Source organism: Diprion similis, chromosome 6, assembly GCF_021155765.1.
Source record: "Diprion similis isolate iyDipSimi1 chromosome 6, iyDipSimi1.1, whole genome shotgun sequence".
Taxonomy (NCBI): domain Eukaryota; kingdom Metazoa; phylum Arthropoda; class Insecta; order Hymenoptera; family Diprionidae; genus Diprion; species Diprion similis.
Genome location: NC_060110.1, coordinates 3,433,813 through 3,550,460, shown reverse-complemented (window position 1 = coordinate 3,550,460; position 116,648 = coordinate 3,433,813). Strand labels below are relative to the sequence as shown.

Below are 116,648 nucleotides of genomic sequence, written 5' to 3'. Positions count from 1 at the left end.
CTTTGCAGGCGTTGTCCGCAGCGTATTGGGCCTGCGCTGAATCGAATTCTCTCGCAAAATTACGTCGGAATAGTGCCTTACAGAATTAATTGCAGCACTTTTCAAAGTCGTCGAAATTATCGCAGAAAATCCAAAGGGGTTACCCTTACTTTTTTAGTGGATTTCTAAGCCGAAAATTTGTCGTCTTGGAATCTTTTCGTATGACCCTTCCTAGACTAATTCGACCCCCAGGAACTCAAATAAGACATGGAAAATAGCGTAGGAGCAACAGCAGAGGAATGACGACGAAAATCTTCAGTTTTTTGGCTGTAACTTTGCAGACGTTGCTCGCAGCGTATTGGGCCTGCGCTTAATCGATTTCTCTCGCAAAATTACGTCGGGATAGTGCCTTACAGAATTAATTGCGGCACCTTTCAAAGTCGTCGAAATTTTCGCAAAAAATCCGAAGGGGTTAGCCTTACTTTTTTGGTGAATTTCTGAGCCGAAAATTTCGAGTCTTGAAATCTTTTCGTATGACCCTTTCTAGACTAATTCGACCCCCAGGAACTCAAATAAGACATGGAAGATAGCGTAGGACCAACAGCAGAGGAATGACGACGAAAATCTTCAGTTTTTTGACTGTAACTTTGCAGGCGTTGCTCGCAGCGTATTGGGCCTGCGCTTAATCGATTTCTCGCGCGAAATTACGTCGGAATAGTGCCTCACAGAATCAATTGCAGCACTTTTCAAAGTCGTCGAAATTTTCGCAAAAAAACCAAAGGGGTTAGCCTAACTTTTTTGGTGAATTTCCGAGCCGAAAATTTCTCGTCCTGGAATCTTTTCGTATGACCGTTTCTAGACTAATTCGACCCCCAGGAACTCAAATAAGACATGGAAAATAGCGTGCGACCAACAGCAGAGGAATGACGACGAAAATCTTCAGTTTTTTGGCTGTAACTTTGCAGGTGTTGCTCGCAGCGTATTGGGCCTGCGCTTAATCGATTTCTCTCGCAAAATTACGTCGGAATAGTGCCCTACAGAATTAATTGCAGCACTTTTCAAAGTAGTCGAAATTTTTGCCAAAAATCCAAAGGGGTTAGCCTCACGTTTTTCGCGATTGTTTAGGCCGAAAATTTCTGGTCTCCGAATTGATTTGTATGACCGTTCCTTGGCTAATTGGAACCCCAGGAACTCAGAAAACACAGTGAAAAAAGCGTAGGACGGACAGCAGAGAAATGACGATAAAAATCTGCAGTTTTTTGGCTGTAACTTTTGATCCGTTACTCGCAGTGTATTGGGACTGCGCTCAATCGATTTCTCTCGCAAAATTACGTCGGAATAGTGCCCTGAAGAATTAATTGCAGCACTTTTCAAAGTCATCGAAATTTTCGACAAAAATCCAAAGGGGGTAACCTTACTTTTTTTGCGATTTTTGAAGCCGAAAATTTCTAGTCTCCGTTTTGATTTGTCTGACCGTTTTTTGGCTAATTGGAACCTCAGGAACTCAAAAAAGACATTAAAAAGAGCGTAGGACCAACAGCAAAGAAATGACGATGAAAATCTGCAGTTTTTTGGCTGTAACTTTTGATCCGTTACTCGCAGCGTATTGGGACTGCGCTCAATCCATTTCTCTTGCAAAAATACGTCGGAATAGTGCCCTAAAGAATTAATTGCAGCACTTTTCAAAGTCGTCGAAATTTTCGACAAAAATCCAAAGGGGTTAACCTTACTTTTTTTGCGATTTTTGGAGCCGAAAATTTCTGGTCTCCGAATTGATTTGTATGACCGTTTTTCGGCTAATTGGAACCTCAGGAACTCAAAAAAGACATTAAAAAGAGCGTAGGACCAACAGCAGAGAAATGACGATGAAAATCTGCAGTTTTTTGGATGTAACTTTTGATCCGTTGCTCGCAGCGAATTGGGACTGCGCTCAATCGATTTCTTTTGCAAAATTACGTCGGAATAGTGCCCTAAAGAATTATTCGCAGCACTTTTCAAAGTCATCGAAATTTTCGACAAAAATCCAAAGGGGTTAACCTTACTTTTTTTGCGATTTTTGGAGCCGAAAATTTCTTGTCTCCGAATTGATTGGTATGACCGTTTTTCGGCTAATTGGAACGTCAGGAACTCAAAAAAGACATAAAAAAGAGCGTAGGACCAACAGCAGAGAAATGACGATGAAAATCTGCAGTTTTCTCGCTGTAACTTTCAATCCGTTGCTCGCAGCGTATTGGGACTGCGCTCAATCGATTTCTCTCGCAAAATTACGTCGGAATAGTGCCCTAAAGAATTAATTGCAGCACTTTTCAAAGTCGTAGAAATTTTCGACAAAAATCCAAAGGGGTTAACCTTACTTTTTTTGCGATTTTTGGAGCCGAAAATTTCTGGTCTCCGAATTGATTTGTATGACCGTTTTTTGGCTAATTGGAACCTCAGGAACTCAAAAAAGACATGGAAAATAGCGTGCGACCAACAGCAGAGGAATGACGACGAAAATCTTCAGTTTTTTGGCTGTAACTTTGCAGGTGTTGCTCGCAGCGTATTGGGCCTGCGCTTAATCGATTTCTCTCGCAAAATTACGTCGGAATAGTGCCCTAAAGAATTAATTGCAGCACTTTTCAAAGTCGTAGAAATTTTCGACAAAAATCCAAAGGGGTTAACCTTACTTTTTTTGCGATTTTTGGAGCCGAAAATTTCTGGTCTCCGAATTGATTTGTATGACCGTTTTTTGGCTAATTGGAACCTCAGGAACTCAAAAAAGACATTAAAAAGAGCGTAGGACCAACAGCAAAGAAATGACGATGAAAATCTGCAGTTTTTTGGCTGTAACTTTTGATCCGTTACTCGCAGCGAATTGGGACTGCGCTCAATCGATTTCTCTCGCAAAAATACGTCGGAATAGTGCCCTAAAGAATTAACTGCAGCACTTTTCAAAGTCGTCGAAATTTTCGCCAAAAATCCAAAGGGGTTAACCTTCCTTTTTTTGCGATTTTTGGAGCCAAAAATTTCTGGTCTCCGAATTGATTTGTATGACCGTTTTTCGGCTAATTGGAACCTCAGGAACTCAAAAAAGACATTAAAAAGAGCGTAGGACCAACAGCAGAGAAATGACGATGAAAATCTGCAGTTTTTTGGCTGTAACTTTTGATCCTTTACTCGCAGCGTATTGGGACTGCGCTCAATCGATTTCTCTCGCAAAAATACGTCGGAATAGTGCCCTAAAGAATTAATTGCAGCACTTTTCAAAGTCGTCGAAATTCTCGCCAAAAATCCAAAGGGGTTAACCTTACTTTTTTTGCGATTTTTGGAGCCGAAAATTTCTGGTCTCCGAATTGATTTGTATGACCGTTTTTCGGCTAATTGGAACCTCAGGAACTCAAAAAAGACATTAAAAAGAGCGTAGGACCAACAGCAAAGAAATGACGATGAAAATCTGCAGTTTTTTGGCTGTAACTTTTGATCCGTTACTCGCAGCGTATTGGGACTGCGCTCAATCGATTTCTCTCGCAAAAATACGTCGGAATAGTGCCCTAAAGAATTAATTGCAGCACTTTTCAAAGTCGTCGAAATTTTCGCCAAAAATCCAAAGGGGTTAACCTTACTTTTTTTGCGATTTTTGGAGCCGAAAATTTCTGGTCTCCGAATTGATTTGTATGACCGTTTTTCGGCTAATTGGAACCTCAGGAACTCAAAAAAGACATTAAAAAGAGCGTAGGACCAACAGCAAAGAAATGACGATAAAAATCTGCAGTTTTTTGGCTGTAACTTTTGATCCGTTACTCGCAGCGTATTGGGACTGCGCTCAATCGATTTCTCTCGCAAAAATACGTCGGAATAGTGCCCTAAAGAATTAATTGCAGCACTTTTCAAAGTCGTCGAAATTTTCGCCAAAAATCCAAAGGGGTTAACCTTACTTTTTTTGCGATTTTTGGAGCCGAAAATTTCTGGTCTCCGAATTGATTTGTATGACTGTTTTTCGGCTAATTGGAACCTCAGGAACTCAGAAAAGACATTAAAAAGAGCGTAGGACCAACAGCAGAGGAATGACGATGAAAATCTGCAGTTTTTTGGCTGTACCTTTTGATCCGTTGCTCGCAGCGTATTGGGACTGCGCTCAATCGATTTCTCTCGCAAAATTACGTCGGAATAGTGCCCTAAAGAATTAATTGCAGCACTTTTCAAAGTCGTCGAAATTTTCGACAAAAATCCAAAGGGGTTAACCTTACTTTTTTTGCGATTTTTGGAGCTGAAAATTTCTGGTCTCCGAATTGATTTGTATGACCGTTTTTTGGCTAATTGGAACCTCAGGAACTCAAAAAAGACATTAAAAAGAGCGTAGGACCAACAGCAAAGAAATGACGATGAAAATCTGCAGTTTTTTGGCTGTAACTTTTGATCCGTTACTCGCAGCGTATTGGGACTGCGCTCAATCGATTTCTCTCGCAAAAATACGTCGGAATAGTGCCCTAAAGAATTAACTGCAGCAATTTTCAAAGTCGTCGAAATTTTCGCCAAAAATCCAAAGGGGTTAACCTTACTTTTTTTGCGATTTTTGGAGCCAAAAATTTCTGGTCTCCGAATTGATTTGTATAACCGTTTTTCGGCTAATTGAAACCTCAGGAACTCAAAAAAGACATTAAAAAGAGCGTAGGACCAACAGCAGAGAAATGACGATGAAAATCTGCAGTTTTTTGGCTGTAACTTTTGATCCGTTGCTCGCAGCGAATTGGGACTGCGCTCAATCGATTTCTCTCGCAAAATTACGTCGGAATAGTGCCCTAAAGAATTATTTGCAGCACTTTTCAAAGTCGTCGAAATTTTCGACAAAAATCCAAAGGGGTTAACCTTACTTTCTTTGCGATTTTTGAAGCCGAAAATTTCTTGTCTCCGAATTGATTGGTATGACCGTTTTTCGGCTAATTGGAACGTTAGGAACTCAAAAAAGACATAAAAAAGAGCGTAGGACCAACAGCAGAGAAATGACAATGAAAATCTGCCGTTTTCTCGCTGTAACTTTCGATCCGTTGCTCGCAGCGTATTGGGACTGCGCTCAATCGATTTCTCTCGCAAAATTACGTCGGAATAGTGCCCTAAAGAATTAATTGCAGCACTTTTCAAAGTCGTAGAAATTTTCGACAAAAATCCAAAGGGGTTAACCTTACTTTTTTTGCGATGTTTGGAGCCGAAAATTTCTGGTCTCCGAATTGATTTGTATGACCGTTTTTTGGCTAATAGGAACCTCAGGAACTCAAAAAAGACATTAAAAAGAGCGTAGGACCAACAGCAAAGAAATGACGATGAAAATCTGCAGTTTTTTGGCTGTAACTTTTGATCCGTTACTCGCAGCGTATTGGGACTGCGCTCAATCGATTTCTCTCGCAAAAATACGTCGGAATAGTGCCCTAAAGAATTAACTGCAGCAATTTTCAAAGTCGTCGAAATTTTCGCCAAAAATCCAAAGGGGTTAACCTTACTTTTTTTGCGATTTTTGGAGCCAAAAATTTCTGGTCTCCGAATTGATTTGTATAACCGTTTTTCGGCTAATTGAAACCTCAGGAACTCAAAAAAGACATTAAAAAGAGCGTAGGACCAACAGCAGAGAAATGACGATGAAAATCTGCAGTTTTTTGGCTGTAACTTTTGATCCGTTACTCGCAGCGTATTGGGACTGCGCTCAATCGATTTCTCTTGCGAAAATACGTCGGAATAGTGCCCTAAAGAATTAATTGCAGCACTTTTCAAAGTCGTCGAAATTTTCGACAAAAATCCAAAGGGGTTAACCTTACTTTTTTTGCGATTTTTGGAGCCGAAAATTTCTGGTCTCCGAATTGATTTGTATGACCGTTTTTCGGCTAATTGGAACCTCAGGAACTCAAAAAAGACATTAAAAAGAGCGTAGGACCAACAGCAAAGAAATGACGATAAAAATCTGCAGTTTTTTGGCTGTAACTTTTGATCCGTTACTCGCAGCGTATTGGGACTGCGCTCAATCGATTTCTCTCGCAAAAATACGTCGGAATAGTGCCCTAAAGAATTAATTGCAGCACTTTTCAAAGTCGTCGAAATTTTCGCCAAAAATCCAAAGGGGTTAACCTTACTTTTTTTGCGATTTTTGGAGCCGAAAATTTCTGGTCTCCGAATTGATTTGTATGACTGTTTTTCGGCTAATTGGAACCTCAGGAACTCAGAAAAGACATTAAAAAGAGCGTAGGACCAACAGCAGAGGAATGACGATGAAAATCTGCAGTTTTTTGGCTGTACCTTTTGATCCGTTGCTCGCAGCGTATTGGGACTGCGCTCAATCGATTTCTCTCGCAAAATTACGTCGGAATAGTGCCCTAAAGAATTAATTGCAGCACTTTTCAAAGTCGTCGAAATTTTCGACAAAAATCCAAAGGGGTTAACCTTACTTTTTTTGCGATTTTTGGAGCTGAAAATTTCTGGTCTCCGAATTGATTTGTATGACCGTTTTTTGGCTAATTGGAACCTCAGGAACTCAAAAAAGACATTAAAAAGAGCGTAGGACCAACAGCAAAGAAATGACGATGAAAATCTGCAGTTTTTTGGCTGTAACTTTTGATCCGTTACTCGCAGCGTATTGGGACTGCGCTCAATCGATTTCTCTCGCAAAAATACGTCGGAATAGTGCCCTAAAGAATTAACTGCAGCAATTTTCAAAGTCGTCGAAATTTTCGCCAAAAATCCAAAGGGGTTAACCTTACTTTTTTTGCGATTTTTGGAGCCAAAAATTTCTGGTCTCCGAATTGATTTGTATAACCGTTTTTCGGCTAATTGAAACCTCAGGAACTCAAAAAAGACATTAAAAAGAGCGTAGGACCAACAGCAGAGAAATGACGATGAAAATCTGCAGTTTTTTGGCTGTAACTTTTGATCCGTTGCTCGCAGCGAATTGGGACTGCGCTCAATCGATTTCTCTCGCAAAATTACGTCGGAATAGTGCCCTAAAGAATTATTTGCAGCACTTTTCAAAGTCGTCGAAATTTTCGACAAAAATCCAAAGGGGTTAACCTTACTTTCTTTGCGATTTTTGAAGCCGAAAATTTCTTGTCTCCGAATTGATTGGTATGACCGTTTTTCGGCTAATTGGAACGTTAGGAACTCAAAAAAGACATAAAAAAGAGCGTAGGACCAACAGCAGAGAAATGACAATGAAAATCTGCCGTTTTCTCGCTGTAACTTTCGATCCGTTGCTCGCAGCGTATTGGGACTGCGCTCAATCGATTTCTCTCGCAAAATTACGTCGGAATAGTGCCCTAAAGAATTAATTGCAGCACTTTTCAAAGTCGTAGAAATTTTCGACAAAAATCCAAAGGGGTTAACCTTACTTTTTTTGCGATGTTTGGAGCCGAAAATTTCTGGTCTCCGAATTGATTTGTATGACCGTTTTTTGGCTAATAGGAACCTCAGGAACTCAAAAAAGACATTAAAAAGAGCGTAGGACCAACAGCAAAGAAATGACGATGAAAATCTGCAGTTTTTTGGCTGTAACTTTTGATCCGTTACTCGCAGCGTATTGGGACTGCGCTCAATCGATTTCTCTCGCAAAAATACGTCGGAATAGTGCCCTAAAGAATTAACTGCAGCAATTTTCAAAGTCGTCGAAATTTTCGCCAAAAATCCAAAGGGGTTAACCTTACTTTTTTTGCGATTTTTGGAGCCAAAAATTTCTGGTCTCCGAATTGATTTGTATAACCGTTTTTCGGCTAATTGAAACCTCAGGAACTCAAAAAAGACATTAAAAAGAGCGTAGGACCAACAGCAGAGAAATGACGATGAAAATCTGCAGTTTTTTGGCTGTAACTTTTGATCCGTTACTCGCAGCGTATTGGGACTGCGCTCAATCGATTTCTCTTGCGAAAATACGTCGGAATAGTGCCCTAAAGAATTAATTGCAGCACTTTTCAAAGTCGTCGAAATTTTCGACAAAAATCCAAAGGGGTTAACCTTACTTTTCTTGCGATTTTTGGAGCCGAAAATTTCTGGTCTCCGAATTGATTTGTATGACTGTTTTTTGGCTAATTGGAACCTCAGGAACTCAGAAAAGACATTAAAAAGAGCGTAGGACCAACAGCAGAGGAATGACGATGAAAATCTGCAGTTTTTTGGCTGTACCTTTTGATCCGTTGCTCGCAGCGTATTGGGACTGCGCTCAATCGATTTCTCTCGCAAAATAACGTCGGAATAGTGCCCTAAAGAATTAATTGCAGCACTTTTCAAAGTCGTCGAAATTTTCGACAAAAATCCAAAGGGGTTAACCCTACTTTTTTTGCGATTTTTGGAGCCGAAAATTTCTGGTCTCCGAATTGATTAGTATGACCGTTTTTCGGCTAATTGGAACCTCAGGAACTCAAAAAAGACATTAAAAAGAGCGTAGGACCAACAGCAAAGAAATGACGATGTAAATCTGCAGTTTTTTGGCTGTAACTTTTGATCCGTTACTCGCAGCGTATTGGGACTGCGCTCAATCGATTTCTCTCGCAAAAATACGTCGGAATAGTGCCCTAAAGAATTAACTGCAGCACTTTTCAAAGTCGTCGAAATTTTCGCCAAAAATCCAAAGGGGTTAACCTTACTTTTTTTGCGATTTTTGGAGCCAAAAATTTCTGGTCTCCGAATTGATTTGTATAACCGTTTTTCGGCTAATTGAAACCTCAGGAACTCAAAAAAGACATTAAAAAGAGCGTAGGACCAACAGCAGAGAAATGACGATGAAAATCTGCAGTTTTTTGGCTGTAACTTTTGATCCGTTGCTCGCAGCGAATTGGGACTGCGCTCAATCGATTTCTCTCGCAAAATTACGTCGGAATAGTGCCCTAAAGAATTAATTGCAGCACTTTTCAAAGTCGTCGAAATTTTCGACAAAAATCCAAAGGGGTTAACCTTACTTTTTTGCGATTTTTGGAGCTGAAAATTTCTGGTCTCCGAATTGATTTGTATGACCGTTTTTTGGCTAATTGGAACCTCAGGAACTCAAAAAAGACATTAAAAAGAGCGTAGGACCAACAGCAAAGAAATGACGATGAAAATCTGCAGTTTTTTGGCTGTAACTTTTGATCCGTTACTCGCAGCGTATTGGGACTGCGCTCAATCGATTTCTCTCGCAAAAATACGTCGGAATAGTGCCCTAAAGAATTAACTGCAGCAATTTTCAAAGTCGTCGAAATTTTCGCCAAAAATCCAAAGGGGTTAACCTTACTTTTTTTGCGATTTTTGGAGCCAAAAATTTCTGGTCTCCGAATTGATTTGTATAACCGTTTTTCGGCTAATTGAAACCTCAGGAACTCAAAAAAGACATTAAAAAGAGCGTAGGACCAACAGCAGAGAAATGACGATGAAAATCTGCAGTTTTTTGGCTGTAACTTTTGATCCGTTACTCGCAGCGTATTGGGACTGCGCTCAATCGATTTCTCTTGCAAAAATACGTCGGAATAGTGCCCTAAAGAATTAATTGCAGCACTTTTCAAAGTCGTCGAAATTTTCGACAAAAATCCAAAGGGGTTAACCTTACTTTTTTTGCGATTTTTGGAGCCGAAAATTTCTGGTCTCCGAATTGATTTGTATGACTGTTTTTCGGCTAATTGGAACCTCAGGAACTCAGAAAAGACATTAAAAAGAGCGTAGGACCAACAGCAGAGAAATGACGATGAAAATCTGCAGTTTTTTGGATGTAACTTTTGATCCGTTGCTCGCAGCGAATTGGGACTGCGCTCAATCGATTTCTTTTGCAAAATTACGTCGGAATAGTGCCCTAAAGAATTATTCGCAGCACTTTTCAAAGTCATCGAAATTTTCGACAAAAATCCAAAGGGGTTAACCTTACTTTTTTTGCGATTTTTGGAGCCGAAAATTTCTTGTCTCCGAATTGATTGGTATGACCGTTTTTCGGCTAATTGGAACGTCAGGAACTCAAAAAAGACATAAAAAAGAGCGTAGGACCAACAGCAGAGAAATGACGATGAAAATCTGCAGTTTTCTCGCTGTAACTTTCAATCCGTTGCTCGCAGCGTATTGGGACTGCGCTCAATCGATTTCTCTCGCAAAATTACGTCGGAATAGTGCCCTAAAGAATTAATTGCAGCACTTTTCAAAGTCGTAGAAATTTTCGACAAAAATCCAAAGGGGTTAACCTTACTTTTTTTGCGATTTTTGGAGCCGAAAATTTCTGGTCTCCGAATTGATTTGTATGACCGTTTTTTGGCTAATTGGAACCTCAGGAACTCAAAAAAGACATGGAAAATAGCGTGCGACCAACAGCAGAGGAATGACGACGAAAATCTTCAGTTTTTTGGCTGTAACTTTGCAGGTGTTGCTCGCAGCGTATTGGGCCTGCGCTTAATCGATTTCTCTCGCAAAATTACGTCGGAATAGTGCCCTAAAGAATTAATTGCAGCACTTTTCAAAGTCGTAGAAATTTTCGACAAAAATCCAAAGGGGTTAACCTTACTTTTTTTGCGATTTTTGGAGCCGAAAATTTCTGGTCTCCGAATTGATTTGTATGACCGTTTTTTGGCTAATTGGAACCTCAGGAACTCAAAAAAGACATTAAAAAGAGCGTAGGACCAACAGCAAAGAAATGACGATGAAAATCTGCAGTTTTTTGGCTGTAACTTTTGATCCGTTACTCGCAGCGAATTGGGACTGCGCTCAATCGATTTCTCTCGCAAAAATACGTCGGAATAGTGCCCTAAAGAATTAACTGCAGCACTTTTCAAAGTCGTCGAAATTTTCGCCAAAAATCCAAAGGGGTTAACCTTCCTTTTTTTGCGATTTTTGGAGCCAAAAATTTCTGGTCTCCGAATTGATTTGTATGACCGTTTTTCGGCTAATTGGAACCTCAGGAACTCAAAAAAGACATTAAAAAGAGCGTAGGACCAACAGCAGAGAAATGACGATGAAAATCTGCAGTTTTTTGGCTGTAACTTTTGATCCTTTACTCGCAGCGTATTGGGACTGCGCTCAATCGATTTCTCTCGCAAAAATACGTCGGAATAGTGCCCTAAAGAATTAATTGCAGCACTTTTCAAAGTCGTCGAAATTCTCGCCAAAAATCCAAAGGGGTTAACCTTACTTTTTTTGCGATTTTTGGAGCCGAAAATTTCTGGTCTCCGAATTGATTTGTATGACCGTTTTTCGGCTAATTGGAACCTCAGAAACTCAAAAAAGACATTAAAAAGAGCGTAGGACCAACAGCAAAGAAATGACGATGAAAATCTGCAGTTTTTTGGCTGTAACTTTTGATCCGTTACTCGCAGCGTATTGGGACTGCGCTCAATCGATTTCTCTCGCAAAAATACGTCGGAATAGTGCCCTAAAGAATTAATTGCAGCACTTTTCAAAGTCGTCGAAATTTTCGCCAAAAATCCAAAGGGGTTAACCTTACTTTTTTTGCGATTTTTGGAGCCGAAAATTTCTGGTCTCCGAATTGATTTGTATGACCGTTTTTCGGCTAATTGGAACCTCAGGAACTCAAAAAAGACATTAAAAAGAGCGTAGGACCAACAGCAAAGAAATGACGATAAAAATCTGCAGTTTTTTGGCTGTAACTTTTGATCCGTTACTCGCAGCGTATTGGGACTGCGCTCAATCGATTTCTCTCGCAAAAATACGTCGGAATAGTGCCCTAAAGAATTAATTGCAGCACTTTTCAAAGTCGTCGAAATTTTCGCCAAAAATCCAAAGGGGTTAACCTTACTTTTTTTGCGATTTTTGGAGCCGAAAATTTCTGGTCTCCGAATTGATTTGTATGACTGTTTTTCGGCTAATTGGAACCTCAGGAACTCAGAAAAGACATTAAAAAGAGCGTAGGACCAACAGCAGAGGAATGACGATGAAAATCTGCAGTTTTTTGGCTGTACCTTTTGATCCGTTGCTCGCAGCGTATTGGGACTGCGCTCAATCGATTTCTCTCGCAAAATTACGTCGGAATAGTGCCCTAAAGAATTAATTGCAGCACTTTTCAAAGTCGTCGAAATTTTCGACAAAAATCCAAAGGGGTTAACCTTACTTTTTTTGCGATTTTTGGAGCTGAAAATTTCTGGTCTCCGAATTGATTTGTATGACCGTTTTTTGGCTAATTGGAACCTCAGGAACTCAAAAAAGACATTAAAAAGAGCGTAGGACCAACAGCAAAGAAATGACGATGAAAATCTGCAGTTTTTTGGCTGTAACTTTTGATCCGTTACTCGCAGCGTATTGGGACTGCGCTCAATCGATTTCTCTCGCAAAAATACGTCGGAATAGTGCCCTAAAGAATTAACTGCAGCAATTTTCAAAGTCGTCGAAATTTTCGCCAAAAATCCAAAGGGGTTAACCTTACTTTTTTTGCGATTTTTGGAGCCAAAAATTTCTGGTCTCCGAATTGATTTGTATAACCGTTTTTCGGCTAATTGAAACCTCAGGAACTCAAAAAAGACATTAAAAAGAGCGTAGGACCAACAGCAGAGAAATGACGATGAAAATCTGCAGTTTTTTGGCTGTAACTTTTGATCCGTTGCTCGCAGCGAATTGGGACTGCGCTCAATCGATTTCTCTCGCAAAATTACGTCGGAATAGTGCCCTAAAGAATTATTTGCAGCACTTTTCAAAGTCGTCGAAATTTTCGACAAAAATCCAAAGGGGTTAACCTTACTTTCTTTGCGATTTTTGAAGCCGAAAATTTCTTGTCTCCGAATTGATTGGTATGACCGTTTTTCGGCTAATTGGAACGTTAGGAACTCAAAAAAGACATAAAAAAGAGCGTAGGACCAACAGCAGAGAAATGACAATGAAAATCTGCCGTTTTCTCGCTGTAACTTTCGATCCGTTGCTCGCAGCGTATTGGGACTGCGCTCAATCGATTTCTCTCGCAAAATTACGTCGGAATAGTGCCCTAAAGAATTAATTGCAGCACTTTTCAAAGTCGTAGAAATTTTCGACAAAAATCCAAAGGGGTTAACCTTACTTTTTTTGCGATGTTTGGAGCCGAAAATTTCTGGTCTCCGAATTGATTTGTATGACCGTTTTTTGGCTAATAGGAACCTCAGGAACTCAAAAAAGACATTAAAAAGAGCGTAGGACCAACAGCAAAGAAATGACGATGAAAATCTGCAGTTTTTTGGCTGTAACTTTTGATCCGTTACTCGCAGCGTATTGGGACTGCGCTCAATCGATTTCTCTCGCAAAAATACGTCGGAATAGTGCCCTAAAGAATTAACTGCAGCAATTTTCAAAGTCGTCGAAATTTTCGCCAAAAATCCAAAGGGGTTAACCTTACTTTTTTTGCGATTTTTGGAGCCAAAAATTTCTGGTCTCCGAATTGATTTGTATAACCGTTTTTCGGCTAATTGAAACCTCAGGAACTCAAAAAAGACATTAAAAAGAGCGTAGGACCAACAGCAGAGAAATGACGATGAAAATCTGCAGTTTTTTGGCTGTAACTTTTGATCCGTTACTCGCAGCGTATTGGGACTGCGCTCAATCGATTTCTCTTGCGAAAATACGTCGGAATAGTGCCCTAAAGAATTAATTGCAGCACTTTTCAAAGTCGTCGAAATTTTCGACAAAAATCCAAAGGGGTTAACCTTACTTTTCTTGCGATTTTTGGAGCCGAAAATTTCTGGTCTCCGAATTGATTTGTATGACTGTTTTTTGGCTAATTGGAACCTCAGGAACTCAGAAAAGACATTAAAAAGAGCGTAGGACCAACAGCAGAGGAATGACGATGAAAATCTGCAGTTTTTTGGCTGTACCTTTTGATCCGTTGCTCGCAGCGTATTGGGACTGCGCTCAATCGATTTCTCTCGCAAAATAACGTCGGAATAGTGCCCTAAAGAATTAATTGCAGCACTTTTCAAAGTCGTCGAAATTTTCGACAAAAATCCAAAGGGGTTAACCCTACTTTTTTTGCGATTTTTGGAGCCGAAAATTTCTGGTCTCCGAATTGATTAGTATGACCGTTTTTCGGCTAATTGGAACCTCAGGAACTCAAAAAAGACATTAAAAAGAGCGTAGGACCAACAGCAAAGAAATGACGATGTAAATCTGCAGTTTTTTGGCTGTAACTTTTGATCCGTTACTCGCAGCGTATTGGGACTGCGCTCAATCGATTTCTCTCGCAAAAATACGTCGGAATAGTGCCCTAAAGAATTAACTGCAGCACTTTTCAAAGTCGTCGAAATTTTCGCCAAAAATCCAAAGGGGTTAACCTTACTTTTTTTGCGATTTTTGGAGCCAAAAATTTCTGGTCTCCGAATTGATTTGTATAACCGTTTTTCGGCTAATTGAAACCTCAGGAACTCAAAAAAGACATTAAAAAGAGCGTAGGACCAACAGCAGAGAAATGACGATGAAAATCTGCAGTTTTTTGGCTGTAACTTTTGATCCGTTGCTCGCAGCGAATTGGGACTGCGCTCAATCGATTTCTCTCGCAAAATTACGTCGGAATAGTGCCCTAAAGAATTAATTGCAGCACTTTTCAAAGTCGTCGAAATTTTCGACAAAAATCCAAAGGGGTTAACCTTACTTTTTTGCGATTTTTGGAGCTGAAAATTTCTGGTCTCCGAATTGATTTGTATGACCGTTTTTTGGCTAATTGGAACCTCAGGAACTCAAAAAAGACATTAAAAAGAGCGTAGGACCAACAGCAAAGAAATGACGATGAAAATCTGCAGTTTTTTGGCTGTAACTTTTGATCCGTTACTCGCAGCGTATTGGGACTGCGCTCAATCGATTTCTCTCGCAAAAATACGTCGGAATAGTGCCCTAAAGAATTAACTGCAGCAATTTTCAAAGTCGTCGAAATTTTCGCCAAAAATCCAAAGGGGTTAACCTTACTTTTTTTGCGATTTTTGGAGCCAAAAATTTCTGGTCTCCGAATTGATTTGTATAACCGTTTTTCGGCTAATTGAAACCTCAGGAACTCAAAAAAGACATTAAAAAGAGCGTAGGACCAACAGCAGAGAAATGACGATGAAAATCTGCAGTTTTTTGGCTGTAACTTTTGATCCGTTACTCGCAGCGTATTGGGACTGCGCTCAATCGATTTCTCTTGCAAAAATACGTCGGAATAGTGCCCTAAAGAATTAATTGCAGCACTTTTCAAAGTCGTCGAAATTTTCGACAAAAATCCAAAGGGGTTAACCTTACTTTTTTTGCGATTTTTGGAGCCGAAAATTTCTGGTCTCCGAATTGATTTGTATGACTGTTTTTCGGCTAATTGGAACCTCAGGAACTCAGAAAAGACATTAAAAAGAGCGTAGGACCAACAGCAGAGGAATGACGATGAAAATCTGCAGTTTTTTGGCTGTACCTTTTGATCCGTTGCTCGCAGCGTATTGGGACTGCGCTCAATCGATTTCTCTCGCAAAATAACGTCGGAATAGTGCCCTAAAGAATTAATTGCAGCACTTTTCAAAGTCGTCGAAATTTTCGACAAAAATCCAAAGGGGTTAACCTTACTTTTTTTGCGATTTTTGGAGCTGAAAATTTCTGGTCTCCGAATTGATTTGTATGACCGTTTTTTGGCTAATTGGAACCTCAGGAACTCAAAAAAGACATTAAAAAGAGCGTAGGACCAACAGCAAAGAAATGACGATGAAAATCTGCAGTTTTTTGGCTGTAACTTTTGATCCGTTACTCGCAGCGTATTGGGACTGCGCTCAATCGATTTCTCTCGCAAAAATACGTCGGAATAGTGCCCTAAAGAATTAACTGCAGCACTTTTCAAAGTCGTCGAAATTTTCGCCAAAAATCCAAAGGGGTTAACCTTACTTTTTTTGCGATTTTTGGAGCCAAAAATTTCTGGTCTCCGAATTGATTTGTATAACCGTTTTTCGGCTAATTGAAACCTCAGGAACTCAAAAAAGACATCAAAAAGAGCGTAGGACCAACAGCAGAGAAATGACGATGAAAATCTGCAGTTTTTTGGCTGTAACTTTTGATCCGTTGCTCGCAGCGAATTGGGACTGCGCTCAATCGATTTCTCTCGCAAAATTACGTTGGAATAGTGCCCTAAAGAATTATTTGCAGCACTTTTCAAAGTCGTCGAAATTTTCGCCAAAAATCCAAAGGGGTTAACCTTACTTTTTTTGCGATTTTTGGAGCCGAAAATTTCTGGTCTTCGAATTGATTAGTATGACCGTTTTTCGGCTAATTGGAACCTCAGGAACTCAAAAAAGACATTAAAAAGAGCGTAGGACCAACAGCAAAGAAATGACGATGTAAATCTGCAGTTTTTTGGCTGTAACTTTTGATCCGTTACTCGCAGCGTATTGGGACTGCGCTCAATCGATTTCTCTCGCAAAATTACGTCGGAATAGTGCCCTAAAGAATTAATTGCAGCACTTTTCAAAGTCGTCGAAATTTTCGACAAAAATCCAAAGGGGTTAACCTTACTTTTTTTGCGATTTTTGGAGCTGAAAATTTCTGGTCTCCGAATTGATTTGTATGACCGTTTTTTGGCTAATTGGAACCTCAGGAACTCAAAAAAGACATTAAAAAGAGCGTAGGACCAACAGCAAAGAAATGACGATGAAAATCTGCAGTTTTTTGGCTGTAACTTTTGATCCGTTACTCGCAGCGTATTGGGACTGCGCTCAATCGATTTCTCTCGCAAAAATACGTCGGAATAGTGCCCTAAAGAATTAACTGCAGCACTTTTCAAAGTCGTCGAAATTTTCGCCAAAAATCCAAAGGGGTTAACCTTACTTTTTTTGCGATTTTTGGAGCCAAAAATTTCTGGTCTCCGAATTGATTTGTATAACCGTTTTTCGGCTAATTGAAACCTCAGGAACTCAAAAAAGACATTAAAAAGAGCGTAGGACCAACAGCAGAGAAATGACGATGAAAATCTGCAGTTTTTTGGCTGTAACTTTTGATCCGTTGCTCGCAGCGAATTGGGACTGCGCTCAATCGATTTCTCTCGCAAAATTACGTTGGAATAGTGCCCTAAAGAATTATTTGCAGCACTTTTCAAAGTCGTCGAAATTTTCGCCAAAAATCCAAAGGGGTTAACCTTACTTTTTTTGCGATTTTTGGAGCCGAAAATTTCTGGTCTCCGAATTGATTAGTATGACCGTTTTTCGGCTAATTGGAACCTCAGGAACTCAAAAAAGACATTAAAAAGAGCGTAGGACCAACAGCAAAGAAATGACGATGTAAATCTGCAGTTTTTTGGCTGTAACTTTTGATCCGTTACTCGCAGCGTATTGGGACTGCGCTCAATCGATTTCTCTCGCAAAATTACGTCGGAATAGTGCCCTAAAGAATTAATTGCAGCACTTTTCAAAGTCGTCGAAATTTTCGACAAAAATCCAAAGGGGTTAACCTTACTTTTTTTGCGATTTTTGGAGCTGAAAATTTCTGGTCTCCGAATTGATTTGTATGACCGTTTTTTGGCTAATTGGAACCTCAGGAACTCAAAAAAGACATTAAAAAGAGCGTAGGACCAACAGCAAAGAAATGACGATGAAAATCTGCAGTTTTTTGGCGGTAACTTTTGATCCGTTACTCGCAGCGTATTGGGACTGCGCTCAATCGATTTCTCTCGCAAAAATACGTCGGAATAGTGCCCTAAAGAATTAACTGCAGCACTTTTCAAAGTCGTCGAAATTTTCGCCAAAAATCCAAAGGGGTTAACCTTACTTTTTTTGCGATTTTTGGAGCCAAAAATTTCTGGTCTCCGAATTGATTTGTATAACCGTTTTTCGGCTAATTGAAACCTCAGGAACTCAAAAAAGACATTAAAAAGAGCGTAGGACCAACAGCAGAGAAATTACGATGAAAATCTGCAGTTTTTTGGCTGTAACTTTTGATCCGTTGCTCGCAGCGTATTGGGACTGCGCTCAATTGATTTCTCTCGCAAAATTACGTCGGAATAGTGCCCTAAAGAATTAATTGCAGCACTTTCCGAAGTCGTCGAAATTTTCGCAAAAAATCCAAAGGGGTTAACCTTACTTTTTTTGCGATTTTTGGAGCCCAAAATTTCTGGTCTCCGAATTGATTTGTATGACCGTTCTTCGGCTAATTGGAACCTCAGGAACTCAAAAAAGACATTAAAAAGAGCGTAGGACCAACAGCAGAGAAATGACGATGAAAATCTGCAGTTTTTTGGCTGTAACTTTTGATCCGTTACTCGCAGCGTATTGGGACTGCGCTCAATCGATTTCTCTCGCAAAATTACGTCGGAATAGTGCCCTGAAGAATTAATTGCATCACTTTTCAAAGTCGTCGAAATTTTCGACAAAAATCCAAAGGGGTTAACCTTACTTTTTTTGCAATTTTTGGAGCCGAAAATTTCTGGACTTCGAATTGATTTGTATGACCGTTTTTCGGCTAATTGCAACCTCAGGAACTCAAAAAAGACATCAAAAAGAGCGTAGGACCAACAGCAGAGAAATGACGATGAAAATCTGCAGTTTTTTGGCCGTAACTTTTGATCCGTTGCTCGCAGCGTATGGGGACTGTGCTCCATCGATTTCTCTCGCAAAATTACGTCGGGATAGTGCCCTAAAGAATTAATTGCAGCACTTTTCAAAGTCGTTGAAATTTTCGACAAAAATCCAAAGGGGTTAACCTTACTTTTTTTGCGATTTTTGGAGCCGAAAATTTCTGGTCTCCGAATTGATTTGTATGACCGTTTTTCGGCTAATTGCAACCTCAGGAACTTAAATCAGACGTTAGAAAAAGCGTCGGACCAACAGCAGAGAAATGACGATAAAAATCTGCAGTTTTTTGGCTGTCACTTTGCAGGCGTTGTCCGCAGCGTATTGGGCCTGCGCTGAATCGAATTCTCTCGCAAAATTACGTCGGAATAGTGCCTCACAGAATTAATTGCAGCACTTTCCAAAGTCGTCGAAATTATCGCAGAAGATCCAAACGGGTTAGCCTTACTTTTTTAGTGGATATCTAAGCCGAAAATTTGTCGTCTTGGAATCTTTTCGTATGACCCATCCCAGACTAATTCGACCCCCAGGAACTCAAATAAGACATGGAAAATAGCGTAGGAGCAACAGCTGAGGAATGACGACGAAAATCTTCAGTTTTTTGGCTGTAACTTTGCAGACGTTGCTCGCAGCGTATTGGGCCTGCGCTTAATCGATTTCTCTCGCAAAATTACGTCGGAATAGTGCCTTGCAGAATTAATTGCAGCCCTTTTTAAAGTCGTCGAAATTTTCGGGAAAAATCCAAAGGGGTTAGCCTTACTCTTTTGGTGAATCTCTGAGCTGAAAATTTCTCGTCTTGGAATCTTTTCGTATGACCCTTTCTAGACTAATTTGACCCCCAGGTACTCAAATAAGACATGGAGAATAGCGTAGGACCAACAGCAGAGGAATGACGACGAAAATCTCCACTTTTTTGGCTGCAACTTTGCAGGCGAGTTCCGCAGCGTATTGGGCCTGCGCTTAATTGATTTCTCTCGCAAAATTACGTCGGAATAGTGCCTTACAGAATCAATTGCAGCACTTTTCAAAGTCGTCGAAATTTTCGGGAAAAATCCAAAGGGGTTAGCCTTACTTTTTCGTGAATTTCCGAGCTGAAACTTTCACGTTTTGGAATCTTTTCGTATGACCCTTTCTAGACTAATTCGACCCTTAGGAACTCAAATAAGACATGGAGAATAGCGTAGGACCAACAGCAGAGGAATGACGACGAAAATCTTCAGTTTTCTGGCTGTAATTTTGCAGGCGTTGCTCGCAGCGTATTGGGCCTGCGCTTATTCGATTTCTCTTGCAAAATTACGTCGGAATAGTCCCGGAAATATCTGATCGCAGCAATATTCAAAGTTGTTGAAATTTCCGCCAAAAATCCAAAGGGGTTAGCCTAACTTTTTTTGATTTTTGGACCCAAAAATTTTTCGCTGTGGAATCGATTTGATCGACCCTTTCTTGATCAATTAGACGCTCAGAAACTTACAAAACACAGCTCAAAAAGCGTCGGACCAACAGCAGAAAAATTGCAACGCAAAAACCACCAGCAAAAAAATGGAGAAAATGCGTCTTCTATTTTTCGGCTGTATCTTTCGACCTGTTGCCCGCAGCCTAATAATACTGCGCACATGCGATTTCTCCTGCAAAATTACGCCGGAATAGTGCATTCAAAAATAGTCTGCAGCATTTTCCCAAATCGTCAAAATCCTTATTCAAATAGCAAAGGGCTAGCCGTTTTTCTCTTGATTTTCAGACAATCGACACATTCTCTCTGAGAATCGCTTTCCATTTGTTTACTATATCAATCACCGGAATACACGAAAAATTTTTCGAAATAGTTAGACAGTCTGCTCAAACAGTACGATGAAAATGCAGCGTTTCTTTGCCGTGTGTGCGCCTACCTGCTGTTTGCTGTATGTTCAGACCATATGCCAACGTTTTACCTTCAAAAATTTTACTGATGCAGGGTTGCTAAACGTTACTCAAATCAGATCCAAATAATTTTCAAATCCGGAAAGCAGGCGCAAGTTTTTTCGCGTTACGTATCCGGCGGTCTTCTGAGGTTCGCATGGCTTTCAGACTTGTGGCATTATCCAATGAGTAAGGAAGAAGACGAAGATAGAACGGCAGGGGAGTAATTAGACGTGGTATGGTTTCTGTTTTCCTCTTCCTCCGTCGAGAACCGAGTGATTCCATACTTCCAATTTATTTCAGATATTTATCTAGTAATTACTTTTCAAGTTTGAATGTTAAATATAGCGCAATCAGATGTAGAGAGATCATTCGTATTGTATTCAGGGTGGTCCTCAAAAATGTCATGTTCGAATTCCGCCCATCCCACCTCCGAAGTCGGTTCAAAATAATTCAGATATAATTCTTCCATTTCTTAAGATTCTTACCTCAACCTCATCCCCTCTCTTCAACAGGATGGATTCCTCAATTCCAAATACATGTGTTTCCGATACATTCTTAGTATATATTTTATTGTGAGAGTAATAACCGCAAAAAAAAATCTGTCACTGCGAGGTTTCAGTGGGCATTAGTGCTTCTATCTGAGAAAAAATTCACACTATCATACCATGCAATCCCAACGAATTGCAAACCCTTGAAGTATGACTTCATTTTGTTCAGAGGAAGTGCATCCGTCTAGACTGCCTGGTATTACAATGTGAATTTTTTCTCAGATAGTCACATTAATGCCTAAAAAAAACTTTGCAGTCACAGATTTGTTTCAATATTACTACTCTCACAATAAAATATGTACGCCGCCTTTATTAAAACAGTGTACGGAATAAGTAAAGTTACATCATTGAATGAGTGCAGGTTTCGATGCTTCACAAAATCTACATCCAAGAGTGCTTACAAGCTCGCATCTTTGCCTCCGACCGAATTCGCAACACGGCACCATTCATTCAGAACCTACCATTAGATTCAGCATTGATATGGAATTGAAAAAAATCCGCTAGACTGGGGTTGGAAAAGTACAAATTATTCTACTTTGAAGGACGCTGTTCTGCAGAAACTCTCCTGAACAATTTCCTATAATTGTAAAAAGGACTGTAAAGTAGCTTGCAGCTGCGAAAAAGTGGACTACGCTGCTCGAAAGTTTGTGGAAGTTGTAGAGGCCAGTCCTGTACTAACATTGAAATCAAACAGGACACTCTAGACGTAGACGAAGAGTTCGACACGCAATTGGAGACACTTGCTACTCAACTAGACAACGAAGCTACAGATTCCAAAAAAAATGGAAGCCAAGGGTTAAGTTTCAATCATGCCTTTATTGTGAATCTTTTTTCATAAAGGATGAGAACACATTTTTAATACATTTGGCAAAAAGTTTTTGCACTAGAGGTGCTCTTTGGTGGGATTTGTATGTACAGATACTATTTGAATATATTAAGTAGTGTAAATACAAAAAAAAACACAATAAATTCTGATTTTTGAACAATAATAAAAAAAAATCTTCATATCTATATCATTAAAACCTTCATATCGATAACATAATATTTTATTTTATTTTCAAAGATAATTTTATTGTAGACCTATGTTATTGGTATTATGTGTTTTCTATTTTCTCGAGAAAAAATAATCTAACTGTTACGTTTTGCTGTAGATGTTGCATTTTTTCCACAATGAATGACACATTTATCCAGGTTTCGTTGAAGAAATGACACAATTATTTTAGATATTTAATCACTGTGTCCTCGTTGCTGGTGGAGAGTCAAACTATTTTCAAATCTTCTGTAGGTCTGAGGCTCATCAGTTGTGACTTTAATTAAATATCAGCTTATGTGCATGACATACAAGGTCACACGGTACTGTATATGCACAGAGTGCATTGTACCAAATTTTGCAAACATCGTACAGCGCATCAATATTTACTCACGTACTTACAATCGGTGGCTGAGTCATCCTACAGGAGATTCCGTAACACCGACAGGTAAGCCGCCGAACTTCTTATTACCTGTAAATATGTACATCCGTTTTGAAATATGCACGCTGATACGGCGTAAGCGTCGCGTCATCTAGACGCCAGAATCGGCTGGTTTGCTAGAGTCAATTTTCACGGACTGGATTTGATGGTTAATGAAAAATAGATTCGCGATGTAACGTAAAATTTATTGAAATTTAGAATAATTTACTTTTTCTGCACCGCAAACTATAGCAGTGAGACTTGTTTTGATTACAATAGTATTATATTAAAGCCTACCAAGGTATTGCAAATCTGTCGAAATGTCGGCTATGATTTGACAAATTAAAAGGTAGCAAAATGACGGTAGATGAAAAATTCAACTTAGAGGTGTCGGAAATTCGGCAGAACGCCGATTTTTAGCCTGAGATGTGCTGATGACTTTTAATAAGCTGAAAGACGCTGCTGTGCAAACCATATGTGAGCGAATGTCCTCAAAAATGTAAAAATCAAGACAACGATAAAGCAAAACTTTCGCTTGACTATTTCTTGATAACGATAAATCGATTTACAGCTGATTTGTATACCATTGACTATTAATTCACAACCTGGCAGATATCGGTGAATGTCTAATTGACTGACATTCAGTTAACTATTGACTCTCGAGATGAAAAAAGTTAAAAACCGAAAATTTAACACGTTTTTCCATAAAGCATATGCATATTTACAATTACAACCGTCGATGATTTTACCGTATTTACCGTATTTTGATTTTTGGTCCATTTATTTCACTCCGGGAAGGTTTTTTGAATTAACTCTAAAGTTGAGAAATGCATTTAATGTTACATGATTTATATAGAAATCATACCCAGGCGAAATGAGCTGTAATTCATTGAAACACAAGAACAAGATGGTTTTCAACACTAAAAATGATTAAACAATAATCTAGCTGGTGTAAAATCATTTAAAAAGATTGAACCCCCTTCGTTGAAATTCTTATACATATTCCAAATTTCGTCGACGTTGAAGAATTACATTTTCAAATCAAATCCGCCTTAATGAACTTTATGCGCTGTGAAGCTTCTTAGCCTCTGTTTTGTAATTTTTGTTGAAACATTTTTTGTTCAGACTATTAATCCTGGTATATCCTTAATTATACGGTAGTCGACAGAGCAATGGTGCAAGAGATGACTCAAAATAACGTTAATCGTACATGTACGTGATACGTCAACTCTTACGCCTGTTGTGTGGCGTTCAATATTGACTTAACATATTCTATATTTAATATTTATCCTATTCGTTTCGCAAGAATATTCTCCTTTGATATCTCGAGTTTAAGATCGCTTTATTCCTTGGCAAGATGGCGATTGCGGAAAAATACCCAGAAGAGTAAATTTCACTCTGTATAAAAATAATTCATGGAATAAGTTTACTGACATTTTTTTTTTCGTACAAAGTATTTGAGGTAAATAGACTCGACTTGTAAAATGAATGTCATGTTCTGCATGTAGGAAGTGAATAGTCTTGCAAGACGGTCAACAATTCAATGAATAAACGGTTTCTATTGAAACCCTGTTGACACTCGTCCTGACTTACGTTACCAGAACATCAAAATTTTTTTATTGTTTATTAAAAAAATAGCCTCTCTCTTTGCAACTATATTCGTAATATTTGCACGTAGATTTTGGAATCATGCATTTCTATCATTAAAACCAAATTAACTTGTTCACATAATTTCCTCAAGTTTATATCCCATGACGATGTAAGGGTTTTGACGAGAATCTAGATAATTTTGTACTAAAACTTGGATTCAATTTCGAGTTTTACGTAAAATGTTCGTGCTTTTGTCAGAAAGTGCACTCTGGTCGGCTTAGGGCCGAATAAATACGGTATAAATTTTTGATCCATATATTTCACTACAAGACGGATTTTGAGATTATATTTTGCAAATTATTCGATTATCCATCCATATGATATATTTATCGTTTCTAGCTGACCAGAACTTATTTCCCAACATCAAAAAGATTCGATTATAAATCATTTCGCGTTTTTAAAAAACCGATGTTCTACGAGAAAATGGGATGGATTGTTGTAAATACGCGTGTATTGGATACGTGAACCCGCACTCAAAACACCTGATTAGTTAACTGTAGTTTATGTCTTCTTATATGACACTTTAAAGATTTTACAGTCACTTTTGTTAAAATGTAATGAAAATCGGTTCGTAATCTCTTTATAATATACATATAATAGTACACAAACGTATGTATGAAATTGTGAAAAATTGTGATAGATCTTAGATACCTATAAGGTATACTCTTCCTTTTTCTCTGTACGTACATATACCTCACTTTGAACGCATCTTTATGGTGCCCAGGGTCAGGTTTTTGTCAAGTTTTTCAAGCATTATAGTTTTAAAGCCAAGTTATATAAATTTCGCAAAGATTTTCAGTGTTTCATAAAAAGTGAATCTATCAAATTGTGTTATTAAGATACGAAAGTTTGAAAAAATTTCCACATACGTCGGAAAATCTTGCCAAGGAAAAGACGTAGAACTTTCCAGCGGTGAGGTGGAGCGACTTTTGGGACTGGATGATGCATGTAACAAACATCATCGACTCTTTAGTTGTGAGGTTGTACCACCGGCAGTTGAAAAATGCATTCCGTAATTTAACGTTCTGAAAATGATAGTCAGGTTGAAAAATAACGTGGATTAATTTGAGAAATGACTTTGCAAATTTACTCAACCATATTGGAGAACAGCAAAAAGGCGATAAACGGAGTATGTCAATAATCATAGATAATGGTATCGTATGTTTGTGTCGACGATAAATCTTGGAGATTGTTTAATAATAGATTATTAGTGCACTGCGATTCTCGCAGTATTTTATGTACTCACGACTCACCTCGTTCGTGAGACAGTCGCCGATGTAACAATAAACGAAGAGTAATACGACCACCGAGAAGCCGTAAAGTGAAAAATTAAGTAAGTCCGTCTCTTGGCCTTCGGTTGTGTTCTGGAAAGAGGTCAACGTACAGTATCTATACCGGGGCTTAGAATTGTTTTTCTCTATCAGTCATACTGGTACAGGTATAACATTTTACTACTGCTATAATTAGCTCTTGACGTATAATTATTTATCGTTTCCTTGGTGTTGTGCAAATCGGAGATTGTGTTTTGTAATTTACATCGGGACTCAGGCTGTTGTGTATTACCGTTCATCATGGAGAGAAAATATGTAATTCTGCACGAAAATGAATAGAACCTGCGTAGCGAGCACTGATTATCACGGTATGGAATTATAATTTTTTTTCTTCAGTTCCTGTATTATTCTTTTGATTTCGGTCGTACATAGTACTTTAATCTACTTTAAGGGGTCTACCCGACTGTTTTTTCAAGAATTTTTTTAATAAGTTTTAACTGTAAATATTGATATGGCTTTGTTCGGCTTAATAAATACACTCTCGAATTACATACGAAAATTTTTTTTATTAATTTTAAACACTTTTTATACACGAAAATCGTACTTGAAAATCAGTCTGAAAAAAGGTAGGTCTGCGGTGTTGATGATTTCTTGGAGATGGCTAACCTGAAACCAAAAAATCGATTGGTTTCAGGTTCAGCATGTGGATGGTCTTGGAATGAATTAAAGGTTTTTTGAAATTTTGATTTTAACTGTGGTTTTTTTTTGCAAAAAGGGCAACCGAAAAAGCGGTTTTTTCAACTTTTTCAAAAAATAGCCGTCATTTTGTGGATTTTGCAAATATCAAGACTTGTATGATTCATTCCAACGGCATTAACATGCTGAATTTAAAATCGTTCGATTTTTTGGTTTCAAGTTAACCATCTCCGAGAAATCATCAACACCACAGACCAACCTTTTATTTTCTGAAATATCGTAGAGTAGAATCGGTTTAATCTCTTATATGATTAACGATTTTGAAACGATTTCGAACGAAGCATCGATATCTAAGGTTTTGTTTATAATTCAAGTATTCCATATTCTTATACTTTCAAAGAGATCTTCGTAGACTGCGAATATAATAATTCGGCAAATCCTCAACGTACAACTATCTCGTAATAAAATTAATGAAAAGTGTCGATTTTTGACCGAGAAATTTTCTTCAAAAAGAATCGAAAATTTTTAAATCAGTACCGTTTGTTCCTTTGTTCTTAATCGTGGATAGCCTATCAAGTGATATTGATGGTGAGAAAGTTGAGACATTTGAAATTTTTACCGCGAGTACGTTGTATCCAAGAAAGCAAATCAGAAAGGTGCCACCAAACAGTTGTCCTAGGAGAACGGTATTGAAAGCTTCTTCCAAGGACCTTGTCATCCTGTTGAAAAGTGATCAGTATAAAAAAATTCGCATCGTGTAATCAAGGCGAGTTTTCACCGTTTATTCAACTTCCACAGTAATTGATAATTTTATTATTGTAAGCATGATTGAGCAAGTCAAGTTTATATACCTACCTAATTAATTGAACGTGCTTCCTGACAAGAGCTCCTATATTTTCCTTACATCCTTGGGTATCGCAGTTCAAGTTTTCCACACGATTGGCAAGAACGGATAGTTCGCCACAAACATGGAGCGTCAAGGTTACCAACAAGCAATCGGACCCCGTGTAGCCACATGTTGCAATCAGGACTAATGGAGCTTGAAGAGCGTAGATCAGTGTGTAGACGGCTGCGTTCGAGATGTTGTAGAACAAATGAACGCGGTAAGGCAGGTTGAAAGCAATCGTGTCATTTTCTTGAACTTGAAAAGGAGACGTCGGAACTTTATTTAAAGCTTTGGGATCCATTGGAACCAAACTTGCGTAATTTACTCAGTTAGAGAAGAAATTTATTGCAGTAAAAATCTTTTTCTCAAATTCCTCCTTTTAATCGAAAGTGAAAGTGTGTTCAAAGCAATCAGCATTCAGTTTGATTTGATTAAATGATCAAATTTATTTGTGCATCTTTTTATCTGTTTGTGTTATTCTTGAAAAAATAATATAATAATAATATTCAAGTTATCGTGTGATTTGAATTTCGAAGAATAAATTTTCCCATTTTCTTACTTGACGTAAAGTGGACAAAGAGAGGCTTTGCAAAGTACACGACGGATGAGGAAAAGACAAGAGGTACGATAACGCGAATGAAGTTCTTTGCCATTGCGTTGTACCTGAGAAAAATCTGGATCTCTTCCTGATTTCTGTAATCTTGGACAGAAAAATTTTCTTCCATATTGTCGATGATTTTACACAGAAGTCTGTTATTCTTACGCGTCACGATTGCCTTAAGCAGGACTACCGTGAAGGGGATAATCTCTGTCATACTAACTACAACGGTTTCCAACTTTCGAATGTTATAATAGAGGTAAGTGTACTCGAGAGTAATGTGGATCAAGAGATAGCTTATGAAAAGCGAGAAGCGAAGGATTCTTGAATTCTTATCCGGCCAAGTACCCAGAATACCAAGTATTCGCTGATTCCAACTCATCAGGTCCACTGCTGAAGCAAGATTCAACTGCAATTGAGAGAAAACTTAGCTGTCAGACAAACTAAGCACAGCTGACACATTAGACTGTTTAAAATTAGAGGATTATGTATGGGGCATTCCACGTCAATTCGACTAGTGTTTGATCCTCACCTTTTTGGATTTGATCTGCGATTTTTTTCACTATTGTTTCAACTCTGAAAATCATTTCAGTTTTTTTTCAGATTTTTTCGATCCTCTCCTGCCCTCTGACGTCTCCAGAGCTCAGATCATGATATTTTGATAATGATTGCGTTATTCTTAAAGATTATGAAAAAAATTATATGAATTTTGTGACCAAAATCAGAAAGATTCCAACCAAAATTGAAATGGGTAGGCAAAACAGTCATATTTTCCCTGATACGGAAATTTGGTAATTTTTATTAAAATTCGAAATTGAAAAATCAAAATAACTAAAAAAAGATGCATTTGAAATTTTAATTTTTTTTTTTTTTCATTCCAATAAAAATTTACGGATTGTTGTTTTATTAGGAAAAATATATCAAACCCTTAATCTTAAAAAAAAAAAATCGAAATGACTGAAAAAAAATTTTAATTCTAGTTGACATATGTATTTATAATTTTGGTCACACAATTTACGTAATTTATTTAATAATTTAAAAAAATGTCGCAGTCATTGTCAAAGATCATCCTTTAAGGAGCTCTGGGGACGCTAAGGAGGGTAAGGAAAACTGTGAAAAAATCTTGGCACGCTTTCTAGATTTGAAACAACAATATAAAAAATCACGGACCAAATCCAAGAGGATCAAACCCTATTCGAATTGACATGGAATGCCCCGTATATACACTGTGTCTTTTTTTTGCCGAAACAGAGTCCAAACATTAGCTTTTGCCGCACAACAATCCTTCCGAAACTCTGCCCGAAACATAAGATAAAAGGTGTCTTTCAATTTCCATGTACAGTGCATTTTTTAAATCTAAAATGTTTCTCTATATTGAAAGCTTCCGCGGACGGTAATGATTTTGCAATTTCGACGCAAGAATTATTTGAGAATTAATTACTGTAAAATGAGCGTGAAAAATTCTTACGCTCATTGTAGCAGGAAGCGGAAGTTTTCCCGTCGAAAGATTGATGCGAACTGCGAAAATTTTCACCTCCCGTGCGAATAGCGGGTTTCTTTTGTTCTATCAATAATTGTATCGATTTTATTTTCAAATTGATAAACGTATCACGCATGCGCGTAAGACGTCTTGACCGTTTTACTTCTTGATTCTCAGTTACCGGATGTGCGACGTGCATTACTTATATAGATCACATCACTGCAATCTGGGGTGAAGCGTACAGCATAGAAAATGTTCGCTAAACGTATGCATTTTTATATGCATTATTGAATAGAACTCGAAAGCTTAAATTGACGTACGTGACATCATATACAAATAATTTATTGCCTTGGAAGAAACCTGCGAGAGGTATTCACGTTCCAGGAGTCCTGGAAATTGTGAATATCTGATACGTGTCGTGTACATTATAGTGCTGAATAAGGGGTCGAAGAAGCTTTATCTCTTGTATTTTGAAAATTGGATACATATTTTGAAAAAGTTGCAGGTAAAAATATAAAAATAATAAATACTGGAATCGTAGAGAAAAGATTGGATTGTAGGTGATAGATTAACTCTGTGAATCCAGTTTTCTCAATTTCTAGAGTAATTCTGTAATCTCAGTTTTTATTTAAATCACCATATCCTGTTTGTTCTTGATTTTACTTTTGTCGATAACTTTCAGCTAAATGCTCTCTTGGTTAAAGAGATGATTTTTTCGTGATCGAAGTGACGATCAATTCACTAGTTCCTTCTCAATATTGCATTTATCATCTAAAGTTTTTTATCGACAAAATTTTTCTTCAGAAAGGTTAATAATCAACAAACATTCAATCAAACAAAATTTCTCTGAAAAGATAAACAAGTTCTGTTCACAACGTACTCGTTTCTGTGAGGGGACAATGACTTTGCGAATGCGCATGCGCGTAGTGCAGAAAGCGCCAGTTTTAACTCCTAGGAGTTAAGCTTACCGACCAACAGAGTTCGATTGGATTGCGCATGCGCATTCGATTACTCAGCCTGTCAAGTTTCACCGTTTCTTCTCGGTATATTGAACAAAGGTTTGCAGGACCTGAATCATCTGTATTTTAGTATTTAAAAAATGTCTACATTTTCGAAAGACAGCTGCTCACTGTTTCTATGTTACCATTCATCGGTATATCCCTGAACTACAATAATTACAAGATATTAAAGGCATTACATCAGATGAGGGTCCTCAGCACTGACAGATATGCCATTGATGTTTTGATTATCTGCAAGAAAGAAAGATACAAGACAGAAATTAGTTCAATTAGTATAAAGTTTCGTATGGTAATAGATTATTATTCTATACCATAAGGCAGGTAAAGCCTTACTGAAAAAAATGATGTGACAAATCATAAAACATTTTTAAAAAATTCAGCGTGTAATTTATTACACGATTTATCTTATAAATTCGATAAAATATAAAAGAAACCACATAATATATGCCAAATCCACGATCTGAACTATATAATAATTGACTATATGATTTTTGATCTAGTATACCTGATAATTCGTGTTTTTGTCATTTATTATCTGAGTTGATATACACGTTATCGAATTTACAAAATGAATCGTGTAATAAATTACACGCTGAATTCTTGCAAAACATTTTATGATTTATCACATCGTCATTTGGTCTGTTTTTGAAAATTCAGACAGTATCTAAATAGCGAAAGTTATGGTGATATTTTATTTTAACCGTAAGTAAAAAGTAAACATATAAAAGCAACGAGTAAAATAATAACATTTTGTTGAAAAATGACCAAAACGAAGTGTTCGAAAAAATTCACTTTCCTTTTTTCTTTTGCGCAGTATTATTTGCTAACTCACTTCCATAAAGCTGGCGAAAGAGAACGTGTAGAGGTTCCCAGCTGTCATTACAAGTGGCTGCTGCGCTCTGGCCATGCATATTACCATCCATGTCGCATGCTTGGTTGACATTTCGTACCATCGACACTCGCTGAATGATTGATGTACTCTGTCACTCTGTAAGGGAATTTCTTGTCAAATGATATGTAACAAAAAATCACGGGCCTAGTAAATACATTTACAGGATAGAATTCAACCAAAGTTACTTTATTGAGGGTGAAGTTAATGATTGATTTAAAACGTGCATTTCTAGGAGTTTCCAGTTTATCCTTGAAAAACAAAATTACAGTTCAACAAAAAAATTCATGCGTATCTTGTGATGTGAACATGCATTTTATAGCATAAATGGGGTCATCCTCAATTTACAATTAAGTACAAAGTATGAGCGATTTAGCAGTTTGTCTGGAATTCACCCTATAAAAAACTTTTACATCGACCCACGTGATTGGGAATTATAAAAAAAAAACCTTTTAAAAAAAATTGGCAAGATATACTTTGTTAGTTCGACTTTATCCACCTGACCATGTTCGGTACTCTGAGCACTCAGTACTACGTATGTACATCGTTTAATATACTTGAAGTTTTCATCGGGTGAGTTTATTAACAGAGTTTCGAGGTAGCCAAGTTTCTTTAATTATTCAAATATTTATCATGGAATCCCGATATCAACGCCAAGATGAGTTTTTGATTAAAGTTGATCTATCGGAATTCCATGTGAATCTAGTTTCTGAATCAGGCACTTTGAAATAAAAAATTTGGTTAACAAACGTCACATAGCGCAAGACTTGATCTTTAAAAGTTACACTCGAAATTGAATTCTGAATGTTTAAAAGTTTCAAATTTTTCTAAAGCGATATTATCAAACTACTTTTCATGGACATTGAAGTTGTGAAAAGAAATCTGTGGACAGATTCCACGACGATAGTCAAAGGGGCTACGCGCTTTGAAATATCAACGATTGCACAAGTGATTTCCTGTTAATTTCCATTATTAGAAAATAGTGTTTCCGAAACGATTAAAGATGTTCGACGTATTGCTGATTTCCAAGTCATTTTCGGTATTAAATCGTTAGCTGTGAGCTCCTAGGGAAATTTTTTGACACTCTCGATTGGTATTGCGTCGGCTGCTCAATCAGGCGTTAACTATCGGCCAATAAAGTTCGAATTCGAATAAAGTCATTTGTTCCATTCATTAAACCTATCCCTAAACAATTTGAAATTAAGGATTGAAATATTTATTCAAAATGTAAAATTTGTAATCAAATTTTCAGTCAAAAAATTGTCAGAATAGAATTTTTTCAAATAATTAACTTAATTTATGAAAAATTAATTACATTTTTTAAATTGTCTTACAAAATAATAATGCTGAATTATATTAACATACCGTTGGTTTGAAAAATACACAGGATATTCTTTTTTATTTATTCCTTCACTTATTATAAATCCTATACTTATTTCTTCACTACTTTAGAAGTTGAGCATACATTTGAGACACTTTTATCAAATAATTTAGTCATCACAACTACTTCTGTATTTTGCTACTTCCCTTTGACATACTGCTCTTCATTTATAACGGCCAAGTTCAGATTGAACCCTTATTGGTTATCAGCACCCTCCCGGTGACTTATTGAACCACTATTTGCTGCTTTTTGGCGGATTCTTTTCCAGTTGAAAACCCACATGTGATACTTCTCTTTACTTCTACCCTCTATAAACGCGTGGCAAGAGAATCTCTTCCCATGGTTGCCATTTTTGTTTCAATTTCTGTATAGTATGTAAGTTTTATACCACCGTCTGACAACGCATTCGACATTTTTGTTCCTACGAAAAATTCCATATGCGAGTACCATCCTCTATCTACTGACCTTGACTCTCCAGACATGAATATTTAAGAACAAATGTATGGAGATACTTCGCGATGGAAAAAAGGTATTTATTTGAGTGAGCGAAGTCGAATTTTTTGAAAAAAAAATGAATTAACTATATCCACGATATTTCATTATTTATCTCGGATGAAATCAGATTATTTTGGATATTTTTCATACAGAATTTACGGTGAACATGTCTTGGGGTCACTTTGACCCCGGTATGCAATGTAAGGCTTAAGTAGTACACTCAGTGAGGGTAGTTTTCATAATCTGACGATACTTTTGAGGAATTCTTTACAAGTAATTTCACCTGTTAAAACAAAGATGTGGGTGTTTCTATTGAATATCTTTTAACAACTGCAGACCCATAACGATGGTCACTAACCCACCATCCCTCATACCACGCAAGCTAATCGCTTGTGGAGATAAACCAAAAAGGATATGGTGGGCTGAGTCGCAGTTATTATTTTTTTTTAATTCTATTCTTATCCTTATCATTATTATTCTTATCCTTATCCTCATCCCAATTACTTTTATGTAATTCAAGGACGGCCCCAATATGCATCACAATTACCTCTTGAATAAGACTCTCGCCAACGTAGCAGTTGATGAATACGAAGGACATCGTGCACAGTATGTACACCGTAAAACTGATAAAACTAGATGTTTGTCCTTCCGCAGCATTCTGCGTAAATTTTTGATTATTTCGTGTATTCATTTTTGGTGCAATAAACGATCTAAATGTCATAGTTTTTGCCGAACTGAAAATTCTCCCGAAATACGGGATTTTCATCTCAAGTCTGAGGGGTGCAACATTTCACCTGACTTTTTCACATTTCTAAAAAATTGTAAACAATCATTCACATTTCAATTTCTGCCTGGAATTCACATAATAATTTGATCTCACTTTTTGGTATTCAAATTGGCTTCACGATCTAATGTAAAAAGAAAAGTTATCATCATTTTTTACGATAATGTTAATATCTACAATATTTTATTCAGATTTAGATCGTACTCATAATTATTTTGGAAAAATCCGCAAAGAATCTGGAATCCGAATGTTTTTTTTTTAGATTTTATTTGAATGCGAAAAGGTTACATGCTGTCAGGCACCTTTTCGGTTTGAGTGAAAAATCCTGTACTTCGGGAAAATTTTTTGTACGTCACAAAGTAATGTTTAGACATCGTTCCGGCGAAAAAAGTGTGTATATATATATATCTATATATATATACGCATACACACATTGCCCTAATTTGGAACATTCTAAGGTACATGAATGTTACTACTGCTATTACCAATAAAACGTGGTAGGACACGAAACATATGTTAAGCATTCCTCCGATGAGTTGTGTCAATAAGAGAACGCTGCAGGCCTTCTTCAAAGTCATCGCCGTCCTGTATTCCGTAAGCGGTGAATATTCATACTTTAGTAATTTTGTTTGCTTTAATCTTTGAAAAATTTATTACAATGGAAACGTTATCTTCAGAAGAAAAAAACGTTTCGACCAGAAAACATATTTCATCAAGTACTAGTATGTGTATATAAAGGACATTCGACGTCAAACCAGCGGGTCATCGACCTCAGCCCCTAGGATTCTGATATCCAATATATTTATTGGTTTGCTTCGGTCAAAAATGATATCTCTAATTTTTTCAAATTTTTCCGCTATCTTGTAAAAGTGTGGCGACCCAAATTATCCTTGACATGAAAATGGAAATTTTTTAAATCGTTGAAACTTTTTAGCAAAAGCAGAGATTCGAAAACACATTTTTCATCACGATTTAAATGTCACGGGATGAAAGTGCTCAATAATTGTTTTTTTTTTCTTCTTATTTTCGAATAAGAAACTTATCTTTGAATTTATACTTAATGATGGTTCCTTTCAGTAAAAAATAGAATAAAAAGAAACTTTATCTAGGGATAATTACCGTTAGCTATGGGCTCCTAGGGACATTTTATGACAGTCGCGATTGGTATTGCTTCGGCCGCTCAATCAGACGGTAACTATCGACCAATAGAATTCGAACGACTTGGCGCACGCGCATAAGGTGCGCACTTCCCTAATGGACACACGGTATATAATCGTTTTCTAGCACGATCGAAGATAAATAGATCATACTATATGCGGGCTTTTGTTTTTGGAACGATGAACAGCCAAACTAATCGCGTTCAATATTTGTTGAGACAAACAACTTTTGAAACTTTCATTATTTGCGTTCTATACATTGTCATAGTTCTTGTCGACGTGATACGGTCGTACCTTTTTGCTTTTTTATCCATTCTACTAATTTGTTTTCAAATCCGTTGGCGTCTTCCATGTTCATTTTAGTCTGTCACTTACCATATCAGCCGAATGTGTCTCCTCACAAGTTCCTCTATTTCCTGATGACATACTTGACAGTTCGTACGAATGTTGTTGATGCGTTCCACCAAGCTTGACAAGTGGCCGCAGACATGAAGTATCAGGAATACTATCAGATATTCGGGACCGATCAGGCCCACAGACATGACAACGGTGAAGGGAAACTGAGCAGCATACGTCAATACGTATGAATGGATTTTTGACAGGTCGTAGAAAGTACGTGAGTAATACGGAAGATTCAACTCTGACGTTCCATTCCTATTCACTGCGTAATACCATTTATAGTTTATTGTCTCCGCTTTGAAACGAGTTGGATAATACAATGTAGGCGTACCGTGTGAATGTAAGAACTGCATGTGTTACTAGAAATTCAAGGAGGTTAATTGGTCAAAAATCGATCATGCAATAGATAATAGTTTAGGGTGTAGAAAGCAGATGTAGTTGAGAAAACTGACACAACGTTCACATCATTTGCAGTGTAATAAAATTGTTAGATGAACTATTCATCCATCAATAATTTATTGCACGCGCCCCACATTTTTCGTTTTCAATCTGTTGTACGTGGCTGAAAAAAATTGAACAATTTAGTCCATTTTAAAAACGTGAAAATTGAAAATTTTATTTTTATTCAAAAAATTATCTATCATTTATTTTGTCAGTGAGCATCACTGATCTGCCACAGTTATCTGTCGTTGACCGTCTTCATCTAACATCTTCCATTAGCTTCGGTCTCCGTCGGTGATCGTCGTATCGTCGTCATGTCAAAGTCACCTCATAGTCTTATAGTTTAAAAAAAACGATTGCAAAATTTCTACCGAACAAACAAACAAATGATATTGCATTGTCATCCAGTTCCGAGCTATGCTTAAAGGTTTAAGTCTATAACTCATCGGGAAGCTAGTTTTAAATCGATTGCAAAATTTGTACCGAACAGACAAACAAACAAACGAACAAACAGAGAGAAAAAAAGCGAGCTAATAAAAATGTGGTAAAAAGAAGAAAGTTTATTTCAGCGACTTTGTAGAGAATTACAATGTTCAAATTTCTGCAGTAACTTACACAGTAATTAACATCAAGAAAAACTGCGCCAGTTCCTCATTTTGCCGGAGAAGTAGTAAATCTAATAATTCAATAAATTTCCAACGTCATACGACTATTTCATGATAAAATTAGTAAAAAGTATCAATCCTTGATCAACTAACCTCCTTAAATTACGTAACTCTCGAATAACTTTATCACTTCGTTTCATTATTTTTGCACACATGGTACTTTTCCTGAATACGTTTTACTACCGATACATCCTTAAAAATGTGCAATAAGACGTAGTCCCAAGATGTCATTTTTTCTTTCCATAGATAGAATCTTCGCCAGTTGCATAATATAAGAAGTGTGACTTACTTGTGATTAGGATGTTAGTAATGGGTGCGAGATAGCAGATGGCAGCGGAGGAAATTTGCACTAACGCCATGAGCTGAATGATCATCCTAGCTTTATCATGGTATTTCGCGAGAATTCTTCTCTCCTTAGAACTTTGGTGATTTTCCTTCTGAAAGTTGTCCTGAACCGTGCAGATCACTTCTCTGAACTCCCGACTGTTTATACGGAGAAATGCCAGTTGGGACGTGGCCACCATGAATGCTATTGTCTCTGTGAGATTGGTCACGACGTGTTCAAGACTGCCGATAAAATGGAACAAGTCGGCGTATTCCGAACTTATGTGAACCACCATGCAGATCAGGCTGAAGACAAACCGCCTATCGTTGATATCAAGCGGCCAAAGGCCTACAATTGACAGTATGTTTTTCACCCAGCGTAGAAGTTGAACAGCTCGGACCGCTTCCGTCTAAATGAAGAAAGTATTTTCATTCAAGTTCTGCGCTTCGAGAATTTTTTCCATTTCGTGTTCGAGCAATGTGTTGACAGACTAGGATGGATCGTGTGGAGAGTATTTAACTGGATGCAAGCAATGCTGGACATAAAATGGTCCAAGCCTTCACCATCCGACGTGGCATATTTCGCACGTTGAAGAAACGGCCATTTTTTGAGTATTCTTATTAGATTGTACCAAAAAATTGAATTCTCGAATTCAAAGCTGTTCGTTTAAAATCGTACAGATAATTCATAATGAGAGCGATTCCAAGAGGTTTCATTGTAATCGGTTCATATGTATAGGGATCGTAGGACTCAAAAACGAGTGTTTTTTTTTTCAATGATTTATGTCATTTTCAGACATTAGAATTTATTTTTTTAATGTGAGACATTATTATTGCGAATTTCTCTTAAGATGTAGTAAAATAGAATCGTTCAAAACTGTTAAAGTGATGTGCATTTGGTATTATAATCGTTAGATGCAATTTCTAAAGGCTTAATTTCCATTTCTTCAAAAAAACGTTACGTTTTTTATTTTATAACATATTGAATGACAGCTTTAAATTGAAAAATATAATTTTTTAGCTTGTGATATTCGAATTTTATCGGATTAATTTCTATTACATTTGTTTCATTCGCCGTCAGTATTATCGGCGCGAATGACACTAAAGTTATTTTTAACGCTTTTTTCCCTTTTCCTAATCATTGACTCTCTTCTTGCGTCTAACAGATTTTGTGCCTCAAATATATTCATCAATTTCTTGTGTCTAATTGGGAGTTTTAAAAATGATCGACTTTCCTGTATTTTATTACCGTATCTGCAATCAATATTCTACCGAATGCAATATTCAGTTTCGTTTCGCTTTCAATGTTAAGTGTCATCTCAGCGGCGTTTCTTTTCGACTTGCCGATAAATTTTGAACTCCGACAATAATGATGGAATTAATCGATATTTATCCATGAATCTTTTTTGTAAGCCAAATCAACCGTTTGGAGGTTTCACTCATCACAAAGGATAGCCAAGCATTATTTGATGCAGGATCGAATTTTTCAGCCGATTATTATTTTTTTCTTCGAGATTATATGCATTTTATGCGAATTGCTTGTCTCGCCTTATGTTCCTTTTTTGATGTCGTCTCTTTTCTTTTACTTTTTATATTAACAACAGTGCCAAAAATGTGTTATTCACACATTGTATTCTTTTCAACTGAGCAAAACGATTTTATTTTCACTTTTTCGCAAAATACAAGTCAAGTCGAGTCTCGCTTTGTGTGGATCAAATTTTGATTCGTGCAATATATATGGCTTAATTCTATACTTCCAAGTGTCAAATGTTATTAAATGAGCATAAAACTCCAGAGCAATGTTAAGTTTACAAAATAAAGACAGCAAAGAAAAACGACAATGTTTTGTCTATACAATGATACATATTTATTTCTTTATGATATTGATTGATTGAGTTTTAAAAATACACATGAATACGAAACTTTACAAGTAGTATCGAGAAGTAAAAAATGCGTATGATTGTAAGAAAAAGTGATTGAAAAAAAAACGGAGATGTCACTATAAAACTTTCAAATAATTCTTCCCTTAAAATTAGAAGAGGAAACTGATAGAATCTCTTTCTTCCTAAGCACGATTTGAATTTTGAGAATCACACTTCAAGATCTTATGTTCTAAGTTTTCAAAGAAATGATAAATCTTTACCTGTGCCGGTGAGGTAACTTGATCCATTGTGCTCAGACCACGAGCAGCAATATACTGGAGAAATAAACGACTCCTACCTAAAGGTGCACATTTCCTGAGCTCTGATTGGCCGACACGAACCAATCGAGATAGCTTTTTCAAAATGAATGCACATAATATACATTCTTGTGATTTTCTGACCGCGTCTAAGGCTAATACCAGTATTCACAATTATTATGCCGACGACGTTTGCTATTTCCTCCGAGTCGTCGGAGGATATATTTAATTCACATACTTCCAGGAAAGCGAATAGCAATTTTGCAATTTTTTATGTTGATGTTTTAAGAGTTGAATAATCTTCACACTGCTGCACTTCTATTGTCAAGGAACGAAAAAATAAAAATTGAACAATCTACAAATATTAAAAAGTAGGCGCAAAGAATCGTTAGTAGCAGAAAATGGATCGTACACGTAACACGTGTCTCTAGACACTTATCCTGGAGACTTTTTTCAATTACTTCAAAAGTTCCGGCTTCTGAGCAAGGTAAAAAATTTGGAAATTTTTTTACAAACAACTGCTGAACTTTCTGGTGCCATAAATGAGATCACGCTTTTTTTTTATTCATACTTTTATCATTTTACTAATTTAAGATACGAGCCATGACGGTTGGATTTAAAGATTTCACCAAATTGGAGGATCTTCTGAGAACGTAGTATATCAACGTACCAATAAATGAAACTAAATTTAAAAAAAACGTGTACCAAGTTCAGTTCAAATGAAAATTAAAAAAGTTTCTGGGAAAAACTATGCAAATGCAAAATGCAGAAAATTAAATTACGATTACTCCAATTTTGCTGTTACAAATTTGAACTGATACCAGACTAGCAACCAGAATAGATAGCAGTTAGAATCTGATAACGTGACGGGGGTGCAAAATCAAATTAGAAGCTTCCCCATCACAAGTAACTTGAAATTTCAATGAAATCAATCACAAACTGAAATCATTTTCGTAATTATGAACTATAGTATTGTGTAACAAGGAGGCAAACTCGGTATTTTCGGGCCGAACGTAAAAATTGCAACGTGAGAAGTCGTAGGTGAGCACGCATTGCACGAAATTGAGGTTAGGATCGCGTGATGTCAGATTTGCACGTAAAAGCGCATGCGCGCAGTACAGAAAAGACCACTTTTAACTGTGAAACATGCTCATGTTATATAAAATCAATTAAAAATTACAAAAGTAACATTCAATTCCAACGAAATCAATGATCAATAAAAATTGTTATTTGTAGTTTATCGTGAATTGCCTAATTAAAATTTCTACGTTTGGATCTACGTGTAATTTGAAATTTGCAGTATATTTATCACAAATTAACCCAACACTGCGAGTCTGCATCGCGATACGATGAGTTCAGTCAACTATCATGGAATACACCGATTACTGTGGATTACGTATTTTTCCAATCATGCCTGATATTCTTTAGAAATCAATAATTCTGCAATGATTATAATGTAAAGCTTCATTCCTCTGACATTGTTTGTAGAGTTACTTTTAGTGCCGTTCATTCTAGTCTGTACCCAGCGCCATTGGAGTACCACGAAAGCATTTAGTAAGCTGACGTTTGAAACACTGAGCATACAATATGTGTAAAATTCTCAAGCTTTCTCAAGAGTTTTCAATTACGGCTTGAAATAGTATATTTTTTTCAATACTTGCTTCGAAAGTTCGATTTCGAAGGTCTGTAGAGCGTATGTAAAGTGCTCCACTTCAAAACGACGTTGGTGCATGCGCATAGCTGAATTACTCGATTACACATGCTGGGACTTTCTTTGACGCATGCGCACTTTCGAACACATAAATTTTACGCACTGGCAATGGCGTCCCCACTGCTTCTCAATTCAAACTTTCCTTCACAGGTGTTGGAAAACTAACGTCTGTCACACGTGTGGATAGGCACCTTGGCTCATGCTGTGTTCACACTAGTACCCGTGCAATTGCAGCACTTGCCTTTACAGTTCGCGCTGTAAACTTCACGCTCATTGGAAATTGGCCACTTTTCGCACTTGTAACGTAATATACTCACTATTGCTGGGAAAGCAGCAGACGTCAATGTCCGAGGGTGTGAAACTGTAAGAGAATCGGGTATTTTTGGATGTAACGGAAAATTGGTCAACTTTGCACGACTATTACTACGAGAGTAAAGGTCCTTTATTTCTAGAGAATTTTATCACCGTTAATTTTGTATTGAACAATTTTCACCCTATAACGTTAAGGAAACAAGACATTGTTCTAAGACTAATTTTATATACCTTTTCGAGATCGCAGAGTTCAGACAAGATCTCGAGAGACAAAAACGTCAAGTTTTTTTCAATGATATCAAAGGAATCTTAAATATCCATAAGGTTTGTTATTTACGATAAATAAAGAAAGATTCGTAAGCGAAAATACTGTTTATTTTTAGAATAGACACATAATTAGAAATTTTTGTAATCTACAGCTTCAACATTTTCATATTCAGCTACGTAATATTACGTGTATCGATTGAAAAATTGCACGTGATATTGCACAAAAATAACCCATCATTCACAAAAATCTGTGGACAAAATGCAATAAGAATTCATGCGTGTGTCTTGTCCAGATAAGGTTAGTGCGAAAAAAATATTCTGAGTAGATTCTTGACATAGCAATAATTTTCAACGAATATTACCGCTCCTGACTGTACTTGTTCCTGATGCTAAACCGTATTCATCCATATAAGTAAGCAAGATTTGAAACTAGTAACCGCTTCAAATCATTTGCATTAAATCATGTTTCGTAACACTGACACGTATGCCATCGACGTTTTTAAAATCTGAAAAAACACACCAATTAGGAAAATTAATTCCATTATACGTAAAAGTAGATCATTATGGGACGTCGTTTGAAGATTTAACGATCATTCGGTAAATTAAACAACTTGTGACAGAGCGAAAAGGAATGATTGGGCTTGTTTTGCTAGTCAAGAATTATCATATCAGTCAAATATAGTCAGTAATCCCGACTACCGAAGTCCATTTTTGAAATTTTTTACAAGCTCCTTCAAATGTTGTTTTTCGTAATCGACGTTAATTGAAAAGTTAGCGATCCACACGGTTTATTTTGAAGAAAAAAACTGTAAACTCACATCTGCAATAAATAATATTTCCGAAATCAGTGAGCGAACAACTACGGCGAACAAATTTTGCTTCCAAAAATTGTACGGATCACTAGAAATGGTGTGAAAGTAATGCTAACTAAATGCTCAACAACTGCTGGAGTTAAACTGTGAAATCGAAAAAAATTACGCACTGCAGCCCATAATGCTGTGAAAGGTTTGTTTTTTTAACGGCATCACTTTACGTCGATGATATACTCTATGGACCATATTTATGTAAGTTTTAAGTACCACGAGCACCACGAGCTGTAAAGTCAAATGTGAACCAACAGTATATTCCGCACCTAGGGTGGGAAAGTAGGCTATTCCAAACTGCGTGCAAGATTGACATCCGAGCCAAAAGTGAGGGTGGTAAGAACGCAGTTTGGGAAAGCCTTTTTCACTCCCGTGTGACGTAAGCTATTTTTCACCACCCCATGCATCGGAAAGTACAACTTCCCGTTTATGCAAGGGGTCGAAAGTTGTACTTTCCGTGCAGGTGTGGTGAAAACAACTAATGTACCTACAAATTGCGTCCTTCTAAAAAATCGTCATCCGTTGTGACTAGCTACGTAAGAAGTGTGAAGTCCAAGAAATCTTATTTGTTCTTACATGGGGGAGGGGGGGGGGGGGGGGGGGGGTTGGTTAAAAATGGGTAAAATCTTCCTTACGTAGTTAATGAATGGTCCCTTACCTGATCTAGAGCTTCAAATAAAGCTGAGTTTTACTACTAAAACGCATACATTATATGATAAGAACCACAAACAGGCAACAAACTCACATTTGTAAAATTGATTAGAGTAAATTCGTAGAATTTTCCAGCTGTCATCGTGAGCGGCTGTTGCGCCCTGATCATGCATATGATAAGCATCTTGGCGTGAGCTGATGGCATGTCATACCATGGACACGCACTCAATGCGTCATGTATATTAGTACTCTAGTATCAACATTTAATCGAATAAAATTAGACAGTTAATAGAATTTCGACAATTGATTTGACGTGATTTGAATAAATGCATTTCAACGTATCTACTGTACGCCTTTATTGCGAACGTCTTAATATTTTTCAAATACCTCTTCAACAAGTTTTTCACCCCCCCAGCAGAAGACGAAGATATAACTTGTCACAACCACAACGTACAGCAGAAAGGTAACCAAACCAGTAGTTTGATCTTCGATGGCAGACTATAAATAAAATTTGACATAAGACGTATGACATTCTGTTGATAAAATTCTGATTGAGCTTTTATGATCGAACAGAAACTCAGTAAGTAAGCATTGGATTACCGCCAAAACGTAGAAGGTCAGAATACCCATAAGTATCATATCTGTAACGAGTTGAAACAACATGCAAATGTTGAACACGTCATCCACGGACTTCGTCAACCTATAATTTATCAATTACAGATTGATGTATCAATTATTATCGGGGTGATTGTCAATAGATTCATAATATTTTCCTTGATCAAGTTGGAGACTGTTGTTTTCGTTTCTTAGTCAAAGAACTCACCGTATCAACCGCACGTGCTGCTTGACAAGCATTTTTATTGCCAGCGCACAATTTTGACCATCAGTCTTTATATTGTTGATTCGTTCCACCAGGACGGCCAGCTGACCACACATGTGGAATGTCAAGCTAGCGACTAAACAAGTGGGGGCAACGCTTCCAAAACCCACGAAAACGACGAACGGAAGCTGAGCGGCGTATGTCAGTACGTATGGTCGAACTTTTGACACGTCATAGAATACATACATGTGGTATGGCAATTTTAACTCCACTGTTGTATTTCGGGTCACTATGACTAGAATCGTAATTCACCAATGTCAGTACAAATTTGAGGACAAAGTCGAGGTGGTCAAAATTTATACACTTCCCAAGTTGGTTTTCTAGTCAACTTAAGGCCACCCATGTTCTATGCTGTGCAGGATGAATAGATCGTACTTTCTGATAATTTTTTACCGACATTACACGCATACATTACCGGCATGCGCGTAATGTCGGTAACAAATGTCGCCAAAATGAGATTTCGGTGTACTTCGTAATTGAAAACCAGATCAGCTGCCATTTCGTGATTTCACCATCAAATCTCATGGGACTAGGCTCAAAATGTGTGTTTCATCACCGCCAAGTGGCGTCATACCGGACAGTTCGAACCATTCAGTGCAATTGTGAAAATTTGCCCAATTTCTATGGGTGGTAACCAATCTGTAAATTTTTTTTCCAAATTTTGAAAAAGTAAAAAGACGCTCCACTTTGTTCCAAAGTAAGGCATCGATTGCCCAAGTTTCACTCTGATCGCTTGAGCGGTATAGGATTTCTACATCCCCGCGTTTTCGAGGTGTACAACGCGTCTTTATAAGCAGCTTAATATTAATTGAAATTTGTGTTCAGTCTTAGAATATGTGTTTGTTCGAATTCAGGATTGCAATGTGTCTTTGTCAAGAAACGACAGGTTACTCTGAGCTTTCGACTTACTGGTCCCTAGCACACCGCTGAGAGGTAACAGGTAGACGAGAAAGACTAAAACGACAGTCATCGGTACTGATATCATGATGAAAAGCCGGGCCATCTTATGGTAATGTAAAAAGATTTTTCTTTCCGTAAATGTTTCATAATTTGTCTCGATACAATCCGCCTGAACTTCCCGCATTACTTTTCCGAGTGTTCGGCTATTGATACGTAGAGTAATTAGTCGAATCGTGACTGACGAGTGAACCATATTTATCGAGAGATTCGCCACAACGTGTTCAAAAGTTGTTCCAAATTTGTAAAGGTCTGCCTGTTGAAAAGTTAAATGAATCAGACAACACATTATGCCGAAGGCATACCGCTTGTCGTTTTTATCCAGTGGCCAAAGGCCCAAAATGGACATCAGCTTTTGGTTCCAATGCAGAACTTGAACGGCGGATGACATGTCCATCTAGAGAGAGAACCGTCGGCCATTCTTACATTTGGAATTGATTATGGAATGTGTTGATATTTCAAGAGTGTTAATACCTATTCACAACGAAGCTTAGAATTGGAATGAAAATCTTTGACTGAATTAGGTACATGATTTAAGATCAATTTAATGATGGAAAGATGAAGTTCAAAATAGGTGTGGTAATTCTGCTCCACGAGCAAAGCAATTTAGAAACGGATTCTTGACTTTAGAGTAATGAACACGTATGCCTGAGGCAAAATTTTAATACAGTGTAATAAGTTTTGACGAATTGGAATTTTACCTTGATCAGGTAGGTCCTTTGATTCAATGTGCCGTATCTGAGAACCACGATGAACTGACCAAACAAGTATTCCTTGGCTCGAGGTAAACAATTGCAAGGCTCTGATTGGTCGATGCGAGCCAGTGAAACTTTGAGATTCCATTCCATACGTCATTTCTGAATTAATAAACGTATCATAGATGCGCATGATACCTTAACCACCTGTGCAGCAACCTGTATGCATACCCATCATACGAACCTCATTCGCCAACAATAAGCTTCGGAATTGGCCCATATTTAATTCACGAATGCAAAAACTGGAATACGGTTTTTTCATATGTTGGCATACTGCATAAGCCTGTGTAACAACCTCAATACAATCTTCTTTCGATCGTCAACAATACATGAAGGAAAAAAATAAGAGAACAAAATGAAGAAAAAGATGACAAAGGAAATAACGAGCCTGTTATGTTACATAAGCTTTAGAATTGGCCCATATTTAATTCACGAATGCAAAAACTGGAATACGATTTTTTTATGTGTCGGCATACCGCATAAGCCTGTGTGACAAGTGCAATACAATCTACTCTCGATCGTCAACAATACTGGAGAGGAAAAAGAGAACAGAATGAAGAAAAAGAGGCCAAAGAAAATTAAAAGTTTGTTACATGATTCATGATCGACATGATCGGTACAGTATGTTGACTCAACTACACGAAGGTACATGTGTAAACATCAAATCGGATCATCAAAGTTAAAAAAACAAAGTTTTCGTTTACCATAAAAAATACTTGAGATACTTACAAAATTTTCACAAGAATTAACCTCGACCTCAAAATTGAGAAACCGAGTTTTTACAGTGAATGACGGTTTTTATTTATCGGAAAATATTCTCCTAACTTCTCAAGATGAAATACGATAGTGGCTATACGCTTTTGAAATTTTTTTTTTAATAAATAAACTTATGAAATATGATGGAATAAAAAATTTACTGCCGACTTGGTTTGAGAAAATAAACGTGAAGAAAAGGGTATAAGTGACGGAAAATATGGTTTTTGGAGGAATTTCAAAACAAGTACGAAAACAGTCAATACCTGATCTCAAATTGATATTTCGATAGAATGAGTAATAATTTTTCAAACTCTTAATTAGATTTGTTCTTCAACGACAAATTTTTCAAAAAAATTCGTGATTCAACTTTTCAAATGCATACGATTCGAGAACGAAAAGACATAATGATAAAATTCAGAACAGGATTTTTCGTTTTAAACCACGGATTCATGGAAAGAATGCGAAGCAATCAAATCTCTTGGAAATCACCAACTTTCTTAAGTTCTAAACAAAGTCATTCGTTTTACGACACGATGGTCACGTTTTATTTTCTCGCGAGAAATATCCTGAAAATTGTTAGGTTTTTTCGATATTTAAACAAAGTATCGTTATAGGCTAACCACTCGTTATATTATTAAATCGAATCAAATTTGAATTTTGTCGGTTTACCTGCAAATAATATTTGTTTATTGCCGAGTCATAAATTCGTGTCATGAAGTGTTGTAGTTGACCGAGCCATAATTCACGGACCAAATTAATTCTTCGTTCTAGACAAAAAGTTTTTTCGAAAAGTATATTGCGTAATCTACAAATTTCATAAAATGAATATACTGTAACGAAGCATGTTTGGAAAAGTCATAAATTCGCAAATTCAGGAATTTTTTCAAATTCAATTAACTTCAACTAAGCTGATCATGCTTACATTTCGAAAACTTGAGCCTTGAAGTCTTTCTGAGATTGTAAAATATTGATTTTCTTCTCAATGTCTCCTTACGTTAACGTTAATAAGTTTAATCTAAAAAATTAATTCATAACCAGTGTAACGTGAAATTGGCGTTTTTCTAAGAAAAAGAAAACCGATAAATGATATACTTTATCTGCCGAAAGAGTTAACTTTGAGGGAGAAAAATCACGTTATCTTACGGCGCAGTTACTGACTCGATCAATGAAATAAGAAACGATAATTAAAGAGAACGATAAAAATTTTAGGCGCCAAACGCATTACCGTCAGATATAAGATAAATAGAAAATAGAAAAGAGAAGAAAAGATCAGATTCTACGACGATTTTGCACGGCTTACTCAGTAGATACTAGATACTGATAGAGGGGAGAGGTCGTATCCAATTAGATAAGACACAAGAATTAGATGAAATGGCAATAGTCTCAAGTGTATTACGAAGATGCAGAGAAGTGATTACAATCAAGCAAGAGAAGGATTTAGATACAATTAGACAAATCGAGAATATTCAACACAGCCAGAGAAAGACATATGAGTGAGAGTTAACAAATTAGCGAAACAATTATTCGTGTGATGAGCGGTATAAAAGCAGGTGTGTTCGCGATACTATTACTTGGTATAACAATCAGCGAGGTTTACAATAGCAGGTGAAATAGACTAGCATGCAATGGAGAATCTATTGCATGCTAGTCTAATATTGCGAGAATGGTATAATCACATTAAGAAATAATAATCGAGGTAATTCGAAGGTGAAACAGTAAGATACTAAAATTGATAGAGAAGACAAGAAATACTACAATTGATAAAAGAATTAAAAAGTATTACAGGTGAGAAAGCGAATGAGAAATATTATAATGAGGCATTGAAACGGAGGAAAGATAATGATTCGATAGAATATGAAATACAAATCAATCAAATAATCTTATAACCCTTTGAAGCATGGTGGGAACCTCGATTTTATTGAATTTTTCTAATGTATTTACTTTTTTACACATTCAGATCCGATTTTTAGCACTGTTTAGTTACTTTAGTAATAAACGAACATAAAAATACAGTCTAATTGGCATAATGGGTTATAATATAAGATTTATAAATAAACAAACTAAAAAAAAATGAGGTTTTTTTTTCTAAAAAGTTCACATTTGAAGAATCTATCCAAGGAAATAACTTGAAGTTTAGTAAATGTGACTTTGTCTAAACTGATTATGAATCCGAACTCAGGATTTCAACTTTCAAAATGGCGAATTCAAGATGGTGGACACTGAAATTTCAATCTTGAAGAATATCCATAACTATTTTTTCTCGGAAGTTTTCGGGGTCACTGAAGAAAAGAATGGGAGAAAAATCCCCTAAGTGTCAATTTCAGCAAAATTTCACGATTTCCTAAATTTTTCGCCGCCATCTTGAATCCGACATCATGAATTGCGCAAATCTGCGTTTGGATTCGTAATCAGCAAACCGAAGAACCCCCAAAGTGTCAATTTCAGCAAAATTTCACGATTTCCTAAATTGTTCGCCGCCATCTTGAATCCGCCATCATGAATTTCGCAAATCTGATAGCGAAATCGTAATCAGTGTTTAAAATGAGAAAATGGAGGTCAGATAGCAAGAAGTAGAATATGAGACAACATGAGAAAATTTATAAACTAATTAATTCATCAATCACTACAGAGAACAATAGATACGCAATTCGAGTGAAGCAAAGTATACACAGAATTTGTTCAGCGATATTCGAAAATTATTCAAACGAGATAAAATGATGAAAACAAGCAATGGTCACTACAGATTAAATAAGTAAGCTAACCAGTCGCGAAATTACTTGCAGTATATTAGATGAAAAAAAAAGAATAAGATATGCGCCCACGTGGCTAACGCAGAGCAAGTTGCGAGAAAAGTAAATTTGTCGCTTCACAAAATAGAGAAGAAAACATCACTTACGAAAATAGTAGAAAGCGTAGATACAGGTGTAGAAAGCAGGTAGAGAAGAAGCGTAGAGACAGTTGTTGAATGAAGGAACTGATTCGAGAAAAGAAGTGATAGAGATAACTAGGTGATCAACAAATCGAAAACACGTCTGCCAACTGGATTAGTTGAACGTAGAATGTGCCGGGTCAACAACGAGCGACGATCCCAGCAATCCTGGCGGATTTTCGGCGTACTGCTATCACGTGATCTCTCCTCGTTTTGGCGATCGCTGATTGGGCCAGCAGGTCACGTGGCACAAATCAACAGGTGTAAACAGGCGGTAGTCCATCTTCTAACGTCTTTTCCTCTCTTGTTAACTTATATTGAATTCTCGATCGAATTATCGTGAGAGAAGATACTTCGAGGAACAACGACGATAATCTCGAAGATAATAATGATCTTACTCACATTCTAGCGGTATCAATATCGTAAAAAAATCGGACAAATTAGGCTCCAACTTTTTGCAATGCTGGTACTTCCCGCGATGGCTATTTGTCTGGCACTGCAGCTCAGTCGACGTTTTTTTAACGCCAAGCCACGTACTGTTGTGAGACACTCTGGTGGCGATGATTCACATACTGGGTTCCGATCGTGAGTCCACCAATTCGACGTGGACCACCAAGTAAACTGTGGGGTTTTAGGCAATCATGATTCTGTTTTATAGCAGGCGGAACAATGGATGTTTCGGCTAGTTCAGCTCCAGGCTGATAAGTACTGCGATGAGAGACTTCTTTGTGTTTTTGATGCACAGCCATGTATGATCGGATGTCTTCATTGTGTGCTTCACGCACGACCCTATACGCAATCTGGGTAGGCATCCATCCGAAGTTGGTTTAGCGGGATTCAATCCTTTGCAGATTGGCCCATAATGATACTTGGGTCAAATTTCATGAAAAAGCAATATTTTTCAAGATATTCTCAAATAAAACAATTTTTTTATAATGAAAATTCAAATAAGTCGGCGATTTCCAGGAAATGAGGAAAGGTGAATGGAATTGATATTGCGGGAGTTGAATGTTTTATTATATAATCGATTTATTGCAAAAGTTAAAGAGAAAAGCAGAAAAAAAGAATCTGAGATCAGGAGGACGTAACACGACAGAAAAAAATGTTTTGGATTTGATCAATACCTAATTTTCTTCTCGAGTTTTACACGTTTGATTAGTTGTAGCAGGAATTTTTTTTTCAAATTAATCACCGAGATATAAATTGAGATGATTATTTCGAGAATAATCGGGAACGCTCCGTTTGACAGGTAGATTGAGAAAATGATGAACATAAAAAATAATATAATAATAAAAATGATACAAATAAAATGTAACTTCAATATCATGTCTGATATCAAGCAAGAAGCACCATTTGCATCTTGAGCTCAATAAGATTTCTCAGATCAATAAGAATCAATATTCGTCATCAAAATATACTTGGATACTTACGATAAAAGAAAAAAGATTCTTGAGCGAAAATAATTTTTATTCTCTCAATACTTACATAATTTGCAATTATTTTATAATCCAAGGCTTCGATTGAGGAAACATTCGTGATATTACATGAAAATAATCAATCAGTGACCAAAATTTATGGAAAAAATGCAACAAGAATTTATGCACGTTTCTTATGCTAATAAGGATGGCACTGAAAAAAAGATTCAGAGTGCACTGCTTTTCATACATCAAAACTTGCTATCGAAGTTTTGAATCTCTGAATGTACTTGTTTCTGTATATCAGGTTCACTACATTCATTCACGTATTTCATCACGATTTCAAAATCAAGATCATTTCCGATTAATCGTATTAAAGGAGACTTCTCAACACTGACAGGTACGCCATCGAGGATTTCATTACCTGTAAGAACAAACAAATTGTCGATTTGGCACCAATATAAAATTGTCCGCTCAGACTATAACATGTATTATAATGGACAGCGCAAGAATATCAATTCACCGTCAATACCTTTGATTATGGCATTTCAATATTTAGCAACTATTCGAGATGCTTGATACTTTCTGATAATACATAAAGTAGCGATGGCACTGCTTTTATGAGTTAGAAGTTATCATACCTGTGAAATTCAGGTATAGTAAACACAAATGATGCAATCAATTGTTGCACTTATATTCAATGGAATTCGAATGCCCAGATATGATTAAATTTGCTAACACAAATGGTTGTTCTAACCATTTTCAGGTGTACCAAATGATGTTGCTTTGCATGAATGAAATATGTCTTTGGGAAAGTTTTTTTTTTTTTTGCACATTACCATAAATCTTCGTTCAAACTTTGCCATATTTGCAGCTGCATGATTCATGGGTGTTAAATGCATCTCATATTCACCATTCGTCTCATATAAGAAAAGAACATTTCTAGACGGTCTTGACTCAATTTATAAGTCACTAAAATCGTCATGTATTGTTCATCGAACAAAAATTTAACTAATCTCAAACAACTTTTTACGGCAACAATCAACTCCCAACATCCGATTCTACGTTTGCACCTCATAATGAAGATCTTCTGGCCGTTTTCGATAATATGTAGTGATTTTATATAATCAATATACCCACGAGCCCTCATCTTCGTTTCGTCATGTTCTGTAAATGTTCTGTAATACTTATACATAATACGATACTTTACTTATACATTTCTGGGATTCATTTTTTGAAAAACTTTCTCCTTGAGTTTAAAAATTCGAATACAGCGTTAACATTACTGCAGAATTCAGCTGTTGATGAAGAAAATTTTTCTTATACTTCAAGACATCTATGAAAAACAGAATTAAAAAATGTTCATTCATTTTTCTTAAAAAAATTGGAGAAAATGACTCTTTGTTTTCGTATACATTGAATGCATATATTCCTCAATCATTCTTTTCAAGTTATCTAACACTTGCTCACTGATGCCAGGACTCAGATAATTTTTTGTGAACCACTTTCCAATTGTTTGAGGGTGTGGTTAATATTTTATAAATAAGTTTCTGACGTAATTATATGCAGGTCATGAATTAAAGATCAAGGTACAAGCAAATTCTTTCAAGTGATGTGAATATGTTATTTTCTTTTTTGTACTAAGAATGTTCTTGATTGTGTCTTGTAAGGTGGGAGATGTAAAAAACTGTGAATGAAAGCAAACTCAGGGACGTACGCTACAGTAATTGAGCTTGATTAAGGGATGTCCGATGGTCATTATTTTCGCCAAATGAATTGTCAGCTTCTTCATTGTTGAAGAAGACCTTTATTGGAATTGTTGACTATGACAATAATTTCACTAAATTAACAATGATCGTTGAAATTTTGCACATGATAACTTGATTGAAAATACTTATTAAGAAAAGACTGAACCTTAAGTCTATGTACATAACTCAAAAAAATTTAATTAATGGCTAAAAATGACTTGCAAGTTTTTTCGGAGCGATGATTATTATCAATATCCATTAAATTCTCTGAAATTTTGAACTTTGGAAAGTTCTGATTCAAATGACTTTTAACTGCTGATATTTCTTCATTTAAAAGTGATGAGCACTCAAAATTATGGTCGCCTCGTGTACCAGATCCTTGAGTATTGAAGAGAACTTCTGAATTAATCGGCATTTATAGCCTTGTATTACTAATTGGAAAATTGATTATAAAGACGGGTTCAAACTTTTTCAAAATTCTGTTTCACTCGATTATAAAACATGAAAATAAAAATTTTACGAACGTACTTATTAGAATTTCGGCACAGTAATACAATGGATTCCCCAGCACAATACTTAAACTTTTTGTCTGCCTACATTTCCACTAAAAACAAGATATAAAATTCAGGGCAAATTAAAATTTTGATCAATACCTGTGAGCTGTCACATTTATATGAAGAATACATCCTTCAATTATATATAATCCATCAATAGTTAATTACATCAAGTTGAAAAAGACCATTCGCAAGAAAATGAATTATTCTCCAGAAAGATAATTTTTCACAGCTACTTTTATTTGCATCGGGAAGCCTTTCTCTCGTACACATTCCAGCCTTCATAAAAATGTTCTACGCGTAATTCGAGCTACATAAAGGGTGTCAAAAAAGTAACAAGACCGCTGAATATTTCCTCAGGTAAGATATTTTTCCAAAAGCTCAAGGTCGTTCTTACAGTAACTTTCAACGAGGAATCAAAAGGTGACCTTCATTATGACCTTGACAATAACCTGCAAAGTTATTTCGCGCAAGAATACAGGTGTAAAAGTAAAAAACTACAGGTTTTCATTAGAAAAAAAGTTGACCTTAAAATGATCTTGAAGGTCATTGTCAAGTTCATGGATCAAGGTCATTACTAAATGTGACTTGTTAAAATTAATAACTTTGTTCAATACGAAAGAATTTGAAAACTTTCTATTTCCACCTTGTCTAAGTTTAATTGACCTTAAAGTAACCTTCACGGTCAAAATTTACCTGATTTAATGATTGAAGTGCATATTTGAATGTAAAATTTCGTTCTATATCGACTAGCGCGGTCGAAAAAGGAGATTTCGATTTGAAAATACTGTTGACCCTGAAATAATATTGAAGGTCATGGTCAAGGTCAAAATCAAGGTCACCAATGAATTCCTCGTTAAAAGTTACTTTAAGAATGATCTTGGCCTTTTTGAAGAATATCTTACCTGAGAAAATATCAGCCCTCCCTTTACTTGAATGACACCCTATATAATTAGAAGCACAAGCCTTCTGTGTCCGTGCAGTTTCCGATAGCGACGAAGTACGATCATTTTTAAAAACTATAGCGACGGTACACCAGAAGCCAAACTAATTCTAAGGAATGATAAAAAATACGATTCTGCTTGGCTGTGTTCACAAAGTGTGGAACTGAGTCATGTAGATTTGCACTTTGTAGGAGTGAATCTTGTAGTGCATTGAAGAGGGTTCGACTCGATCGTGGAGGGTAAGCCTATGTGATTCGAATAATATGCATCACTTCACGAAAAACACGCTGCGGACCAAGAAGCAGGATTTTACTACTGGGCATATGCGAAGTTATATCAAACTTGTCGAGAGATACTGGATTAAATTGCATCGAGTTCACAACAATTCGGCTTGTGATGAGACTTTGAAAGCAATCACACCCAGAAGGACATTCGCCCGTTCCTTAGTTACATCTACCAAGAAATTATTTACCAACTTTCTTTGACCCGTGAGATGATCTGGAACCATTCAGGTATATGCTTTGATGCTTCAATCAGTCGGAAACGTAACTGACACTGGTGCGATAACTTCACCACTTCACTACTTCACTACTTGAAGCCTGAAACTTTAGTTCAGGGCTAGGCCAAGAACGCGGTCAAAGATTGTCCATCACTGAGGTAAATGACAACACCACCTCGAGCTTTTTATTTGAAAGGTACGATAACGAATGCTTGTTCATTCACTACCACATGGTCAAGCTGTTATCATCGCAACAACTAAAAGAAAAGAGCGTAAATAGCTTCCAAGCTCTCCTGGACCGGATCGGCAAGGAAAGGGAAACACTTCGAACGATCGATTGTCTAGTGGACTACTGGGTTGAGTGACTTACATCATTCGCCATCAAGAAACCACTCTTTAAGAAGATTCAACATTCTTCTTACGAGGTCCTATCAGTACTCTAAAGACGATCGATCCCGGAGAACGATCAGAGTCTACATGGATCCCAAGTCTGGACTGTTCCAAGCCATAGAAAGCGGAGGCTCGCATGGCAAGACCAACCACTGATGGGACCTGTGAGGTGCGTGGGAGGTAGTATTACATCAGACGCTGTCCGAAGTGGCTTAAACTCCATGAATCGTTCAAACCTGTGTTTCAACTACATGCAACCCGACAACCGCTGTGATAAGTGGTCTTCAAAAAACTGCTGTAGAGAATGTCACACCCTCTGTGGGTGGCATGTACTCATCTACAGCGAAAGGTTTTAATAGATCCTGGGTCAGAAGTGAGTCCTTTCAGCATCACCTTCATTCAAATGCCAGGCTTATCTCGTTCAAAACAAACACTTCAGTCTCTACAATCAGCGGGTCTAGCCCCTGATTCAAAAGTGCGAGGTTACTCCAGGGAGTTCGAAGGTGTCTGTTGTCTTGCTCTGGCATGTTTTTCAGCGCCCTTTTAAGGATTGGCCGCATTTTCCGAGTATTAGCGTCGTGGACCTACATTATGTGGTTCTCAGATTCATTGATATCTTCCTGGTGCCGATTTGTATGGGCGTTTATTCTCCAACGACTTAACTGTCGTTCCTAAAGGCGTCTCGATTGCGCAGTGAACGATCCTCGAATGGATCGTAATCAGGACTGCGCTTTGACAGATCCTTCGTGACTCCCACGGGATCAGGCTCAATTGGCCATTACCGCGGTCCCCCGCGACCTGTACGACTTAACCATGTCCTGAAGAGACGTTCGCAGATAGACGAAGTCACAGTCGAACTTCTTATCTCTCCATATCTAGAATGAGACCGGCTGTTTTCTATTCAAGCCATTTGCCATTGAACACTAGAAGGATATGCTACCATCCGCCAGACGAGTAGTTAGGTTAGAGACTAAAGTATATCCGGACACTCCGTATCGTTAAATGGAACTTTCGACAAGACTTTATTAGTGATTCATAGGCCGTTGGTACTAACCAAAACAACTAATCCCGAAACGCAGGAAATTTTGGAATAAACTCCAATTCCGCAAGTCTAATAATTCAAGTTTGCGAATCGTGAGTGCAAAATTAACCAGGATTCACGAGGTCTGAGAAATAAAGTATGGTTCCTCGCAAAAAAATTATAGTACGATGCAACCGATGCGAATGGGTCGTTAAAGCACCCTGTATATAGGCAGCATGTTGCTGTTTATGAGTACGTGGAGGAGAGTGCGTTTATTACAGTATCAGCTGATGAGAGGCGCATTCGATTACGTTAGAAAATGATGTGGCGAGGTAAACGATTATCTAATTGTGAGCTTTAGATGAAACAAAGTCTTCCTACTAAATCTCACAGGCCATACGCCACGAATTACAAACATCCAGAAAACTCACATTTGCAAAACTGCCCATAGAAAATGTGTAGAATTTTCCAGCCGTTAGTATGAGCGGCTGCTTAGACCTGGCCATGCATATGATGAGCATTTTGGCGTGAACTGATGACATGTCATACCAGCGACATGCACTCAATGCGTCGTGTACTTTAGTACTCTAAAAGCAACATTAATCGAATAACATTTACCATTAAGGTGCATATTAAGACCCGTTGTACACCTCGAAAACGCGGGGATGCAAGATTCCTATACCGCTCAAGCGATCCGAGTGAAACTTGGGCAGTTAATGCCTTATTTTGGCAAAAAGAGGAGCGACTTTTTACTTTTTCAAAATTGAAAAAAAAAAATTACAGATTAGTTACCACCCACAGAAATTGGCCAAATTTTCACAGTTACACTGAATTGATCGAACTATCCGGTATGATGCCACTCGGCGGTGATGAAACACACATTTTGAGCCCAGTCCCATGAGATTTGATGGTGAATTGACGAAATGGCAGCTGATCTGGTTTTCGATTACGAAGAACACCGAAATCTCATTTTGGCGACATTTGTTACCGACCTTTCATGCATGCCGGTAATTTTTTACCGACATTACACGCATACATTGCCGGCATGCGTTTAATATCGGTAACAAATGTCGCCAAAATGAGATTTCGGTGTACTTCGTAATCGAAAACTAGATCAGCTGCCATTTCGTCATTTTACCATCAAACCTCATGGAACTGGGCTCAAAATGTGTGTTTCATCACCGCCGAGTGGCATCATACCGGATAGGTCGATCCATTCAGTGCAACTGTGAAAATTTGGGCAATTTTTGTGAGTGGTAACCAATCTGTAAAATCTCTTTCAAAATTTTGAAAAAGTAAAAAGACGCTCCACTTTTTGCCAAAATAAGGCATTAACTGCCCAAGTTTCACTCTGATCGCTTGAGCGGTATAAGAGTTTTGCATCCCCGCGTTTTCGAGGTGTACAACGGGTCTTTATATGCACCTTAAATAGCATTTCCATAATTAGAGTTACGCAATTTGAACAAATACATTTCAACGTAACACTGTATTCTTTATAGTTAACTACTTAATATTTTTCGAATACCTCTTTGATAAGGTTTTCACCCACTTTGCAGTAAACGAAGATGTAAAGTATCACATTGAGGATGTACAACGTAAAACTGAAGAAATCAGAATTTTTTTCTCCATCAGCGTTCTATAAATCGAATTTAGAACGTATCACATTCTATTCATCATATTCTGATGAAGCTTTATGTTCGAGTAGAAACTCAGTATATGAGCACCGGATTACCGCTAAAACGTGGTAGGACAGGACGCATATGAGAATCGTTCCTCCAAGGAGTTGACACAATAGGATAACATTATACACCTCCTCCAGAGTCTGTGTTATTCTAGAGTTTATTAATTTAAAATTTACATACTTACTTTTACCATCATTATTAGTGATTCATTAAGAGACTGATATTTTAGATTCGTGATCAAAGAACTCACCGTATTAGTCGCACGTGCTTCTCAACAAAAATTTTTATTGCCAGACCACACTCTTGACCATCGGCATTTATATTTTTGATTCGTTCCACCAGGACGGACAGTTGTCCACACACGTGGAGTGTCAGGGTGACGATAAAACAATTGGGGCCGATGTATCCAAAAGACGCGAAAAATACGAACGGAAGATGAGCAGCGTATGTCAGTACGTAAGACTGAACGTTTGACACATCATAGAATATATACGTGTGATACGGTAGTTTTAATTCCACTGTTGAATTTCTGTTCACTGTGACAGCAATTGCATTTTACCATCTGCAGTATAAATTCTAGGGCGTAATTCAGAGAATTATGCTTCTGCGGTATGGGGATTTGAACTTTACTGTCAGAAACTGTAGCCAAACAAAATTCTCTATGTATAATGCGAATATATTTATCGAAATAGTTGAAAGTTATTCTCTCATTTATTCAGTTAAAAGATGTATTGAGAAAGCGACTTACTGGTTCCTAGCAGATTAACGAGAGGTATTAGGAAATAACTAACTGCCGTAGAAAGTGTCATCGGTACTGCTATTGCAAAGAATATCCGGGCCTTCTTATAGTTATCTAAAACGAATTTTTTTTCTACAGATGTTTTATAATTTTTGTCGACAAAATCCTCGTAAACCGCCCGAATTATTTGTCCGAGTTGCCGGCTGTTAACACGTAGAAGAATCACTTGAATGACGATCGTCGTGTACGTTATGTTTTCCGATAGATTCGCCACGACGTGTTCAAAATTGTTACCGAATTGGTAAAGGTCTATGTATTCTAAGATTACATGAATCAGTAAACAACTCAGGCTGAGAGTAAACCGCGTATCGTTAGCACTGAGTGGCCAAAGACCCAGCAAGGACAGGAGTCTTTCGTTCCATTTCAGAAGTTGAACGGCAGATGACATTTCCATCTATACAAAAGAGAGAACCATCGGCAAAAGAAACGTGAGGAATGGAATTCGTACATATGCGATTGATCGAGGGTGGGAAAAAGCATCTTTCATTTCGATGAAACTAAAGGAAATCTCGTATTGTTGTTTTTACGCCTATGCCTATAGTTAATTTAAAAGTTTCAATTTTCAAGAAAATAAATTATCAGAACTATTCCAGCATCATCTAATGTCTATTGCGTTAATCGAATGCCTACCTTGACCAGAGAAGTCGCTTGATTTATTCTGTCTCGTCTGAGAGCAGCAATGAACTGACCAAACAAGCATTCTTCGTCTCGAGGTAAACAGTTGCAAAGCCCTGATAGGTTGATGCGAGCCAATCAAACCGTGAGATTCTAATCGATACGGCATTACCGAATTAATGAACGTATCATAGATGCGCGTAATGCCTTGACCACGTGCACAGCAAGCATCATACATAGATATCGTATCGCTTTTATTCGCTAACCCTCGGAAAGAGCCTATATTTAATTCACGGCTGCATGAACTCGAGGAGTTTTTGTATTTGTTGCCATACTACATACGCCTACGTAAGGTCAATAATTGACTCATCTTACAACAAAAAATCATAAATCTGTCACATTATAGCATTTGACCTTTTTTGCAAGCACGAACGCTGTGACTTGATTTATCCTTCTAGTGGAAGGATTTTAAATTAATGGAAAAATTAAAAGGAACTCCTTTTCAATTTGAGAAGAAAAGCTTCTTCATTCTCTGTCTGAAAGTATACCTCCTTCCGAATGATGATAGCGTTTGGCTGGTGTATCCAATAATTCGAGACACTTCTCTTTCTCCTTGGGATCTTCCTTGACTTGTACAATCGACGATGCATTTTTATTTTCAAAATCTTGGCGCATTCATTTATTCACCAAATTACAGCTTGCCCCTGAATCTGTGAACATTGGTCTCCATTCTCCTCCAATATTTACGTTGATCATGTACCCTGTCGCATTGTCTGGAGATAGTATTCATATTTTGAATGCATATTTTTTCGTCATTCTTTCTACCTTATCAACGGATCTCTTTTTCCCGCCCGAGTCATTCCTTCCACCGATTTGCGTTTTTTTATCTTGCACGTTTAAATGAGAGGATAGGATCAGAAGCGTAAAAATCGCGTAGAAGTACAGTTCTATTTATTTTTTCTCTGAGTATGTACTATCTAACATGTAATTTATTACAGTTTCGTACGATAGACGTATAATTATTATTAACAAAATGCTGTATGCGCTTTACCGATATTCTGTATCAAACCCCGTGATTTACTGATTAAATTTACTAGAATAAATGTCGAAACGACACTTCGTGTTACTGCGCTATTTTAGGTTTGGACAGGTAAGTCGTCTAAAGTAATCTATTATCTGATTCTGAATTCAGTCTATCGTCGAAAAATTCTAGACATTGGTGATTATTGTTCAATAAATATTTCGTCGGTTCTATTGTGTTTTTTAAACCAAGTGTTACATCTGAAGGGGGATGTCACTTCGACTTGGCAGGTATACTCACTAATGATCACAAAAGACTTCTCAGGACCGAAAGGTAAGCCATGGAAGTTTTTAATATCTGCAAAAAAAAAAGCAATTTTCCCCAAAAAATTACCGTTACACTATACGGTGCCAGCGGAACGTTCATGATATTTCTAGAGTAGAACATCCACCATTTCCGATGGCCTACTCTGTAGTGGATTATGCAACAGCTAAAAAGTAAGTGTGTGTACTCACAACGACAAAGCTCCTCATAGAAAATATGTAAAATTTTCCTGCCGTCAGTGTTAGCGGCTTCTGGGCTCTCCCCATGCATATGATGAGCATTTTGTTATATTTTAGTGGCATCTCGGACCAATCGCGCTGAGTCAGGGCATGATGCACTCTCGTACTCTGTAAGCAACGTTCAATCAAGTCAAACTCGCCGAGTGGCACATGAACTACTGTAATACCGTTGATTGTAGAATTTTGATCGATTATCCTAACAGCTTGTACGTCTATTCTGGAAATTGATTATCTACTTATGCCATCCACCCGAGGATGAAGTGATTTTTTTTAAGTACAGTTACACTCACCTCTTGAATAAGGCATTCGCCCATAAAGCAATAGACGTAGATCAAAAACGAGATGGTGAGGACGTACAACGAGGAATTAAGGAAGTGAGCTTTTTGTCCTGCTCCAGTATTCTATGCAAAAAATATCGTCACAGGGTTAAAATTTCACTTTCATTATATTCTGAAGCCAAAGATTTCATAATATAGAGATTATATTATAACTGAAAAGCTAGCTATTCGAAAATGCAGTGCAACACATTTGACTTTAAGACCTTACGAATCCGCCTGACTTCAAGTGCAACGACATTACTTAAGACGACTGCAAAATAATTCAAGTGACTTTTCAACAAGTGCACAGGCGACTTCGACCATAGAGTTAACCCTTCGCGCATAACAGATGTCATACCGCTAAGACATTGTAGGTCAGGATGCAAATGAGTATCGTTCCCCCGCTGAGTTGTATCAATAGGATAACGTTGTACGACTCCTCCAAGTTCTTCGCCACCCTGAATATCATTAGTTGTGTAATATTTCTCCGACAATCTTTATCAGATTCACAATTACTGGTAGCTTCTGAATCTGTTTTCCAAGCCGAGTAGGTATTATTTTGTGAATGTCGTTGAAAATCCTCACCGTATCAGCCTAACGTGCTTCTGGACGCACTTCTTTATCGCTAGGCCGCATTCTCGATAGTCAGTGCCCACGTTGTTGATGCATTCCACCAGGACGAACAGCTGGCCACAAAGATGAAGCATCAAGGTTAAGATCAGGCAATCGGGACCAACGTGGCCGAAAGCTGAGATGAAAACAAACGGAAGCTGAGCGGCGTACGTCAATACGTAAGAGTGAAGTTCCGAGACGTCGTGAAACATCCGCGTTTGATACGGCAAACTCAATCTCACGGTCTCATTTCTGTTCTCTGTGAAACGATTATTGTTTTGCATAATAGTTCATCTAGATAATCTTGACGGAATGCAATAACACGTTTTAGGAAACTTGTCGGACCGAATGGGTTTTCAAAAGTTTTGAACAAATCCCAAACGGCAAGTTGAACTTTTTCTCTTTGTCAGACTTCGATTAATCTACAAGTAAATGGAAAACTACTAAATATACAACAAAATTGTAGTCATCTGCGATTATCTTTAACAACGAAGAAAATCAGCTACCCCAAAATTTCGAATACTAATTGAGCAGAGTCGTTGCGTAAAATTGCTATAACGTTTATAAGATGCATCTCATGTGATCTCCGATATATTAGAACGACAACATTGACTGAAACATTTATTAATGAACTTACTAAAGTTAGAAACTCATGATCAATTATTTTGACGCATAAACTATCTGATTTAATGCTGATACTTTGTGGCTTCTAAGGACATCGGAAATCTCAAATCGAAGATCATGATCGATAAGATTTGGCGATTTTGATTTTACTTTACCGTGGAAATTCGTACTTTTTAAAAAAAGAATGTTGATTTAGCATGACCTTTTCGTATCGTTTTATATCATGGCTCAATAAGCATTTGACAGAACTTACTCATTCCTGGTATACCAGCGAGCGGTACCAAGTACATGGTGACAGCGGTAGAAAGTCCCATTGGCACTGCAGTTAGAAAGAACATCCTGGACTGTTTGTAGTAAGCTAAGAATACTTTTCTTTCTTCACAACTTTTGTAATTTTCCTCATGAAAGTCCTCGCGCATCGTATCGATCACTTCTTTAAGTTGTCGACAGTTCAAACGTAGTAAAATTACTTGGAACGTAATTGTTGTGAATGTAATGTTTTCCGTGAGATTCGCGACGATATGCTCTAAGGTGTTACCGGATTGGAAAAGATCTGCGAATTCTAAAACCACTTGAATTACGAGACAACTCAGAGCCAGGGTGAACCTCATGTTGTTTGGATTGGTAGGCCAGATACCTAGCGGCGTTAAAATGCTCTCGTTCCACTTGAGAACTTGAACAGCGTGTGCCATCCCCATCTAGAAATGGATGAAGAGAAAATGTCATTTCCGAAATATTTACAACAGGAGGGAATTGTATTCGTTAAGGGTAACCAAGACTTTTTCAGATACTTCGATAAAAGATTCTAGATGCAACTGGAAGTTCATTTGTAGTACACATCAATGGAACGTTTTGATTAAATCGTTTAAGATTCACGTTCAATTTCCAAGTTGTAAGAATGGGTTTTCACCTGGTTCACCGAGGTAGCTGGATCCATGATGTACAGTCCAAGACGCACAACAAACTGATGAAGGGAGTGCCTTCTGCTCTGTAGTAAACATTAGCAAAGCTCTGATAGGCCAGCGTGAGCCAATCACAATGGGAAGTTTTAATCGATACAGTGTTTTCAAATTAATGGATATATTGCAGATGCTTACGATATCTCGACCATCCATTAAACTGGCAGTGTGCATACTTATTACCATGGTCTGTTTCAACAACCGTCGTGATCAACGTATAATTAATTCAAGGCTAAAAAAAACTGGTGCACAGTTTTTGCATTTGCCTTCACACTTGTGTCTTCGTGTTCCAGGGAGAAATAGTTCAGTAGAATCGGTTTTAAAACACTATTGAAGAAAATCAAAAATCTCATAGTCTCAAAGACAACCCGAATATCTTGGATCCTTCAGATACGAAACTTCCAACAGTAAGCACATGGTGATTCAATAAGATATTGCCAAGTGTGTTTTCAAGTCCATACGGGTTCGTAAAAGTTCTACTGCAAGCAAAGGAAAATTAGATAAATCTTTCTTGAATGGAGAAATAAAAAACTAACTCCATACCTGAAGCGACAAATTTTACAAAAATGTCTATGATTTCCGATGATTAATAAGAACAAGTTAAATAAGAGCAACCGAATGGTATGAAATTATACGCGGAATCACACGAAATATTGACAAATCTAAAACGTTCTCTCCGTCGTTCTCATCTCGGGCCTCTTGGATTCCGGTTGATTTCTATTCACATTTTGCAGACTTCAATTGGTATCTCCTCTAGAAGGAACGACCCAGCTATTGTTCTCTCTCTCTCTCTTTTGCCTCAAGATTTGGAATCAGTTTGAGGCATAAATAAACATCATCCATTTGTCTATCTTTATCTATGTCTTTGAAATGAGCTATAAGTCTATGGGTATACATATTATTCAAATTCGTAAATGATTCGATGAAGCTGCGTGATACATGATGCAAATGAACGAACGGAAAGAAAATCACAGCCTGTGTTGAATATTTTGTGAATGTATTATTAAAATTTACATCGATTTTCATCTACAATGCATAAATCTCGCGGTGTAAAAATTGCAGCGAATTTAGTTAGCTTCGCTTCTTTGGAGGATGATACCTCCGTTTTCAGGTTATGACACCTAAAATGTTGAAGTAATCGTGGTAATCGATACGAAAGCATCAGAACGTGCTCTGAAACGTAGGTGTGAAAATTTTATGAGGGATATTTTATACAAAAGAAGATTTGCCTATGAGTAAGGTTTTAGAAAATTAATCCACTTTCAAGTCCAGTCCAACCGGCAAGCGAATATTTTCAACTTGATATGAGAAAATGTGCAGAAATATATTTCCATTCATTCTGCGTTAGCATGCTTGCTTTCCATGTAATCTCAAAAATAACCTCGATGCCTAATTGTAAATAAATTCAGGAAGCGGCCGGTGATGAAAATATTCTATGTAATGAACTTGAGTGAGATGAATTCAACAGCTTCTTTGCGTTGTAGTTTTGATGAAGTGTTCAACCTCATTGACGTTAGTTCAGAAAAAACAAGTTAGATTTACAGAATATGACCACTGTTGTATGATATTGATGATAACGTGATCAGATCTTTATTAATGCTAAATTCTAGCGCATATCATGTAGTAAATGCATTTCACAGAGTCATGGAATCTAACTAGGTTATGAGAATACTGTTTAAAAGATAATATCTGATATTGGCGAGAGATTGTAAAATCGTGTGTAACGTTTCGATCAGCTATCAGATACACTTAGCAATATTGCTCATACAATTTCTGTTCATTCATTTATCATCATACTGGTTGGAAATTTTAGAGCGACATGCTGCAAGCTATAAAGATTATATATATATATATATATATATATATATATATACATAAAAATATGCGTAAAATGTATAGTGCGTTGATACGTATTCGACAATGCAAAATTTGAATAGGTTATGTTACGTTTACGAAGATTGAGCGTGTTTCGCGGCCAACCGGCGGTGGCGCTGCGGGCTGATTATGGTGGATTATGTATTGTAAACGTAATACTGACTCAGCCAAAAAGTTAGGCGTTTCAAAGTCACTGTTCAAAGTGTGCAATCAAATAAGTAGCAGCAACAATATCCTGACCTACCAAAAATATTGAAATATTAATAGAGGGACTTATATTTTGGCATTGCTGCAAGTTTTTCATGTGGTTGGTCGATGGATTCTAAGTTTCTTCATCAACCGCCTTAGTATTCAGGTCCGATAGTTTTCATGAAAAAGAAAACTATTTATTGGAAATTATTGTATACTATAATTACTTACGTACAAAACGTGAGATTCGCGCTCAGAATATCAATGCTTCATTCATCATGTCAGAGTTACTTTGGCACACGATAATTTCTTTCGTGTAGCATAGGTGATCCAAGCCAATCTTTCGTATCACAAATTTCAAGTATACCATTTTGTTTTTTAAATCCAGTTAACAAAACTCACCTCTACAATTGCATATGTGTTTTTGAGATATGTGCATATGCTTACAACGATGATAAAATTTCATTCAGTCGTCAAGATATTTTTCCAAAATGGTACACCAAGTAGAACTAACGAATTTTTTTTTTACTCCTAATTCTACATTTTTTGTCTTGATTTCTTGTTTTTGCGGAAAAGTTGTGAACTTGGCAGTAAGGATTTTGATTTTAGTATTTTTTCTAGGTAAGGGTATTGTTGCTGCTACTTACTCGAATTTACATTATCATTTTGGTGGTTTCTAAGTTGCGGAGTAAATTTTTCTTGGTAGTTTCGACTTTCATTGCATGGGGGTTTACATTTTTCTTTGGAATACGATGAGAACCACTGAAATTTTATATTAAACACCCCGTAAAACTCGTGAATTTTCCAGAATAATTTGACAAAATCCTGTAAATTGAGACTTCACTGGATCTCACTGAAATTTCGTAGAGCACCAGTAAACTCAAAAGACAAAGGGATGGTGGTAATTCCATACCATGAAGTAACTTCATGTTCCATACGCAGTAAAGCGTTACCTCAAATTGGATACTCGACACCTTTATTCGTTACGTTGGAATGAACAATCGATCCGGAATGTGAAGCAATTGAATCATGGAAAGTTTGTTCAATTCCATTTTCGAATTACCGAACAAATTCGTTACGTGCATGATACCTTCGCTGCGTATTAGGGTGCATAGTAAATTGCTAAATTACGTCCAGATACCAGCCGATCATATGGTAAAATAATATCCATAGGAGTATTATGATCGATCGCCACTTGCTACCTTGCTGCTCTGGGCATTTATTTCTATCTTAATGTTCATGATTCCAACCATAGATTGTCTTCACCTTGATATTAGTAAGTTGTATTAGTTTGATATGAGCAGAAAAAAGTCCATTATAGACATTGCATAAGGATGAAGAATTTAGAAAACATGAATTTGATTTCCTATGTGTGTATAATAATGTCAATCATTTCATGTGAGAAAACATTCTACAGGTTTCTACGTATTACGAATCTTTCAGGCCTTTTACCGAAGATTCTGGGGTGAGTCGATTATTGACTTCACAACAAAAACTCAAACGAGTTATTGATACAAAATTCAATTTGTTGTCTGATATCCTCAGCACCAAGTTCGTGTATCAATGCAGCGGCTGACCATGAGTGGTAAACTCGAATGGGAAAACTTCTAGATCCGAGGGTGACTTTTAAAAATAAGAATTTATGGTGCTGCAGAAGGTATCGATACATCGCTTATCAATTCACAAACTATGATGAATCATTTGGTTTTATTACATTAAATCAATATCTATTGCAATTAAAATAAGATACAGTCGTAGTGACACCAACGAGTGATCCTTGCTGGCATACTGGCTTCGCTAAATCCCAATGAAAGTTCCACTTCCAATAGATCGTGATCCAACGAGTTCACGCATCAAGTGTTTTGAAGCCAAATTCAAATGTGAATAAGTTGTTCTTTAATTCATCGAACAAACTCACTCACGCTAGAGCTCTGAGCACTGATAGATATGCCATCGATGTTTTAACTATCTGCAAGGCATACGTCGCGTTAACAATCATGTGCTACATACGTCGTGCGCTTGAATATGTAACCCACTTACTTCGGCCAAGGCTTCTGAGGAAAAAACAAAAAACTTCCCGGCGGTGAGATAAAGTGGTTTTTGAGCTCTGGCCATAACCAGGATCAAATCTCTCGCCTGTGATGGCTGCATCTCGTACCAAGCACAATGATAAACAGCATCGGCAACCCGTTCGCTCTGAAAATAAATTCCTTGATATCGGAATTTATTCAATTCATATTTCTTCCGATGCAAGCTTAAATAGTCTCACCTCCGCTATCAGACATTCGCCGATGAAGCAATAACCGTACAAATCGGCCAGTGCCGAAGCCTCAAAGAAAACAAAAGTTGTCAAAGCAGTCTTTTCATTGCTTTCGGAATTCTGTAGAAAATATGAGATTCTGTCGTCATTTCCCATGTCCTTAACAAAATTACTTCTCGTTTGAAGTGAAAAACAGCCAACACGTTCAGCTTACCATAATCACGTTGAATCCAGCGACAGATATCATTATAGAAGAGCAGAACACTTGACTCAACAATACAAGGGTGAATGCGGTGTCAATTTCCGTTGCCATTCTGAAAATTTTGTCGCATGATCATATAGTCATAATCCACCACATCCGCCCCCTTTACTCAAATAATCATGCAATGATCCCAACTTACCGTATTAAACGTACATGTCGCGTGATAATCTCTCGTATTCTATAATGGTGATCATTTTTCATGTCCTTATTTAGGTTTATTATTCTGTCAGATAAAACCGATAGTTCCCCGCATATGTGCATCATCAGACCCATGAGCAATGCATGGGTTCCCACAAAGCCAACAAATATCTGACACGATGCCCCTGCTTGATACGCATACACAAAGGCATACATGTAGACTTCCGTTCTTTCAAAAAACAAATGACTACGAAACGGTAACAGCAGGGGTGTCGAACCATTTCGATTTCCTGAAAAAGAGTCATTCTTTCCGTCTGGATGTACGTATTTCTTGATGAGAATTTATGTCTTAGTATTTTTCTTCCTCACGGTGATTGACTGGCAAGTATGAATGGTTTTATGAATTTTATTCCTAGTCTGTCGTACATTGAGTGCTTATCAATTGTTGTATTTATAAGCTACAAATGCCTGTATAGAAATACAAAATAGAAAATGCTCGGATAATCAACAAAAGCTTAGATATCGGTGGGTAATCAGAGATCGTTTCACAATCGTTGGAACTCTAGACGATTAGTTCGATTTCACCCTGTGATGTTTTATTTTGTTCACAAAACCATTTTCTACAGTCACTCAATCAAATTTTCTTTTTTCTCAGTAGTTAAATCTATATTGTAATTTGTTGATCCTAATTAATATCCGTGCAATATCATAAAATTAAACGTTTGAGGCGTCAATAAGAGAAAGAAAAGTGTTCCAGTCATCGCGTGTGAAATAAATAAGACATCAAGTGTGGTGAAATTAAATGTAAAATTGTATGAATTCAGTAGATTTTTAAAGGTTTATAAGCGGTTTTGAATGAAGCATCGAGATTTACATTTTTTTAAATAATTCCGTTATTTCTTATTTCAGTATTATTAAAAATATCTTCGTAACTCTCCAGAATCATAATGATTTGATCAACACTCAACGTACAACGATCTTGTAATAACATCGGTATGGATCTCAGCCACCCTGATTTCAGTTCCTTACTTATATTTTCTTACAGCAATAATACTTTTTTCAATGTTAACAGAGTGAAATCTCTTCAGGATACTGAGTTTCCAAACAAATTTCCCATCAGATAGCGAAATATTTTGGAATGTCGTGATTTATAAAGTCCATCAAACCACCCCGTGCAGCTAGTTTGGTCCGAAATGAAATAATGAATTACTATTTTTCCTTGAGCACGATAAGGTAATCTTACCTGCAAATGCCATTGTTGGGATAGGTTTGGCGTACCAAAAAGTAACCGCAAAACCGATCAAACATGCCAAAATTTTGACAAACGTCTTTGCCCTCAAATTGGAAGATGCGTAAATCCTTTTCTCGCTTGGACTGAAGCGAGTCTTGTTATCTTGGCAGTCTTGGCTCATTTCATCGATTATCTTACTCAATGTTCGATTTTTGTGAAAAACCAGTAGCTTTATAACAACCATCGTGCAAACAATGGCCTCAGCCAGCATGTCAGTAATTTCTTGAAGATCATCGATGTGACTTACAAAGTACGCCCACTGCATAACCACGTGAATAAACATGTAAGCAAAGCTCAGGAAGAACCGTAAGTTGGTTTTATTCTTTGGCCAAATGCCAACTATATTCAAGAGGCGCTCGGTAAGAGCATGAAAATCGGTTGTTTCTGTGAGTTCATACCCCTGTTGAAAAAAGATTTTGGAAATAACGGTAATGTCTATCAACAAGTAACGTTAGAAACAATTTTCAAGGCGGTGCAGCATTTTTTAAAAATTGAAATTTTCCACAATTAACAAATTTCTCAAGTTTTGTATTTCGCACAAGGTTGAGCAGTTCATTTCAACCAGACTGATCTGCACTTAACTCTGAGCATCTTGAATCCGTCCTTTCAATAGATGTGCGTAAAATAGAAAACAAATTTATATTTTCGAATGTGGGGGTTGCATTGTTAACACAAATTCAAAGAATAGAACTTTCTGTTGCCCTGATCAACAATCAAACCTACAAGATCATACTTATTGTTAGTTTTATCACAAGGCAATTGCACATTAAGTATTGATCGAGTTACTAAACAGCAAAAAAAGATTTATTTATTTTTTAACGGTATGGCAATTATGGCGCAAAAGTATGAATAACGTTCAAGTGAAATTCTAAAATATTTTAATTTTTTTCAAATCGCATTGCATCCTGGTTTATGTTTTTGAATCGCTTGGTTATAGTTCAGTCGCCTGGGCTAGGATTTACATTTCTAACAAATATTCGAGGTAAAACGATAAAATGCAGATAAATAACTGGTTGAAATTTTTATAAATCAATAGACATCAGTAACATTTGTGATGTAGTAGATCTATAACATTTGTATCGATCTTTTCACTGATTGTAAAATCTAGTGCTTGGCACATGAAACATCGACATGAACTATCTACATTCTGTGGACGGTAAACCGAACCATTGCAATACTATTAACATTCAACTCCAGAAAATTTCTAAACAAAAAAAAAAAATTAGACAATACGGAGTTCTTCAAATTTTCACAAGTAACATCACACTCCTGTCCACGTAATGAAATTTTTTTTTTTCGAAGAATTAGAGTGGTTTAAGTTTTTCTTGGGTAAAAAGTGGTTTACAAAATTTAGTGAGAGTCTCGAGAAACCGAATTAAGTGGCGTACAACTGAGAAAAACATATAATAAACGAATAATCTATCTAGATGAAATCTTTTACATAATTTATCGGTGAAAATGGAAAAACGGATAAGTCTCAAAATGAGAAATGAAGTTCCACTCCATTTTTGATAAGTTACGGCGATTATCGTAGGAATTAAAAAAAATCACAATACTAAAGTTATAAACAACAGCTTGGGTACCAATCCTTTGTATTAAAGCCCTTTAAAATGATAACAACTCTCATTGATTTGTTGGATTTCACTCAATGATGAGTTACTTTGTTGAAAAGAACAATTCTTACAAACCCACCAAAAGATACTTTTTTCATTCACTTTAGTTGATGCCATACAGTTAATGAGGTTAATTCAATACTAAACACTTGCCTAATCGTAAGCCATTTCAAACGAAACGTGACAACGGCCAAATTGCACGCATAATAGAATAACGTAGTTTCCTTCCGAAAATGATCAGTAGGCTATACACTAAATATTTTTTGCTGATATTTTGTGTCTATAAATCGAGGATTTGATAAACAATATCCCTTATTTCATTGGCAATTGAGCAACTGACGTGACGAACTCGTATTATTTTAACCGTGTTTCGATTTAGTGAAAGAAAAGAACGAGTTGAATCTGTGATAATTGAAAAACTACACACCAGAAGAATTTCAACTCACAAGGATTATGTATGTATCTTTATTTATTCGATGCTCTTTTATGTACTGCGCATAAAGAAATGAATAAGTTTGAAGTTCCATTTTTTATTCACAGTGCAGTAATGGGACTATTTTGAACTGACAATCGTGTGTTGAAGAGATGAAACTTGATCCCTCACCTGCATGGTAGAGTCGATTTGTCTCAGTCGAAGGTTCTTGATAAACTGCAAGTTGAAACGATGTGAAACCTAGAAAAGTCGTCTCTCGCTCCTGATTGGCGATTGGCATAGATAGCAACCCAATCATAGCGCATACGAAGACAATCTGATTCATAGTTTTTCGAATTCATGAGGACATTAAACCCTCCATATCGTACGTAGAGTCACACACATGAGCATCGTCTTTATGTGACTATAGTTCGAGGGAAATTATAGTTAAAAACAATTTGTCTACACTTCTTTGAGGACATTCAATGAAGCTATCCTCTATATCTTAACATCACTACATACTAGGTACACATTGTTTGACTGAATGTTTTTAATGTTTTGGATTCACGATAGGTATCAATTTAAAAATAATGTTAAATCAATAGAATCTTAGAAAAGTTAAATTCAGATTTGTTAGTGTGAATAGATTTTAAAATCTGGCGGTAGACAGATTTTGGGTCAGTTGCAAAATTTGATGGTTGGCGTTAATTGGAGTGAAAAAAAATTTATTTTGTCCAGGTAGGAGATTCCTGAACCTCGCTGATTCGTTGATTTTCACCATTAGTTAGGTATTCGGATTGATGGAGTATTAGGATTGGCCAATATTTGAAAAGTAGGATTTTCTTACAGTGAAAAATTTCACAGAAGCGGTAGGTGAGTCAAGATAATAGAAGAGAAATTCCTTCAAAGTCAAGTACAATGGGTGCAAAAAAATTAGTAACGAACAATGATTCAGTAAACGCAGAAGACTTTAAACGTTCGGAAAATTTTTGAACTTGTACGTTTCGACTGTTATATGAATACTTGGAAAAACTGGCAATTCGCTCGTCCCTCAACATACCAGCGTTGTAGTTGTTTCACAACATTGTGACATCATGCAACCAGCACAAATCTATGTCGATTTTATGTCACATCTTGCTCACTCTTTGTGCATTTCACAACCTTGACGTATCTATGAAAATATCACACCTGGATCACGGCATCGTGTTATTACGGGAGCACAATTGATACATGAAATTGAAATCACGCATTGTGTTGTAACTATTGTGTAACACACACACCGCAGTATTATGCAGCCAGAAGAGTAGAATTCTCGTATGAAATTCACCTCACACAGTTCTGTTACTGGGTGGCGGTGAAAATCCCGAAAAACCAGAAAGTCGAGTGGTTAAAAATCCGAAAATTTCGACATACGAATTTTGAAATAACGAATGATCAGTCTTTCGAAATTGGGATTTTAGATAAATCACCCAGACACGGAGGGAAAGGATTGTTCAAGTCAAGTGATATTCGTCCGATTGAACTAAATGCGGCGAACACAATATACTTACTCAATTCAACAAAATACTTTTGTTGGTCTAACAAAACTTAGTTGAATCAACTAAAGATTTTGACAGACCGATAGATCTTGAATTGAGACAAATAAATATTTACCTCCCCGCTCGTGACCACATACATGTATTTAGTTGATTTCATAACTTTTTTCTCTCGGTGCGGTAGAATAACTCTTTTCCGGAAAGTTTATTAAACCGTACGCTCTTTCATCCGAAAAAGTATTCTCAAACATGTCGCCATTCCGAATAAACTAAGTACAGAATGTAAAGGTATAAAAAAACAAACGTTCCGGAATTAAAAACTGAGAGCGACGATACTTCGATCAGCTAAAAAGCCAAAAAAATTATTTGTCAAAAATCAAAGTTCAGAAAGACCTCCTGAAAGTTCGGAATTTGTGAAATTCATCGACTCGATGCTAGTTTTATCAATATAATCTCATTTTGTTGGACAGTCGTCTGTGTCATCAAAGGAAAAAAGAAGGCCAAGAATCAGGCAACATATTTTTAATAACACTTAAACAATACATCTTTTCACCCGTACGTTCAATTTATTCAAGACATTATTCGCGTTCGAAACAAATGCGCGAGCGCCCCTGGCGGCAGCGCACGGAACCAGCTAAAGGCATAAGAGTAGCAATGCAACAATATAAATATTGGCCTATTGTTATGGTACTGAATGAAATCCTCAGGAAATATGCCTCTAGTGAGTATCTCCGATGTTATTGACGCCACCAACGACGGTACCAAGAGTTTCGTTGATAGGGAGCGTTTATTATACGCAAAAATTCTAGTGACGGTGGGAAGTTTGAGGCTGTCTGATACGCGAAGGTTAGACCAACGAATCGTTTCATAATCTTCAACCAATTTACGCCGAATAATTTCATCAAGTTACTTCGGATAATACTAGAGAAAATCCAAATCAAGAGAGCCGACGACACTTACCTTGAGATAGGTAATCCGACGTCAAAAAGTCTTGAAAACACACACAACCTTAGTCTGTGACAGGCTTTCCTACTTCGAGGACGACTTTCCAGACCTTACGAGAGGGTTTGTCCCTAGGAAAGTGCTGGAACCACAATCCCGCACTTGAGTAGATACTCCGTTGTGGTAGAGAACAGTAACTGGAATTTTCTCCTCTTGTTTTGGGAGCAGAAGACACTCCGGGTTCCTCCGAAACTTTCGTCGCCTCCGTTTTTGCCCCCATTGTAGACATTCTGTGAGATATTTTTGTATCAGTGTATCCCAGTCGGTTCAGTTAGGTTTGTTCACGTCTGAATCCCCGACGCCTGTGAACTCCTGTGCGGCAGCACATCGCCAATCTGCCTGTAACGAGTTCCGCTCTCCGCCACTAGAGGCGCTGACGCATATTTTGGACGCGAAGACAAAGTAAATCGGGTTCGACATTCAGTTACGCGCCCTCGCGAGCCACTGTCATTTAGAGTTCGAGTTCCCTGATAAAAATAAAGTGTTAATCGAAATGTGAACGTAGGTTTAATAAAGACGTTTGGTGATGTGAGTACAATGTGACAGAAATCTTCGGTCGGATGTGATGGAAACGTAAATTGGGATAAGAATCGTGCGACAAGATGTGCAGGCTGGAAATGTACCCGAATGCTGCAGGAAATGTGCAACGAATGTTACAGGTAGAAATATATCAAAGGTTAATATATTTTTTTTCGAAAGTAAATAGTAGAAAAACAAATGGTGTAAGAGTCGATATATTCACAGACAAGTAGAATCTCGTAAGTGATATATAATAGATAGTAGACACGTGTAGCCCATCACAATATCACGCAATAACACCATGCTCATAGACATAGTTCGCATCATCAGTGATATTGATAATATAGTTTCACAGGAAAGATGTGTTAAGAAATAATTATGTTGGTAATAACAAAATCTTTATGATGGCAATAGTGAACCGCGACTAATGTAATTTGCGAAGACGGCTTGATAAAATGACTACTCTCGGTCTAATATGGCGTCTTAGCTGATTGTCCCGAATCACCTGAACAACCAAAAACATAAAATATTAACAAGATGCTCTCAATGCAAAGAATTTCGAATATCCCAATATGTGATTTGAAACTCTAAACTCTGTTAATAATCAATCGTACCTCAGTTCATTTTAAATTTTAATACATTCTTATGATCAGACTGCGTGATGATTCAATAATAATTACTTATTTCGTAATATTCAGTGGAATTCAGAAAAATGTCACTTCGAATAATACATATTTAAATAATTATGATAAAAAAATTCACTTAAATTTGGCTCTTGGGGAACTATCAAATTCTTGAAAATCTATAAAACCGTCTTTCGATGTCTAAATTTTTAAGCGAATCACAGAAACGTTCGAAGAAATTATGAAAAATCTTTCAATTTGCACCTATGAACTGGACAAATGCTTGTTACTTGTATGAACTTATACGGAGGGAACTTATTGAGAGCTTGGACTGAGGATGTATATATCTCTACGCTCACACGCACGATAGAAATACACATATGCCTAAAAAAAAGTTGCCCTAAAATTTTGTCGTACACTACACTTTGGAATGTTTCGCCGCCTGTGAGAAAGGAGAGCCCAATCTTATTTTTTGAATAACTCTTTGAAAAACTGTTGTTTTTTTTTAAATGAATTTGGAAAGTGGGCCTCCAATTTAAAAATTTTAAATTATGAAAACTTGAAAAAATATTTTTAATAGCATTTCTTTTATGTTTTTTTTTTTTCAAATAATTTACGCGACAAAGATCAGAAATGTCACTAGAATGTGTGGAATAGGTGGCACTAAATGTGCTGGGAATTTGAACGGATGTTCTTTGGGTACGAATCAAGAGTCAAAAGTGTGCGGAAGTGGTCATGGTTCAAAATGTTTGCAAATGTGACGAAACACTTCGTAAAGCGTGCGGACACTTCCCAAAGATCTCTTGGACATCTTATTGCACATCCATTTTCATCAGGGTCACTTCACAAACGTAACGCCATCTATTAGCTGCAACTGGTGACGTTGGTAAGAATACGTGCAAATGTGTTTCCGACGTCTTGCAACCTTTCAGCACCTTGTCCATTCTGTCTTATTGGGTTTCGGATTCGTACATCTTCGAAAAAGGCAGGAGTCTGACATTTGAAAAGGTGACTTCTGGACTATTCGATATTTTCGCAATTCAGCATTTTACCTTTCATAATCTAGCCTATTCTGAAAAAAAAACAAATTCTCTACAAATTTATTTATACTTTTTTGTGTTTGCAAAATTGAATTTTCTACAAGACAACTTTTTGTATTTATGGTTTTTCTATGTTATAAGCTGTTGATAATTTGACTTTCGGGATTCCGTCCGGTCGACTTTTTGGTCTTTCGCGTTTTTGTACCTCCACCCCCCTCATATAGTTCGATGTTACTATGTGTGCAAACTCCATATATATCGAGTCTTCATACCTATAAGTGATTTGGGAAATCATTGAGTTGAGTCATGATAAAGCTCTATAAAACTTTTCACTATTCTTTTGATTTTATTAAGAAAAACAAGACACAAAATTTTGTTTGCTGGGTTACGTGTCGCATCTGAGAAATCTTTTGTTTTACGAAACCATATTTTCGAAATATTGACCAAAAATCTCAAATATGCACAGTCTGATAAATCACTGCACTATCTAATCATATTGTTTCTAATTAATATCGTGCCCAGAACAGCGTCCAATTTTTTTTTATGTCCATTAACGCTGGTGTTCAGTGTTCTAGTGACCAATCGGGTGAAAATGAAACTAGACAATCTCAATGTATACTTTCTATCTATTCTGAAGTAAACCTAGGCACAGATCATATTAAATTTGTTGAAATTACTAAGCCTGTAAACTATATTCAAATTTCCATAACAGAGTGGCGACAATTTTGGTCAAATAAAATCCCCTGACATTTCCTGTCAAAAAGTATTGAGCCAATAGTGTACCTTCGACACATGAATTTGGATTCAAAAAAAGTATAGCATTGCTTCATTTTACACAAATAATTAGAAATTGAACTATACCATTTCCGAAAGTTGTTAGCTCAGCTAAATTTACGAAGCATAGTTGAAGTTTGAAAACAATTTATAAAAAAAGTAGATTTTTCCCTGTGATCCATTACAACAAATATGGGAGACAGAGAAAAATCAGATATGATACGATGTATACTGGTTACCTAAGTTTGACCCTATTGTAGGCCTTTTGCTCTTCGCTGTCTGCGGACAGAATTTTCCGGAAATACGGGTAATCGACGGCCAATGAGACGCAGTATTAGAAAACATAACACTTGTGACGGTATGCGTACCATACGGAACGGAAAAAGTATTCTGACAATGCCGTGTTCGAGACGAGAAAGTGGCTTGGATAATAAAGTGTCCGAACGAGAAAATGGATACGAATAAATATCCAGCCCGTAGGTATCAGATTTTCCATACGATGCGCACAATCTTCAAGTGATTTAGTTCATACGTTTTTACTAGTGTTACGTGTATAGCAATATCTGATTTTACCTGTCCGCGTCCCCCTGGTGTCTTCAAAAGACAATGCGATAATCTCCCGAAGAGACAATTTCTGTCAGAGATCATCATCTGAATTTAAATTCCGATCATTTTACAATGAACAGACAAAGCTAATAACGTGACCAGAGCCGTCGAATACCTAAATGCCATATCATTGACCAATCACCTAAATAGCAACTTTATGTACATAATTTGTTTGTTTTACACGATGTCTTCTCACTGTTCTATTGTTAGATTAGATTCCATTGTTACATTTGTCTCAAAACCATCGTAAGAAGGGATTGCGTACTTTGCCAACCTTTGGGGCCTCACAGTAACCTTCCACGTTTGTACCAGACTTTATTCCATATGATGTGCATAATATTGGAGTAATTTAATTGATACGTTGTGTCATTCATCACCAGTGACGTAACTTTCTCGCGTAAAATTCTTACTTATAATGTATTACATTTGTCACAATTTATGATCTAACTTTCTCATTAAGACAATGTCGTGAAAAGACAACGTACATCAACTTTATAATAATTCCGTTCATTTTTAATCAAGTCTATTGGTAAGAGCTAACGTGTAACTTGGCCAAAGCTATCAACTACCTATGAAATGACGAGGTCTATATATATATTATCTTATAATTATTTCTCTAAGACTAGTAAGACTATTGAAGTGCCCAATTACACCACCACTGGGTTCGACTCCCACCTCGTGGATAGATGAGTTCATGCATTGCTGTGAAAACCAAATTGAATTGTTAATAAGTTTTTTCCAAGATTCTTAGCGCACCAAGTTACCCTCAAATTCGTTGAACAAACTCACTCAAGTCATAGCTCTGAGGACTGATAAATATGCCATTGATGTCTTCATGAACTGTAACGTACAGTCTTTGTTAATCATCATATGTGACATACCTGCTTGTGCTTGATATACTATAACACTCTTACTTCAGAAAAGATCTCTAAGGAGAAAACAAAAACCTTTCCGGCAGTGAGGTGAAGTGGCTTTTGAGATCTGGCCATGACTAGTATCAAATCTCTCGTCTGGGATGGTGGCATCTCGTACCAAGCACAGTCAGAAATGGAATCGGAGATGCGTTGGCTCTGAAAACAAATTTCGTACTGGCAGCATCTATTCGATTCAGACTCCTTTAACGCAAGTTCAAATATCCTTACCTCCAATATCAGACATTCACCGATTAAACAATAACCATACAAATCGACCGATGCCGCAACCTCGTACAGAGCAAAAGTTATAAAAGCTGTCTTGTCACTGTTTGCGGAATTCTATTACAGATATTATGAGATTTCACCATCAATTAGTATATATATATATCTTTTTTTAAATCTTTCAAAAGGCAAAAACAGTGTGCACATACAGCTTACCACAATCATGTTAAATCCAGCGACACATATCATGATTTCAGAGCATATAACTTGAGTCAACAAGACGACGGTGAATGCGGTGTCTATTTCTTTCGCCATCCTGAAAATTTCGTTTCATGATCAAAGGTACAATTGATACTTTTGGTCCCCTTTCGTAACCGATGATTTGGTCAGACGCACTCACCATATTAAACGTACATGTCGCATTATTATCTTTTTGATTTCGCGTTGTTGACCATTTTCCATATCCGTTTTTAAATTAATTATTCTTTCGGATAAAACCGACAGTTCGCCACATATGTGCATCATCAGAGTCATGAGTAATGCATGGGTGCCGACATATCCAAAAAATATCTGAAGCAATGCCTCCATTTGGCACGCGTACAAAAAGGCATACATGTAGGCATCTGTTCTTTTAAAGGACAAACTTGTCCGAAACGGTAAGACCAGAGATGTCGAATCATTTCGATTTGCTAAAACAAAATCATTCTCTCTTTTTGATCGTGCATATTTGAAAATATTGTATTATTAGTGTGTAAGATTGACGTATTCAAAGTACTTTTGAAAATTACTATGATTTACACTTTTTCGTCGTCATTTTTATAAGTTCCGCACGACCGTTCGATGGTAATTATTGATATGTGATTTCTAACATCGAATGTTGTGGGATTTTATGGGAAATAACATCTGTTTATTGTTTAAATAAACTGGGTTATTTACACACTACAGCTCTCTTCGGTACATGCTAACTTTAGAATAACTCAATTTTATGCACCATCAGTTGCACCTGCATTACTTTTCAATTCAAACTTTCCTTCACACTAGGTTTTGGAAAATAATAGAATCACCATTTTTCGGTTTCCTCGTTAATTGCATAGAATATACTTCATCATAAATAAGTCAAAAACGAGTTTTTTACACGATTAAATAGTGTCAAATTATTCATTGTCTTTCTTGTATTCCGCCCTGACGAACTTGTCATTATTCCAATGAGTAAGTGATGTCGCCTTGAGGACCATTTCGATACTGATTTTCTTTCAAAACTGTTGCATTTTCATGCAGACGACTCGTGCGGGGGTGGTAAGGTCTGTGCTTGGTTGAAATTTAACCCCTCCTTGACAGGAGTGACTAAGAATAGTTTTTTTTTTTTTTTTACGACCACCACGCTCCCACGAGTTCTGCTCATGAAGGACCTCAAGAGTGTATCTGGCGACCTAGCATGACAAATGGCAAACCAAAGAGGCTGGAAATAGTAGAGAATAAAATAGAGAGATAATGTTACATAAGAAACAAAAATCGTGAGTAAATATAAAGACACGTGGTTTGGCACGAAACAGTTTGTACTTGATCAAGTGTAGAAGATCACAGCGCTTGAAACGTCTCCGATAAGGTGCTTTGAACATGGGGCAGACAAATTCAAACCATGCAACCGATTCTTTGTATCATCCCCATGCCCTATGACGGCCCCTGGGAGTTTTCGGAATTTCCGCCAGGTAAAAACGGTCGGACAAATCCTTTCAAACGAAAGAAGGGTCATGAAACCTTCGTTCTACTCTCCCCTCGCTCTAGACATCAGTTACCTGCTGCAGCTAGTCGAGTGCAGTTGATCGTGAATTGAGTCTGAGTTCATATTTTCCTCCATTCTTGCATTCCCTGACTGAGGTAAGTGCACATTGTTTTGTAATATCTCAAAATGGAGAAAAGTTGTTCCATTTGCGAAAAGACGTAATGACTGTGCCGTTGTGGTTGTGTCACGTGGAATCAAAACCCTGCAATTGGCTAGTAAAAAGCGAAACGGTGGAAACTTTGAATACTTGTCCACCCCCCCCCCCCCCCCCCCCTTAACAATGGTAGCAGTTCATCTAGAGTGCCGTAAGGTTCATATGAGGCGTATAGTTTTTACGTACGTGAAAAGGGCACGAGAGAAGGAACCTGTTGCAGGTCCATCGATTAGTTCTCCTGAGAGATACATTCCCGTGCATCTACATTTAATTTTAGAGAGTTCTGTCTTATTTATGGTTCTGACGCCAGTTCCGAGAAGGAACAAACAAAACATGAAAAATATCGGAACGCAATAAAAATGTGACAACACTTTCTATGAGATACTCATCTTTGCTTGTAATGGCGGAAAAACGTAACACCAAAAGCTGAGCCAAAGAGAAGAAAAAGGATTAAATCAACGAAATCGACCTCGTTACATCTAAAGCCAGATACCATGGACGTTGTTTTCGTGACTTTTTCAAACTACTTACAAATCGAAGTAAAAGCTGTCTGTTGAATCCTGATATTACCTCGGCAAAGAAGGAAATATATTTTCCTAAAAGGAATTCTGAAATACTATGTACCCTGTGATGAAACAATTATAATGAAGTTATTTAATAGATATGGAGATGGGAACTTTTGTTGCGTTGAAAAGCACAGGATCATCACTAATATGTTTCCTGGATATAAAATATCACATCCTGAATACCGCATGGTAGGATAATGACTATAATGAGATGAGTAAAGATGCAAACGAACGGTTGAAGGTGGTACAAATTGCAGATATTGGGGAACAGATTTATACTACAAAGTAATTTCATCCGAATGCCATGATTATGGATCGAGATGATAGTTTAATTCCAAAATTCTTGATTTTTTTTTATAAGAACTAACTGTGAAAATCAAAAAAGGAAAGACGGAACCGCTGCTTGCAAAATGTACGTCTATCGAGATCTTTTTTGTCCCTTCTGCGTCTTGGAAGATAGCAATAATACCATTCATGGCCTCGAAATACTCGTGGGGATTGGGTACTTGTAAAATTATTATATTCCCAAGTTGCGAAAATTGTTTTACAAAGTGTAGATATTGATAATTAGGATAATTGAAAACCTAGTATATCCGTCAATTGTTCAATTTCGATCTGCAATAGCTTAGTTTATTCAGAAAATTAATTCCCACAAATTAACTACAACAGATTTTATTTCAGTAGTCAGTTCGATAGTATTTAATATTTAACGGTGGTAACGTGATAAAACAAAAAGTGTTTTACAAACAAACTGACAGAAAATAGTGTATTAAATAAATTGAGCCATTGAAGAATGAAATTTGACAAATCTATTCAATTTTCAACCATTCTTAAGCGATTTGAAACAAAGCATATTGTTTATAATTACAGTATTTTTAATGTTCGTATTTGAAAAGAGTTTTATTGCGAATATAAGAATTTGATAAATACTGAATATACGAATATTTCTCGACAAAATTAATCGATAATATCAATTTCTGGCCAACGAACCTCCTTAACACTGATTTCAGTTGTCTGCTAGTTTTTTCTAACAATAAACATATTTTCACGAATGTTAAGAAACGTAAATCCTTTAGATGCTGAGTCTTAAAGTCTAGTACACACTGGACAACCAAATCTTTCAAAATCAGGCCTATTCAACTGCTGAAAGAATGAGATAATCTTACCTGCAAGTACGTTTATGGGAAGAGGTTTCAAGTAGTAAAAGACACACGTGGCCCCGACGAAAAATGTGAAAATTTTTACATACGTTGTTCCCTTCGAATAACACATTGCGTATTTCCTTTTCTCGCTCGGACTCAATTGAGTCTTGTTATTTTCACAGTCTTGTTTCACCGCATCGATCATCTCACTTAATATTCGATTCTTGTAAAAAACCAATAATTTTATAACAACCATCGTCCCTACAACGGTCTCACATAAAATGTCCGCGAGTTCCTGGAGGTCGTCGATGTGACATACGAAGTCTGTCCACTGCATAGCTACGAAAATTGTCATGTACACGAGGCTCAGGATAAACCGTAGGTTAGTTTTATTCTTGGGCCAAGTACCAACTATGGTCAAAATTCGCTCAGTATTAGTTAGCCAATCCGTTGTTTCTGTGAATTTATACTCCTGTTGGAAAAAATATTTAATCAAATTAAAAAGAAAATCAGTACAAGTAGAGGGGAAATTGAAACGGTTCATAAACTTTTTAGACATGGAAGATGAACTTAACAAGCAACAGCATCAGGGTCGATTACACGTTATAGGAGACCTGATAACAATAAGCAGAATTTAACTTCCAGAAAAGGAAATATACTGCAAAACCTTGATAGCGAAGGGCTAAGAAGATGAACAAACAGCAGTACAATCGGAGCAAAAAATAGCAACTTTTGAAGAGGATCATTATGTAGCAGTATCAGGAGCCAAGGCCAAAGTATCAAACCAAGTATTAGAAAAAGGTACAACAGGTAATATGGAAAGATCACTTGACGTCAAGTTGCCCACACTGTAGATACCAGAAGTTGGTGAGGATTTAGAAAATTAGGCTACTTTTCGTGGACTCTTTCTTAAGACATGTTGGATCTGATCATTTCAGGGGCACGTATATTTGGCGCAAGCACAGTACCCGATGAGAATCATAGGCAATTGAATATTAGAATTCGTTGATCAAAATGAACATAATTAGTGCAATCTTGAAAAATCATATGTTCAACAAATGACAACGGGTTGAAAAAAAAGTAACTTAGTAAAATTTTTTGAGTGAGAAAGCAATCGCAGAATCAAGTCGGGCATAAACATAACATCTTTTATTCGGTTTACTTAAGCTGTGGCCTGAAGTTTGAGTATTTCGTGACTTGCATTTTCATTGCTCGTTATTTATGATTAATTCGTAATGAAAATAACAATAAAATAATCATTTTTAATCGAATAATCTCTTCAACTGCGGTGTTATAGTTTCAGTTTTCGAAATTTTTGTTTCTCTGACAGAATTTGCAGAAAAGTGGTATGCAAAAAGTGATTCCATAGGTGTTTCGCATTACTCGTCGAATATTCCTTCACTTTCGATATATTAACTAATGAAAATCTACGCGTCTGTTAAGTATCCAGACGTCAGCACGTAATAGTTTGATAATCGTGGGTAATAAAAGTGAAACTTGGCCCCTCACCTGCATCGTGAATTCGATTTTTCGCAGTTGAAGGTTCTTGCGAAACTGCAAGATGAAACGTTGTCAAGCCAAGAAAAATCGTATCTCGCTTATGATTGGCGATTGGCATGGAAACAAACTCAATCATAACCCAGACAAGGACAATTCCATGAGGACAGTACATCCTACGTATGGTGCGCGAAATGCAACGACCCCACGTCGGAGATAGCGTGCCGAATGATCGTTGAGCCTTGTTACCTAGGAGCCTTGTTATCTAGGAATTAACTTATGTCCACTTAATACTCTTCCGAGATATCTACTTGCGCGGAAAATCTAATTTACTCAATTATGCAGTGAGAAAATTGAAGCTGCAAGCAGACCGAAGATACGTACCTTTGTCTCGTGTTTGGACTTCATGGCCGACGATCGATTTATAATTTTCGGAATTCGTAGTAATTGATAAGAATACTATCAATCCCATCCACGCGAAGACGTGTGACGTGAAATAGAATGTAGCATCATGGAAACGTTTGAAATTGAAACACAGCCTCATCTATTGAATACTTACACAACCTAGATAACAAAGGATGCTTGAGTGTGGTGCTGGATGCTTAAGGTGCTTATAAAGACGCGTTGTACACCTCGAAAACGCGGGGATGCAAAACTCCTATACCGCTTAAGCGATCAGAGTGAAACTTGGGCAGTTAATGCCTTATTTTGGCAAAAAGTGGAGCGTCTTATTACTTATCAAAATTTTGAAAAAAATTTTACAGATTGGTTACCACCCACAGAAATTGGCCAAATTTTCACAGTTGCACGGAATGGATCGAACTATCCGGTATGATGCCACTCGGCGGTGATGAAACACACATTTTGAGCCCAGTCCCATGAGATTTGATGGTGAAATGACGAAATGGCAGCTGATCTGGTATTCGATTATGAAGAACACCAAAATCTCATTTTGGCGACATTTGTTACCGAGATTACGCGCATGTCGATAATGTATGCGTTTCATGTCGGTAAAAAATTACCGGGAGGCGTGAAAGATCGGTAACAAGTGTCGCCAAAATGAGATTTTGGTGTTCTTCATAATCGAAAACCAGATCAGCTGCCATTTCGTCATTTCACCATCAAATCTCATGGGACTGGGCTCAAAATATGTGTTTCATCACCGCCGAGTGGCATCATACTGGATAGTTCGATCCATTCCGTGCAACTGTAAAAATTCAGTTAATTTCTGTGGGTGGTGACCAATCTGTAAATTTTTTTTCCAAATTTTGAAAAAGTAAAAAGATGTTCCACTTTTTGCCAAAATAAGGCATTAATTGCCCAAGTTTCACTCTGATCGCTTGAGCGGTATAGGAGTTTTGCATCCCCGTGTTTTCGAGGTATACAACGCGTCTTTATAAGTACCTTAATACATATATCAATAGATCAACTCACACCGCCATCTATTGAAAACTTATGTAACTTATAAATGACGTACAACTCTTTGTTCTTTGTCCTTTAAAAAATCCTGATGGGATTTTTATATATAAAGATACTATTAGTATCTAATATGAGATTTCACTGTATTGTGACATTGATCGTTAGAAATGTCAGATTTATTGTTGAATTCGAAAACTATTGCGAATTATAGGTTAGACTTGTAAACTATTTTACCATAAAGATGATAGAAGAGCACAGTATTTTATCAAAAAGTATTAATAGTTGCAAGATTCGTTCGAAAAGATCCGGTAAAATTAATGAAAACGTTATATACAAGAAATTTGAAAAACATGACGTCATTGGTAAAAGAAAACGAGTGGATTTATAAATTTCCAAGAAGTAAATTATTCATCCTTTCTCAATATTTTTATTTTGTCCTATTAATTTCCGCGTTACTCAAAAATCGTCGACGTACTCGCGAACCATGTTTTCGAAGTTTGCGATAGACTCTGATTACGAACAGCATAGAACTCATATGAAATCAAAAAATCAAAAAGATTTCTACAATACGTCCAATTATCTTTATCTTTATAAGAATCTTTAACCGCTTGGTTATTCGAAATTTTTATTTGGGCTAACATGACGGACGTTCGAAGTGAAAATTTCGATTTTTGACTACAAAATCACTTTTTTTTTGTAAATGAATAAAAAACCTGATTTACTGCAAAATGATTCTTCCAATCTGGAACGAAATCGATTCCGTATACGTTTAGAAAAATCATCAATTCGTCACAGACACCAATTTTGAAAGTGCTACTTTGACAAAACAGCGTTGAAGGTTTCAAAAGTATTTAAATAAAATAATCATTATTTAACTTACATCAAGCTGCTTAATTCTGGTACAGCAGCTTCCGCGCTCGACTTACCTTCGAAATATTATATTTTCAAACACTTGCTTACGAAATTTCATTTTCAAAGCCTATAAACAGTGTATAAAATATCCCATTTCCGAACAGTGCAGTAAAACGGCGCCGTGCATAATTGAAATGCTATATTTCACACACTAGGCCTTTCTTTGGCTCATTGACAGACTGCGCACTTTCCAATAACTCGATCTCACATACTCTGATATTGAGCGTAAGTTACCTTTGAAGTTACCCCAGTTTTACACGCCCTGGGCGACACCTTAATTGCTCCTCAACTCAAACTTTCCAATGTGCCATTGACAACGTGTTAACGGTGGTTAGGTAACTGTCGCTCAATGATACAGTGCTTAAAATTGATTTATTCGAAAGTGCGCATGCGTCAAAGAAAGCCCTAGTGCGTAAAATAGAGGTTCTCATTGTGCGCATGCGCCAACATTGTTTCAGCCCACTGTTCGCAAATGTGGCATTTTAGTTATAACTCCGTGCATTTGTATCACATAAATTTAAAAATTTTAACATAAATTCTCGAAATGTCTTACTTAAATAAAATGCAAAGAAACGATGAATTTTTTAAAGTCATGGCTGGGTTTGCTCTTTTAACGAAACGTATACAGGGTGGCCAAGACAAAAATGGAACTTATTTGAAACACGAATAAAATCCGAACGCGTTGACCGATTTTCGAAAATTTTATCTTGCTTGAAACTAGAGAAACGAATCTCTCATGTCCTGGTTGAAAATCGGAAAAATCTTTATTCGCTGCTAGAATACACGCTCTTGAAAATTGCGTTTTGAAAAAGTCGCTGGGAGGCTGAAAAAAATTAATATTGAAAATTTTCTACTTAATTTTGATCTTAAATGATGAGTCATGACGGATCGGTGAAAAATTCTCTCCCACGACTGAAAATGTGATGCTCTAGGCGATTCGCCAGTATGAAAAAAATCAGTCCCAACGCCATCTCGCAAAATTCAAAATGTTCGTTGTAACTGAATGATGGTTGGTAGTCGGTTGAATCGATTTTGGTAAAATTATCAACAATATTTACGGACAACTTTTTGATAGTAGAATTTCTTGATAATGTCTCTCGTAAACAGAATTTCAACTTTGAAACGCGCGCTTTGATTCTAATTTTACAAGAAAGGTTTCATGTCATGTCAATAGAATCTTGGAGAGTTTCTAAAATCCCAGAGTAAATCTTCAAATCGCAATTTCAGAAGGAAATTGAGTTGAACATTCGTTAACATTAATTTTTTTTAGTTTCTCAGTGACTTTTGCAAAACCTGTTTTTCAAAAGCGTGTATCTCAACAGTGAATGAAGATTTTTCATATTTTCAAACGCGAAATAAAATATTCGTTTTTCTAATTTCAAGGGAAAAAAAAGTTTTCAAAAATCAGAAACTCGTTTGGATCTTATTCACATTTCAAGTCGATCCGTTTTTCTCTTTTCTGCCCATCCAGTATATGCGAAAAAGAAACGATAAGACTGAGCAAGCTGAGTGAATGGCTGTGTATGAACATAATAATTAAATTTAATTGTATTTATAATATTCTATTCTATATATAAGGCTCAATCTACTGAGTTTCACCGATTCTTCTCAGTATATTCCATGTCAATGAACGATGAACGGAAATCCTTAAGGCAGTGTCCTGGGTCACAGGTCTAAACAAAGATGATTTTCGGCGATTTTTGTAAAAGGGAGAGAAACAACGAAGCTTCTAGAAATTATAAGTGTATTTTAACAAACGTTTGAGGAGTACAACAAAAAAATTTTTGGTGGCAAAGGTGGGGTGCGTAATTCTTGTCTGAAACGTAAAAACAGAGTTATTTTTAATTGACATAGAAAGACAGAAAAAAAACAAAAATAACCGTGGAATCGTATTTATTTTCAAGCTTCAAAAAGAGACCTCGTGTCGAAAAAATTCAATACTTCAAGTTTCGACAAAGTCCCATGATGGTATCGGAAACAGCTGGACGTGAAAATCTGAAATCAACACAATTTCATATTCGAATTATGAGTATATAAAATTTTCATATTCCGATTTCTTCGTCTGTATACTTCTGTCAAAAAAAAAACAAAAAAAAAAATTGACAAAAATCGAAGGACTCAGAAAGAGTTCATACGACGTTTATAGGAAATTCGATTCAAATTGCTATGAAACCAATAAGATAATGCAATGTAAAAGAATTTCATGAAAAATAGAGAAACCATTTTATGAAACAAAGAGAATTTTAACGATGAAAGATTCTGATCATACTTGATAATACATCCAGTAATTTGTTGTATAGTCCAGAATTGGTTTGTATAGTGATGAAAGGTACTGTGGAAATTATTATTTTTATCGCGTTTAGTTATATATGATAATTAATATAATACTTTAGAATCAATTTATTGCAATATATTCATTATATTTAAATTGCAGACCGTTCTTTGCACGCTTCGTAAATTGAGCCGTTTGTTTTTTCGCTTTTTGGGAAATAGCTCCTTCTTCCGCCTGGTAATCGATAAAAATATAAATTTCCACGGAAAATTGTTGTATAATAATTAAACTGAATTAATCCTTCATCAAAATACACAAAAAGAACTTATCTTCGAAAACTTTTGAAAAGGATTTGGACCTTTTGAATTGTTCAAACTTGCTTCACCTCTTCTTCAAAATTGGCAAAGCCCAATTTTTCAAATATCTGCAGATTCGAAATCTGAAATATCGAGTAAATTCACTTTGCTCGAACATTCCTATGCCTATTATCTATGCATACGGATGCATAATGTCTGCTGGATACGGAGGTAAGCGTGGATGAAATATTGAACAGAATTCCGCTGCATTATTTAAGCTCAATACCCATTATCGTAGACAATTGAGCTTTATAAACCTATAATATACGGGCACCGTTGGAATAGATAATGACTTACGACAGTAAATTTTTCTAAGGAAAAGATGAAAAAAAACGTGCCTTTCAGTTCCAGCTATGCATATATGTAATCAACTCTTTACACTGGGATCGTCGCATTTCCTACCAGACACATTTGTAAAAAGCATCCCAAACACTTTTGGCCTCAGAAAAAATAAATTTCAGGTTAAAGAGGTTAGTTGGCAGGAAAATTATAATTCTAATTGTTAATATTACTACAGGATAGTCGTTAATTGATTATTTATCTAATTATTATGTATTACGTTGGTAAGCTACGAAGATCTCTAAATATATAAAACAAAAGCTTAGATTTTGATACTTCAATATATGAAATAAAAATCTGGAAGATTGGTTCAATTTCACACTCATCCTATTCACAAGACCATTTTCTCGAAAGGTACAGAGATACTTTTTCATATTAGCATTGTTGAATATTTAATTTCACAACATTACATACATGTGATTGCTTATGCACATAAATTAATGACAATATTAAATTAAGTACTGAAGAAAAATAACATCTAGTTCAGTAAATTTATAATAATACTCTTCTGAGTGAAATGAAAAATCGAAGTATCGAAGTATCGAAGTGTGAAATCGAACAAAGTATAATCATTTTAAACATGCTCATCGTTTGCACAGGATTACACACCGCAAAAAGACAGTGAATAGTAGCTATTAGTTTTGAATTTAACTAGAAAATGGCTTATTGGATATGCATGAGTTGTGCTATGAGCACGGTCTTACACACAAGTCTTGTAACTCAGGCAGAATTTCAACAGGAGGCTGTGACTCAACTATTGCAGAAAAATTCAGGTGGCGCTGCGATCGAGGGGTACATAAACATAACCTACACGTGCATGTGACTGATGTCTTCACGGTCTATGCTCGTGTGATACGCATGCGCGACTATCGTTATCTTTGTCGCACCGGGCATCCCTCGATCGCAGCGACGCTAGCGGCTTGACACGTTAAGAGGCTCACGTCGAAACCCACAGCTGCAAGGTAAGCTTGGGTTTAGACTTGAGTTCGTATGCGTGTCCGAGTATCGTATGATTTTCTTTGTCTCGTATAACACAAATTTCAAAAAAGTAATTCGTAATTAAATTTTTCTTCTTATTATCTATTAAAAAACTAATTCATAGATAAGTCTGTAATAGCAATAACTGAAAACTCACAACATTGAAATCAATCACTTTTTATATTTTTAAGCAAGAAAATTTTTCCATCATTCAATTCCCGGTTTTATTTCTTGCTGAATATCTTAGGCTATTGTTTCATAAATTTTTAACCAAATATCATCAATTAGCATACCATAACAGGTAAAAGTACTAACTGGACACTTTTGGAGAAACGATTCGCGGATTATCGGGACTGTCGATGATTCATTATATTTGCTATGTATCTGAGGTTTTTGAGTGTCCGTTAAAGAAAAAGCTAATTTCTCGTACTGAGAAAGATTAGTTTCATTAATTTTATTCACCAGTAAATAAAAGTTCATCAAACAAAATGGATGGTATTCATATAATTTTTTGGTCTTCCTTGGCTTTGGTCAAGACCGAAGTCATCCGAACAAATTACTCTGTTATAGTAAATCGCCAGTGTCTTCAATCGGTGCATAGAAAATTCTGCCACCAGCACTATTTCGCAAGTAATGACGAACAGGCGAGTGATCCAACGTATTACCTATAGATAAAGAAAATAATGTGCTCGTGAAGAAAATATTCGAAAGATTTTTTTAGAATTGTTCTAAAAAAATTACACACTCACTCACGTTAAAGTTCTCAGCACGGAAAGATACGCTATTGTTGTTTTAATAATCTGTAACAATACATCAAACTGATTTATTAATTTTCATATAAATTAAAGGCAAACTCACGCGCATAAATCCACTGAGTTAGATGATATCGGAAAATTTTTAATCCATGTAAATACCTTGATAGACGGCAGTCATATGCATGTGCGGGAAATTGATTGAGTTTCTATGCATCCGTACTACGCAGTCAGGTACAAAACACAATGTCTGGATATAGACATAAGTAGGTAGGGATGAAATATTGAATAGATTCATACTGCATTATTGAAACCGGACGTCCATAATCGTCGAACATTTCTTCATTGCACTGCATTGAACGTCGTGTGTACCGTACGGTCAGATCCAAATAGATTATGGATTACGACTTACTTGGGTGAAATTCTCCAAGGAAAAGATGTAAATTTTTCCAGCAGTCAAGTAAAGAGGCTGCTGAGCTCTGGCCATGCATATGATGAGATCCCTCGCTTGATGTGGCGGTATGTCATACCAGGCACATTCGTAACAAGCATCTCTAACGCGTTTGCTCTGAGAAATAATGACTGGTTTTATGCCTAAGGATGGATCATCCGAATCGTGGGTGTTCGAACTTGGGTAAGGATGAAAAATCGTTTGAAATATCATCGGGAATGATATTTGAGTCAGTGACAGTGAACGCAATGAAACAGCATCCCTAATATGTATGTAATTGGAAAGAATATGAGCGAATTTAAGTAAGGAAAACTAAGGTATCAACAATTTGAGAAAATATTTTATAATTGGAAGGTTCAACCTGATTAAACTCGGTGGTTTGGACTCGATACTAATGTTTTTCGGCTCATTTTGATCACTTGTCAAATTCCCATAAATCATCTAATAACATTGAAAAAATCTTACATTATAGTATAGTTAAAATGCACGAATTTAGTTGATGATGAACATTTGTAATCTACTTGTAATTTTTTTTTCAAATACATAATTTCTGAGAACAAGCCTAAAAACGTCAGATCAAAAACACCAGAAATTAATGATTTCTCAAATCGATGATATTCTAGTTTGCGATTTTCGAATTTACTCAGATTTATTTCTATCACATATTACGAAAATAACATTGCTAACAAATTTTTCGAACGATCTTTTTTCTTTTCCAAAATTTTAGTTCAGAAGGTCAAATTGATTCATCCTTGATTCAATTGCAATTTATCATGCGAGTTTGAATAACCTCACCTCTTGTATCAGACACTCGCCGATGAAACAATAGGCGTAGAGAAAGGTCAGCATTGAGGCCTCGTAGAAGGCAAAAGTAATCAAACTGGTCTTCTGAACCCTTTCGGAATTCTGTCACATGGAAAAATAAGATTTTATCACAGGTCTCTTTTCGTTGCTCTTTTCAATTTCACGAAGAAAAACGATTAGCTGCGAAGTGCTTACCACAATCACATTGAACCCATTGAGACAAATGAGCAAGGAAGAGCCAAACAGTTGCCCCAACAAAACAATGGTGAATGCCTTGTCCATTTTCTCCGCCATCCTAGGAATTTCATATTCTGATCAGAAATGGAATCAACGACATTCACCTCTTGGTTTTAAATATTATTGGAACACATTAACTCACCATATTAAACGTGAATGCCTCTTAACAATGCTCCGAATCCCACTATGTTGAAAGTTTGCCTCATCTTCTTTAAGAGCAGCTATTTTGCTGGATAATATTGAAAGTTCGCCACATATATGCAGCATCAGGGTTATGAACAGACCGTCGGATCCGATCAAGCCAACGGTCACTAGAGGCAATGTCCCCCCTTGATACACATAGGCCAAAACATACGTGTAGACCTCTGTGATTTCGAACGAATAACGAGTCCGGTACGGTAAAACGTAGGGTCTCTTACCATTGTGAACTTCTGAAAAAATGGGTTTTCTCTCTTAAGGATTTTACGATGTACGGAACATAATAGCTATTTATGTGGCATGCCCGTAAACCGCCTGTTTTTTTGGCAAGAATAAAGATTTCAGGACGAGCTGAAGGCGAGCCGGAAGCGAGTACTGAAATTATCCGAGCCAAAAAACGGTTTACGGGCATGCCACGTACAATATTTTTTACGGTATGGGCATTGAAAAGCAAAACGAAGAGTGAGGTTATGTCGCGATCTGTTCGACGAAGCTACTTTATTCGCCAGTTTGGGATGCGCACTTTGAACTGCGCATCAAAACTGCGGAATAAAGACTTTATTCCGCAACTTTGTCCGCTGCCGTATAAAGCGTCACTTTACGGAACGAAAACTGCCACAAAAAGTGGACTTTTCAATGCCCATGCCGTAAAAATTGATTTATAAATCAATTTGAAGCATGATTGTTGAACGGATCGTGAATTAATGGTAAGTAAATTACACGGGATAGATTCTCGGTTATTGAAACCTAGTTGAAAGTGAGGTTATATTTTAGCTGTGTAGTACTTGTGGCTGTCATTTCATTATGAGTATAACAGAACTTGATAACGAACAAGTGCAAAAGATAATAGTATACTCGAAATGAAATCAAAACTGTGTCCAACAGATCAGATATTGATTTTACACCAACGTTTGAATTGGTTTGCCAATTATTTTCAAAAATAATATTTCCGTCGATTTTATTAGTCTCAAATTATCAAATGTCGTTTCCCTCAAGCAATCGTTATTTGAACGAATAATTTTCGTCTTAAATATTAACAATATCTCGTCATTTCTGTATGAGTATGAGCATGTGCACTCGAAAAATATCCAAAATATCCGTATTTTTTCAACGTCAGATGATTTTTAAATAAAATATTAAAAAGTGGATTTTTTATATTTTATATATACTTGTTTTAACAAGTGTTTTGAGGTTGTTTGCCAAAAGTCGATACGATTTATTACTTACGTTGTATAATAATAAATAGTGTATGGATTATTTCCCAAATTATTGTATTCGTGAGCTCAGAAGATCTCTAAATGTTACATATCGATGCGATTTATTATTTGTTGTTATTTGTACATATAGACGCTGCATTTAAAATTTCGCTTCAAAATGGTAAAAAATTCAAAAGTTGGTGTTTCTTAATCTTTGGACGTGCATTTTATTTATCCAATAAATTGTTCCCACTTGGCGTAAAAACGACTCATCCGATTTCAATCAACCCCAGATTGTTTCGTAGTAGAAACTCCCAAAAACGACCTACTATTTGTTTCATCTCGATTCGTTAATTGCAAATTGCAAATTGAAAGAAATCATAATAAATTGACGCCTGAAAGTATGCAACTGTCACTTCACTCCCGTAACATGGGACTGCCTACCTGGGTGACAGGCATTGCGGTCAACATTATTGCATAAAATTCATTGCCTGAATGTTTTTTATTCGCGAATCACTTGAAAACTGTTCGGCCGATTTTTCAAATTCTTTCTCCAGTAACTTAGGCTATGTTCTTTCGATGAAACGAGTCAATAAAAAATGCACGAGCTTTATTTTACGTGCTTGTTATAGTTTTATTGATTTCGATGGTTCTATATTTTGGTTTTCTCTACTTTGAACGTTCTATATTTTGAATTTACAACAATTTAGCTTTTTGCATTTTGAATTTCTTGGAAGTGAATATTCGCGTTTGTCAAAATTCAACATAGTGATCATTTTACTTTCTGATGTTTTTATAATTTGTCTCAACCTCTTTAGTCATAAATGGTATTTTATCTTGAGATTCAATTGGTATTCGACAGACAACAATGTCTATATACACTAATATATTATAGGTGGGTTGGTTAATCCATAAATTCGGTAATATATTGACTGTCAATTAAACGTTATGTCATTTGATTAGACTTTTTGAGCTATGTATGTAAAAGCACTGTGCCTGACTTTTAAATTCAAATTTAATTATTTTTTTTCAAATTTTCTTTCTTTCAAATGCACGTACGCTCTGCTTATTGTTCAGTCTCATAATAATAAGCTTATTATAGTTTTACCTGGTTATAAATAACCAAACTACTTCACATAACAGTTCAGATTCCTCTTACATTGTAAGGATTGTATAAAATTAAAAATGACTTCAATGTCCCGGAAATTATGGTTGGGTACAGCTAATTTTAAAATAAGATCTATAGTGAACTCACTAAAGTATGCAATCACCAATTTCTCGATTAACAAATACCGACCACTTTCATCTTTCTCTGTCATCATCGATTCCATCATATGTTTTTGGATACTCTAGGTCAAATGAAAATGAACGGATCAATGCGTTTATGCCAAAGTAAGTCTATTTCTTTGGTCAGGATAACTACTGCTTTTCAAGGTACCAACCCTACGATTCCCTCATAACTAAATAAATATCAAGTATTGATTTTTGGCCAGTCCACTTCGTCAAGAGGTCTTTTCATAGTAAAACATACTTTTGCACAGTAATCGATGGATGACAAAATACCTGTCTTTTCTCCATCAGTGCCTTAGATCGATATGAAAATTTCAGAGTAAGATTAGCTGAGGCAAAGTGGAGTAGCTCAAAAATCAACTGGTGCGTTTTTTTTTCGACATTTTTTTAAACCGACCCACTTTGCCCGGAAAGAATACAATTTTTTGATACCCTAGAAAGTGGAATATTTCCAATCATTATGAGAAAGCAAGAACAGAAAAGTGCCTAACGTTTGAATAACCATCTGTAATCACTATGGTGACAATGATTTGAAATTTTCTCTGTACTGCCTTATCATATTTTCAAAAAATGTAGCGGTGTTGATATACTATAAAATTTTTATTGCTGGTTGAAAAAAGATACCGATTTTCTGTTTATCACTATGCCAAAGTAAAATCTTGTCCAAAATACGAAAAGGTCCGCTCTCAGCACTGTCCAATAATTTCGGAATTTGCATTTATCGTTACTTTATGGAATTAATTTTTCTGAGTAGGCGTTTTTAGCAAATCTAAATAGAAAAATCGGCTGGCCTAAAACAATCAGTCCTAAAGTTTGCCACAATTTTCACAATTAACCCAACGATAGCTGAAACTCAACTCAGTTCTAACCAGTTCTGAGTCGGTAAAACCCACATCGATTGATTTTACCATCAAAATCACGTAAAACCCGTTCATTAATTCCATCTGGAAAATCGTTGGACAGAAAATTCATCAAACACATACCTAAATACACATGTGGGCCTAGAAAAATGACGAATTAACTTATCGTATGGTAATCAATGAATCTTACTTGCAAATATGATTCCAGCCAGAGGCCTCAAATAGTAGAGAATAGCAGTAGAAAATACCAGAGGTACCAAAATTTTGAAAAATGTTTTCGCCATTGCGTTGTACGTGGCGTACAGCCGTTGCTCGTTGATGCTTCTGTTGTTCTTGAAATCCGCACGATCTTCATTCATGGCGTCAATCATCTGGGCTAGAATCCGATTTTTGTGAAAAACGATCACTTTCACAAATAAAATCATGTAGATAGTCGTCTCGGACAAGTTGTCCAACAGATTTTGGAGGTCGCCCATATGACGCGTGAAATCTGCACATTCCATGCCCACGTGAACGGCCATGTATACGAAACTCACGGCGAAACGTAGGTCATGTTTATCCTTAGGCCACATGCCGAATGGCGTTAACATGCGTTCAGTCCAACCCAGCAGGTCTGATACTTTGACAATTTCGTTTCCCTGTTGAAAAAAATAAAATGCAAAGCTTCATGGATGGTTTTGAAACGTTACAAAAATTGACGCTCCAAATTTATGAAATCAAAATTGCATCGAGTACAATCAATTCGATAACCTAAAGATGAGGTTGCATTTGTCCTCTGTTCATTATTGAAACACACTTTTAGCCATTGTTTAATCAACCATTCTTGTCAACAATGAAAATATGTTTAAGGCTCTTAACTCGTGCTGCGAGTTAGCTGTGACAGAATTTAGTATTTAAACTACTGTACACACAAGCAAAGATCATGGATTACCGAATTTCCCAACTATATGCTATGGCAAGCCAGTTCACACCGGTTTCGTGTTATTTAGTAAGTACAAGCATCCATTATCTTATCTGAATAACCTGAAATACAAGATCTCTATTTTCGGTTACTTTATAGTATAATTCATCTCATTTTCCCAGGTTCGTTGAACTTGGTTGTAACTCTTGGCAAACAAATTACTCTAATGCACTTTCACTGTAAAGTCATTCGGCATTAATCGTTTAAGTAGCTTGCATCTCTTATCTTTACCACTTGTTCATAACTCTGCAAGTCTTCCGCGTGAACTTCATATTTGATTTTTGATACTGATATTACGTCTTGTAACATAAAAATACTCTCAGATTGTCTGGCAAACTCATGTCGTATCTTTTGTAAGCTACTACGAATGACCTTTGAAAACAATTGCCAATATTATTTGAATCTCAAATAACAAAGGAGCATACAAATTATGTAAGAAAAAAGTTGACAAATAACTTGAATGAAAACTGAATACTTTATAATATTATCGCAATACTTGTTCTTAGTTTCGCACTGTGGGAGGCAAAACACTTTCACTGGCGAATAAATTCATCAATACATTATCTATTTCAACTGAAATTATCAAAATATGTTAAGCAAGTCATGAAGTACTAAAGAAGTAAAACCTGAACCCTGACCTGCATCGTGGAGGCGATTTTTCGTCCTCACAGGTTGACGAAGGACTGAATGATCGCCCTACGATTGAACCGAAGAAAAGTCCGTCTCGTTTTTGATTGGCGATTTGAACAGAAGGCAGACGCCAATCGAACCGAGAAAAGAGCATCGTCTAATTTAGTGCATTTTCAAATTTATGAGGACATTATCGATCTCACGTCAAAGATGGCGTGTAGGATGATCGTTAACCTTAACTACATTAGGATTAACTTATGTTCAGTTGATACACTTGGAAATATTCATACGCATGTAAAAGTAGGCTATGAATATACTCCGACGCAATATCTCTCTGTAAATTTTTAGATGCAACTACTGAAGGTTTCTCTATGACGAATATCGTAACGATGATGACAAAATTTTCTGTGGAAGTATAAACAGTTCTGCACGTCACGATAGGGAAAAACTACGTGATTCCTCGTCACATCTTATTTTATTATCGTACACTTTTTTTTTGCAAGCGTTCCTGCCGTAGCCTGCATTATATTAGCTGAAATTGACTTCTACTGTATGCATATCTATCGTTCATTCTCGAACAAGTCGAAAGAGTTCAAAATTTCGGATATCAGATTTTGGTCAAACACTCTTGCCGAGTTACTTTTCTCAACGTAACAGCCCAAAGCGTTTTTTGTTTTCAGTCATTAATTTCAGCTACGATCATATTACTTTTTTGTCTTAGAAACGAATTGTTCTAAAACAATCTTGATTTTCACTCAAAACGTTCATATGACACAATAATTTGAACCTTCATCGCTTATGAAATTTTCATATTCTAACTAAATATTCTGCATTTCTAAAATGTGCCAGTTTTTACTTCGATTAAATTCGCTTAACCATACAAAAAGACGAAAACTGTAAACCCTGTTTTGAGTTTTGTAATGCAGCCCGCATGAAAAAATAAATATACGAAAAACATATGAGCGTTTTTTTTCACGCTTTATATGTATTGTACTTTTTACACATACGTGCACAATTGATTATATTGATAAAAATATTTTGCTTACGAATTCGATATTATGTGTGCAAATGTGTGTCACATTCATTCGATCACTTGTGAGGCATGCATATATACGTAACAAATGTTCCTCATTTATCTAAATGCACAAGAATCTTATATAATTTGCACAAAACAAATATACGTGCTCAGACATTTTTCGCATATATATATATATATATATATATGTTTTTCATTCATTTGAATTATCATTTTTTGGTGACGGGTCACTGGCAATGATTGGGGTTCGGTATCACTGTAATTTTGCCCGACAGTAACTCCCTAGATCAAATGTTCCTAACTATCTACAACCGGTAATTTTCGTGGAGTTGAATTTTTTTATACTACTTTCTTTTTTCTTCTCTGTCTCTCGGAGAAATAATATCGGAATTATAGTCTGGTGATGAGACAGCTCGAATAGAAATGATGTAGTATTTCTATCAAATACATTTTGGCGTCGTCGAGAAAGAGATAAAGTTTTTAGTTTAGTTAGAAGCCTGACAACATATTTCTATTATGTCACAAACTTTACCGAAATTTTTGTCTCGCTTTTGTTTTGTTAGATTTGCGACGATTTTCGTGGACAAAGATTATCGACTGGAATAAATTAATTGGAAAGAATTTCACCGATTACACTGAAAAAAAAATTCATTTTTTATTGCTATTAGAAAGGTCAAGTCAAATGGATGTTCTTGGAATTACAAGAGAATCTACAGCAAATAACTACTTTGTGTTATTATAGTTGTTTATACTACATTTTCTATTTATTGCAGTATAAAATTTGCAAACTACATTTTTTCAGTTAAATAAAACCTCAGCATCAATTTTTATCTTGTTATAATATGATAATAGATTTTACAAAAAAAAAAAAAAAAACTGTTTTCAGATAAGAATTAGAAAGTTCTGTCAGTTTAAATTGTTCTAAAAACTCGTTGATTTTTTTATGTCAATGTTTACAATTCTCTTGTGCAAATATCTAGGCGCAAGATATTGTTTTCGGTAATAATGAAAAAGTTTCAAGAATTTTTTTAATAATATCGAATCGCAGAATCGAAAAAATCGGAAAACCCTGACAACGAGATTGCACAAGTTCAACATTTTCTATTTTTATACAAGATAACTGACGACGAGTTTCATTTCACAAACAATAATCTTTGACTACGGTAAATTCGGAGTGTAGTAAGCCACTTGAGCCATGAAACTTGACTCGATGGTGCAACATTATGTGTTGTGCAAAGTGTGTGCGATACGGAATCGTGTTTATTAGCCTTTCAGTCAGAGCTGCCACTTGTGCAGCGCTATTGTGAAACGACACAAGAAAACAAGATATAAAGTTGGATGTATTACGTTGGAAAAATAGAAATAATAAAATAATAATGAGAAAACAATGATACCAGAAGAAAACCAATGGGAACAACAACGAAAACTATCGTCAGTACAGTGGTGAAAATAATTAAATAGTTACAACGACTGCAGAGGCATAATAAGCAATGAAACTGATATAAAAAATGGCAGAAAAACAAAAGAATATCACTGATGATTAGAAAGAATAGTAATGAATAACTGCAAGACCCGATAAGCGAGCGTATATTTTTTCTAAGACAATCAATTGACTAGCAACAAGCACTGATATAACCACCAACGAGTCACGATAAAGCGTGCAAGGTCTTCGGAAGCGATGAACATACTACAACGGTGCGTATCCTTCGGTGACGAAACCGAAATAAAATCCACAGACAGAAAGAGTTTTCGTTCAAAAACAGAATTACTTTTCATTTTGCATAATTAATGCATTTATACAATCAAAAATTTCACCCAAAAGTTGGGACTCGTCGGAAAAACGACTCGTAAACAGAAGCGTCACTTTGATCCTTTCTAATTGTAAGTGTGGACTTAAACTCTTAAACGTAAAAAATGAAAAGGGGTCGCTGAAAACGAATGCAACGTCAAAATTACAAAATTCAATATGCTGAATGCATTCTGTGCATTTTGCACAAAATGCTTGGATCAATTTCGCTCTTTGCGTTATTCGGAACTATAAATGACGAAGAAGTAGCGAGATTCTAGTTTCATCTTAATTTTTTTTGGGAGGTGTTTTTGTTGTTTTATGTTGTTTTTTTTTATTGCTCAGGGAACATCTGATATTTCACTGTGTATTGCAGCGAATCGCGATTGCTTCGCAGAATTTCACACCGAACTTATCTTCTAATAAACTGTTAATATAACTTTCAGTTTTGAACGTTTGTAATTTACCAAAGCATGATGCCTAAGAGTAATTTGTAAAATAAAAAAAAAAAATTGAAGAAAAAAAAAATACTTTCACAAACACGAGATTCGCATAAGCATTTCGTGTAAAGTGCACAATATGCATTCCGCATGTTGAATTTTGTAATTTTAATGTTGAATTAGTTTTCAGCGACCCCGAAAACCTTCGGGTAATAAATTTTAAGCAAATCAGATCAGTTTTCATTTGTTTATTCCACCATATTGGATCGGTTATTTTGAATTTAAAAATTCTGACGTTGGGTTAATTTTCAGCGTCTCCGAAAACCCTTGACGAAGAAATTTCAAGCAAATCGGATCAATTTTTACATTTGCAATCCGCCATATTGAAACTGCCATCTCGAATTTTGAAATTCTGACGTCGGATTCGTTTTCAACAACCCCGAAAACCCAACATTACCGAGTTTCGCTTACCTAGTCTCCATAACCTTCCTACAATTGCATTTATTCTGTAAAATCGTGCGTTTTCAACACTTTGTTTATTTATAGTTTAGTTTAATTTATTTGATTTTCCTTACATCTAATAAATTTGTATAATATGTGTGTTTTTTCATGAATGTGGAGGGTCAGTGATGTTGCGTGACATTTTTATTACATTTCGTGTTTTTGTGTTGTTGTTTCATTCTTATGTGTAGTCTGCTGTTGTGTGATTTATATCAAAGTTTCAATGAATGGCATTGCATTCTACATAAGTTGTGGGAACTTTTCCGTATCTGGAGAGTGTTCCGGTTCTTAATGGCGTTCTAGACTAGATTAGTATTTTAGTGTTTCAGTTTGCTGTCAGCTTGGGGTCAAAGCTTAATCCTTGGTTGATAATCCAGTCAGTGAGGACTTTTTTAAAAGTTGTTGTTGGCTTCTTCTTCAGTTCAAATAGTAGTTGATTGTAGATCTTGTTGGTCATAATCGTCACTCATAGCGCTCGCTATATTCGCGAAATCATCACAATCCCTCCTAAAACCAAAAAAAAAAAAAAATTACCACAATATCTCAAAAATTGAATGTAAATCTTGAATAAACCTGCATTTTTCAAATTTCAAAGCACAAAATAAAGCGAAAAGTTTAGTATCTTTCAGCTATATTATATGTATAATCATTGGTTATTTGCGAACCTTTCCCTATCAATAATAACTATTCAAAGCTAACTTGAATCAAACGTGTGCCCATTAAAATTGTGCCCATTTTACCCATTATACATTAAGAGGTAGCTTTAAATATTTTATTTTTAAGCACATGCAATTTCGTACAAGAACTTGATAATACCGCATGGAATCTTTAGTGCTGTCAGTTTTATTACGCTTTAAAATGTTGTTACTATTTTTAAAAATTTCGGAGAGGTCAAAAAACAGGGGCACAATATAAAAAAAAAAAATTTCAAATCGTCGGCATTTTGTGAAAATTTTTTTTTAATTTTCCCGTGCTCCAGACTATTAAGACGTCTTTACTGGTAAAAAATTTGTTTAGATTTTTGTTTTTGGAACGCTACAAGAGTCAAAAACATGTCGACCAGGACGCGCCTTTTTTTTTGTAACCACCACTTTACCATCCTGTAACTTTTTGTATATATGATTTTTTTTTTTTTTTTTGGCGTATTTTTTATGCATTTTTGAAACATCAATGAAGGTTTTGAAAAAAAAAAAATGAATCGTACAAATGTTTTTTATTTCTATTTTTATCTCGCTGAGAAAAATGCCTAAAATTTAAACCTCTAGGCCAAAATACCAGCCCTTAAACACCTTTTTGACCGTGACTAAAGTGCTTATGTTTATAACGCTCCGAGGAACATGCATAAAAATACAAATTTATTAAGTAGTTTGCAAATGGACACTGTGAAAACCATCCACCTATTTATTATATTAGGTTTATTCATACTGTTCAGAGCTATTTTACACTTTTTACTAGTAAATATTTGTCTCTCTTCCATAAGAATCTTATCCAAAGCTGACCTTTTCGGAAAGTCCGCGTGTCTGCGCCGTAACGGTTATTTGAAATCAGCATTCGTTACGCAGGTGGATCGATCATTCATGCTCATGAGTATCAATCACGGCAATAGATGGAGCGTTCGTAAACTAACAAAAAGACCTCTCATTTCTTTCGCTCTGTCAACCAGAAAAGTAAGGAATAAAAGATTTGTAAATAAAAATTTTCACTGTAAAGTTGAAATCCAAATGATCTAAAAAAAGGGACTGTTCAAACGCTTTGTCTCCAACTAAGAGATATTTGATGTTTTAAAGAAATTTGATTTATTATAATTAATAGAAAATTATAACAAAATTGTTATTGATATAACGAAAGCGTTTTAAATATTGTTAACATTGGACGAAATCACAATTATCAATACTACATATTCTACCCACCGCAACATTATTCAAAATTCCAATGATTAGCTTCTCTTTAAATACCTCTCGAACTGATTTATCCAATGTTTCAAAATTACATAATTTTTTATTTATCTACTTCATTAAATTTTTTAGGTTAAGCAAGACTTTAATATCACTTTATTGTTACACCACCATTAAATTATCCCAATATTTAGAATACTAATAACGATCATCGTCAAACAGAATATTCACCAGATTTTCTGGTTATAGCTATAAAACCCATTTTCATTTTATACCCAGGACTGTATTTTTCAGTTATAGTAAAAAATGAAAGTAGTCGAGGACTTTATAGTAAGCACAACTGATTCTGAGAATTTCTCCCGGTACACTTTTTATTGAATTGCTTGAATTTCTACAACCTCGGATCTTGCTTCACCAAGATTTTGGATTTTCAGAAAAATTATTGTCACATTCTCTCTTTCAATTTGACTGTGATTGAATAAAACTAGAATGAAGGGACCTCCGTACATGTGACAAACAAAGAAAAAAAGAAAAGAAAAAGAAAAAAATGGATGCTTATTGCTAACAATAAATGTAAAAGAATAGGAAATCAGCATTCATTGTCATTGTACGTACGTACAATATTTATCACGACAGAAATTGTTTTCTTCTTTGTCATATCGTAAACGTTTTGTAAACAGTGTAATACAGTCAGTGCTGCACGTGTTCGAAACGGATTCATTTATTTAATGAGTAATTATCTATATATTATCATTATCCCTGCATCAAAGCTTTTTCTTAACAATCGTTACGAGTTGGGGGATTTTTTTCCAGAACACAAAAATTAAGAACATTTCTAAACGATCGAAGAGAACAGTTTTTCTTTTAATTCACGTTTACCATTATTCAATAGTTTTTGTATAATTCTGTAATAGTTTTCTGCATTTGAACCTGAGAATTCATTCCGCTGGCATGTTATTGGAATTTTTACTTTGCAATGCGACATCTGGCGGGAAAAAATCAATCTAATGCAACCAGCTTGACAGCTGATCGTCGACCGTCTTTTTCGCGTTTGAATAATAGAATTTTATATTATTGATTATGATTAATTAATTTATGTGACATGAGTGATTTGAAAGACCAAAAATTACGATTTGCCTCCATTAAAATTTCGAACTTAGGTTATGTGGTAATAAAATGGCGCCGACAACCAGGCTCTGACGTCATTAGGACATTTTCCAATAATCAAGTCATCATGTACTATATTAAATCGGGCTAAAAAGGTAACTCAAACTATGGAATATCGGTATCATAAGCATTTCTTGAAATTGATTGATGTTTAGAACTCTCCTGATACAAAATGTAATCTTCTCTTCTGGGGGTTTGGAAATGACTTGATATTTGCGCAATAGGTGGCGTAAGCTGATGATGCATTCTGGAGCAATACTATCGCCATCTTAGATGTAGATCTGTATCACAAAACTAACAATATATAATTTTTGATGCATCATTTCCGTTACTTGCGAATTATTTTTACAGAAGTTTGTCGAAATTATGAAAGATTTCTGCGGTGAAAGATTTTTTTTTTCATTCTCTTGTTTTAACTGTCATTTTTGTGCCGAAGGGAGTTTAATCAAGAATTCTTTCAGAAAATTTTTAGGTTATGCGTCTCTCATAAAAACTTCAGCTTGCTACGGCGAGAGTGTTTGCACAAGTAATATTTCTAAGAATCTTTTCGAAGTACTGCTTCGAAGTATTCTTGGTATGCACACTTTCGTCACAGAAACAGAAAGCCGAAATTTTTTAACTCAAACGATCTCGAGGCTTCCAGCACGGCTGCCATGAGCGTCTTCCGATTATTTTTTTCCCGTCCGTCAAATCCGAAATGACTTAACTTTCATTTGAAAGTTACAATAATAAGATTGGAATATATTGGTCACAGTATTGGAAAATATTGGAAAATAAGATGATAAGATAAGATAAGTGCGAAATTGGGTGCATTTCTTAGAAATTGATTGGGCTAGTCTTCATTACAATTTCCGTCAATTATCTAATCAAGATACTTAATTACTTGCGTGTGCCGTCGAGAGTCCATAACAGCTACGCTACTTTCTTCCAGCATTTCATTTTTGTTACCGGCCCTATCGAGAGAGTCAACTGAACGTATGTCAGCCACTAAGGTGGTTTTTATGTTGGTCATGTCAAAATTTCTTGGCGCTTACCCTCCAAAAGTAATCAGCATATGTAGAAAAAAACCTGATTAAATCTCCGAATTTTTCCGATAACTTTAACACGCGAGCAGTCGATTGTTTCCATGTAAAAATGCATAGATTTGAATTTTTTTTTAATAAATCTGTTAATTACTTTAAAACACTATCTTATAAAAAAAAAATTCCTGTCACTATTTTGTAGGAAATTTAATGCTCTACAAAAAAGATTTCTTGTCAAATTTTCGTAAATCTAATATATATCACATTATTAGATCGTAGATTAATCTCGTAGATTCCGCGTGAAAAAGTGTTTTTACAACTTTCGGCATTAGAGTATTCAAGTCCGCAAATATTTGTACGAAATTAACGATCTACCAGTACCTTTTTCCATAGCAACTTGACGCAACTTGACTTCACCCAAATTAGAAGTTTTTCTCACGAATAAATTGTTTCAGCTCAAGGTCCATACTTCAAACGAAGTTATCCACAAACAATTCGTTTGACGAGTATCATATTCGGTTCTGAAATCTAGTTCTAAATACATGTAAAAATATCACCTTTGCAATGCTAATTTCTCGAGTGTATCAGTGACAAACACGATCAAGCTTATTTCGTGATTGTTCAAACAATTACACAGAAAGTACGAGGCCAGAGTCAGTGAAATCTGCTAATAGAGTTATAAGTTTTTGTTAGTCTTTAGTCGATAACGATGTCTCATAGTGCGCCTTGTGTCTGGCAATCCGGACTAACTGTACCAAACGCACTTGACGATTGTTGAAGGAACTTCACAAGCACCTACTGCCAGTCATCGAAAATAAATCCCTACCTACGAACATCGGATTTCCTGCACCAGTTGAAAGTACAAATATTAATATTTTCCGGATATTAAGTAATGTCAAAAACCACAATCAAATCAGATCAACAAAGTCGAGGCGTTACTTTCCCGTAACCTCGAGGACTGCTTTTCTTCTAGTAAAACATTTTTCACTCATGATTACAGTTTTCTGGAAAAGTTTCAACACATCCGGGAAGATATCGGTTTTCAAAATGGCGGCCTAATAACAAAAGAATCTTAAGAGACTAATGTTTTCAGTACGATATTAACAATTTGAAGTTACCCATGATGCTTTTCATGAATGCTTCTTTGAATGCTACCGCTCTTCAATAACTGCATTTTCAACTTGAATCGTATTATGTTGGACAAACGACGCGAGATCATAAGAATTAGCATCAGTTGTGAAATGTTACCCGTAGATTGTGCAAGCGTTCGATGACCTCCTGGTCTAATTTTACTCAAGTTCAAGTTATAGAACTTTTCGATCTCTGACAGATCCGGCAGCTTGACTGATTACGTAACTCGAATTATGAGTTTACATTTCGTGTTATTGATTAAATTATATTTTTTATCTGTTGTCATGTAAGTACAGTCTTTAACATCCGCCATTAAAAATGTTGTAACGTGAATGAAAGAGTTAATGTTCAATTAAATTCTAAGAAGAATATGGTTCTCATGGGAGATTTAATATGCTTGATGAAGGCTGTTAGATCTATCTGATCTTGATTGATTTCAATTATGAAAATCCGAGGCAGCTGTTTAAGAAATAAATTGAAAAAAAAAAGAAATCTGTAACTACAGGGCGTAATTAAATCAGTAACCATATTGTTTTCACAGATAACTTAATCGAAGATTTTTAGTCGTGATTCCCTTTCACAATCAGCACAGTATAGATATTAACTCTTGTTTGAAAAACAGGGCTTCCAACTATATTAAAATCTGCGCTAGGATCAGTTTAAGACTTCATACAGTACTTGAGTCAATTTTTAGGAAGATTACCGAACTGCTAATTTCATACGCAAATGTAACTTACGAATAATCATGTCCAAAATAAACTATGTTCAACCGGAAACATGCGCTATATTTGAAAATCTAAGAACTGGTCGATGTGAAGAAAAAGGGATTTGAATTGGTTGTATTCTCGTATTTATTTGACTGACAATGAGTTAAATGTATCGCCCGAATAGAGCAGGAGGAGAGATTTCATCTTATTTCTATCGTCAACGAATCTACCAGATTCGCAATCGTTCCGAAGCGTTTTGAAACGAAGCATCGACATCTAAATTGTTTTCTATAACTCCAATCTTCATTATTTATGTGTTTTAAAAAAAATCTTTATAGTCTACTAATATAATAATTTGACAAACACTCGACGTACGACTATCTTGGAATAAATTTAGTAACAAGTATGGATTAATGGCCGTCTAATCTCCTTGAAAGCAACTGATGACAGTGACCTCATTCCGAACTACTTTGAAGTTGACTCATTATTTTGACGGTTAGGTGACACGCATGGACAGATGTAAATGCATAAAGTGAAAAATGATAAATCCTACAGGAAAAGGCGACCTATATGTGACTCTAGGAACTATAATCTCTACTCTGAAATGCAATGTATAAAAAACTTTCCACCTAAAATTGAAGCCAGCATGCAGCGAGCGTGGCGGGAGAGGGGGGGAGGGGGTATTAAATAGATCATGCATGCTAATTATATCCGAGATTCACATTATATGCAGTCTGAATTGATGGTACGTAGCAAAGATCCAAGTCATCGTAGCGAAGCAACCGCCAGCGTGAACAAAGATAGAAGGCGGGTAATTTAAATGAGTAGAACAGAGGTACAAGATAAATATTTCGTAATGACTGATAAGAACAAATGTAAACAGAGCGCGGACCCTCCGGAGGCAATACAGGTGTATCACTGCGACGTGTAGATACATTTTACACGAGAAAGGCAACGAGGCAGGTTTAATAAGAGGAAACGGATTCACCTTATCTGTTTCAGAACCTGTCTTTGTTTATGTTTGCTAAGCATTAGATTTTTATTCCTGTATTAATGTAATTGTATTTTAAATAGCGAAATTTATTGCTGTAAGAATGAACTATAAATCAGCCTTGGCGGTTAAAGGAAATACAGAAATATCTCGCGATAAGAATAGAGAAAACACAGTGAAGTAAACTACAATGAAATCCATGTTTCGTGTACTGTTCTTAATTTATTGACGAATGCATTTTGTTGATTACGCGGTTACGTATTAATCAAAACTTCGCAACAGAACGGCATAACTGTTAGAAATTTCCGTTCGTCTGATTTGAAATGTTTGACTTAATACAACTCTTCGGAAAGAAAATCACCATTATTCGAATAAAGGTAGTGTTGGTGAAATTTTTTTCATGAAAATTGCAAATTGCAACGAAAGTCGATATTATTCTAAATAAATCTAAAAGAAAACGATCCCCCGAAATTTCATTTGCGCATATGTCGAAGAGAGCGAAATCTGGATCTTTCCTTGTAAAACTATCGTAAACTGCAGATAATGAACTGAAACGAGGTCGAAATAATTTAATCCTCCACTTGTGAAATATAATCGATTTATGAAACATCAGGCAATAACTCTGCGAATTCCTAGGTTACTTTGAACTTGCACTCCACTTGTCTCAAAGTTTAAAAGCTGCTATAAGCGACGAACCAGAGATTGCTTTAAACCTAGACGGACAATGTGTGTTTCCTCATCACTCCCACGCGATTTGTCTTAGCTGTCGATTATGTACAAGCGCATTTATTTCCTGTGTCTAACACAGTAATTTATAGTAAAGTTTCCTGTATACTATACGCCTCCTAGTGACGTCATTTGCGCGTTGCCTAATGAATGTGTGACTTCATAAACGGCAACTGAGTGATAGATAACCCTCATGTGTTGCATTTTTTTTAATTAGAATATCGGCATCACTTATTTCAATGTATTGTATAAAATGTCGACTTCAAATGCGGATGAAATTTTTTATTCGATAACATAGACAAAAGATGACAATTTTTTCGAATATATGCCACGTTTGATTTTTTTTTTTATGGAATTTTCGCTTCTCGGATGGACTTTTACGAATTCGAATGCTTCAGATTTAAATTTTACAATATATACGCGTGAATCACTTTGCATGATATTAAAGAAGATATCCCATACAATAGTATCTCGTTTGATACTATAGTTATACAGTAAATATCATCCGAGATATCCGTCATGTGGACACGCATTGTGAGTGCACGAACCCGATTAGAGTTAGCGGAATCTCGTTACACGAGAAAATCAATTGCCAGATGAAATCCGTTGATCTCTGGGTTTGTCGAGATAAACGTAACTCATCACCAAAGTGAGAATATTTCAACCAGCCTAACGAGTACGAGAAAACTCCCAGGCAGATTTCAAACGACGGTGAAAACCGCACGACGCATGTTTGACCACAAACACACGCCGTGCTATCAGCGGAAGAATGACAGTGCGATGACGCAAAATTATGGGAAAAATTGTGTTCCGCGTCACTCCAATTTTTTTTTTTTTTTTTTCATTTTTTTTTCATTTTATCCACCATCAGGTATAGCCTTTACAGGCCATGTCCCATACGTCTCTCCAATCCCCGGTGAATGATCGCGCAGCCATGTGACTTGACCGATTGAAAGTCGTCTCGCAAGGGCGCAGGCGCGTCGAAAAGCCACCACGTGCCGAACCGACGAGTTCCCTCGACTCTCTCGGCTCTTCGGCAGCCAGTCAGCATCGCTTTGGAGAAGGCAAAGTGCCGCAGTTTGCCACACGGTCGGTTACTCGACAGGTCTGCGTCTCGCAGCGAGAGGAGGAGGACGCGACGAGACGAGGATTCGATTGGATTCGATCCTCCGAATGCTTGGATTGACGGGCCCGAGTCAACGCGAGAAAGAGCTGAGCCATCGGCGTTCGAGGCACGCAGGAGCGTAACGCATCGAGAACGTAAGAATAGAAAGAATCATGCGGCGTTCCATGTTCGGGTCGTGATATTGCGTGATTATACTCGTGTAAAATGGAAGCGCATTGCTTTGCTTCGAGACTGTTGTGAAGACTGCGTCGAACACGCGTCGCCTCGCCATTTCCGAGCGCTTGCAAAGTCGCCTTGCGTCCCTTCCGCGTTCCGACGTTATAGATACTCGGTCAATTTCCCGCAGTGCAGTGGTTACGCCACTGTAACGATCGCCTCGGTCAACCGAGAAGGGTTTTCGCCACGGATTGATCCTTTACAAACGGCGCGCTGGCTGGCGGATTCGAATTGCGTAACAAGTGAAGAGGTGTTATGCACCGCGCGAGTTACTCGAACCCGTAAAATGGATACGGGAATAATCAAGTGATGTTTAATTGACAAGAAGCGGGTGAAAATATTTTGTAAAAACTTACACAGCGCGCGTAAAGTATAACTTTGAAACCGCGCTCTTCGCGTATATCGAGACACTTGTGTAAGCATAAATATTTTGCTTATGCACGGAGACCGATGGAGTGCGATTTCGCGCTTAGGCATTCGGATTATTGTCTGAAAACGCTGTAGTTACATGGATGACCTTCGAAGATGGTGTTAGAAATGATTTTAGTAACGGCTTCGTATTTCCGGCATGTAGGTAATGGTTCGCATCACACGCTCTTTTAACGGAATCACATGCTGCCGAGTATTGCTGTATATGTATATACATACCTATATCGTGCTAAATTATCGTTCGACCCGGTACGTCGATCGCCATGGCAACCGGAACGGGCGTCACTCTCGCAGCTGTTTATCGTCACGCATTCCCCCGTTATTGTCATGTTGATACGATTTTAATTGAGAAACTGTACAACCGCCGAAGGACGGCGATACAAGTGCCGTCCTTCTCTGTATGATTGCAAACCGAAGCTGCAGTGACACAATATTTCCGTTTAGAATCGCGATGAGTTGTGTATTCATACATGTACGTGTGATTCTTCGTGCATTTCTCAATGTCACGCGACGATAAGCAGAGGTCGTATATACAGTGCGACAACTAATGGATGATTATTGAAGAACGAAATCAAATGTCGCCACTTAACGATTATTGACTACTGCTCCGTCGATTTGTTTACTTCGAAGTAGTCAACTTGATACTGTAACATTATGACCAGCTAATCGTGCAGTGTTTTCGCTTGCAATCGCTTATCGTCAGACTCTGGGGTATTGGAATGATTTTTTTGCTCCACGTATTTCAACTCCGTATCCAGCAGTGGTAATAATCTGTAATGATTTTAATGCAGATAAACGATACGCAGAAGAGAGCGGTCTGAAGTGATTTGCGATCAGCTGTTGCGATGGTTCAATGAAATGCTATTCAAGTTCGAATGTAACATATTTATATCTCGCCGTCATACGATCTTGAACCTGCACTCAATGTTGCTCTACCAGGTATAGCGTTTTTTAATACCAACTATAAAATTTCATGCCTACCTGTACTCTGGTAGCTACGGTAGAGAAATGCTACAAGGTCAGCATAAAATTTATACTTCGATACTAACAATAAGCAACGCTCGTTGGATGCACACACACGTGAAATGGTCTAGAAGATTCAACCTAAGGTTACGTAACTACGTTGTTGCTGGTTCTCGAATCGTAAGAGTTTGTAAGGCGGGACCATCGTGTCACTTATTAATAGAAAAGATGTATTTTTTCAACCTTCCCAGAAATTAAACCTCCGGGGAGGGGGTCGAGGGTCAACACCAGTCACTCGTAGGACGTAAATTCGTTCAATCAACACTCGTATATTTATATTTACTTTGAAATATTTGCCCTACGCACGAAGGTCCAGGACACCACGTCTACAACGTAGAAAACTATTTTTAACCATCGCGACATTTCCTGCATGTTATGCACATCCTTTGGTTCAGAGCGTAGAGACGTGCTGTTACGCGGCTTACTTATTCGTGTAGATCTCTCCGTTATTCCATAGTTTTCGCTCGTGATTATTGGTTTGGTTAAGTCATCGTTTTACCGAATTTACGGACTAGATTAAGATTTTTATTTCAGTTACATACGCGGTCAAATCTACAATTCAATTCGAATTCCATCTCGTCAGTGTTACGTTTATAATGGTATTGTTATGTATTCCCTTTTTACCAAACACCTATAACGTTTTTTATACGGCAGTACATTTAAACTGTTAACCTGAATTCTTAGCTTGCAGAATCGAGTTAAAAAAAATATTCGGCAGGCCATTCATTTCCAAATTAGCACAGTTGGCGGGCTTTTCTACTATGCTTATTGTTAGACTTTAGGTGGCGACTGTGTCGTCGTTATATTGAATGACGGTTACATAAAATAAAAATTTCCAAAAAGAAGTGTACCGGAAAATAAAATGACACAGGTTTTTTTTAATCCAGAATACGAACGGTGCACAATCAGTGAAGATAACTGTAAAGAAAGTCTGCTACGGGTTTAATATTAATTTTTTATTAAGGTTTAATGGGATAATATCTGTTCAAATGGTCTTGTAGAGTAATTGAAAAGATGTCCAGTCAACAATAAAGTAAATTCGTCTTAATGCTCTCAACATTATACTCTTTCATTATATCTAACAGATGCGCGCCGGTCGCACTTGCTTAACGTTCGTTTACGTTGGTTCACCCTTGATCTGTGCATGCGGGCTGCCTCGATCATCAGCTGTCTGATCTCTCTTTGCTGGTGAGATTGTAAGTCATTCCGAGCAATTCCTTTCGCTTGTAAGTCAATGCTGTTGACACAAATTCTTCAACTTATCGAGCCCGAAGCTGAAGAACTTTTTTATCCATGATACTTACAAGTGCTGATGGTGACGTCAGTACGGTACAGTGTCTTCAATTGTAGCATTTTCACTTTTGTTTCACGCAATTTCGCAACAATAAGATAATTTCGAGGCTGTTATTATAATTAATCTAGATTTAACATTTGCTGACATTTATTACACTTAAAAAAGTTATCCCAAATATGAAGAAGCATATTAATCTCAATGGGCGGTTCGTGCAGACTGACGATGTGTATGAAGAACAAGATTTGAAACAATCCAAGTCTCTCTAAGGCTAGTATCGATTTTCGGTATTTACTGTTAATGCTATCGGATAAATAAAATTTTATGAAACTTTTACTTCATACCATCCAACGGACAAATCTGATTTTCAAATTATTGAAATCTTGTGTTAGTATTCTCTTACGAACGATCGAAGTCGAACATCCATTATCCGCGTGCAGATAATGCAGTTCAACAGTGATCTCATAGTCAGGCATCTAGACTAGAATAACAAAATGTTAACATTGAAAAACGCAACGCTTATATTGTTAGAGATAGAGTCAGTAGCGATTGGTTATAAAGCAACAACGTGTTCGAGGAAAAATGACAGGAAAATCGATCCATGAAGGTTGTAACTCCTTATTCCTTACGACAACGCTGTTGTTCGCAAGAGTGACGAATATTTGTGGAACTGCGCCGTAGTGCAGAACTCATAATACACAAGGTACAAACGCACGTCACGCACGTGATATAAACGAATTCTACAAAAGCCGGGAGTCTCTCGTGTTCAGAATTCGTGTGGTTGATTAGAATTGCAAATTTACCTCACGATTCAAGTAGTCAATCGTACTTTGAGCTCCAGCGATTTTTCGGCGTCCACAGTCCTCCATGTATATAGATACTCTACAATAATTTAAACTCTTAGTTTATAAACAAAAATAAAAGAAATGATGTTACTGAAAAAAAATCGATCAGGCATAGTGACGAAGCGAAACTCTAGTACCTCGACTGTATATAATAGTATACATATATTATGTGCGAACCTAAACTGTATGCCTAGCCTCACCTTTCGCTTACCAGCATGTAGGAACACCACATTCATCCACGCGATGAGGTCGTTGTGCTAAATTCGCCGAAAGTCATATTAGTACCTTATGAATCTCTGCCACCGACACGATTGGTTATCAGCGATATTTACCGCCACGAAACAATACAATCGAGGCGTTGTTGGCGATATTAAACACTAGGGAAATAAAATAATTCCTGCACGCTAAGGTTATATATCGACTCATTTATTTTGCAGATGTGAATTTTTCTGCTAAACAACTTCCTATAAGCGTATTGGCAGTTCCAAGAAACCTTAGATCAGGAACTTGCTGTTGATTCATTTCAAACGAATAAGGGATAATTAAATAGAATTTATGACAACTGTTGCGTTCACATCATGTCTTGGGTTTCAGTCGCATTTATCATCACGCTAATGAATTCGTTACGATTTTTTCCTGTTACAGGACGTGACTGTGCTAGATGAAAGGCATTTGGTAATTATCCAACTTCATGTGCCATGGACAAGTCGGAGAAACAACAAGCGCAACGGAATCCGCGCGAAACAGCAAATCCGTTCTCGGTCGTCACATTCGGGTAAGTTCGATTCACGTTTGTACAATTATAAAAAAAACAGGTGACATTGGCTATCACCGTCATTGGTTAACAAAGAATTGGAACACAATTCTACACATGACTATTTAACTATTTTTTAATTTGTGTGATCGACACAATTATGTTTTGTATTTATCAGAATGCTTGCTACAAGTGATATCCGTACTTCCATATTCATTAGCACTGCAAATATACCGTAAATAATATACAACAACTGATACTGCATTGATATTATACGGCGGACTTCGACTGTAATTAATATTCGATATTTCGTTGCTATGAAATGCACGTACGGATGGTTCATCGTAACGCCAACTCATCTTTTTACAATTTAAACGTCAGTATAATCATGACAATCACAAGCTTGACAGCATTAAATTTCATACAGTATACGATTGTAGTAATGCGAGCAGTTTGTAAGCATCTCGCAAACGAATGAAGTGAAAAAATAACGGGTAGTAAAAATGACCAAAAATAATCGATTTTTGTTTTTCACTCTCAAGAACGACGCGATACAATATCAATTTATGTGATTAAAAAGTATCAATTATTATCATTGTCTTACTTACCTAATACCTCTTTGATATAACAAGTGAAAGATAACTGAATATTTTTACCTGAAATTGAATAATATTTTTAATGAAATTATAACTTACGAAAAAACTTTTCTGCGATTAATGCTACATACTGACGAAATTTTCATGTCAATTGCACCGTTTCAAAAATATACTAAATAATCGATTAATTTTTACCGATTCAACCGACTCGTGTTTGATTATTTTTCTGGACTCGGTTAATCGATACATCGTTTATTTTTAGCTTAGTAGCCATCGCAGTGGGTATGCAATATTATAATTTCAAGCTAAAACTTACGGAACAGTCTATATCTAACTGTAATTTATCATTGAACACCGTGTGTAGCACGTATATTTATACACGTCCGCGCCTCTCGAAGGTACTTGAAAAAATGAGATATCAATTCGCACGTCTGTCCTGCCATTGGCAATTGGTGATTGATAATAAGATCGTGAAATTAAGTTTATCAAAATGACGGTATGAGAGAACATAAATATCTCTAGCTCTCTACGCCTCGGTCCATTTCTATAATACTTTAACTCTACTGTATATCAGATACTTCATCGACGAATGATTCTTATGTAGATGGGTTCTGAGGACGTTCGCTTTGGGATACCAACGAGAGCTTGAAGTGACAGACCTCTATGCACCCCTTAATGAACACAAGAGCAACGTCCTCGGGGATCGAATATCAAGGATCTGGGAGAAGGAACAAGAAAGATGCCGTCGAGCAAAGAAGGGAACTCAGCCCAGTCTGCTCAGAGTACTTGTAAGGTGCTTTGGCCCCCGGATTATGATGTTGGGGATCATAATAGCAGCCTTGGAGTTTCTCGTAAGGTGAGACTAGCTCTCATTGCAGAGACATGAAACGGTCCGAAGGTCACTAATTAGATGCCAAAAAAAAAAAAAAAAAAAAAAAAAAACGAATGGTAAAACATGAAAAACATTTTAACGAACATTCGTTGTGTCTTGGACACCGTCAAACACCGACAGGATAACGCAGCCGTTGATGTTAGCCGGGTTGCTTCGATATTACCGCACTGACAATGTCGATGGGTCCAAAATGACAAAGGACAAAGCATACTTGTGGGCCGGTGGAATAATTTTATGCTCTACCCTCAACTTCCTAGTGATTCACCCCTGTATGTTGGGAATAATGCACACGGGAATGAAAATAAGGGTCGCCTGCTGCTCGCTCATCTACAGGAAGGTCTTAAAACTCTCGAAATCCGCTTTGGCTGAGACGACTGTTGGGCAGGTAAGTTTCTCAGACTACATCAAATCTCACATGAGTGCACGTGAGACTGACCATTATCAAAGACTACGGTATTCATCCGTGAATAAAATTATTTCAGGTTGTTAATCTGCTTAGCAATGATGTTAACAGATTTGATTTGGCAGTTTATTTTATCCACTACATTTGGCTGGGGCCCTTAGAGTCTGTGGTAATAACTTACCTGATTTACATCGAAGTTGGGTGGTCCGCGGTCATTGGAATGCTGACATTGCTATTCTTCATTCCGTTGCAAGGTGATTGTTGAACCGCCCGAGTCTATAGAAATGCACATAAAAGAAATTTTTATCGGCCAGTCCATCAATTATTAACAAATGAACGAGACGTCAAAAAATTTATTTTTATAAAATTTTTACCTCTTGTAGTGTGTTCTAAGATTGATAAAGTTCATCAAATTTCAAACTTCTCGGACTTTTACCGTTCGCGACAAATGTCATATGAAACTTTATTATTTCGACCTAATTGAGTTGTAAACACGAATTGTTTTCGTATCGTTACCGGCGTAAAAAAATTATGAAAAAATATTTATCTTATGTGAAAAAATCTCATGTTTTCGAATGTGTTATCGGTTTCTAGGTAACTTTCCAAAATCAATCTCAAAAAGACATTTTTCGAGAAAACGAAATTGCTTTTTTTTCATGCGGTCCCAAAGTTTATCTTACTTTTAAGTTTTTTTTATGTGAAAACTGAGATTTTTTTACTAAGGAACTCAAATTATCAAAGTGGGATGGCGATAGGATCTCACGTGAAATACGATATCAATTGACAAAGGTCTGTTAATAATACTCTCTTTTTGGAATTCAACAGAATATTTATATTTCTGGTTTTTAACACTTACTCTAACAGCGTACAATTCAAAAATTTCTCTTACTGAAAAAATCTCAGCGTTCACATGAAAAAATCAAAAGTAAGGTAAGCTTTGGGACCGCATGAAAAAAGCAGTTTTTTGCCGAAAAACGTTTGATTGATTTTAAAAAGTTACCCAGAAATTTCGAATTTGGAAAGGTGAGAAAACAATTAGCGTGTAAACGTCAATTAGGTCGAAGTGATGAAGTTTGATGTAAACTTGAAAAATTTGGTAAACTTTTGAATTATAGTACAAACTA

At 36.6% G+C, this 116,648-nt stretch overlaps 8 protein-coding genes across 10 annotated transcripts in view; 1 reads left to right on the top strand and 7 right to left on the bottom strand.

Annotated features, from left to right (window-relative positions):
* Positions 1–22,296: 22,296 nt before the first annotated feature.
* Positions 22,297–28,924, bottom strand: LOC124406964 (odorant receptor 4-like). The gene is made up of 7 exons (XM_046882711.1): positions 28,887–28,924; positions 27,380–27,520; positions 26,790–27,075; positions 26,554–26,653; positions 25,221–25,331; positions 24,837–24,992; positions 22,297–22,368 (listed from the first exon to the last, which is right to left on the bottom strand). Exons 2-7 carry the CDS (start codon positions 27,471–27,473, stop codon positions 22,318–22,320), a joined length of 798 nt encoding a protein of 265 aa, XP_046738667.1. The 5' UTR covers positions 27,474–27,520; positions 28,887–28,924; the 3' UTR covers positions 22,297–22,317.
* A 1,173-nt stretch (positions 28,925–30,097) lies between these two features.
* On the bottom strand, positions 30,098–38,642 carry LOC124406958 (odorant receptor 49a-like). Its single transcript, XM_046882700.1, has 7 exons — positions 38,596–38,642; positions 36,418–36,862; positions 34,999–35,284; positions 33,952–34,051; positions 33,230–33,340; positions 30,750–30,905; positions 30,098–30,148 (listed from the first exon to the last, which is right to left on the bottom strand). The coding sequence occupies exons 1-7, from the start codon at positions 38,620–38,622 to the stop codon at positions 30,098–30,100; spliced, it is 1,176 nt and encodes a 391-aa protein (XP_046738656.1). The 5' UTR covers positions 38,623–38,642.
* A 2,734-nt stretch (positions 38,643–41,376) lies between these two features.
* LOC124406470 lies at positions 41,377–44,669 on the bottom strand. The gene is made up of 6 exons (XM_046881896.1): positions 44,225–44,669; positions 43,259–43,550; positions 43,036–43,135; positions 42,823–42,933; positions 42,530–42,685; positions 41,377–41,427 (listed from the first exon to the last, which is right to left on the bottom strand). Exons 1-6 carry the CDS (start codon positions 44,667–44,669, stop codon positions 41,377–41,379), a joined length of 1,155 nt encoding a protein of 384 aa, XP_046737852.1.
* A 5,722-nt stretch (positions 44,670–50,391) lies between these two features.
* Positions 50,392–62,661, bottom strand: LOC124406469. The gene is made up of 13 exons (XM_046881895.1): positions 62,614–62,661; positions 62,427–62,504; positions 61,770–62,214; positions 60,866–61,151; positions 60,639–60,738; positions 60,254–60,364; positions 59,916–60,071; positions 57,714–58,158; positions 57,216–57,513; positions 57,016–57,115; positions 56,809–56,919; positions 55,715–55,870; positions 50,392–50,551 (listed from the first exon to the last, which is right to left on the bottom strand). The coding sequence occupies exons 1-13, from the start codon at positions 62,659–62,661 to the stop codon at positions 50,501–50,503; spliced, it is 2,385 nt and encodes a 794-aa protein (XP_046737851.1). The 3' UTR covers positions 50,392–50,500.
* Positions 62,662–66,182: 3,521 nt separating this feature from the next.
* On the bottom strand, positions 66,183–70,728 carry LOC124406970 (odorant receptor 22c-like). Its single transcript, XM_046882718.1, has 7 exons — positions 70,708–70,728; positions 68,443–68,890; positions 67,201–67,489; positions 67,014–67,113; positions 66,809–66,919; positions 66,580–66,735; positions 66,183–66,508 (listed from the first exon to the last, which is right to left on the bottom strand). The coding sequence occupies exons 1-7, from the start codon at positions 70,711–70,713 to the stop codon at positions 66,458–66,460; spliced, it is 1,161 nt and encodes a 386-aa protein (XP_046738674.1). The 5' UTR covers positions 70,714–70,728; the 3' UTR covers positions 66,183–66,457.
* Positions 70,729–77,384: 6,656 nt separating this feature from the next.
* On the bottom strand, positions 77,385–82,932 carry LOC124406960 (odorant receptor 13a-like). 2 transcript variants are annotated; one of them, XM_046882703.1, is made up of 7 exons: positions 82,905–82,932; positions 81,420–81,867; positions 78,151–78,439; positions 77,967–78,066; positions 77,757–77,867; positions 77,529–77,684; positions 77,385–77,454 (listed from the first exon to the last, which is right to left on the bottom strand). In XM_046882703.1, the coding sequence occupies exons 1-7, from the start codon at positions 82,908–82,910 to the stop codon at positions 77,404–77,406; spliced, it is 1,161 nt and encodes a 386-aa protein (XP_046738659.1). In that variant the 5' UTR covers positions 82,911–82,932; the 3' UTR covers positions 77,385–77,403. The 2 variants fall into 2 exon arrangements, with proteins under 2 accessions (XP_046738659.1, XP_046738660.1); XM_046882704.1 differs by lacking the exon at positions 77,757–77,867.
* Positions 82,933–89,688: 6,756 nt separating this feature from the next.
* Positions 89,689–96,574, bottom strand: LOC124406959 (odorant receptor 13a-like). Its single transcript, XM_046882702.1, has 8 exons — positions 96,556–96,574; positions 95,147–95,594; positions 91,555–91,843; positions 91,371–91,470; positions 91,167–91,277; positions 90,333–90,488; positions 89,922–89,968; positions 89,689–89,833 (listed from the first exon to the last, which is right to left on the bottom strand). Exons 1-8 carry the CDS (start codon positions 96,559–96,561, stop codon positions 89,830–89,832), a joined length of 1,161 nt encoding a protein of 386 aa, XP_046738658.1. The 5' UTR covers positions 96,562–96,574; the 3' UTR covers positions 89,689–89,829.
* A 12,422-nt stretch (positions 96,575–108,996) lies between these two features.
* LOC124406947 (probable multidrug resistance-associated protein lethal(2)03659) overlaps positions 108,997–116,648 on the top strand; it is a 14,128-nt gene continuing 6,476 nt past the window's right edge. Inside the window, exons 1-5 of one of the 2 annotated variants that reach the window (XM_046882676.1) lie at positions 108,997–109,205; positions 113,525–113,654; positions 114,834–115,085; positions 115,242–115,506; positions 115,604–115,778. In XM_046882676.1, the coding sequence (XP_046738632.1) occupies positions 113,578–113,654; positions 114,834–115,085; positions 115,242–115,506; positions 115,604–115,778 (769 nt within the window). In that variant the 5' untranslated portion in view covers positions 108,997–109,205; positions 113,525–113,577. Of the gene's footprint in view, positions 109,210–113,524; positions 113,655–114,833; positions 115,086–115,241; positions 115,507–115,603; positions 115,779–116,648 lie in introns of both variants that reach the window. The other variant, XM_046882677.1, reaches the window with a different exon arrangement.

Coding starts and splice junctions, on each gene's coding strand:
- LOC124406960 (XM_046882703.1), bottom strand. Junction 78,067..78,150: donor CGACATGTACGTTTAATATG/GTGAGTGCGTCT, acceptor CGAAATTTTCAG/GATGGCGAAAGAAATAGACA. Junction 77,455..77,528: donor CCTTAGAGATCTTTTCTGAA/GTAAGAGTGTTA, acceptor TGTACGTTACAG/TTCATGAAGACATCAATGGC.
- LOC124406470 (XM_046881896.1), bottom strand. CDS start 44,669: ATGGACATGTCATCCGCCGTTCAAGTTCTGCATTGGAACCAAAAGCTG. Junction 42,934..43,035: donor TGACCTTCTACGTTTTGGCG/GTAATCCAATGC, acceptor TTTTATTTATAG/TCTGCCATCGAAGATCAAAC. Junction 41,428..42,529: donor CTCTAATCAATTTTACAAAT/GTGAGTTTGTTG, acceptor GTGTTTTTTCAG/ATTTTAAAAACGTCGATGGC.
- LOC124406958 (XM_046882700.1), bottom strand. CDS start 38,622: ATGGATCAAGTTACCTCACCGGCACAG. Junction 35,285..36,417: donor TACTAACATCCTAATCACAA/GTAAGTCACACT, acceptor GGTATTACGCAG/TGAATAGGAATGGAACGTCA. Junction 34,052..34,998: donor AGACACATTCGGCTGATATG/GTAAGTGACAGA, acceptor TACGGAATACAG/GACGGCGATGACTTTGAAGA.
- LOC124406959 (XM_046882702.1), bottom strand. Junction 91,471..91,554: donor AGGCATTCACGTTTAATATG/GTGAGTTAATGT, acceptor TGAAATTCCTAG/GATGGCGGAGAAAATGGACA. Junction 91,278..91,370: donor ATGGGTTCAATGTGATTGTG/GTAAGCACTTCG, acceptor TCCATGTGACAG/AATTCCGAAAGGGTTCAGAA.
- LOC124406469 (XM_046881895.1), bottom strand. CDS start 62,661: ATGGTAATAAGTATGCACACTGCCAGTTTAATGGATGGTCGAGATATC. Junction 62,215..62,426: donor CAGCTACCTCGGTGAACCAG/GTGAAAACCCAT, acceptor ATCCATTTCTAG/ATGGGGATGGCACACGCTGT. Junction 61,152..61,769: donor CGCTGGTATACCAGGAATGA/GTAAGTTCTGTC, acceptor ATCGTTTCACAG/AGAACAGAAATGAGACCGTG.
- LOC124406970 (XM_046882718.1), bottom strand. Junction 67,114..67,200: donor CGACATGTACGTTTAATACG/GTAAGTTGGGAT, acceptor CAAAATTTTCAG/AATGGCAACGGAAATTGACA. Junction 66,736..66,808: donor GCGAATGTCTGATAGCGGAG/GTGAGACTATTT, acceptor ATTTATTTTCAG/AGCGAACGGGTTGCCGATGC.
- LOC124406964 (XM_046882711.1), bottom strand. CDS start 27,473: ATGGCAAAGAACTTCATTCGCGTTATCGTACCTCTTGTCTTTTCCTCA. Junction 27,076..27,379: donor CTTTGTCCACTTTACGTCAA/GTAAGAAAATGG, acceptor CTCCTTTTCAAG/TTCAAGAAAATGACACGATT. Junction 25,332..26,553: donor TTGGATACAACGTACTCGCG/GTAAAAATTTCA, acceptor ACCTCTTTCCAG/AACACAACCGAAGGCCAAGA.